The sequence below is a fragment of the Mobula birostris genome, chromosome 12 (genome assembly GCF_030028105.1).
Source record: "Mobula birostris isolate sMobBir1 chromosome 12, sMobBir1.hap1, whole genome shotgun sequence".
NCBI lineage: Eukaryota > Metazoa > Chordata > Chondrichthyes > Myliobatiformes > Myliobatidae > Mobula > Mobula birostris.
This window is the reverse complement of record NC_092381.1, coordinates 5039041-5161213: the sequence shown is the minus strand read 5'-3', so window position 1 is coordinate 5161213 and position 122173 is coordinate 5039041. Positions and strand designations below refer to the sequence as shown.

General features: G+C 46.8%; 2 protein-coding genes across 2 annotated transcripts in view; both read right to left on the bottom strand.

Annotated features, from left to right (window-relative positions):
• Positions 1–10452: 10452 nt before the first annotated feature.
• znhit6 (zinc finger HIT-type containing 6) lies at positions 10453–81527 on the bottom strand. Its single transcript, XM_072273272.1, has 10 exons — positions 80720–81527; positions 71383–71448; positions 60941–61047; positions 59368–59453; positions 56932–57035; positions 42012–42080; positions 36851–36931; positions 35976–36056; positions 25974–26098; positions 10453–20648 (listed from the first exon to the last, which is right to left on the bottom strand). Exons 1-10 carry the CDS (start codon positions 81115–81117, stop codon positions 20572–20574), a joined length of 1194 nt encoding a protein of 397 aa, XP_072129373.1. The 5' UTR covers positions 81118–81527; the 3' UTR covers positions 10453–20571.
• A 29363-nt stretch (positions 81528–110890) lies between these two features.
• The window catches only part of LOC140206426 (uncharacterized), a 620054-nt gene continuing 608771 nt past the window's right edge, over positions 110891–122173 (bottom strand). Inside the window, exons 60-61 of the mRNA XM_072274794.1 lie at positions 119310–119528; positions 110891–114157 (exon numbers count right to left, since the gene is read on the bottom strand). Of these exons, the coding sequence (XP_072130895.1) occupies positions 114011–114157; positions 119310–119528 (366 nt within the window). The 3' untranslated portion in view covers positions 110891–114010. The remainder of the gene's footprint in view (positions 114158–119309; positions 119529–122173) is intronic.

The window sequence follows — 122173 nt, the reverse complement described above, 5'->3', positions numbered from 1 at the left end:
AAATGTACCGAATGACTTGGCCTCCACAGCCATTGGTGGCAATGAATTCCACATATTCACTGTCCTCTAGCTAAAGGAATTCCTTCTCATTTCTGTTCTAAGGGGACATGCCTTTATTCTGAGGCTGTGGCCTCTCTAGACTCCCCCACTGCAGGAAACATCCTCTCCACATCCACTCTATCAAGGCCTTTCAATATTCAATCGGTTTCAATTAAATCTCTCCCCCCCCCCATTGTTCTGAACTCCAGTGACATATAGGAAGGAAGTTCTCCCCCAGCTGTGTCAAGGAATGCGGTGACTAAGAGCCACCTTTCAATGAACTCCTCCAAGGGATAAATGCCGCCATTGTTTACACTAGGAGGGAGATCCTCAAGCAGAAAACATTTAACTCAGAATTATCGCTTATTGGCACTTGAGTCAGGAAGGAAATCTCGCAAATATCTTGGTAATTTGAGAAATTCTTGCATCCAGCCAGACACAAAGAAAAGGATATGGAGGAACTATAGTCATAGTCATACTTTATTGATCCCGGGGGAAATTGGTTTTCACTACAGTTGCACCATAAATAATAAATAGTAATAGAACCATAAATAGTTAAATAGTAATATGTAAATTATGCCAGTAAATTATGAAATGTCCAGGACCAGCCTATTGGCTCAGGGTGTCTGACCCTCCAAGGGAGGAGTTGTAAAGTTTGATGGCCACGGGCAGGAATGACTTCCTATGACGCTCTGTGTTGCATCTCGGTGGAATGAGTCTCTGGCTGAATGTACACCTGTGCCCACCCAGTACATTATGTAGTGGATGGGAGACATTGACCAAGATGGCATGCAACTTACACAGCATCCTCTTTTCAGACACCACCATGAGAGAGTCCAGTTCCATCCCCACAACATCACTGGCCTTATGAATGAGTTTGTTGATTCTGTTGGTGTCTGCTACCCTCAGCCTGCTGCCCCAGCACACAACAGCAAACATGATAGCACTGGCCACCACAGACTCGTAGAACATCCTCAGTATCGTCCAGCAGATGTTAAAGGACCTCAGTCTCCTCAGGAAATAGAGACGGCTCTGTCCCTTTTGTAGACAGCCTCCGTGTTCTTAGACCAGTCGAGTTTATTGTCAATTCGTATCCCCAGGTATTTGTAATCCTCCACCATGTCCACACTGACCCCCTGGATGGAAACAGGATGGTGATATTGATAGAGAATCAATATCCGGTTTATTATTTATTTAAATTTAGAGATACGTACAGCACGGAGCGGGAGCCAGTCTTTGGGCTCTGGGAGAAAACCAGAGCACCCGGAGGAAACCCACGCTTTCCGTGTGGTGGTTGTTCAGACGCGGCGGTCCGCGGACCCGAACTCGGACCCCGCCGCCCTGAGCTGTACTAGCGTCAAGCTCACTGCTCTGTTACGGTGGTGGCCTGTGGCTGATCAGAGTTGTGTGTTATTCACTAAAACGCAGAGAAGTAGTACAAGCCTTCATGTTCTCAGACGTCAAATCAGTGCATTCCCTGCGGTGTAAAGCCAACACATTTGATTTACGAAGCACACCTCCAGTCGTGGTTTCAGAAGGGCGGAAGAAGTTTGCGATACAAGAGATTTTTTTTGTTCTTTGCCCAGCAGGCATGGATTGAAACTGGTGAAGACAAATACTGAGGAATGTTTGGTACGTCAGGAACTGAGCAGGTGGGGAGAGGGAAGGGGGAAGAAAGGGGAAAGAAAGGGGGGAGAACAGAGAGGGGAGAGAGAGAGGGAGAGAGGGAGGGGGCAGAGAGAGGGACAGAGGGACAGAGGACGGGGGAGAAGATGGAGAGGGAGGGGGGGGGGAGGGGGAGAGAGGACGGAGAGGGAAGTGAGAGAAAGGGAGGGGACAGAGAGAGGAGGAATTCTGCTGGTTAAACTCTATTGAGGAAACATCCATGGAGGGGAATCAACAGTCCACGTTTCAAGCTGGCCTGTCCTGATGAAAAGTTGACGTTTTATTAATTTCCCGAACATCCATGCTCTTCCCCTCTTCTGGCCGCCTTAACAGCAATAGAATTCATCTTGTCCTTACCTTTCACCTCATCATCCTCTGCAACTTCCACCACTAAACATCTCTTTACCTCCCCCACCTCCCGTGATTCCCTTGTCCATTCGTCCCTCCCCAATAATCACCCTCCCAGCACTCACACCTGCCAGTGGCCGAAGTGCTAAACCTGCCCGTTCATCTCCTTTCAGGGTCCCAAACAGTTCTTCTGCGAATCTGCTGGGGTTGTCTAATGTGTCCGGTGCTCCCGATGTGGCCTCCTCCACATTGGTGAGATCCGACGTAAACTGGGGGACCGTTTCGTAGAGCAGCTCCACTCCATCCTCCAAAGGCAGGACTTCCTGGTGGCCAAACATTTTTATTCCGAATCCCATTCATATTCCGACCTCCTCTTGTACCACCCTCTATCACCTCCCCTTGTGCCACCCTCTGTCTATCACTTCCCCTGGGTCCCCTCCTCCTGTCAGATTCCTTCCTTTCCAGTCCTTTACCTTTCCCACCCACCTGGCTTCACCTTCTAATCTCCTTCCCCTCCCCCCACCTTTAAAAAGAGAGGAGATACAAACAAGTGGAGAATTATCTCAAATATAAATATCAATAACAATACAAACAGGAAGTGAAATAGACATTATCAAAATCATACATAGTATTAAGCTAATATGTAAAGAAGACAGCTAATTCTCTTCTTATCAATTCATAGAGAAAGAAAAAAAAATTTAAATTTTTTAAATGAGAAGGGAAAACAACCCCACTGCACTATATGAGAAGAGGGGGGAAAAAAAGGGACTGGGCAGTCCATTCTGAGGATACGACCAAAAAAAAGGAAAGACCTTTCAGTCCTGAAAAAGGGTCTTACAGTGCAGAAGGCTTAAAAAGGGAAGCAATCTTCAACATTTCTTTTTCGATTCATGGCAAGCAGGCAGCGGAATAAGTCGCCATTTTTCGGGAGAAAATTCAGATTTTTTTTAACTACTTGGGATAAAAGAGGCACGATTGTGCACAGCGCGGAAAGCTTAAAAAGAACACTGAGGCTGTCTACAAGAAGGGTCAGAGTCGTCTCTATTTCCTGAGGAGACTGAGGTCCTTTAACTTCTGCCGGACGATGCTGAGGATGTTCTACGAGTCTGTGGTGGCCAGTGCTATCATGTTTGCTGTCATGTGCTGGGGCAGCAGGCTGAGGGTAGCAGACACCAACAGAATCAACAAACTCATTCGTAAGGCCAGTGATGTTGTGGGGATGGAACTGGACTCTCTGACGGTGGTGTCTGAAAAGAGGATGCTGTCCAAGTTGCATGCCATCTTGGACAATGTCTCCCATCCACTACATAATGTACTGGTTGGGCACAGGAGTACATTCAGCCAGAGACTCATTCCACCGAGATGCAGCACAGAGTGTCATAGGAAGTCATTCCTGCCCGTGGCCATCAAACTTTACAACTCCTCCCTTGGAGGGTCAGACACCCTGAGCCAGTAGGCTGGTCCTGGACTTATTTCCTGGCATAATTTACATATTACTATTTAACTACTTATGGTTTTATTACTATTTATTATTTATGGTGCAACTGTAACAAAAACCAATTTCCCCTGGGATCAATAAAGTATGACTATGACTAAGACTATGACTATATGGAGCAGACAGCGTTGGAGTGGGTAGCGGAGTGAGAGGGTGCAGAGTGATAGGGCTTTGGCTCAACAGACTTAGGCAGAAACAGGAAGAGGCTTCCTGCGACCGTTGAGTCTCATAGTAGAGGGGTAAGTTATAGGTTTATTCGTTTAGTAATAACAGTAGCATTAGAGGTATGCATCTAGGATTAATGTTGTGCTTGGAGTGCCAGATGTGGGGACCCTGGGAGACTCCCAGCCTCTCGGAGCTGCAACTTGATGAACTTCAGCTAATTAGGGAAAGTGAGGAGATGATTGATAATACCTATAGAGAGATAGTGGACAGCACCTCAGTGACAGTCCCCCTCAGAAATCGATATATCGTTTTAGATACTGTTGGAGAGGTTGACCTGACAGGGGAAGACCACAGTGAACGGGACTCTGGCACTCTGCCCAGTGCCGTGATCAAGAGAGCAAGGAGAAATGCAGTAGTATACAGGCCTCCAAACAGCAGCCGGGGTGTGGACTACAAGTTACAGCTGGAAATAGAAAAGGCGTGTCAGAAGGAAAATGTCAAGATAATTATGGGGGATTTGAATATGAAAGTGGATTGTGAAAGTCAGGAAGGTAATGGATCTCAGGAGAGGGAGTTTGTAGAATGCCTACAGGATGGCTTTTTGGAGCAGCTTCTTCTTAAGCCCACCAGGGGATCGGCTGTTTTGGATTGGGTGCTGTGTAATGAACCTAAGGCGATTAGGGAGCTGGAGGTAATGGAACCCCTTGGAAGTAGTGATCATAATATGATTGAGTTCAGTTTCAAATTTAAAAAGGAGAAGCTGGTATCAGGTGTATCAATAGTTCAGTGGAACAAAGGAAATTACAGTGGTATGAGAGAGGAACTGGCCCAAGTCGATTGGAAAAGTAAGCTAGATGGAGGGACGGCAGAGCAGAATTGGATGAATTTCCTACAAGAAATAAGGAAAATGCAGGAAAAATATATTCCAAGAAAAAAGAAAATCATGAATGGAAAAATGGCACAAATGTGGCTAACGAGAGAGGTTAAGGCTAAAATAAAAGCAAAAGAGACGGCGTATAAGGAAGTGAAAATTAGTGGGAAAACTAAGGACTGGACGACTTTTAAAAACTTACAGAAGGAAACTAAGAAAGTCATTAGGAAAGAAAAGATGAATTATGAAAGGAAGTTGGCAATTAGCATAAAAAAGGATACCAAGAGTTTTTTAAAAAATATATGAAGGGTAAAAGAGTGACACGGGTAGATATAGGACCAATTGAAAATGATGCTGGAGAAATTATAATGGATAACAAAGAGATGGCAGAGGAATTGAATGAGTATTTTGCATCAGTCTTCACAGTGGAAGACATTAGCAACATACCTGATAGCCAGAGGTTTCAATGAATAGAATTAGGTACAGTCAAGATTACTGGAGAGAAAGAGCTTGGGAAGCTAAATGGACTAAGAATAGATGTCTCCCGGACCGGATGAGGTGCACCCACGGGTTCTGAAGGAGTTGGCTTTTGAGATTGTGGAGGCATTGGAAATGATATTCCAGGAATCAATAGACTCTGGCATGGTTCCAGAGGACTGGAAGATCGCAAATGTAGTTCCGTTGTTTAAGAAAGGAGGGAGGCAGCAAAAAGAAAATTACAGACCTATTAGCCTGATTATCAGTGGTTGGAAAGTTTTTGGAGTTGATCCTCAAGGACGAAGTTATGAAATACCTCGAGGTGCATGACAAGATAGGCCCAATGATCATGGTTTCATTAAGGGAAGATCCTGCCTCACCAACCTATTGGAATTTTTTGAGGTAATCTCAAATAAGATTGACAAGGGAGAGGCTGTGGATGTTGTGTATTTGGATTTTCAAAAGGCCTTCGATAAGGTGCCACATAAGAGGCTGCTTAATAAGATGAGAGCCCATGGAATTACAGGAAAGATATTGGAATGGGTGGAACATTGGCTGATAGGCAGAAAGCAAAGGGTGGGAATAAAGGGATCCTATTCTGATTGGTTGCCGGTTACTAGTGGTGGTCCACAGGGGTTGATGTTGGGGCCGCTTCTTTTTACAATGTATATCGATGATTTAGATTATGGATTAAATGGTTTTGTGGCTAAGTTTGCGGATGACACCGAGATAGGTGGAGGAGCAGGAAGTGTTGAAGAAACGGAGAGGTTGCAGAGAGACTTGGTCAGTTTAGGACAGTGGGCAAAGAAATGGCAGATGAGATACAATGTTGAGAAATGTACAGATGTACATTTTGGAAGAAGAAATATCGGGCAGATTATTATTTAGATGGGGAGAAAATTCAAAACTCGGAAATGCAAAGGGACTTGGGGGTCCTCGTGCAGGATACCCTAAAGGTTAACCACCAAGTTGGATCGGCAGTAAGGAAAGCGAATGCTATGTTGGCATTCATTTCAAGAGGAATCGTGTATAAGAGTAAGGAGGTGTTGATGAGGCTCTATGGGGCACTGGTGAGACCTCATTTGGAATACTGTGTACAGTTTTGGGCCCCCTATCTTAGAAGGGATGTACTGATGTTAGAGGGAGTTCAGAGAAGATTTACAAGGATGATTCCTGGAATGCAGGGGCTAACATATGAGGAGCGTTTATCAGCTCTTGGACTGTATTCATTAGAGTATAGAAGAACGAGAGGGGATCTCATAGAAACATTTCAAATGTTGAAAGGGTTGGACAGAGTAGATGCGGAAAGGTTGTTTCCCTTGGTGGGTGAGTCCAGGACAAGAGGCCACAGTCTTAGAATTAGAGGGTACCCATTTAAAACAGAGATAGGGAGAAATTTTTTTAGCCAGAGGGTCGTGGATTTATGGAATTTGTTGCCACATACAGCTGTGGAGGCCTGATCATTGAAGGTGTTTAAGGAGGAGATTGATAGGTATCTAATTAGTCAGGGTATCAAGGGATATGAGGAAAAAGCCAGAAATTGGAACTAGATGGGAGACTAGTTTAGCTCATGGTGGAGTGGCAGAGCAGACTCAATGGGCCGAATGGCTTACTGCTGCTCCTTTGTCTTGTGGTCTTGGTCTTGGCCCAAAATGTCGACTATTTATCATTTCCATAGATGCTGCCTGACCTTCCGAGTTCCTCCAGTATTTTTTGTGTGTGTTGTGGTGAGCAGTGAGCTCCTATGTCTAATGGTAAATGTCTATAGTCTGGGGGATTTATATTTTTTTTGTGTGACTGTATTTTACTGCTATTTTAGACCATAGGACGTAGGATCAAAATTAGGCCATTCAGCCCATCAAGTCTGCTCTGCCATTCCATCATGGCTGAACCTGGATCCCACTCAACCCCATATACTTGCCTCCTCACCATGATCTTTGATGCCCTGACCGATCAGGAAATGCTCAACTTCTGCTTTAAATATACCCATGGACTTAGCCTCCACCACAGTCTGTGGCAGAGCATTCCACAGGTTCACTACTCTCCGGCTAAAAAAAAATTCCCCCTACCTCTGCTGTAAAGGGTTGCCCCTCAATTTTGAGGTTGTGCCCTGTAGTTCTGGATACCCCCACAAGAGGAAACATCTTCTCCACATTCACCTTATCTAGTCCTTTCAACATACTTATTATGTGTTATATGTGTTTTAGGCTCTGTGTGACTGTTGGCACTGTGTTTTGCACCTTGGTGCCAGGGTAATGCCCATAAGGGTTTGTACGTTCTCCCCGTGACCGCGCGGAGTTCCTCCCGCAGTCCAAAGACGCACCAATTGGTAGGTTAATTGGTCATTGTAAATTGTCCCATGATTCGGCTAGGATAGACAGGGTGATTGCTGGGCAGTGAGGCTAAAGGGCCTGTTCAGCACGGTATCTCAATCAATAATCAATAAGTAACACCGTTTCCCCGGCAGTACTCACGTATGGTTGAATGACTTGATTTCTGTAGAGTTGACCAGTGTGAGGGAAAATGAAAAGCCCAACCTAACCCCTGTGGGCACGTGGCCAAGTGGTTAAGGCATTGGACTAGCTACCTGAAGGTCGTGAGTTTGAGCCCCAGCCGAGGCAACGTGTTGTGTCCTTGAGCAAGGCACTTAATCACACATTGCTCTGCGACAACACTGGTGCCAAGCTGTATGGGTCCTAATGCCCTTCCCTTGGACTACATTGGTGTCATGGAGAGGGGAGACTTGCAGCATGGGCAACTGCTGGTCTTCCACACAACCTTGCCCAGGCCTGCGCCCTGGAGAGTGAAGACTTTCCAGGCGCAGATCCATGGTCTCACAAGACTAATGGATGCCTTCTTAACTCATCAATAAACACTAGAAAAGTCTGCAGCTACTGGAAATCCAGAGCAACACACACAAAATGATGGAGAAACATAGCAGGCCAGGAAGCATCTATGGAAATGACTAGATGGTTGATGTTTTGGGCTGAGAAGCAACGGGGAAGATGCCAGAATAAAAAGATGGGAGGGGAAGGAGAAGAGCTAGAAGGCGACAGGTGAAGCCATGTGGGTAGGAATGTAAAGGGCAGGTGAGGAAGGAATCTGATAGGAGAGGAGAGTGGACCACAGGAGAAAGGGAATGAGGGGGGAACCAAAACGGGAGGTGATAGGCAGGTGAGAAGAGGTGAAAATCAGAGTGGGCAACAGAGAAAGAGGGGGAAAGGGGGAAATTTGTTTACCAGCAGGAGAAATCAATGTTCATGCCATCAGGTTAGAGACCAGCTGGACAGAATATAAGGTGTTGCTCCTCCATCCTGAGGGTAGCCGAAGATGAGGCCATGGAATGGGAATGGGAATTAAAATGTTGAGCCACCAGGAAGTCCTGCATGTGGCAGATGGAGCAGTGATGCTCGACGAAGTGGTCCACCACTCACCATTGCAGAGGGTCGCATCAGGAGCACTGGCCACAATAGACATCTCCAGCAGATTGACAGGTGAAGCATTGCCTCACCTGGAAGGACTGTTAGGGTCCCTGAAAGAACGTGGGAAAGGAGGTGAATGGACAGGTATAGCATTTAGCCTGCTTAAAGGGATCAGTGCCTGGAAGGAGATTAGTGGGGAGGGATGAATGGACAAGGGAATCACGTAGGGAGCGATCCGTGTGGAAGGTGGAGGTGGTGGTGGGGAGGATCCCTTTGGAGATTGTGGAAGTTGATGTGTTCGTCAATCCTTAGCCACTGCACAGGGATACAGTGGGCAGAGCTGCTGCCTCATAACCCCAGTGACCCCAGTTCAATCATGATCTCTGGCACTGTCTGTGTGTGGAGTTTGCATTTCTCCCTGTGACCCAGGGTGCTCTGAGAATATCATAGGATCAGCATGGGATTGGTGTCAAGGGGTGATTGATGGTCAGCATGGACTCAATGGACCGAAGGTCTGCTTCCTTACGGTCTCTCTTTTAGAACAGAAATGAGGAGGAATCTCTTTAGCCAGAGGTTAGAGAATCTGTGGAATTCATTGCCACAGACAACTGTGGAGACCAAGTAATTAGGTATGGTTAAAGTGGAGGTTGATAGGTTCTTGATTGAGCAGGGTGTCAAAGGTTATTGGGAGAAGGCTGGAGAAAGGTAATAAATCTGCCGTGACATAACGATGGAGCAGACACAATAGGCAAAGTGGCCTAATTTGGCCCCGCTGTCTACTGGTCTTGGCTTTCACATTGTCTGTGGAGGCAAAGTCCAGAGTCGACAGACAACGTGTGGAGAATGGCATGGCATCACGCAGGATTGGTCTCAATGGCTGATTGATGGTGAGCACAGACTCAATGGGCTGAAGGGCCTGTTTTTTTTGCTGTCTCTATACTTCACAGTGTGAGTGGGTCTGAACTCAGAGAGAGCTGTGTGACGGGATTGAAACATTTTGTTGGATGCCTCTTGAGGTAGTATTGCACATATTCCATCTGAGTAATTATTCAAAAGGAAGCATTACTTACTGAACTGAGATAGTTTGTTTTTGTAGAGTTAGCATGTCATCTAAAACTTTGACAGACTTCTATAGACGTACAGTGGAGAGTATTCTGACTGGTTGTATCAGGGCCTTGTATGGACACACCAATATCTACAGAAAGAAGTGGAGACAGCCCAGTCCATCAGTGAGCACAGCTACATGGAGTGCTGTCCCTTGAAAGCAGCATCCATCATCAAGGACCCCCACCACCCGGGCCATGTTCTCCTCTCATTCATGCCATCAGGAAGGAGGTACTGGAGCCTCAGGGCCCACACCAGCAGGTCAGGAACAGCTATTATCCTACATCCATCAAGCCCCTAACCAGTGTAGATAACTTCACTCACCTTGACTCTGAACCGATTCCAAAACTTGTGTGTAACCCCCAGGTTTGGCCGGTGGTGTTAGTCTAGGGAAGACAGTCTCTGGCCCCACCAAATGAGTGAAATCTGAGGTGCAAGACCCCTTGTTTGTGTAGATGCTGTGTGGTCTGTTTCCCTGTTACAAATCAGTACCATAAAATAACAGACAGTTTTTTTTATAGGCATCCGTTAGTCTCATGAGACCATGGATTTGCGCCTTGGAAGGTTTCCAGGGCACAGGCCTGGGCAAGGTTGTATGGAAGACCAGCAGTTGCCCATGCTGCAAGTCTCTCCTCTCCATGCCACCGATGTTGTCCAAGGGAAGGGCATTAGGACCCACACAGCTTGGTACCGGTGTCATCGCAGAGCAATGTGTGATTAAGTGCCTTGCTTAAGGACACAACACGCTGCCTCAGCCAAGGCTTGAACTAGTGACCTTCAAATCACTAGATGAATGCCTTAACCACTTGGCCACACACCAACACTAACAGACAGTACACCATATGCAATTAAACAATTTAGCTCTTTAATTCTTAATTTGACAAAGGGTTAGTAAAGAAAAACAAAAGGAAAAGGGCCCATTTTAATGAGACAATCTAATGTGCACAAGTTGGAGCTCAGGGTTTCCCTTCTGTGGGTCCTCCATTGATTCCCCCCCCAGCTTCGTCAACTCCCGGCCCCACTCCAAGTCCACTCTGTCCTGCTGTCTACAACCTCTCCTTTCTGGCATCTTCTCTCTTCATCTCTCGCCAAACAGAAGACCCAGATCACCTCTGTCTCAGGCACAAAACAAGAAAAAAAAACACTCCCTTCATTGGACGGCACACATTCCAAAGCTCCCGTAATCTCTAGCCATAACCCAAATACTGCTGCTGCAGAAAAACCATTACATTAGCAGTGAAACCTTTCCCAGGGTGTTACCTGTGGATGAGAGTCCCAGCCTGAAACATCAACTGTTTATTCTTCTTCATCGATGCTGCCTGACCTGCTGACTTCGTCCGACATCCTGTGCGTATTGCCACAGCCTGTGCATTCACTTTCAAGGACCTTTTACAACTCATGTTCTTAATACTATTTACTTTTTTTTAAAGTGGAATAGAACTAGAAGTTGTGGGTTAAGGGTGAAAGGGGAAATGTTTCACTCAGACGGTGAGAGTGTGGAACAAGCTGCCAGCGGGAGTGGTGGATGTGGGTTTGATCGCAATGTTTAAGAGAAGATTGGATAGATACATGGGTGGGAGGGGTTCAGAGGGCTGTGTTTGAGAGTAGGTCATTGTGTCTAGGCAGATTAATAGATCAGCATGGATTAAATGGGCCGAAGGTCCTGTTTCTGTGCTGTAGTGCTCTGTGACTATTATTTGTACAACTTGCCTTCCCTTTGCACATTGGTTGTTTGTTTTTGTTTATATTTAGTGTTTCATCAATTCTATTGCATTTATTTTCCTGTAAATGCCTGCAAGAAAATGAATCTCAAAGTAGTATGTAGTCACATATACATATACTAGACATAGAAGCAGAATTAGGCCATTCAGCCCATCGAGTCTGCTCCACCATACAATCACGGCTGCTTTATTATCCCCCTTAACCCCATTCACCTGCTTTCTCCCATAATCTTTGAACCGATCAAACCCTGCTTTAAATATACTCAATGACTTGGCCTCCACGTCTGTGGCAATGTATTCCACAGATTTGCCACCCACTGGATAAAGCAATTCCTCCTCATCTCTGTCCCTCTCGTCTGAGGCTGTCCCCACTAATCCTAGACTCCATATCCACTCTATTTAGGCGTTTCAACGTTTGATATGTTTCAGTAAGTTCCCCCTCATTCTTCTAAATTCCAGTGAGTACAGACCCAGAGCATCAAGATAAGGTGGATGTGGAGAGGATGTTTCCCACAGTGGGCCAGACAGCATAGAAGCTTTTGATAATACATTTACTTTGATTTTTGTCTTTGTCTCCTTGCTGTTTTCACAGGGTTTTAATTTTTGCACAGAGAACATCTGTAGCCCATCACGTTGCTGCATTCTTTTGTGGTTTCATACCTGCCGGCCGGTAATCCAATGCAGTAGAGAGGATTCTTTCCCCAGACTCAGAACCTTCTTCAAACAGATGTCTGAAGTTCAGTGCCAGTGGAGGAATGCAGATATTACTAGGCATTCACTAGAAACATCAGTCCACTGAAATAAAATGCTGCTTCTTTTCAAATATATAGAGTATGGAATCACTTTACTCCTACCGGCAGACAGAGCTGGGTTTCTATAAATGCTTTGCACTTCGTGCAGTTCCGGAGACCTATCCACAGGGAAGACAGCAATACAAGTGAAAGGGAGAAAATTGACAAGTGTGTTGCCAGGACTTGAGGACCTGGGTGACAGGGAAAGTTGAGTAGGTTAGGTCTTTATTCCCTGCACCATTGTGGAATGAGGGCAGATTTGACAGAGGTACACAAAATTATGAGGGTATAGGCGGGTTAAATGGAAACAGACTTTTTCCACTGAGTTTGCGTGAGACTACAACTAGAGGTGATGGGTTAAGTGTGGAAGGTGAATCATTTAAGGGGAACATGAGGGGTAACTCCTTCACTCAGAGGGTGGTAAACTGACCTAGTGCACCTGAATCTCTTGTCCATGTCTGCATGCTTTTATGCATTGAGTTGCTGCCACATGATTGACTCATTAGAGATTTGCATTAACTAGCAGGTCATAGAGCCATTGAAAAGTACAGCACAGAAACATGCCCTTTGGCCCATCCAGTCTGTGCCAAGCCATTTAAACTGCCTACTCCCATCGACCTGCACTGGGACCCTAGCCCTCCATACCCCTACCACCCACGTACCTATCCAAACTTCTCTTAAATGATGATATCGAGTTCGCATGCACCACATCTGAATGTTCCACATTCTCATGATACTCTGAGCGAAGGAGTTTCCCCTTAAACTTTTCACCTTTCACCTTTAACCCATGACTTCTGGTTATGGACTTCTTAGTAGAAAATGCCTGCTTGCATTTATCCTATCTATACCCCTCATAGTTTTGTATACCTGTATCAAATCTCTCAATCTTCTACACTCCAAGGAATGAAGTCCCATCCTATTCAATCTTTCCTTCTAGCTCAGGTATTCATAGAAACATAGAAAACCTACAGCACAATCCAGGGCTTTTGGCCCACAATGCTGTGCTGAACATGTACTTACTTTAGAAATTACCTAGGGTTACCCATAGCCCTCTATTTTTCTAAGCTCCATGTACCTATTCAGGAGTCTGCAGAAGACCCTATTGTATCCGCCTCCACCACCGCTGCCAGCAGTCCATTCCACACACTCGCCACTCTCTGCATAAAAAACTTACCCCTGACATCTCCTCTGTACCTACTTCCAAGCACCTTAAAACTGTGCCCTCTCGTGTTAGCCATTTCAGCCCTGGGAAAAAGCCTCTGACTATCCACACGATCAATGTCCCTCATCATCTTAATCACCTCTATCAGGTCACCTCTCATCCTCCGCCGCTCCAAGGAGAAAAGGCCGAGTTTACTCAACTAAGGTCGAGTTCACTCAGACCCGACAACATCGTTGTAAATTTTCTCTGTACTCTTTCAATCTTACTTACATCTTTCCTGGAGGTAGGTGACCAAAACTACACGGAATACTGTACTCCAGATTAGGCCTCAATGTCTTAAACAACTTCAACATAACATCCCATCTCCTGTACTCAATACTCTGATTTATGAAGGCCAATGTGCCAAAAGCTTTATTTACGAACCTGTCAACCTTTGACACCACTTTCAATGAATTCTGGACCTGTATTCCCAGATCTTTTTGTTCCACCACACTCCTCAGTGTCCTATCATTCACTGTGGAAGACCTACCCTGGTTGGTCTGACCGAAGTGAAGCACCTCACACTTGTCTGCATTAAATTCCATCTGCCATTTTTCATCCATTTTCCCAGCTAGTCCAAATCCCACTGCAAGCTGTGATAGTCTTCCTCACTGTCCAGTACACCCCCAACTTGTATGGGGACAGGTGTACCTAAAATGGCCGCTGAGTGCACCTCAGTGATAATAAGCCCGATTCTGATTAGCCCAATTCTGTTCCAATGAATTAATGTCTTCACAAGCCATAGTAACAGGATTAGGCCATTTGGTCATCACTCTCAACTCCATTCTCCTTCCTTCTCCCCAGAATCTTTGTTACCCTTACTAATCAAGAACCTATCAACTTCTGCTTTTAAATATACCCATTGACTGCTTCCACAGCCCCATGTGGCAATGAATTTCACGGATCACCACCTTCTATTCTGAGGCTGTGCCCTCTGGTACTAGACTCCCCCACTCCAGGAAACATCCCCTCCATATCCACTTTATCTATGCCTTTCAATATTTGATAGGCTTCAATGAAATCCCCCCTCGTTCTTCTAATCCCCAGCGATTCTGATAGAACAGTCTCCTCCATTACTCCCCTAAACACTCCCCCCCTCCACCACCGGGTCACGGCGGCTGCTGTTACTGACTCATGCCACTCCGACATCCTCTCCGAAACCCACTGCCTCTCCCTCCAGAGGCCAAGGGCAAAGTTTAAAGTTCAAAGTAAAATGTACGATCAGAGAACATTCACGTCACTGCATACAACCCTGAAATTCTTCTTCCTGTTATAGTATGGCAGGCAGTGACTAGTGGGGTACCACAAGGCTTGGTGCTGGGACCGCAGCTATTTACAATATACATTAATGATTTAGATGAAGGGATTAAAAGTAACATTAGCAAATTTGCAGATGACACAAAGCTGGGTGGCAGTGTGAAGATGTTATGAGAATGCAGGGTGACTTGGACAGGTTGGGTGAGTGGGCAGATGCAGTTTAATGTGGATAAATGTGAGGTTATCCACTTTGGTGGCAAGAACAGGAAGGCAGATTACTATCTGAATGGTGTCAAGTTAGGAAAAGGGGAAGTACAACGAGATCTAGGTGTTCTTGTACATCAGTCACTGAAAGTAAGCATGCAGGTACAGCAGGCAGTGAAGAAAGCTAATAGCATGTTGGCCTTCATAACAAGGGGAGTTGAGTATAGGAGCAAAGAGGTCCTTCTGCAGTTGTACAGGGCCCTGGTGAGACCACACCTGGAGTATTGTGTGCAGTTTTGGTCTCCAAATTTGAGGAAGGACATTCTTGCTATTGAGGGAATGCAACGTAGGTTCACGAGGTTAATTCCCGGGATGGCAGGACTGTCATATGTTGAAAGACTGGAGCCACTGGGCTTGTATACTCTGGAATTTAGAAGGCTGAGAGGGGATCTTATTGAAACATGTAAGATTATTACGGGATTGGACACGCTAAAGGCAGGAAACATGTTCCCGCTGATGGGTGAGTCCAGAACCAGAGGCCACAGTTTAAGAATAAGGGGTAGACCATTCAGAACGGAGTTGAGGAAAAACTTTTTCACACAGAGGGTTGTGGATCTGTGGAATGCTCTGCCTCAGAAGGCAGTGGAGGTCAATTCTCTGGATTCTTTCAAGAAAGAGTTAGATAGGGTTCTTAAAGATAGCGGAGTCAAGGGATATGGGGATAAGGCAGGAATGGGGTACTGATTGTGGATGATCAGCCATGATCACAGTGAATGGCAGTGCTGGCTCAAAGGGCTGAATGGCCTACTCCTGCACCTATTGTCTATAATAGTAACTGAAAACAGAATCAATGAAAGAGCACGAGCATGGAAGACAATAAATAAATAATAACGAGAGCATGAAATAAGAAGTTAAAGAGTCCTTATCATGAGATCATTGGTTGTGGGAGCACCTTAATACAGGACTGAAGTTATCCCCTTTTGTTCAAGAGCCTGATGGCAGCCTGGGTGGTGAGGATCTTTAATGATGAATGTTGCTTTTCTATGGCAATATTTCATGTAGATGTGCTCAATGGTTGGGAGAGTGCTACCTGTGATACATTAGGCCATATCCAGTAACTTTGTAGGATTTTTCTTTCAAAGGCATTGGTGTTCCCATACCAGGCTGTAATGCAGCCAGTCAGCACACTTCCCACCACAGATCTATAGAAGTTTGTAAAGGTTTTTGATGACATGCCAAATCTCCAGAGCCTTCTAAGGAAGTCGAGGTGCTGTTGTGTTTTCTTTGCAATTACATTTATACGATAGGTCCAGGACCAGCCCTCTGAGATAACAACACTGAGATAAGTTACTGACCCTTTCCAACTCTGAACCTCTGATGATTACCGGCTCATGGACCTCTGGTTTCCCTCTCCTGAGTCCTCGGTCTTGCTGACATTGTGAGAGGTTGTGGTTATGGCACCACACCGTCGTTGTTTTTTGTTGCACGTCGTGCCCTGACCAGCACAGCACAGCAAATTCCTAACACCTTAATGTATATAGCGAATAACGTTGGTCCTTGATCCTCCAACAGGACCACAACCCTGTCGTGGTTTGGAGGCTGGTGTGCCTCAATGATCCGGAGAGCTGTGCTGGCTGGGGTCAGGGCTTGATGCTTTGGTTCCAGGTAGGGTCACCCATGCCAAAGATGTCAGAAGGATAGAGGCCAGACTGGTCCTCTGGTCCTCCAGGTTCGGGGGTTCAGCTCGGGGCTAACAACCCTGACTGGTAAAACAGTTACAGAAACAGCAATGAAGAACCCTTCTACACCAGAGTGCCACGGTATTCCTGAATCTCCACTGCAACTTGCATGGTTGACAGTAGTGCAAACCCAGGAAGCTACTGACATGATGAATCTGTGGAATTCTCTGCCACAGGAAACAGTTGCAGCCAGTTCATTGGCTATATTTAAGCAGGAGTTAGATATGGCCCTTGTGGCTACGGGGATCAGGGGGTATGGAGGGAAGGCTGGTACAGGGTTCTGAGTTGGATGATCAGCCATGATCATATTGAATAGCGGTGCAGGCTCGAAGGGCTGAATGGCCCACTCCTGCACCTATTTTCTATGTTTCTATGAAGGAAGCCCTGAACACTGCTAGGGATGGAGGACCTTCATTGCTGCCGTTAACGCCAGCGGTGTAACTGGCAGTAAGTGAATAATTTGATCCTTGACATTGTGCCCTTGTGACACTTGGTAATGGGTCACAGGGATACGAGTGACTCTACTGAGAACAGATTAGGGAGTGTTCCTGGCACAGAAGATCTGTATTGGATGACAGAGTAATTCTAAGTTTAGCTTTCTAAGAAAAAGCAGAAAAAAACTGGTGTTTCAAATTCTAAAAACAATTTCATTACCAATCCACAAGTTACCGTGAGATTCACATTCTTTGCATTTAATCCTGCGTAGTCTTTACACAAGTCTCCACCTCCACCATGGATGGTGCCAAGCCCGGCAGCACAAGGAGAGGGGTTGGGTAAGAACTCCCCATGGATGGTCCCAATTCCGGCAGCACAAGGAGAGGGGTTGGGTATGAACTCCCCATGGATGGTCCCAATTCCGGCAGCACAAGGAGAGGGGTTGGGTTAGAACTCCCCATGGACGGTCCCAATTCCGGCAGCACAAGGAGAGGGGTTGGGTATGAACTCCCCATGGATGGTCCCAATTCCGGCAGCACAAGGAGAGGGGTTGGGTTAGAACTCCCCATGGACGGTCCCAATTCCGGCAGCACAAGGAGAGGGGTTGGGTAAGAACTCCCCATGGACGGTCCCAATTCCGGCAGCACAAGGAGAGGGGTTGGGTTAGAACTCCCCATGGATGGTCCCAATTCCGGCAGCACAAGGAGAGGGGTTGGGTAAGAACTCCCCATGGACGGTCCCAATTCCGGCAGCACAAGGAGAGGGGTTGGGTTAGAACTCCCCATGGACGGTCCCAATTCCGGCAGCACAAGGAGAGGGGTTGGGTTAGAACTTCCCATGGACGGTCCCAATTCCGGCTGAGAGAGGAGGAGGGTTGGACATAGGGCTAGCAACCCCATCACATAAAAAACTCAGAGCCAAAGCAACGCTGACAGAAGCTCCAAAGACCTCATCCCTGAAACAGGAAGGATCTTCTGTGGGTTACAGCTTGAAAACCTGAAGGACTATCCCAGGACAGAGGACTCTGGTGAGCTACTGTCAGTGGCCTATGACCCAGCAGGGGTGATAGACTTAGGGAACGGAGACGAAGAAAAAATTCTTTTGCCAGAGGGCGGTGAATCTATGGAATTCTTTGCCCCAGACGGCTTTGCAGGTCAAGTCACTGGGTATGTTTAGGGTGGAGGTTGATAGGCCCTTGATCAGTCAGGGTGTCGAAGGTTACAGGGAGAGGCAGGAGAATGGGGGTTGTGAAGGATACCAAGTCAGCCATAATGGAATGGCAGCACAGACTCTATGGGCCAAATGGCCTCATTTTGTTCCATGTCTTGTGGTGTCTTAAGAAGACCTTCCATAATCTCTCCCTTTACAAGAGGATTGTCTCATATCCAGACCACTGAGATTACATTCAGAGGATATGCTTGACATTACAGAATTCAATCCAATGCCAGAGTAAAAATAACCTGGTGGCTGGCAGACAAAAGATAAATAATCATTTCATCCACACAGTTCCAGATATCTGGGAAGTTACTGTAGAAGGGGAGATGTTAAAGATGCAAGTGGGCTGATTATATTTCAGTCGTTAATACACATAAACTAAATAAAACTGGCCATTTATAAATACCGGGTAAAAGGAGTCAGCTACGCCCACATTCCTGCCTGTGGTACACAAGGCTGTCGGTTACTCCAGAAACACCAGCAAACAAAACACAAGATGCTGGCAATCCTGAGCAACACACACAAAATGCTGGAGGAACGCAGCAGGTTAGGCAGCATCTATGGAGTTGAATAAACAGGCGATATTTCAGGCCAAGGCCATTCATCAGGACTGGAAAGGATGGGAGAAGAAGCCGGAATAAGAAAGGGGGGGGGGGGAGGCCAAGGTGTATGAGCTAGAAGGTGATAGGTGAAGCCAGGTGTGTGGGGTGGACGGGATGAAGAAAGAAGCTGGGAGGTGATAGATGGAAAATGCAAAGAAGAAAAATATCTGATAGGAGAGAATGCAGAGTTGGGGGCGGGGTATATATTAGCATGGACAGAGGACTGGTTAACCAACAGAAAGCAGAGAATTGGATATATGGGTGTTACTCTGGTTGTTGAGCAATATGCCACGGCTGCTAGACCCGCAACTGCTCACGATATACATTAACGATCTGGTAGAGGGGACCGATGTAGTCTATCTAATCACAAACAAGGGTATCTAAATACAAACTTCGTGCATCTAATAAATTTGCTGATGATACTAAATTGAGTGGAAAAGCAAATTGTGCGGAAGACACCTCCTTGCAGAGAACTGAGCTGCAAACTCCGACAGGCCGAGCTGAATAGTGTCACAGTAACTGCTCTGCTCCAGTGGCACCCCACGTTTTGTAGCACGTATCGGGAACAGTGACTTTCACTATTCATCCTCAATCCAGTCCAAAGCACCACACGGTAGCGCCATGGTTACCATAGAACTTTACAGCACGGGCCACCTTTGTCTTTAAGGAGTTTGCATGTTCCCTCCCACATTCCAGGGTTTGGTTAGGGTTAGCCGGTCGAGGGCATGATACGTTGGCACTGGAAGTGTGGTAGCACTGATGGGCTTTCGTTGCTGATTTGATTTGACACAAACACTGCATTTCACAGAACGCTCAATGTACATGTGACAAAGTTTTCTTTCTCCCTCTCCTCTGCTGAGACTCTGTCACGTGGTCCATGACATGGCTACCAGATTAGGGAAAGGTCACTTACACTGAGTTTTGCGTGGGAATATCCCTCAGAGGAATCTCTGCAATTCTCCACCCAGAGGATGTGGCGGCTGGGTCACTGGTGGGTGGGGTTTAAAGAGGAGGGAGAGAAATGCTTATAGTTTGATAAATTCCACCCATCCCTCCCTGTTCTGCAACTTGTCTGTCCCACATCTCGCAAAAAAGTGCTGGAAAGTCTCAGCACGTCAGGCAGCACCAGCAGGAGGGAACTAAAGTACAAGATTCACTTCATTTGTCACGTGTAAACTGAAACATACAGTGAAATGTGTCGTTCAGCGTCAACGACCAACGCAGCTTGAGGATTGTGCTGGGGCAGCCGACAAGTGCCAACCATGGTGTGGCTGCAGCTCACTACCCCGAACCCGTACGTCTTTGGAATGTGGGAGGAAATGTGAGAAACTGCAGAAAACCCAGCGGTCACAGAAAGTACAGATCCCTTACTGACAGCAGCGGGAATTGAACCTCGATCGTTAGAGCGGTAATGTACTGTGCTAGCCACTTGCCATCCTGCTGCCTATGTCTCTCTCTCTCTCTCACACACAACAGATATACTAGTAATTTCTTTTTCTGTGTCAGATTTAAAACATTGGCAAGTTTTTCAGTTTTCAATATTACGAATATTATTTTGTCCACAGATCCAACCCACCTGTTTTATCAGCTCAACAGCCACAGTGAAACATTCCTGTCCATATTCTCGACAAGTTGGACAGTGATTCAATAGGCTGATGAGGTTCTTTAGCAAATTTATTCTGATCGTTTACAAAACATAATGCTTCCAAATGTGGCATGAACAAAGTCCCAGTAGACAAAGAACTGGAGCTGGTCCCATCCAACTCTGCATTGAGAAAGAATGCTAGAGCGCTGGGCCCAGTACAGATTTACTCAGGAACCTATCTGACTTCCCCCTCTTCCATTTCATCCTCTGACGAGGAGTCCGTGTTGTTCTGAGAAACTTCATCCGAGTTACCTGACAAGGAAAGGAACAGTCACTCCCAAACTGAAATCTGACACCTCTCAGTACCACCCCTCCCACAGTGTGTCCCTCCCTCTGTACCACCCCTCCCACAGTGTGACTCTCCCTCAGTATCACCCCCCCACAGTGTGACCCTCCCTCAGTATCACCCCTCCCACAGTGTGACTCTCCCTCAGTATCACCCCCCCACAGTGTGACCCTCCCTCAGTACCACCCCTCCCACAGTGTGACCCTCCCTCAGTACCACCCCTCCCTCAGTGTGACCCTCCTTCAGTACCACCCCTCCCACGGTGTGACCCTCCCTCGTTACCTCCCTTCCCACAGTGTGACCCTCACTCAGTATCACCCCTCCCACAGTGTGACCCTCCCTCAGTACCACCCCTCCCACAGTGTGACTCTCCCTCAGTATGAACCCTCCCACAGTGTGACCCTCCCTCAGTACCACCCCTCCCACAGTGTGACCCTCCCTCAGTACCACCCCTCCACAGTGTGACCTTCCCTCAGTACCACCCTTCCCACAGTGTGACCCTCCCTCAGTACGAACCCTCCCACAGTGTGACCTTCCCTCAGTACCACCTCTCCCACAGTGTGACCCTCCCTCAGTACCACCCCTCCCACAGTGTGGCCCTCCCTCAGTACCACCCTTCCCACAGTGTGACCCTCCCTCAGTACCACCCCTCCCACAGAGTGACCCTCCCTCGTTACCGCCCCTCCCACAGTGTGACCCTCCCTCAGTACCGCCCCTTCCACAGTGTGACCCTCCCTCAGTACCACCCCTCCACAGTGTGACCCTCTCTCAGTACCACCCCTCCCACAGTGTGACCTTCCCTCAGTACCACCTCTCCCACAGTGTGGCCCTCCCTCAGTACCACCCTTCCCACAGTGTGACCCTCCCTCAGTACCACCCCTCCCACAGTGTGACCCTCCCTCAGTACCACCCCTCCCACAGTGTGACCCTGCCTCGCTACCACCCCTCCCACAGTGTGACCCTGCCTCGCTACCACCCCTCCCACAGTGTGACCCTCCCTCAGTACCACCCCTCCCTCGGTGTGACCCTCCTTCAGTACCACCCCTCCCACGGTGTGACCCTCCCTCGTTACCTCCCTTCCCACAGTGTGACCCTCACTCAGTATCACCTCTCCCACAGTGTGACCCTCCCTCAGTACCACCCCTCCCACAGTGTGACCCTCCCTCAGTACCACCCCTCCACAGTGTGACCTTCCCTCAGTACCACCCCTCCACAGTGTGACCTTCCCTCAGTACCACCCTTCCCACAGTGTGACCCTCCCTCAGTACCACCCCTCCCACAGTGTGACCTTCCCTCAGTACCACCTCTCCCACAGTGTGACCCTCCCTCAGTACCACCCCTCCCACAGTGTGGCCCTCCCTCAGTACCACCCTTCCCACAGTGTGACCCTCCCTCAGTACCACCCCTCCCACAGTGTGACCCTCCCTCAGTACCACCCCTCCCACAGTGACCCTCCCTCGTTACCGCCCCTCCCACAGTGTGACCCTCCCTCAGTACCGCCCCTTCCAGTGTGACCCTCCCTCAGTACCACCCCTCCACAGTGTGACCCTCTCTCAGTACCACCCTTCCCACAGTGTGACCCTCCCTCAGTACCACCCCTCCCACAGTGTGACCTTCCCTCAGTACCACCTCTCCCACAGTGTGGCCCTCCCTCAGTACCACCCTCCCACAGTGTGACCCTCCCTCAGTACCACCCCTCCCACAGTGTGACCCTCTCTCAGTACCACCCCTCCCACAGTGTGACCCTCCCTCAGTGCCACCCCTCCCACAGTGTGACCCTCCCTCAGTACCAACCCTCCCACAGTGTGACTCTCCCTCAGTACCACCCCTCCACAGTGTGACCCTCTCTCAGTACCACCCTTCCCACAGTGTGACCCTCCCTCAGTACCACCCCTCCCACAGTGTGACCCTCTCTCAGTACCAGCCCTCCCACAGTGTGACCCTCCCTCAGTGCCACCCCTCCCACAGTGTGACCCTCCCTCAGTACCACCCCTCCCAGTGTGACCCTCCCTCAGTACCACCCCTCCCACAGTGTGACCCTCCCTCGTTACCATGTGACCCTCCCTCAGTACCACCCCTCCCAGTGTGACACTCCTTTAGTACCACCCCTCCCACAGTGTGACCCTTCCTCAGTACCGCCCCTCCCACAGTGTGACTCTCTCTCGTTACCACCCCTCCCACAGTGTGACTCTCCCTCAGTACCACCCCTCCCACAGTGTGACTCTCCCACAGTGTGACTCTCCCTCAGTACCACCCCTCCCACAGTGTGACCCTCCCTCAGTACCACCCCTCCCACAGTGTGACCCTCCCTCATTACCATGTGACCCTCCCTCAGTACCACCCCTCCCAGTGTGACACTCCTTTAGTACCACCCCTCCCACAGTGTGACCCTTCCTCAGTACCGCCCCTCCCACAGTGTGACTCTCCCTCGTTACCACCCCTCCCACAGTGTGACTCTCCCTCAGTACCACCCCTCCCACAGTGTGACTCTCCCACAGTGTGACTCTCCCTCAGTACCACCCCTCCCACAGTGTGACCCTCCCTCAGTACCGCCCCTCCCACAGTGTGACCCCCTTTTTTTTAAACAAACCCTCATTCACCAATAAAATATGATACCCTAAATCAGAGCTTCATAAAGTATTTGCAATTTCAAATTAAAATACAGTCAGCGCTATATGCAACACATTCGTACCTCCGAGGAGCCCACCTATCCCAGAGACCCCCCCCTCCCCATTGTACCCATGGTCATTGTGCACTCTTTCCAGAGGCACTAGGAGATGGATGTAACCCTGCAGAGGTGCTGCATTCAGCTCGGGCAGAAGCCTAGGCAGCTACTACAGCAGTAGGAGTTAGAGCGGACTGGGTTGGTCACCAAAGGCCCCATCTTGCAGGTCATGCTCTCTGCTCAGCACCCACACCACCAGGCTCAGGGTCGGTTACTACCCCTCTACCATCGAGCTCCTGAACCGGGGGGATAACTTCACTCACCCCAACACTGAACTGATCAAGGACTCTTCATCTCAGTCTCTTGACATTTATTTATTGATTATTTTTTGTTTCTTTGTGGAGTGGAGAGTGAGTTTGTAAATCTGGCAGGAGCAAAGGATGTTGGGAATGGCGAGGGTGGACAGCAACGGGGGGGGGTGGAGGGAGGCGGTGTGGGACAGGTGGCAGAGGAGGAGTGGCAGGGACCGCACATTTTAATTCCACGTCCCATTCCCATTCTGATATGTCTATCCACGGCCTCCTCTACTGTAAAGATGAAGCCACACTCGGGTTGGAGGAACAACACCTTATATTCCGTCTGGGTAGCCTCCAACCTGATGGCATGAACATTGACTTCTCTAACTTCCGCTAATGCCCCACCTCCCCCTCGTACCCCATCTGTTCCTTATTTTTATACACACATTCTCTCTCTCACTCTCCTTTTTCTCCTTCTGTCCCTCTGACTATACCCCTTGCCCATCCTCTGGGTCCCCCCTCCCCACCTCCTTGTCTTTCTTCCCGGACCTCCTGTCCCATGATCCTCTCGTATCCCTTTTCCCAATCACCTGTCCAGCTCTTGGCTCCATTCCTCCCCCTCCTGTCTTCTCCTATCATTTTGGATCTCCCCCTCCCCCTCCCACTTTCAAATCCCTTACTCACTCTTCCTTCAGTTAGTCCTGACGAAGGGTCTCGGCCTGAAACGTCGACTGCACCTCTTCCTAGAGATGCTGCCTGGCCTGCTGCGTTCACCAGCAACTTTGAAGTGAGGAGAGAGATTGAGCAACGCACACAAAATGCTGGAGGAGCTCAGCAGGCCAGGCGGCAGCTATGGACATGAATAAACTGTTGACGTTTTGAGCCGAGAGCATTCTTCAAGACTGGAAAGGAAGGTGGGGGGGGGGAACAGATAGTATGGAAAGGTGGGGGGGGGGGAGAGGTGGAGCAAGAGCTGGTGGGTGGTCAGTGGATCCAGCTGGGGGGAAGAGGAAGACTGGGAATGATGCAAGAAGCTGGGAGGTGATAGGTGGAAGTAAAGGGCTGAAGAAGGTGGAATCTGATAGGACAGTGACCATGGAATAGAGGAAGGGAAGTGGAGAGGGTAACAGGAAGAAGGAGAGCGACGGGCAGATAGGGAGGGTGGGGAAGGAGAATGTGAGAGGGGAGGTGGGATAAGAGAAAAAAGGGGAGTGCTTACTGGGAAGAGAGAAGTAGGTGTTGACGCCATCAGACAGAACAACCTGGACGTGGCCTCGCGGTGGCAGCAGAAAAGGCTGTGGAGACATGTCGGTGTGGGAATGGGAACTGGAATTGAAATGGGCGGCCACCGGGAGATCCCGCCTGGTGTAGTGAATGAAACTCAAGTGCTCAATAAAAATGGTCCCACAATCTGTGCCAACATAGAGAGGGCAACACAGGGACCACTGCTCCATCTAGGGTACTAGCCTCCAAGGTATCCATTATTAAGGACCCCCATCACCCAGGACATGCCCGCTTCTCATTGTTACCATCAGGAAGGAGGTACAGAAGCCTGAAGACACACCCTCAGTGATTCAGGAACAGCTTCTTTTCCTCTGCCATTGGATTTCTGAATGGACAATAAACCCATGAACACGACCTCACTAATTTTTAAAATACTATTTCTGCTTTGCACTATTTTTTAATCTGATTAACATACATATATACTTGCTGTAATTGATTTACTTAATTATTTTTCTTTCTATACTATCATGTATTGCACTGAACTGCTGCTGCTCAGTCAACAAACTTTACGACACATGCCGGAGATAATAAGCCTAATTCTGATTCTGAAGAATGAGGGAGGATCTCATTCAAACCTATCGATTATTGAAAGGCTAGAGTGGATGTGGAGAGGATGAAGAGGGAGTCTAGGAGCAGAGGACACAGCCTCAGAACAGAGGGGTGTCCATGGAGACGAGGAGGAATTTCTTTGGTCAGGGAGTGGTGAATCTGTGGAATTAATTTACACAGATGGCTGTGGAGGCCAGATCATTATCTGGAGGCTGATAGATTCATGATCAGTCAAAACATCAAAAATTCTGGGGAGAAGGCAGGAGAATGGGGTTGAGTCAACTTGAGAGGGATAATAAATCAGCCATGATGGAATGGTGGTACAGACTTAATGCGCTGAATGGCCTAATTCCACCCTTGTGTCTTATGATCTACGAACCCATTATGGTCTTTGCACAGCTCTCAAAGATTCACATATTTAGATCACCAAACACTGATCCACACACACAGTTCTGATTTCAATAAAGCCTCTGGTCAATAAGTCTGACATTACTTACTGTCACCAAGTAACAGGTAGTCAGAAGAATTCGCCTTCAACACCACATATAGTGTGGGGTATTCAATGACCGTCTTCTGTCTCAAGTTCTCTGCAAGTGTTTGACTTGACTTCAGCCTGTGATACCTTCAAAAGAAATAGCATACACTTTCAATCAGGTTCAAATTCATCAACCATCCTTCCCATCCATCCAGCAATCTCTTTGACACTCCCACCACCAGGCAGGAGGCAGTGCAGCATTAGGGCAAATACCATTAGGATGGGAAACAGCTTCTTCCCCCCAGGCCATAAGACTACTGAACTCCATCACCACCCAGGTCTCACCATTTATAAAGTGCTATAAATGCACCTTATTTGTTAGTTTATTAGTGGTGATATTACTTTGTGTTGTGAGTGAATTATACGTATTGTGTTGTGCACCTTGGTCTGGAGGAACGTTGTTTCGTTTGGGGGTGTACATGTGTACAGTTGTGGTTTATACGAACTCTGTTGTGTACCTTGGTCTGGAGGAATGTTGTTTCGTTTGTGGGTATAAGAACATAAGAAATAGGGGCAGCAGTCGGCCATCTGGCCCATCGAGCCTGCTCTGCCATTCAATAAGATCATGGCTGATCTGATCATGGACTCATCTCCACCTACCTGCCAAATCCCCACAACCCTTAATTCCCCTACGATGCAAAAATCTATGTAACATTGTCTTAAATATATTTACTGAGGTAGCCCCCACTGCTTCATTGGGCAGAGAATTCCACAGATTCACCACTCTAGGAAAAAGCAGTTCCTCCTCATCTCCATCCTGAATCTACTCCCTGAATCTTGAGACTATGTCCTCTAGTTTTAGTCTCATTTACCAGTGGAAGCAACATTCCTGCCTCTATCTTATCTATCCCTTTCATAATTTTATATGTTTCTACAAGATCAGCACGGTCAACACTGGCACACCTCAGGGGTGTGTGCTTAGCCCATTGCTCTACTCTCTCTATACCAGGGGTCCCCGACCTTTTTTGCACCGTGGACCAGTTTAATATTGACAATGTTCTTGCAGACTGGCTGACCAGGGGTGAGGAGGCTAATTACGACTGGAATATAGGTGATAAGTCAACTATAGGTCACTTATCAGTGGCTAATACACTCAATTTCGTTTCTAAAAGGGTTTATCTAACGAATTTAATATTAAAAACACAGCGCATATTTTCCTCGCATGAATATAGTGATGTCAATTATAAGTCATAAGGGGGTTCCTTATGTCCAGTCTATTCCGCAATTTAGTTTTCGTTGCATTCATTGCAGAAAGCTCTGCTTTGCAGAGATATGATGTTGGAAATGGAAGCAACGTTTTCAGTGTTTTTGTGGCTATTTTAAGATTATTCAGCCTTGACTTTGATCCAGAATGCCGGCAACAGATGTTATGTCAAACATACTTTTCAGCCCACCGTCATTTGCAAGCTCGAGGAGTTGATCTTCTTCCCGCGGTGACATGGATGATTCACCGGGGACATTCACAAATGGGTCACAGACCCATTCCTTTGGATGTCTTGGGTCATTTGCTGTTGCGAAGTAACACTCGAATTCTGTCGACAGTGAAGGTAAGTGATCATGCACCAGCTGTGAGCCTCAGTCTCTCCCAGATTCCCAGCTACTGTTGGGAACATGTCAAATATGCCCCTGTCCGCAGTTCCACTTTGGCTGTGAAAGCAGACACTTTATCTGCCAACTTGAAGACAGTTGTCATTCTCCCCTGGAGTGACAAATTGAGTTCATTGAGCAGGTTGAAGATGTCACACAGATAAGCGAGTTTTGCTATCCAGTCCTCGTCACTGAAGTGTGCTGCCAGTGATGACTTTTTTTCCTGAAAGAAATCTCTGTAGCTGCTCTCTTAACTCAAAAACCCTGGCCAGGGCTCTCCCCCTTGATAGCCACCTGACTTCAGTGTGTAAGGGAAGCGTTTGTGCTCTGCATCCATTTCCTCGCAAAGCTGCTCAAACAAACATGAGTTAAGGGCTTTTGCTTTGATGTGACTGATAACTTCAACGACATCACTCAATACGCTGTTAAGATCAGGTGACATTTTTCGGCTAGCCAGCATTTCCCTGTGTGTGACACAGTGTGTAGACTGGCATTCAGGAACAACCTCTTTGACTCGGGTAGTGAAACCAGACTCGTTACCGTTCCAACAGCTGTGCTTCGATGACATAGTGGAGGACATCGATTCTCCTTGAAACTTGCTGAGCCATCTTGTTAGCTGCAGCTTCTCCCAACAGTTCACGGCACATGTCCTTGGCAGCAGGCAGAATCAATTTTTCACCAACAGTGAAAGGCTTCTTAGCCTTAGCAATACTGCTAGCCACTAAGTACAACGCCCTCAGAGCAGCAGCATTTGTGGAGGTGGTGGCTCTCAGCACTCGCTTCTGTCCCGCTTGCTCACGTTTTTTCCGCTCAAAAAACTCAACGGGTTTGTCTTTAAGTGCAGGGTGTTTGGATTCAAGGTACCAAAGCAGTTTTGAGGGCTTCATTGCCTCATTAGACAGCTTGTCTCCACATAATCCACACGGGGCTTGGAGCGTGCGAGACATCAGTCGCAATAAAGCCATATTTTATGTACAACTCATCGTATTTTCTGTTGAAGGAAGCTTGCTTTCTTTTTGCAGTCTCGGCCTCAGCTGTCTCTGCATTATCTTCATCGTTAGGCCTTTTATGTCCCCTACCACCTCTTCCAAAGAAACTCTCAAGCGATGTTTGTTTTTTACTCATCGAGTAGTTGCAGGTTAATGACCGACTGATGACCTCGCGTGCGTTCAAGTTCAACAGTGGGCGTGACAGGGAATGAGGAAAGGTGCAGTTGACTCATATCGTTTCCTCACGGCCCGGTAGCACATGCTTTGCCACTCAGTGGTTGGGGACCACTGCTCTATACCCATGTCTGTGTGGCTAGGCACAGCTCAAATACTACCTATAAATTTGCTGATGATACAACCATTGTTGGTAGAATCTCAGACGGTGATGAGAGGGCAGTTCAGGAGCGAAATATGCCAACTAATGGTGTTGTAGCAACAACCTGGCACTCAACATCAGGAAGACGAAAGAGCTGATTGTGGACTTCATGGAGGGTAAGATGAAGAAACACATACCAGTCCTCATAGAGGGATCAGAAGTGGAGAGAGTGAGCAGCTTCAAGCTCCTGGGTGTCAAGATCTCTGAGGATCTAACCTGGTGACAATATATTGATGCAGTTCTAAAGAAAGCAAGACAGTGAATATACTTCATTAGGAGTTTGAAGAGATTTGGTATGTCAACAAATACACTCAAAAACTTCTATAGCTGTACTGTGGAGAGCATTCTGACAGGCTACATCACTGTCCGGTATGGAGGGGCTATTGCACAGGACCGAAAGAAGCTGCAGAGGGTTGTAAATCTAGTCAGCTCCATCTTGGGCACTAGCCTACAAAGTACCCAGGACATCTTTAGGGAGTGGTGTCTCAGAAAGGCAGCATACATTATTAAGGACCTCCAGCACCCAGGGCATGTCCTTTTCTCACTGTTACCATCAGGTAGGAGGTACAGAAGCCTGAAGGCACACACTCAGCGATTCAGAAACAGCTTCTTCCCCTCTGCCATCTGATTCCTAAATGGACATTGAACTCTTGAACACTACCTCACTTTTTTAAATATATATTATTTCTGTATTTTGCATGATTTTTAATCTATTTAATACATCTATACTATAATAGATTTACCCATTTACTTATTTATTATCATTATTATTTTATTTTTTCTTTCTTCTATATTATGTACTGCTGCTACTAAGTTAACAAATTTCATGATACATGCCAGTGATAATAAACCCAATTCTGAAGACCTCTGATTCTTCTGAATTACAGTGAGTACAGTCCCAGGCGAGTCGATCTCTCCTCAGTGTAACCCCCTCATCTCTGGAATCAACCTGGTGAACTTCCTCTGCACTGCCTCCAAAGACGGTCTATCCCTCCTCAAGTATGGAGACCAGAACTGCAAACAGTACTCCAGGTGCGGCCTCACCAGTACCCTGTACAGTTGCAGCATAACCTCCCTGCTCTTAAATTCAATCCCTCTAGTAATGAAGGCCAACATTTCATTTCTCTTCTTGATAGCCTACTCCACCTGCAAACAGACCTTTTGTGATTCATGCACAAACATTCCCAAGTCCCTCTGCACAGCAGCATGCTGCAATTTTTACCATTTAAATAATAATCTGATCGTCCACTTTTCCTTCCAAAGTGGATGACCTCACATTTACCGACATTGTACTCTATCCGCCAGACCTTTGCCCACTCACATGGGTACAGCTGTGAGTTATATGTACTGTGCTGTGCACCTTGGTCCGGAGGAACATTATTTCGTTTGAGGGTGTACTGTACTAGCGTACAGGTGAATGACAATAAACTGAACACCTGAACTTGAAGTTTAATTGTCATTCAACTGTACACATGAATACAGCCAAAAGAAACAGTGTTCCTCGACAAACAGTACAACATATACAGTCACACGTTTCGCATATAACGATGGCAGAAAAACACTGTTACAATACAATCTATATAAAAAATTATCTCGCCCAAGTCATGGCCTGTAGATTGAAGGTGTGTGGGATGTTGTCCTGGAGTCATGCTCCCGCAAGAACAAGCACGTAGCAGTTCCTCATCTCACACAAGTGAAGCCACAGACAAACACAATCCAGCTGTCTTACACCGGGCGAACACTGGCTGCACAACTCGTCCCACCACACACCACTGTGGCTCCTCTCTGCTGAGTCCCATTGAGTTATAGAGAGACCCCCATCACCCAGGACACATCCTCTTCTAAAACACCAGAAAGTCTGTAGATGCAGGAAATCCAAGCAACACACAAAAAATGCTGGAGGAACTCAGCAGGTCAGGCAGCACCTATGGAGGGGAATGAACAGTCGATGTTTATGACGTTTCATGGATGCTGCCTGGCCATGCCCTCTTCTCATTGTTACCGTCAAGCAGGTGGTACAGGAGCCTGAAGACACACACTTAACATTTCAGGGACAGCTTCTTCCCCTCCGGCATCAGATTTCTAAATGGACAATGAACTCACGAACACAAACTCACTACTTTTTTCATTTAACTATTTTGTGTGTATGTCGTCCACACTGAGATGGGCAGCGTGGTAGCATAGAGGTTAGTGTGACTCCAGGTTCAACTCCTGCCACTCTCTGAATAAAATTAATAGATACTTATTTGATGCTTGACCTATTTGCCTGTGTTTGGTCCATTTCATTCTAAACTTTCTCTGTAACTGTCACACTTTATTGTGCATTGTTATTGCTTTTCCTTGTTCTGCCTCAAATCACTGTGTAATGATCTGATCTGTATGAACAGGACGCAAGACAAGCTTTTCATTGTATCTCGATACATGTGACAATAATAAACCGATTAGCAATTTCAACATCCACAAATTATAGATCCATACAGCATGAAAACAGACCCTTCAGCCCAACTCCCCCATGCTGACCAAGGTGCCTCCCTGTGCCCACATCCTGCTGAAGGCTTCCTGTCCAAGTGTCTCCCGAGGCCGTCCATCGGTTGGGCTTGACCGTGGATGTTGTGCCCTCACTATCTGCGTAGTGTACACAGGCCCGGGCAGGACGATATGGACAGCAAGCTCCCCCTCTCCACACAACTGATGAACCCAAAGGAGCGGCAGAGGCCGACACAGTTTGGCACTGGCAGCATTGCAGAAACTGCCAGTCAAAGTTGAACTCAACGTAGGGACTCGAGCTCCGGATTTTTCCCTCAGGGTTTACTCCCGAAGCCTTCCCCACGAGTGGGCATAGCTGCATGGCAGTCGAGGTTTGAGATCAGAGTTTTCCTTCTCCGAGATAAGCTGCCAGCCACGGCTGACAAGCCCCATCTGCCCAAAACGACTGGTTTTAAGGCACCAGTAACCCTCCTTTTCCCTCTTCTCCTGCCAGTAGAAATGGTTCCAGCAGGCTTAGTCACATGTGAAGGCCAGGAGCTGGACTTGTTTGTCAGAGGCTGTTTGAGACACACAGCATTGGAAGCATTTAGTAGGTAGTGGGAGCTGATCCCCACCATCTCCCCCAGCTACGACAACCTTCAGAAACCCCAGGTATCTACTAAATGTACTGATCCAACCACTTGTTCCGACAGCCACCATCTTGTGTGTGAAAGACCTCCCAGTCAGGTCCCCTTCAAACCTGCCTCCAGTTTTCGACTCCCCTACCCGCGGATGGAAGAGACTGACCAGTCAGCCGACCTTTTCATTTGGAGATGCAGCACAGTAACAGATCCTTGTGGTCCAACAACGCCGCACCGCCCAGTTACACCCATGTGACCAAATCACATACCAGCTCCTCTCCTCACCTGGCTATCACCTCCTCCTGGGTCCTTTCCTCCTTCCCTTTCTCCCATGGTCTACTCTCCCCTCCTATCAGATTCCTTCTTCTCCAATCCTTTATCTTATCCACCTATCACCTCCCAGCTTCTTACTTCCTCCCCCTCCCCCCACCCACCTGGCTTCACCAATCACCACCCAGCTTGCCCTCCTTTTTACTCTGGCATCTTCCACCTTACCTTCCAGTCCTGATCAGGGGCCCTGCCTGAAACGTTGACTGTTTATCCCCCTCCATGGATGCTGCCTGACCTGCTGAGTTCCTCCAGCATTTTAGATTATGAGGACACTCAGTCCTCGTTTATTGTCATTTAGAAATGCATGCATGCATTAAGAAATGAAATAATGTTCCTCCAGAGTGATATTACATAAAAAACAAGACAAACCAAAGACTAACACTGACAAGACAACATAATTATAACATATAGTTACAGCAGTGCAAAACAATACCATAATTTGATAAAGAGCAGACCATGGGAATGGTAAAAAAAAGTCTCAAAGTTCCGATTGACTCTCGATAGTCCCCAATAGCAGGCGGCAGAAGGGAGAAACTCTCCCTGCCATAAACCTCCAGGTGCTGACAACTGTCGATGCAGTGGAAGCACCCGACCACAGCCGACTCTGAGTCCGTCCGAAAACTTCGAGCCTCCGACCAGCCCTTCGACACCGAGCACCATCTCTGCCCAGCGCTTCAACCCCGTCCTGGCCGCCGAGCAACAAGCAAAGCTGAGGATTCGGGGCCTTCCCCTCCGGAGATTCTGGACCACACAGTAGCAGCGGCAGCAAAAAAGGCATCTCAGAACTTTCTCCAGATGTTCCTCCGTTCTCTCACGTCTGTCTCCATCAGATCAGAATTGTGCACGGCACCCTACTTGACAGATTACAGATATCATTCACCGGAGTGGCCGCGCACGCCGCGTTGCGCCGCCATCTTCTCCTCCTCCTCCATTTTGTGTGTGTTGCTCTGGTTTTTCAGCACCTGCAGATTCTCTCGTGTTTATCACCTACTAACCCGTATGCCTCTGGAATTTGGGATGAATCCGGAGCACCCGGAGGAATCCATTGCGGTCACGGGAAGAACATACAAACTCATTACAGTCAGTGGTGGGAATTGAACCTGATCTTACAGCTAGCAATGTGAAGTGTTGTGTTGAATGCTCTGCTACCACGGTGCCTTAGAAGAGGAAAAGTTTAGAGTGGGGGTTGCCAGCCTGGGGACTACAGACCCCTTGCTTAATGGCGTTGGTCCACAGCATAAAAAGAGTTGAGCAGCCCTGGGTTAGAGGGATCTGGGCACAAATGTGGGCAAGTGAGACCAGCCTGGATGGGAATCATATTCAGCACGGAACACTTGGGCTGAAGGACCTCCTTCTGTACTCCAGGACTCTGGCTACCAACTCAAGCAAGGGCTCACAGCTGACAGATATTCCTGGCTCACAGATCACCAGCACAAGGTCACACCCAGGAAACGACTGTCAGCTGCCTCGTGCTCAGTAGAGTGAGGAGCCGATCCTGGCCTTACATCTGCTACTGACATCAGGATCAGTGTGAGCTGCGATTGAGACCAAGTGCCAATGACTAATATACAGCATGAGATCACGGTAACAAACAGCAAGACACTTGTCTCATGGAACAAGAACTTCCAGATGAACAGTGTCCCTCTGGAATATAAAGGCCCAGCCAGTTACAGTCAGAGGAATGGTGAGTACACATGGAGCAGAAATGTCAAATACAAGAGGGCAGAACTTTCAGCTGAGAGTTTACAGGAGATTTGGAACAAACAACAGCACAGGAACAGGCCCCTCTGCCCACAATGTTGTGCCAAACCAATTAAACTAGTTTTTAAACAAATCCCCTCTGCCTACACAATGTCTACATTCCCCATTTCATAGTCAGAGAGCACAAAAACAGGCCCTTTGTCCTATCTAGTCTGTACTGAACTATTATTCTGCTTAGTCCCATCAACCTGAATTTCCTGTACATTCATGTGCCTATAGAGTCCTACAGCACAGAAAAAGGCCCTTCAGTCCATCTAGTCTGTGCTGAATTGTTACTCTGCCTGTTCCCATTGACCCACACCTCTCGTCGCACGTTTCAAAGACATATGGGTTAGGGTCAGTAAGTGGTGGGCATGCTATGTTGGGGCTGGAAGCATGGTGACACTTGCAGGCTGGCCACAGCACATCCTCAGACTGTGTCGGTCATCGACACATTTCACTGTGTTTCACTGTACACGTGACAAAGAATGCTAATCTTGATCATTACCTTTATCAACTGTCCCCCTCCCACCAAAGTTCCACCCCTCACCCACACATGGGGGGCCAATTACCACAGCCACCTTTGGGTTAATGTCTCTGGATGTGGGAGGGAACTAGAGCACCCAGGGGAACCCATACGATCATGAGAAGAGCATGCAAATCATGAGAAGCAGAGGCTCTACCTGATGTGCCAACTTTCCAGCAATTGTATCGGGTCACAGTGTTTCAAGTCACTTTTGAGGTTTAATTTATTTAAATCTATGTAACTTAGAGAAAAGTTCTTCAAATGGCAATGCCTCGCTAAGGAGCCTCACCATCCAGTGCATGCCCTCTTCAAACTACAAAGTACATGTATCTCACCGTATCTGAGATTCGTTTTCTTGCAGGCAAATACAAAAAGAAAAATAATAATAATAATAATAATAAATGACTAAGCAATATATATCAAGAACACGAGATGAAGAGTAGTTGACAGTGTTTGTGGGAGCAGTTCAGTGTCGGGGTGAGTGAAGTGAATGAAGTTATTCGCTCTGAGTGTGTGTCTGCAGGTTCCTGTACCTCCTCCCTGATGGCAACATCAGGTTTTTGAACCAAAGTTCCTCTCTGCCGTCAGATTTCTGAATGGTCCATGAACAAAGCATCACTAATTTGTTTTTTTTTTGCACTATTTATGTATTTTTATGCAATTGTTAAATTATGAAATTTTTAAATATACTGCCACACCAAAAAAAAACACAAATTTTACGACACAGCAGATTCTGGGATAGAAGAGCAGAGGCTGATTGTGTGGCTCGCTAGTGCCCTCTCCTGGTTCCAGGATTGTAATTGCAGCCAGAATCAGCTCTGAGACAGTGAATGACCAGGACAAAGGAAGCCCTGACCACAAGATGCAAATATTATCTGCCTCTGTTTCCAAAGACACCACACAGTTCTCTATTTAAACAGGCCACTTAAAATAGTTCACAAATAGGGCCGCTCGGCGGCACAGCAGTTAGCATAATGCTATTACAGCACCAGTAACCCGGGTTTCACATTCTGCTGCCATGAAGGGTGTGTGTATTCTCCCCGTGACTGCGTGGGTTTCATCCCATATTCCAAAGATGTATTGATTAGTAGGTTAGTTGGTCATTGTAAATTGTTCTGTAATTAGGTGAGGATTAGATAGGTGGGTTACTAGGCAGCTCGGCTCGTTGGACCTGAAGCACCTGACTGCGGTGTATCTCTAAATGAAATAACCAATATAAAACACACATGCGACTCTAACTACGAACAGTGACAGAAGATTTCAGCAGAAGTAAAAACCGAGGGTGAGGGAGAGCGGGTTCCTCTGTTACCTGACGGAGTTGTTCTTCCGGCCCTCCACCTTCAGAAAGACGCGCACTTGGTCAAGAGATGCCAGGACGTAAACTTTCAACCTGCAGAGAGACACCGAGTTCATGAGTGGTGAGGGAGGTATGTTAGGCCGCAGGCTTCACACAGGCTCAGCGGTGAACAGCACACACAAAGCCAGAAAGCACTACAGTACTGAAACAGGACAGGGACGTTAAGTTCAAGTTGTGTAAGATGCTGGTGAGGCCCAAGTTGGAATAAGGACAGTGTGCAGTTCTTGTCACCTACACTGGATATCAATAAGAGTGCAGAGAAAATTGATAAGGATGGTGCTGGGCCTCGAGGACCCAAGTTATCGGGAAAGGTTGAACAAGTTCGGACTTTATTCCCCGGAGCGTAGGAGAATGAGGGGAGATTTGATAGAGGTATTCAGCTGTGGAAGCCAAGTCACAGAGTACATTTAAAGCGGAGTTGATAGGCGCTTGATGAGTGAGAGCATCAAAGGTTATGAGGAGAAGGCAGGAGAATGGGGTTGAGAGGGACAATAAATCAGCCATGATGCAATGGTGAAGAAGTCTCGACAGGCCGAATGGCCCAATTCTGCTCTTATATCTTTTGGTTTTAAATGACTTGGCCCCCAGAGCTTCCTGGAACAATTAATTCCTCAGATTCACCATCCTCTGGCTAAAGAGACATCTTGTTATCTTGAGGTTGTGCCCCTCATCCTAGACTCCCCCACTAATCTTCTCCATGGCCACTCTAGCTAGGCCTTTTATTTAGGCATAGTATTTGATAATATTTGATAGCACTTGGTAAACCCACCAAAATCTAGTGTTGTATGAGGGGTTTTGGTATGTGGAATGGAAGGTTTCACACGTACTTCTGTCGAATGACTGGGTCAGATTCCAATGGGTCAATGAACTTGCTCAGAAGCTCTTCCAATGTCTTGTTATCAGCCACCCTGGAAAGCAAAAAGCAATAGTTAATTTCAAAGGGGAGCACATACACAAAAAGAGGCCATTCGCTCCCTCTGTCCTGTGACAGCTACTGTGGAGTCACAGAGCATGGACACACACTCTTTGGCCCACAGGGTCTGGACCGACCATCAACCATCCCGTTGACACCAATCCCACACAGATCCCACTGTTGACCAAATAGAGGTGTACAAGATGATAAGAGGCATAGATCGTGTGCACAGCTAGACTTCTTCCCAGGGCGGAAATGGCTAATACCAGGGGGCATAATTTTAAGGTGATTGGAGCACAATAAGATAAAATTAGGCTACTTGGACCATGATGTCTGCTGTGACATCTTGGCTGATTTATTATCTCAACCCCATTCCTTTGACGCCCTGACTAACCAAGAATCTATCAACTTCTGCTTTAAATATTCCCAATGACTTGGCCTTCACAATCTGTGGCACAAATTCCACAGATTCACCACTCTCTGGCTAAAGAAATTCCTCCTCATCTTATTCTGAATGGACATCCCTCTATTCTGAGATTGTGGCTTCTCGTCTTTGACTACCCCATGATAGGAAACATCTTCTCCCTATTCGAGGACAGTACAGGGGGAATGTCAAAAGTAGTTTTGCTTTTACACAGAGAGTGGTGGGTGTGTGCTGCACAGTGGTAGAGGCAGATACATTAGGGATATTTCAAAATAGGCACACGGATGATAGAAAAAAATGGAGGACTATGTGGGAAGGTAGGGTTAGGTTGACCTGAGAGTAGGTTAGAAGGGCCTGTACTGTTCTGTAATGTAGTTCCTCCCCTCCCCTCCCCTTTCCTTTCCAGTCCAGTCCTGATGAAAGGCTTCGGCCTGAAATGCCGAATGTACATTCATTTCCATAAATGCTGCCCGAGGTGTTGCACTTCCGTAGAACCAACCGGGGTCGGTCTTACACAGTGAACAGCAGGGCACTGCGGAGTGAGTCCGGCAGAACAAATGGATCTGGGAACACAGGTCCGTAATTCCTTCGGAGAAGTGTCACAGGCAGATGGGGTCGTAAAGATAACTTTCAGCACATTGACCTTCGTAAAACAATATACTTAGTACAGGAGATGGGACGCTATGTTGAAATTGCGAAAGGCGTTGGTGAGGCCAAGTTGGCATGTTCTGTGCAGTTCCGGTCACAGGAAAGATGTAAATTTTCTCTTGATTTGAGGACCTGTGTTTTAGGGAAAGTTTGAATCGATTATGACTTCATTCCCTGGAGCGTAGGAGAGTGAGGGGAGATTTGATAAGAGGTATAATTATGAGGGGTATAGATAGGGTAAATGCATACAGGCTTTTTCCACTGAGGGAGGGCGAGACTAGAACTAGAGATCATGGGTTAAGGGTGAAAGGTGAAATGTTTAAGAGGAACATGAGACCATAAGATATAGGAGCAGAATTAGGCCATTTGGCCCATTGAATCCGCTCTGCCATTTCATCATTGCTGATCCATGTTTCCTCTCAGCCCCCCCCAATCTCCTACCTTCTCCCTGTATCCCTTCATGCTCTGACTAATCAAGAATCTATCAACCTCTGCCTCAAATATACATAAAGACTTGGCCTCCACAGCTACCTGTGGCAAACAATTCCAGATTCACAACTCTCTGGCCAAAAATTCCTCCTCATCTCTGATCTAAAAGGACACTCCTCTATTCTGAGGTTATGTCCTGTGATCTTAGATTCTCCCACCATAGAAAACATTCTCTCCACATCCACTCTATCAAGGCCTTTCACCATTCGATAGGTTTCAGTAAGGCCATCCCTTGTGCTTCTGAATTCTAGTGAATACAGGCCCAGAGTCATTAAATGCTTTTCATATTACAAGCCATTCAATCCTGGAATCATTTTCATGAACGTTCTTTGAACCCTCTCCAGTTTCAGCACATCCTTTCGAAGGTAAGGGGCTCAAACCTGCTCACGAGACTCCAAGTGAGGCCTCACCAGTGCTTTATAAAGTCTCAACATTACATCCTTGCTTTTATATTCTAGTCCTCTTGAAATGAATGCTAAGATTGCATTTGCCTTACTCACCACCGACTCAACCTGCAAATTAGGGAATCCTGCGTGAGGATTCCCAAGTCCCTTTGCACATCAGTCTTTTCTATTTTCGATCCATTCAGAAAATAGTCTACCCTTTCATTTCTTCTACCGAAGTGTATGACCGTATACTTCCCAACACTGTATTCCATCTGCCATTTCTTTGCCCATTCTCCTAATCTAAGTCCTTCTGTAGCCTCTCTACTTCCTCAAAACTACCTGCCCCATAACCTATCTTCATATCGTCTGCAAACTTTGTAACAAAGCCATTAATTCCATCATCCAAATCATTGAAATATCATGTAAAAATAATCAGTCCCAACACAAACCCTGTGGAACACCACTAGTCACCGGCAAGCAGACGGAAAAGGCTCCCTTTATTCTCACTCGTTGCTTTCTGCCAATCAGCCACTGCTTTATCAATACTAGAATCTTTCCTGTAATACCAAGGGCTCCTAGCTTGTTAAGCAGCCTCACGTGTGGCACCTTGTCACAAAGTCTTCCGAAAATCCAAGTACATGACTGATTCTCCTTTGTCTATACTGCTTGTTACTTCAAAGAATTCCAAGAAATGTGTCAGACAAGATTTTCCCTTGAGGAAACCATGTTGACTATGGCATATTTTATCATATGCCTCCAACTACCCAGACCTCACCATTAATAATCAACTCCAACATCTTCCCAACCAGAGGTCAGACTAACTTGGCCTTTAATTTCCTTTCTTCTGCCTCTCTCAGTTCTTGAAGAGTGGAGTGACATTTGCAATTCTCCAGTCTTCCAGAACCATTCCACAATCTAGTGATCCTTGAAAGATCATTACTAATGCCTCCACAATCTCATCAGCCACCTCTTTCAGAACCCTGGAGTGTAAACTATCTGGTGCAACTCACTCAACTACCTTCAGACCTTCCAGTTTCCCATGAACCTCCTCTCTAGTTATGGTAACTTCACACACTTCATGCCTCTGACACCTGGAACTTCCACCATACTGCAAGTACCTTCCACAGTGAAGACTGATGCAAAATATTTATTCACTTCATCTGCAATTTCATTGTCCCCGATTACTACCTCTCCAGCATCATTTTCCAATTAACCATATAACCATATAACAATTACAGCACGGAAACAGGCCATCTCGGCCCTTCTAGTCCGTGCAGAACTCTACCCGATCCTAGTTCCACCGACCTGCACTCAGCCCATAACCCTCCATTCCTTTCCTGTCCATATATCTATCCAATTTAACTTTAAATGACAACATTGAACCTGCCTCAACCACTTCTGCTGGAAGCTCGTTCCACACAGCTACCACTCTCTGAGTAAAGAAGTTTCCCCTCATGTTACCCCTAAACCTTTGTCCCCTAACTCTCAAGTTTGTCCGATATCCACTCTCGCCTCCCTTTTACACTATGTATCAGAAGAAATTTTTGGTATCCTCTTTAATATTATTTGCTAGCTTACTTTCGTATTCCATCTTCACCCTGTTAATATCCTGTAGTGGGCTCAACCACAAACTGCTCTAAAAAGCCATCTCATAGGCACTCTAGAAATTCTCCCTCCTGTCATCCAGCACCAACCTGATTTTCCCAATTGACCTGCATACTGAAAACACCATGACTATTGTAACATTGCCCTTTGCCATACATTTTCTATCTCCCATTGTAATTTGTAGGCCACACCCTTATTACTATTTGGAGGTTTGTATACAACCCCGATCGGGGTCTTTTTACCTTTGCAGTTCCTTAGCTCTATCCACAATGATTTAACACTTTCTGACCCTATGTTGCCTCTTTCTAATGAATTGATTTAATTTGTTTACCAACAGAGCAACACCGTCCCCCTATCTTCCTGCCTATCCTTTCGATCCTTGGACATTAAGCTCCTAAATATGATCATCTTTCAGCTACGACTCAGTGGTGCCTACAACATCAAACCTGCCGACATGCAACTGTGCAAGTTCATCTACCTTATTCCATATACTGCATGTATTCAAATACAACACCCTCAGTCCTGCATTCACCCCTTCTGCTTTTGTCTGCTTTTTACATTGCAACTTATCCAGTTGACTGCAATTTTGCCCTATCAACAGTCTCTCCTCAATGCACATTTCCTGTTTGTAAACCAGCTACCTCATCTTCAGCAATATCATCTGCCTTTCCTACGATACTTCTTGCACCAAAACATAAGCAGATCAGGACATTAGTCACACCATGTTCAACCTTTTGATTCCTAACTTTGTCTAAAGACTTGCCAGCGTCTGCCTCTACAACCTCTCCACTAACTGTTCTGGCACTCTGGTTCCCATCCCCCTGCAACTCAGTTTAAACCTCACTGTGCAGTATGAACAAACCTTCCTGCTTGTATATTAGTCCCCTCCAGTTCCTACAAACCATCTCTTCTGTACAGGTCCCACCTTCCCTGGAACAGAGCACAACAGTCCAAAACTCTTATGCCCTCCCTCCCCCCAACTCCTTAACCACATGTTAAACTGTATAATCTTCCTAGTTCTGGCCCCACTAGGACTTGACGTAGGCAGGAATCAATCCCAAGTGCTGACTGGCCACTAGTCAAAGCTCCATTACGCTGCCATGACGCACTGCCGCCTTTTATCGTTGGGCAGAGGGCCTGATTGAAGTCCCCTCCTCTCCAGACTTCTGATGTCCGGATTGGCCGAGGGGAATGGTGAGAAGGTGCAATGAGCTGCAGTGGAAGTGGTGGGCATGTGTTTGATTTCAACACCTAAGAGAAGTCTGTTTAAATACACGTAGGGGAAGGTTACGGAGGGCTATGGTGGAGATGGGACTAGGCAGAACATCTCAGCATAGACTAGATGGGCCGAAGAGCCTGGTTTTGTGCTATAGTGCTCTGTGACACTATGGATTGCAGATTCCTTGAAGAACTGTAGATGAAATTAATACAACAAGAAGGTCTAGGTGCTGGAAATCTTGGCAGTTCCAGTCAGCATCTGTGCAGCACCCAAACCCGTTACCCCGAGGTGGCCCTCCGCTTACCTCTTCTCCGTGTAGGTAGCACAGCTCTGAGGGAAGACTAGCTTCACGTGCCAATAGAACATCTGGTCCCTGCCAAGAGCAGTAAATGTGAGTCAGTCCACCAGCAGCGATAACTGAGCAACACACACAAAATCCTGGAGGAACTCCACATGTGGAAAGTGTCAAATTTAAAAAAAAAATGTCTTCTTTGCAATAATGTCTTTTTCTGCACCTTTCTCTACGCCATCTTGTATAATTTCTCTGCACGGTCCTGGGCACACAGTAGTAGTTAGCACAACGTTTTACAGTACCAGTGACCCGGGTTCAATTCCCACCGCCGCCTGTAAGGAGTCTGTACCTTCTCCCCATGACCGCGTGGGTTTCCTCCGGGTGCTCTGGTTTCCTCCCACACTCTAAAGACATAGCGGTTGTTAGGTAAACTGGGGTATTGCTGGCCGGTGCACCTACTCCATGCTGTATGTGAATAAATACAAGTTACATTTGTTGTACCGATGTGCCTGTGACACTTGTGCAAGTCAGGTTTTCCTCCTCCTTGTACTTGTTCACACAGCAATAAACTCGACACCGGAAAGCACAGCCTTAAGGCAAAGAGTGGGGGGCGGGGGGGAGTTTAAAGGAGATATTGAAATCTTCATAACCATAACATATAGGAAAGAATTAGGCCATTCGGCCTGAGCCTGCTCCACCATTCCATGATGACAGATTTACTATCCCCTCAACCCCATTCCCGAGTTATCCCTGTAACCTTTGACACCTGATTAATCAAGAACTTATCAACGCAAACACGAGGAATTCTGCAGATGCTGGAAATTCAAGCAACACACATCAAAGTTGCTGGTGAACGCAGCAGGCCAGGCAGCATCTCTAGGAGGAGGTACAGTCGACGTTTCAGGCCGAGACCCTTCATCAGGACTACTGCTTTCAATATACCCAATCACTTGCCTTCCTCAGTGTCTGTGATGGTGAGCAACATCTTATATTGCATCTGGGTAGCCTCCAACCTGATGGCATAAATATCAATTCCTCAAACTTCCATAATGCCCCCCCCACCCCAACCATTCCCCATCCCCTTTTCCCTCTCTCACTATATCACCTTGCCTGCCCAACGCCTCCCTCTGGTGCTCCTCCTCCTTCCCTTTCTTCCATGGCTTTCTGACCTCTCTTCCATTCCCCCGCTCTCCGGCCCTGTGTCTCTTTCACCAATCAGCTTCCCAGCTCTGTACTTCACCCCTTTCCCTCCCAGTGTCACCGATCACCTTGTGTTTCTCTCTCCCCTCCCTTCACCACTGAACTCTGACTTCTCATCGTTTTTCCTCCCGGCCCGCTGAAGGGTCTCAGCCTGAAACGCCAACTGCTTATTCTTTTCCATAGCTGCCGCCTGGCCTGCTGAGTTCCCCCAGCATTTCCGTTAATGCACAGCTAGTTCTTTTAATATTACAACTGGGGCAAACCACAGTTATGTTATATTTATATGACTCAAGGATTCTTTCGACAGACCATACTTTGGAATAGAAGTTGTTTAAATTTAAATGACTGCCTCTTACCAGAACTTGTTAGCAAACCTTAAAATATGAGATTCTTTCAGTCTTATTCAAATCAATTACACATCAGAATTTATAAATCAATCATTTCGTAAGGCATAAAATAACAAACTGTTTTGAAATACACAGTATGTTCTCAAACAAAGTTGGTTAGTAAAACGCTATCACAGCTCAGGGGTGTTGAAGCTTGGAGTTCAATCCTGCACCCGATGTAAGGAGTTTGTACAAATCTGGTTCCAGCTTTGAGTGGGGTTCAATTCCTGTCCCTGCCTGCCAGGAGTTTGTATGTTTTTCCTGTGTCTGTGTGGGTTTCCTCCAACACCCAAAAGAAGTATCAGTTAGTAGGTTGATTGGTCTCTGCTGGAATTTGGCAGTGCAGGATCACAGGGCCGGAGGAGCTAACTGTGTGTGGATATGGAAAGGACAGCAGACTCGATGGGCCAAACGGCCTAATTCTGCTCCTATATCTTATGAACTTACGGCATCTCTAAATAAAATCAAATAGAAGAGATTCTGCAGATGCTGAAATTCTTGAGCAACATACACAAAACGCTGGAGGAATTCAGCAGGTCAGGCAGCATCTTTGGAAGGGAATAAATATTTCACATTGAAGGGTCTCACCCAAAATCCATCTGTTTATTCATTTCCATAGATGCTGCCTGACCTGCTGAGATCCTCCAACATTTTGTGTGTGTTTATGCATTTTACTGATTTATATTTCCAAGAACTTTTTAAAATTTGTTTTAAAATTTCTACGGTGTTTGAAAATGGATCAAAATGCTTCCGATTATAGTCATAGTCACACTTTATTGATCCCGGGGGAAATTGGTTATAGAATTGTACAACAGCACACAACCAAATTCATCCATACATAGTCATAGTCATACTTTATTGACATACCAACCGTATGTGTCTCCATCATCCCATTTTCTCTGAATTAGGTCTGCATCCCTTTGCACTTTATTGATCCAAGTGCAGGCGCAAATGTCTTTCATTTGTAAAGGTATCTGCCTCTTACCCCATATCTGTCCTAGCTCGCAAAGTCATCTCCAGCAGATTGGACGAAGGAGATCTAACAGTGAAATCCAACAGCCAGGAAGGTGGTACTGCCTCATTTCATGGAGAGCGAAGGTCCAGAGGGGGTTACAGAGACAGGGAGGGGTGTAGGGTCTGGAGGGGGTTACAGAGACAGGGAGGGGTGTAGGGGCTGGAGGGGGTTACAGAGACGGGGAGGGGTGTAAGGACCAGAAGGGATTACAGAGACAGGGAGGGGTGTAGGGGCTGGAGGGGGTTACAGAGACGGGGACGGGTGTAGGGGCCCGAAGAGATTACAGAGAGAGGGAAGGGTGTAGGGGCCAGAGGGGGTTACAGAGACAGGGAGGGGTGTAGGGGCCTGAGGGGATTACAGAGACAGGGAGGGGTGTAGGGGCCAGAGGGGGTTACAGAGACAGGGAGGGATGTTGGGGCCAGAGAGGGTTACAGAGACAGGGAGGGGTGTAGGGGCCAGAGGGTGTTACAGAGACAGGGAGGGGTGTAGGGTCCAAAGGCAATTACAGAGACAGGGAGGGGTGTAGGGGCCTGAGGGGATTACAGAGACAGGGAGGGGTGTAGGGGCCTGAGGGGATTACAGAGACAGGGAGGGGTGTAGGGGCCTGAGGGGGTTACAGAGACAGGGAGGGGTGTAGGAGCCTGAGGGGATTACAGAGACAGGGAGGGGTGTAGGGGCTTGAGGGGATTACAGAGACAGGGAGGGGTGTAGGGGTCAGAGGAGGTTACAGAGACAGGGAGGGGTGTAGGGGCCAGAGGGGTTACAAAGACAGGGAAGGGTGTAGGGGCCAGAGGGGTTACAAAGACAGGGAGAGGTGTAGGGGCCAGAGGGGGTTACAGAGACAGGGAGGGGTGTAGGGGCCAGAGGGGGTTACAGAGACAGGGAGGGGTGTAGGGGCCAGAGGGGGTTACAGAGACAGGGAGGGGTGTAGGGGCCAGAGGGGGTTACAGAGACAGGGAGGGGTGTAGGGGCCAGAGGGGGTTACAGAGACAGGGAGGGATATAGGGGCCCGAGGGGGTTACAGAGACAGGGAGGGGTGTAGGGTCTGGAAGGGGTTACCGAGACAGGGAGGGGTGTAGGGGCCTGAGGGGGTTACACAGGCAGGGAGGGGTGTGGGGGCTGGAGGGGGTTACAGAGACAGGGAGGGATGTATGGGCCAGAGGGTTTACAGAGACAGGGAGGGGTGTGGGGGCTGGAGGGGGGTTACAGAGACAGGGAGGGGTGTAGGGGCCAGAGGGGGTTACAGAGACAGGGAGGGGTGTAGGGGCCAGAGGGGTTTACAGAGACAGGGAGGGGTGTAGGGGCCAGAGGGGGTTACAGACACAGGGAGGGATATAGGGGCCCGAGGGGGTTACAGAGACAGGGAGGGGTGTAGGGTCTGGAAGGGGTTACCGAGACAGGGAGGGGTGTAGGGGCCTGAGGGGGTTACACAGGCAGGGAGGGGTGTGGGGGCTGGAGGGGGTTACAGAGACAGGGAGGGATGTATGGGCCAGAGGGTTTACAGAGACAGGGAGGGGTGTGGGGGCTGGAGGGGGGTTACAGAGACAGGGAGGGGTGTAGGGGCCAGAGGGGGTTACAGAGACAGGGAGGGGTGTAGGGGCCAGAGGGGGTTACAGAGACAGGGAGGGGTGTAGGGGCCAGAGGGGTTTACAGAGACAGGGAGGGGTGTAGGGGCCAGAGGGGGTTACAGACACAGGGAGGGATATAGGGGCCCGAGGGGGTTACAGAGACAGGGAGGGGTGTAGGGTCTGGAAGGGGTTACCGAGACAGGGAGGGGTGTAGGGGCCTGAGGGGGTTACACAGGCAGGGAGGGGTGTGGGGGCTGGAGGGGGTTACAGAGACAGGGAGGGATGTATGGGCCAGAGGGTTTACAGAGACAGGGAGGGGTGTGGGGGCTGGAGGGGGGTTACAGAGACAGGGAGGGGTGTAGGGGCCAGAGGGGGTTACAGAGACAGGGAGGGGTGTAGGGGCTGGAGGGGGTTACAGAGACAGGGAGGGATGTAGGGGCCAGAGGGTTTACAGAGACAGGGAGGGGTGTGGGGGCTGGAGGGGGGTTACAGAGACAGGGAAGGGTGTAGGGTCCGGTGGGGGTTACAGAGACAGGGAGGTGTGTAGGGGCTGGAGGGGGTTACAGAGATGGGGAGGGGCGTAGGAGCCAGAAGCGATTACAGAGACTGGGAGGGGTGTAGGGGCCTGAGGGTTTACAGAGACAGGGAATGGTTTAGGGGCCGGAGGGGGTTACAGAGACAGGGAGGGGTGTAGGGTCCAGAGGCAATTCCAGAGACAGGGAGGGGTATAGGGGCTGGAGGGTGTTACAGAGACAGGGAGGGGTGTAGGGGCCAGAGTGGGTTACAGAGACAGGGAGGGGTGTAGGGGCCTGAGGGGATTACAGAGACAGGGAGGGGTGTAGGGGCCAGAGGGGGTTACAGAGACAGGGAGGGATGTTGGGGCCAGAGAGGGTTACAGAGACAGGGAGGGGTGTAGGGGCCAGAGGGTGTTACAGAGACAGGGAGGGGTGCAGGGGCCAGAGGGGGTCACAGAGACAGGGAGGGGTGTAGGGGCTGGAAGGGGTTTACAAAGACAGGGAGGGGCGTAGGGTCTGAAGGGGGTTACCGAGACAGGGAGGGGTGTAGGGGCCAGAGGCGATTACAGAGACAGGGAGGGGTGTAGGGGCTGGAGGGTTTACAGAGACAGGGAGGGGTGTAGGGTCCAAAGGGGTTTACAGAGACAGGGAGGGGTGTAGGGGCCGGAAGGGGTTTACAAAGACAGGGAGGGGCGTAGAGTCTGGAGGGGGTTACCGAGACAGGGAGGGGTGTAGGGGCCTGAGGGGGTTACAGAGGCAGGGAGGGGTGTAGGGTCCGAAGGGGTTTACAAAGACAGGGAGCGGTGTGGGGGCTGGAGGGGGGTTACAGAGACAGGGAGGAGTGTAGGGTCCAGAGGCGATTACAGAGACAGGGAGGGGTGTAGAGACTGGAGGGGGTTACAGAGACGGGGACGGGTGTAGGGGCCCGAAGAGATTACAGAGAGAGGGAAGGGTGTAGGGTCCGGACAGGATTACAGAGACAGGGAGGTGTGTAGGGGCTAGAGGGGGTTACAGAGTCAGGGAGGGGCGTAGGGGCCGGAGGGGGTTACAGAGGCAGGGAGGGGTTTAGGGGCTGGAGGAGGTTACAGAGACAGGGAGGGGTGTAGGGTCCTGACAGGGTTACAGAGAGGATGAAGGGTGTAGGGTCCGGAGGGTGTTGCAGATACAGGGAGGAGTGTAGGGTCCAGAAGGGGTTACTGAGAGGGGGAAGGGTGTAGGGTCTGGAGGGAATTACAGAGGGGGTGTGTAGGGTCTGGAGGGGGTTACAGCTGGAGGGGGTAACAAAAACATGTAAGTATAGGGGCAGGTGGGGGTTATGGAGATGGGGAGGGGTGTTTTAGGCTGGGGTTGGGGCTGGTGGAGGAACTGAGATTATGGACAGTGTAAGAGTGTTGAGAGGTGATGGGGCAGGGGTAGGAATGAAGCCAGGGAACATGGGATGGATGGATTCACCAGTTCCGACCCCATCCCTATCACTGTCCTCAGAACATGGAGTCCACAGCTGCTCCTCCCATCACTGCAGCACGTGTGGGGCAGGGAGTGAGCTCAGTGCTTTTCCATAGATGTACTCCCATTCCTCTGGCAAAAAAGCCCTTTTCCAGGAAGGAAGCTATTTATAGAAAACTGCAACAACAGGCCCCATAGAAAGAGGATGATTGATTGCCCAGATGTGATCCTCGTTACTGGAAAGGCACTAAAGTACAGATTCTACTGACCTTGGTCACCTTCTACCCAACCAATCAGAATAAAGGAAAACAATTTCCACCCAGACATTGTTGATGAAGCAACGCACCAAAAGGACATCACATTTATCATCCAACCTGAAATGCTAGTAGTTACTGAGACTCCTGATCAGAGTTTAACCAGTTACTGATGGGTCAAACCAAACTGTCTCTCTGACAGGGTCACCTCCCTCTGTACTGCCCCTTTCAAATTCATTCGAATACCAAAGACATCCAAAGGTCAGGGGTTACAATAAAGCTACTGACTTCAAATTAAAATACAGCTATTACCACCTATAATAAACTTAATTCTGTTCCTGGAAGCATCGACTGAACCCAGAATGGTCGCATGCTCCCTCTCCAAGGAGGCCCTGGCACAAACGTAGCCCCAGCGAAGGGACAGGCAATCAGCTCATGCAGTGCCCTCGACAGCCCGCTGCCTGGACCTGCGAATGGGCATCTTGGCCAGGCCCAGCGAGTTGGCCACATCCAACGAGTGACGCCCCCCACCCCCAGCCCCAGCCCCCCGTACTGGGTGCCCATAAACCAGGAGTGCGGGGCTCAAGTGCAGCCAGAACGAGAGGAGCAGCCCCTTCAGATATTCAAACCGGGGTGTAGCCCCTCGGGCTCCATGTAGACATGGTACCTGACTCCTCCCGTCCACAGGAAGGACAGGTGGACGGGGTATCAGTGAACCTGCCCAGGAATCTATTACACGGTACTGCCCTGTGCAACACCCTCCACCCCAGGTCCCAATGTACAGGGGAAACACGCCCGCATGGAGAGACGTCCACTAGGGACCCCCTTCACCGCTTGGTGATAAGACAGACCACCACGGCGTGTCCAGACAGCAGGAGAGGGCAATGAAGTGAAAAGTGTGCAGGATCAGCTGGTACGGGAACCATCTCAGCATGTCGAGGAGCGACATGGCAGACATCTCCACGAGGCAGCACGTGCTGTGCAGGACTGGCTCCCGAAGGAGATCTCGGGGTTCGTGTCCCATGAGCGCCTCTGGTGGAGCAGGGGTTGGACAGGAAACGGTCTCGCCAGCCGCCCTCACGGGACGGGAAACAATCTTGCTGGCCGCCCTCACGGGACGGGAAACCGTCTCGTCGGCCGCCCTCACGGGATGGGAAACGATCTCTCCAGCCGCCCTCATGGGACGGGAAACAGTCTCCCCAGCCACCCTCACGTGATGGGAAACGGTCCCTCCAGCTGCCCTCACGGGACGGGAAACGGTCTCGCCAGCCACCCTCACGTGATGGGAAACGGTCCCTCCAGCCGCCCTCACGGGACGGGAAACGGTCTCCCCAGCCGCCCTCAGGGGATGGGGAACGATCTCTCCAGCTGCCCGAGCGCCTACCCCCGCAGGCTCAGGAGCACTCTGACCGGAGGAGACCCTACTGGACCTGCAGTAGCTCCCGGTAAAAACCTGGCAGCTCTCGCACAGCGAAGCAGCAGCTGCTTGCCGCCGGAAGCTGCGCACCCTCCTGAGGGCAAAGCCCCCGGTGGAGTAATGCTGCGCCAGTGCGTGCCTCCACGGAGGGTGCTCGGAGAACATGAGACAGAGACAGAGAGCGGCCATCTGGGTACGTACACTCACCAGTGACTGACCCCCTCCCCAACAGGAAGACTCTGGACCAGAGCAGGGACCATTGCTTCCTGTCATCCCAGAAGCCCACCAACTTTCTCTGGGTCCTCTCTGTCCACATACAGTGACCAGCCGGTACCAAAGCATGGAGGTTACCAGCCGGTTGACGACCTACGACCTGCCCAGAGTAGACCAGGCCAGTGTCCCAGCCGGGCAGAGTCCCACCAGTTCCCGGCCCAGTCTCCGCAGTTAGACCCCCAGATAGGAGAGGTGCATGGTTTGATCTCCTCTGCTCGGTCTCCCCCGCTCTCCATGACCCACTAAAAGACCGAGCACTTTCTCCAGTTGACCCTGGCAGAGGATGCGGCTGAGAAGACCCACTGGCAGTCTTGCATCCTCTGTAGGCCAACAGGGTCGGTGATCAAGGAGGACATTCTTGGCATAGGCCTAAAGGATTACCTTCATCTCCAGCTTGCGCAGAGCCAAACTGTCGACCGCTTCCGAAGAAAGCACAGAAAAGGCTCTATGCAGACAGAGTACACTTGCCCCGACGTTGGGAGCCGTTTCCCCCCCCCCAAAGCAAAATGGTGCTGCCAATGATCCATTGACCTTTATCAGGAACTCCACAACAGCATACGGCAGATGGACACAGGCAGCAAAATGTGGTCAGAGTCTGAACGCGTGCAGAGTCCCGAGGAGGTAGTCATGATCCATCGTCTTCTCCTGATCGAGAGAGAGAATAGTGACCGACAGGCCAGACTCATGAGACAGGTGGATCAGGTCCTGGACAAGGTGGACTTTGTCCTCAATGGACTGGACTGGGACCATGCAGAACTGGACTGGGTGGATCATTTGGGACAGTATGGAGTCCAGGTGACTGGTCATTACCCGGGCAAAGATCTTATATCCTGTGCACAAGGGGGACATTGGGTGCCAATTCTTCAGGTGGCAAAGATCTCCCTTCTTCAGCATCAGGACCACGACCACCTTACGCCAAATGAGGAGCATTTCACCTATCGCCAAACTTTCACCCAGGATCCTGTTGTAATCAGCACCCAGTGTGTCCCAGAAGGCTCTGAGGAATTCCACAGTCAGCCCGTCCAACCCCAGGGACCTGCCTTCGCATAGCTGGTTGGAGGCACCAATCAGTTCCTGCAGTGACAGGGGAGAGTCCAGTTGCTGGGCAGACTCCGGGTTGACCTGTGGCAGGTCCTCCCACAGTGCTCCTACTCACTTGCTGGATCTGATAACAGTTACATAAAGTAAGTGAATTTTTTGTTTTACAGTTCTCACCGGATCAGTGAGGGAGGAGCCATCTTCTACCAGCAGCTCCACAAACCCTCCACACATCCAGAGAGTAGTAAAAGAAAGGTGAGGCACGGCCCAGATCTTGCAACAGCTCGATCTCTGACCTTTGTAAAGTACCTCGGAACCCCTCGAGCCACAGGTCCCTCAGTGCTTCCCTCTTCCCCTGTACCTCTGCCGAAGGAGCGGGGCCCCGTGGATGGGGGTCATCCGATACTCCAGATCAAGCAGCTCTTTCTCAACCCGCTCGATCTGGGACACTTGCTTCTTATTTGATCTTTGGCGTATTCCTTGCAAAAAAAAAACAAAAAAAAAAGTTGAATGTGAGCTTTGCCCACGTCCCACCAGAGCGGTGGGCACAGGCGGTGGTTCTAGAATAGCACGGGCCACTGACCCACAGGAGACCTGCGCTCCGGAAGAGTTCAGTCTGTTGAGTCACGAACCTCCTCCTCCAAATCAAATCAAATCAAATCAAAGGATCCAACTAGCTCACTCAACAGCTGCAGTGACACTTGACTGCTCTGAGGACCAGAGCCATCTCTCTCCTCGAGGGTAGTTAAAATCCCTCCCGAGGCCGACGCACTTGCCTCTGTCAATGGAGCCAGCAGCACAGGCATCTCACACAAGCACGCCTGCATCGGGCCGGGCTCAGGGGCGTACACGGTAACCAAGTGTAACACTACGCCAACAATATCGCCACCCTGCTCAAACTGGAGCTGGGGTGGCTCATCTAGACCCTCCCACACCAATCCAGGAGCCAGATGGATTCATCTCCCGGAAAGGTGTGTGATTCCTGCAGGAAGCTCAGCACGCATCTCTGTTCCCCGAGGACCGAGAGACGATGGATGACGTACCTCTGCATAATCAGCCCACAGGATGTCCCAGACGGCCCAGAGAAATTCATCAGTCGACCCTCCCAGTGCTGGAGATTTGCTTCTCTACAGCTGCCTCAGGGCACTGGTCAGCTCCACCAGAGACAGCACCGAGACACTCAGCACCCCCAGGGCCGACCCTCGGCAGTCCTCTGCTCATCCTCACTGCACGGGTCCGGTGAGAAGACAGCCTCATAAAAGGGATGCATTTCCACAACAATTCGGGCGAATCGTGACGGTGGAACCATGCTCTACCAGTGACTCCACAAGCTGCCTGTGGACACCCCTCCCCTTCGACAGAGAGCAGAAGAAGGGTGAGGTGAGGTCCAGATCCTGCAGCATCAAGAACCGCGACCTCACGTAAGCACCTCGGGACCTCGCAAGCTGTAGGTGCCTCAGCGCCTCCTTCTACCTCCGGTGCTCATCCCAGAGGGGCTGGTCCCCATCGGTCAGCCCTAGCCGGGACTCCAAGTCCACCAGCTCCTTCTCGAGCCGAATGATCCTGGACATCCGCTCAGTCGGTCCGCGAGCATAGTCCTGGCAGAACAGTCGGATGTCAGCCATACCCACATCCCACCAGAGCCTCAGATGCCCCTGCTCCTGCCGCCAGGACCCTCAGAACAGCCGGAACGAATCCCGGAACCAGCCGTCCTGCAGCAGCCGGTCGTCGAAATGCCAGTACATGGACCCCACACGAAAGTGCATTCAGCTCTGTCCACACCCGGTGGTGGCCCGAGCAGGCAAACTGCCTTATGGAGGCAGCCGACACCATAGAGGTGTTGAGTTGGCCGACCTGTGAGCCCCCACCCCCTCTGTATCTCCTTCAGGAAGCACAGAGGTCAGGGGGAAGGCTGCATCAGATATCGACCGAGGACACGACCGACCCCCGGAACTCCCTCACCGATGCTCGACCACTCTGGGGGCCAGTGTGATCCCTCTCCTCGAGGGCGCAATTGAAATCACCCCCAGGATAAAGCCCTTGGTACGATCTATGGACCCCAGCAATGCTGACACCTCTCGGACCAGGCGCTCCTGCATTGGGCTGGGCTCAGGGGCGTACACATTTACGAAATGCATTGGCAAGCCATCTTGTCTCACGGCGAGGTGAAGCACACAGCCTGGCACGAGTTCCTGAACCTGCAATATCTCTGCTTGGAAGAAAGGGGCCAACAGGATGGCCACCCCCCCCCACTGGAGGTAGAGCTGAGGTGACTCGTGGAATCATCTCCTAGAACGGCGTGGGTTTTCTGCAGGAAGTTCACCGCTTATCCCCTGTCCCAGAGGACAAAGAGATGATGGAATCTGTGGAGCCCCCTGTCGCCATTTACATTAAGGGTCACAACACTCAGCTTGATGGCGCAGCTTATTGAGACCCCTCACCAGAGCTGCTGGGAACAGCAACAGAGCTCTCCTTCGAGCCCTCTCCCGTCTTCACCCTACAACTCTTCTCCAGGAACTCCAGGAGTCTCTTAAATTGCCGCCTCTCCTCACGGGTCACCTCAGCTCCCCACCCCTTCTTTTGGAGGATCGTGTAGATAAACTGAACGACACCCCCCAGACCCATGGCGATCGGTGGCCAAATGGGCCTTGAAAGGTTTCCTCCAGTAGTCCCTTACAAACTGCTGGATCCCCTCCAGAGAGACGGGCTGTGACTTGGTGCTGGGGTCAAGGAAGTCACCATCTTGGCTTCATAAGAGTCCCTCTCTTCCTCCACACCGGGTCCAATGATCTCATCACCCTCCAAGTAGTCATCGTCTACACCTAATGTGACCACGTCACTCCTCATCTGAACAGGAGACCTGACTACGAGCTCTACCCCATCCCCAGGACCAGTGACAGAGGGAGGCCCCACCACCTCGAGATGCAGAATTCACTGCAGTCATTGTCTGCACCTGACGTGACCACCTCACTCCTCACTGTGGCCCTGATGGGAGATTCGAACACGAGCTCTACCCCATCCCCAGGACCAGTGACAGAGGGAGGCCCCACCACCTCGAGATGCAGAATTCACTGCAGTCATTGTCTGCATCCGACATGACCACCTCACACCTCACTCCTCACCCGAACGGGAGACCTGATGACAGGCTCTACCCCATCCCCAGGACCAGTGACACAGGGAGGCCCCACCACCTCTGGATGCAGAATTCCTCCCCCATTCCGGACACAAGTTTGCTGGGTAGTACCCATCTCCACACCCTTGTCACCCTCCCCAAAAACAGCACGAGGAGAGTCCCCAACATGCTCATCCCTGGGGACACACTCCGTCAGATTAGCTGCGAGGAATGGCGATCCAGGGTCACTCCAGTTCCCCTCGTGGACTAAACCCCCCTCAATAGGACACTTAGCCTCAAATGAGGCAACAATCTGGGAAACCAATCCCCGTGGTGACCCGGTACCCACAGGCGACCCCTGTTCTACAGCGCTTTGCCCCTCCTCAGGGAATACACGCCCCGTGCACGGTCTCATACAAGGCCACGACCACCTCCTCACACGGCCCCTCTAAAGTGATGTTGCTCACCAGCCCGGGGGATGTGTGTTTAGGAGATGTCTCCCCAGCAGAGGGTCCCCGAACGACAGAGCTATCCTCCAGCTCGGAGGGAATATAATCTGCACATACGGCCCTAACTGGGGGTAAATCCTCCCCGAGGTTCCTGATCCTCAGTCTCGTCCCTCCACCGTTTCAGGCCGCAGATATGCAGAGGCACCCTGACCTCCATCACAGAGGCATCCTCAGCCTCCAGCACTACCTGCTCCTTCTCCGGGGGAGAAGCCTTCAGATGCTTTCTCTTCTTTCTCGTCTTCCTGCCCGCCACCTGTACCCACCCCTCACCATCACCCGCTACGTGTCCAACCACGACTTCCACAGCCAGTGGCACTGGGGGGGGGGGGGTGGGGGGGTAACAGGGGAGGAGGGACAGCCGGAGGGGAGTCAGCATAGGAAGGCCCAGCGCTATCACCCCTGTGCCTCCGAGGCAGAGTTGGCCGCCTGACGGTTCGGAAAATTCTTCCAAATCTGCCCAAACTCCTTACAGGCATGGCACCTTGGGTGACGCACAGCCCACAGGATGGTATGGTAATGCCCTTCAAAATAAACCTGAAGCTGCCCCTCGGCGTCCCCACCCCAGTCCAGCTGTATGTAGGCAGCGCTGAAATAAGAATAGGTCTCATAACCCCGGGGAGGTGCCCTGTACTGTACTGGGGTTATTTTCAATCGCACCTCGCCTGTGGAGTGCAAATACTGAAAGAGGGCCTTGTCAGCAATATGGGGGTGGACGTCAGAGAGTGTTACCACCTGCACGGGGCCCATCACCGTCTGCACCTGCTGGTAAACCCACCCCCGACTCAGGGCCAAAAACACACTCCTCGGTGACTTCAAATAGAAAACAGTTTTCCCATTCAAAGCCGCTGACACAACAATGCCCTCACAGTTTCCAGAAGTCTCCGTCACGGCTTTTACGGCGACAATCCTACCGACCGAATTAGGCGCAGTATACTGTACAGTGTTCTTTAAAGTCAGTAATTTGAATGGGCGGTCCGCTTTGTGAGCTACACCTCCCGACCCGCAGCCTCCGCATACGACCTTGGCGAGAACATCTTACAGCTGAAACCTGCCATGACGTAGTTTGAATTCAAAAGTTCAACACGACCGCTAGGAAATGACACAGTCTACACCCAGCGGAACACCAGCAAACATAGAAAAAAATAGGTGCAGGAGCAGGCCATTCGGCCCTTCGAGCCTGCACCACCATTCAGTATGATCATGGCTGATCATCCAACTCAGAACCCTGTACCTGCCTTCTCTCCATACCCCCTGATCCCCGTAGCCACGAGGGCCATATCTAACGCCCTCTTAAATATAGCCAATGAACTGGCCTCAACTGTTTCCTGCGGCAGAGGATTCCACAGATTCACCACTCTCTGTGTGAAGAAGTTTTTCCTCATCTCGGTCCTAAAAGGCTTCCCCTTTAACCTCAAACTGTGACCCCTCATTCTGGACTTCCCCAACATCAGGAACAATCTTCCTGCATCTAGCCTGTCCAATCCCTTTAGGATTTTATACGTTTCAATAAGATTCCCCCTCAATCCTCTAAATTCCAATGAGTATAAGCCTAGTTGATCCAGTCTTTCATCATATGAAAGTCCTGCCATCCCAGGAATCAATCTGGTGAACCTTCTTTGTACTCCCTCCATGGCAAGGATGTCTTTCCTCAGATTAGGGGACCAGAAAGAAACAGTCCAAAACAAACAGTTCAGAGACGAGACAGGACAGGTTGGGAAAAAAGGGGTGGTGACACACTCCCAAAGCCTTCTGGTTGTCTCCAAAACTGTTCTTTGGCGACTTTGCAGCAAACTTCCAACTTAAGGAGAGAGCGCTCTGACAGAGCGAGCCTTTCTCAGTCCCGTCCCCTCCCTCAGTATCGCACTGCTGTGTCATCCTAGGTTTCCTGAATAGAATGTGAACGCTAATTTTTTTGGACTCTGGGGTTGAGGAACTGATGTGTTGATCCATGTCGCCGGTGTGACATTTAAATCATCGACCAGCCTTGATAAATAAAAACAGCTGTCCAGCAGCGTCCTGCATGCGAGCACAGAGCGCACAATGGCAGGCGTTCTGATTTCCCTTAAGGAGCTGAGCGTGTTGCTAATTGCTCAACACCACTTGCAGGCTATTTGGCCCCTCTGCCCTGTACTGGTTGGTGCATGCCCTCCACATCAGGCTCCCGACTGTAACCATCGTATGTGCGCTCTGTCTACTCACTTCTTGTGGTAAAACGTTGAATTCTCCCTTCGTTTGGTGAAGCCAATGGGTAAAAGCCTCAGGTTGACGCCGCACTTTCGAGCACGGTTCTTCATGAAGTTCAGCTACAAGTAACAAAAACAGACACAGCATTCATTCACCAACGTAAACACGAGGAATTCTGCAGATGCTGGAAGTTCAAGCAACACACATCAAAGTTGCTGGTGAATGCAGCAGGCCAGGCAGCATTTCTAGGAAGAGGTACAGTCGACGTTAATCCTGACAAAGGGTCCTGGCCCGAAACGTCGACTGTACCTCTTCCTAGAGATGCTGCCTGGCCTGCTGTGTTCACCAGCAACTTTGCTGTGTGTTGCTATTCATTCATCAAAGCAGCTTCACTAAAGGGTTATACTTTAAAATGAAATACATTTATTTTATATAGATATAGGAGCACCGGGACTAGGACTGCCAGACTGGGTAACAGCTTCTTCCCTCAGAACGTGAGACTCACGAACACCCTGCCACCACCAAGGTCTTGTCACTAGGACAGCAAGTTATTTACTGTTTACCTGTGCTGTGCAGTTTTAATTTATCTTAACTTATTTATGGTAATATTTTGCTTAGTGTTCTGTGTGCGTTTTGTGGATGCACTGGGTCGGGAGGCATGTTATTTCGTTTGCTTGGATATTTGTTCAGTCAGAGGACAATAAACTTAAGCTTGTATTTGTTTGTTGGATTTGGCAAAATCACTTTACCTCTGGAGAAAACGGGCATGCAAAAGAACCTGGGAGTCCTCATGCAAGATTCTTAAAAAATTATTTGCATGCTATATGAATGCCAGCTTCTCTAATGTATATTTATTTTGCTCTTTTTGCATTTCTCGTTTAATTTCTTTTGTAGAGAGTGGATTCTGGCTAATCAGACAGCCACTTATTTGGGACAACTCTTAAAGAACAAAAACTAGTCGAGAAAATAGCCGTAATTCCCTTTGTTTATTGAGGACACTGTGCTGCTTAATTGGGACAGGAGACTGTTATCGAACAGTTTCTAACTAGCGTCAGCTGCGTGAACTTGTGTGGTCAGTAGACACAACAACGTGCTTAGAGTGAACAGTTTTTAAAATAGTGCCAGTGGCTTGTGACTGTGTTCAAAAAGCAGTGATCTCTGTCACTGATAGTTGGTGAGAAATAAGCAGCGAGACAATTCTAAGCTGTTAAGCTCACTGCGGTTCCAAGCCTGAATGTTTGGAATTCAGAAACCACCAGAAACTGAAATGTTTTCACTACCTCAACAAGTTAAGAACTACGAAAAATGCGAAGGTATTGACAACCATCTTGAATATTACAATGAAAATAAAGGTTTAGATGATGCAAATGTTGAAAGCATTGTATGAAGGCATAATTTTAAGATGACTGGAGGCAAGTATTGTGGGGATGTCAGAGGCAGGGTTCTTTTAAATATAAACACGGAGTGGTGATTGCGTAGAGCTCCTTGCCAGGGGTGGTGGTAGAGGCAGTTATACTAGGGGCATTTAAGAGACTCTTAGAAAGGCACATGGATGATAGAGAATGGGAGGGCTATATAGAAGGGAAGGATTAGATTGATCTTAGAGCAGGTTAAAAAGTTGGAACAACATAATGGGAAAAAGGGCCTGTACCATACTTAAGTGTTCAGTGTTCTATGTTCTGTGCTTTAAGACGCTGCTGAGGACTAAATTGGAGTATTGTGTGCAGTTCTGGTTACCTACGTACAGGAAAAATATTAGTAGGATTGAAAGAATACAGGGAAAATTTACAAGGACATTGATAGGACTTGAGGACACGTGTTACAGGAAAGGGTTGAATAGATTTGATAGTGGTATACAAAATTATGAGTGTTATAGACAGAGTAAATGCAAGCAGGCTTTTCCCACTGAGTTTGGGCGAGACTACAACTACAAGTCATAGGTTAAGGGTAAAAGGTGAAATATTTAAGGGCAACATGATGGGAAACTTCTTCACCCAGAGGGTTGTGAAAGTGTGGAACGAGCTGCCAGCACGCGTAGTGCATGCAAACTCGGTTTCAATGTTTAAGGTAAGTGTGGATAGGTACACGGACGGTAGTGGCATGGAGGGCTCTGGTCTGGGTGCAGGTAGGCAGTTTAAATGGTTCAGCATGGACTAGATGGGCTGAAGGGCCTGTTCCTGTGCTGTACTTTTCCATGACTCTGAGGTCTAGAGACCCGGGTTCGATCTTGACCTCCACGCTGTCTGTGTGGGGTTTGCGTGTTCTCCCATAACTGTGTGGGATACCCCCCCCCCCCCCCGGCACTCCAGCTCCCTCCCACATCCCAAAGACGTGCCGGTCAGTGGGTGAATGAGCTGCGGTACGCTGCCCTCAGTGTGAGAGCGAGGGGTTGAGGGCTGGCATCGCATGGCACAGATTCCATGCCCCGTGACACCACAACTAACAACTTACAGCTCTAGTGGATGTTGGTCGGTTAACAAAGGTGTCTCGATGTGTGCTGTCCGCCAGTCTCCCGACGTCTTCCAGAAACCTGTAATCTAAGCTCACCAACATTACCCAGGGGTCGAGTGAGGGTTCTCAAGACTTTCCACAGAACACGAATCATAGAACACCACAGCACAGAAACAGGCCCTTCGGCCCTTCTAGTCTGTGCAGAACTATCATTCTGCCTAGTCCCATCACCCCTCCATAACGAATTTCAGAGTTCTATGTGGATACGTGCTTTGATAATAAATGAAGCTTCGAACTGTTATTCTGCCTTGTCCCATCTGGACCACAGCTCTCCATTTACCCATCCAAATTTCTCTTAAATATTGAAAGCAAACCGACATCCATCGCTTCCACTGGCAGCTCGGCCCACACTCTCACCACCCTCTGAGTGAAGAAGTTCCTCCTCACGTTCTCCTTAAATATTTCACCTTTCACCCTTCACCCATGACCTCTTGCCTCACCTGACCTTAGTGGAAACCCAAATAATAATGAGACAGCCTACAGAGAAGTCATGACCCTGACACAGTGGTGTCAAGAAAACAACCTCTCCCTCAATGTCGCAAAAACAAAGGAGCTGGTTGTGGATTACAGGAGGAATGGAAATGGGCTAACCCTTATTGACATCAATGGATCTGGGGCTGAGAGGGTAAACAGCTTTAAATTCCTCTGCATAAACATCACCGAGGATCTCACGTGGTCTGTACATACCAGCTGTGTACAACAGCTCCTCTTTCACCTCGGATGGTTGAAGAAGTTTGGTATAGACCCCCAAATCCTAAGAACTTTCTATAGGGGCACAATTGAGAGCATCCTGACTAGATCATTACGGACCCAAGTCACCCCAACCACGGCTTATTCCAGCTGCTACCTTCCGGGAAACGGTACCGCAGCATAAAAGCCAGGACCAACAGGCTCCGGGACAGCTTCTTCCACGAGGCCATCAGACTGATTAATTCATGCTGACACAAACTGCATTTCTATGCTATATATTGACTATCCTGTTGTACATGCTATTTATTAAAAGTTATTATAAATTGCATATTGTACATTTAGACAGAGACATAATTTATTCGCCATATATATGATGTAAGTAATAAAGTTAATTCAATTCAAATGCCTGCTTGCATTTACCTTGTCTATATCTCTCATAATTTTGTAATACCTCTGTCAAATCTCCCTTCATTCTCCGACACTCTAGGGAATAAAGTTCTAACCTATTCAACCAAGTCCGTGCCAAACTATTGTTCTGCCTTGTCCCATCTAGACCAAAGCCCTCCATAACCTTCTCATCCATATACTTAACCAAATTATACAGTCCTAACCTATTCCATCTTTCCCTATAATTGAGGGCCTCAAGTCCCCACCACATCCTTGTAAATTTTCTCTGCATTCTTTCAATCTTATTGACATCTTTCCTGTAGGTAGGTGACCAAAACTTCACACTATATTCCAAATTAGGCTTCACCAACGTTTTATACAACTTCAGCATAACATCACTTTTAATCTCAATCAGACTGGACGAGATCAACCTTACCGCTGAGGAGCTGCATTTCTGTGAAATCAGTGATGGACCGGAACGCTGTTTTATCTCGAACACCACTGCATCCGCTCTCTGCCTTGTGCTTCTTCACACAAAGTAAACTAGACAGGTGACAGAAAGATCAGATTAGAGTCAATTCTACGGCTAGGCACAGCTCATTCGCCATCTATAAATTTGCTGATGACACAAGTACTGTTGGCAGAATTACAGCTGGTGATAAGGCGTCCAGGAGTGAGATAGGTCAGCTGGTTGAGTGGTGCACTCAACATCAGTAAAACCAAGGAATTGATTGTGGACGTCAGGAAGGGGAAATCGAGGGAACACACACCAGTCCTCATCAAGGGATCAGCAGCCAAAAGAGTGAGCAGTTTCAAATTCCTGGGGATCAACATCTCCGAGGATCTATCCTGGGCCCAACATTTTTATGCAGTTATGAAGAAAGCACGCCAGTGGTTATAATTCATTAGGAGTTTGAGGAGATTTGGTATGTCACCAAAAACTCAAATTTCTACAGGTGTACGGTGGAGAGTATTCTAACTGGTTCCATCACTGTTTGGTACAGAGGGGCCAATGCACAGGATCGGAAAACGCTGCAGAAAGTTGTAAATTCAACCAGATCCATCACGCGCACTAGGCTCCCTAGCATTCAAACAGTGATGACTCAGAAAGGTGGCATCCATCATTAAGGACTCCCATCACCCAGGACAAGCCCTCTTCTCATTGCTACCATCAGGGAGGAGGTACAGGAGCCTGAAGACACTCAGTACTTCAGGGACAGCTTCTTCCCCTCTGACGATGAACCCATGAACACCACATCACTGTTCTTTTGCTCTCTTTTTGCATGACTTATTTAATATGTATTAAATAAAATAATAAAACATAGTTTTTATTGTGTATTGCAATGTATTGCTACTACAAAACAACACATTTGATGACACATGCCAGTGATATTAAAGCTGATTCTGATTCTGACGTACATGATACAGCTTAGTCATGAAGATCAGTCACGGAACACCTTCTGTAGACAACGGAAAGCCCCGGAACAATCCCACCAAACCGCCTTATGGAAGATTTTGAGTATCATCTGGAAGGACAGACGCACTAACACTAGCGTACCGGAGAAGGCCAACACGTCAGCATCTCCACTCACGTCACCACTTACTGCATGGATCCCGGATCAGCCCCTACAGCCACCTGAAGACCACCCACAGACAATCCCTCGAGAAGAACATTATAGTTGATTCGAGTGATCGCACTGCCACATTAAACACCCGCACCTCCTCCCTTCCCCAACAGCAGCAGGGGAGCACCTTCTCCAGATTGCAGTGGTTGAAAGAACGGCAGGGGACAGGCAAACTGATTATCCCTGAAGCTGCAAGAAACTGCAGAGGGTTGTGGACACAGCTCAGCACATCACAGAAACCAGTCTCCTCTCCATGGGCTCTCTACACTTCTCACTGCCTTGGCAAAGCAGCCAGCATCATCGAAGACTCCCCCAACCCCGGACATTCCCTCTTCTCCCCCCTCCCACCGGGCAGAAGATACAGGTGTCCCCCGCTTTTTGAACGTTCGCTTTATGAAACTTCACTGTTACGAAAAACCTACATTAGTTCCCTGTTTTCGCTAACAGAAGGTGTTTTCACTGTTACAAAAAAAAGCAGCGCGTGCCCTGAGCAGCCTCTTTCCCCCGGATTCGGAACTGCATTCTCGCCGGCATTGCTTAAACACGTGCCTGTGAGCAGCCGTTTGCAAGATGAGTTCTAAGGTATCGGAAAAGCCTAAAAGAGCTCATAAGGGTGTTACACTTAGCGTAAAACTAGACATAATTAAGCATTTCGATCATGGTGAACGAAGTAAGGACAAAGTGAGTTTGGCTTGTGGAAGTTGACGAAGATGATGTTGAAGAGGTTTTGGCATCCCATGACCAAGAACTGATAGATGAAAAGCTGATGCAGTTGGAAGAGGAAAGGATAACAATCGAAACCGAATGAGGAATGATAAAGTACGACTTTAATTTTGAAAGGGTACGTAGGTTTAGGGGATATTTGCAAGATGGTTTGAGTCCTTACAAAGAACTGTGTGATAGAAAAATGCGCGAGGCTCAGCAGTCAAGCAAGCCTTCCACATCAGCCACAGCAGGCGACGAACCTCGACCTTCGACATCGAGGCGGGCAGTCATAGGAGAAGATGACGAGATGACACCCCAGTGTCCCACCACCCCAACACCCAGGCTGATTTGCGGAGAATGCAGCAGTAGCCGGGAGACACACAGTACATCTTTAAGAAAAAAGACGATGCAATCGGCACTGATCTGCGCTGACATTTACGTGCCGAGTGGCACCTAATTAATTAGCATGTTTATTTCGGCTTTTTTCTTAAAGATGTGCTGTGTGCTTCCCGACTACTGCTGTACCCCTGCATGCTTCGCGGCAATGTATCGGTCGGCGGCCTGGAGGGTGGGGGCCACTGTACCACCCAAACTCCGACAAGTCTAACACACCATCATCAGTGTGCTCCGTGCTTCCCGATTCCGGTAAGTGATACTACACTGTACATACATTATTTCTACTTTATATCGGCTGTGTATTTTTACGTGTTATTTGGTATGATTTGGCAGCTTCATATTTTAAAGGTTACTGGAGAGCGCTTGCGCCGAGTTTTTGCCGATGGAGCTTGCGTAAGATTTTTGCTACGGAGAACAGTTCAGGCAATGATTGTGGAAAAGTATTTCTACTTTATATAAGCTGTGTATTTATCATATCATTCCTGCTTTTACTATATGTTACTGTTATTTTAGGTTTTATGTGTTATTTGGCATGATTTGGTAGGTTATTTTTGGGTCTGCGAACGCTCACAAAATTTTCCCATATAAATAAATGGTAATTGCTTCTTCACTTTACCACATTCTGGCTTACGAACCATTTCATAGGAACGCTCTACCTTCGGATGGCGGGGGAAACCTGTACAAAAGTCTGAAAGCATGTACCACCAGGCTCAAGGGCAGCTTCTACCCCACTGTTAACAGACTCCTATTCTGACCTCTTATACAATAAACTCCTGATTTCCCAATCTACCTCATGACCTCTGCACCTCGTCTACCTGCTCTGCACCTTCTCTGTAACTGTAATGTTATTCTGATTTCTCTGTACAATGGTGAATGTATGAATTTAATTTAGAGATACCACACAGTAACAGGCCCTTTTGGTCCAACGACCCTGCGCTGTCCAATGGCCCTCATGTGTCTGTAACCTATTAATCCGAACGTCTTTGGATGGTGGGAGGAAACTGGAGCACGTAGAAGAGTAGAGCACAGGAACAGGCCATTCGGCCCACAATGTTCTGCCGAACCAGCTAAAAAGCAAATCAACACCCAAACACTAATCCCTCCTACCTATGCCATGTCCATATCCCTCCATCGTCCTTACATCCACGGGCCTATCCAAGCATCTCTTAAAAGCCTCTGATGTATTTGCCTCTACCACCACACTAGGCAGTGCACCCCAGGCATCCATGACTCTCTGAGTGAAAACTTACCCCTCACATCCCCCTTGAACCTACCCCCTCTCACCTTCAATGCATCCCTCTGGTATTAGTCACCTCAACCCTGGGAAACACAGATACTCTCTGTCCAGTCTATCCACGCCTCTCATAGCCTTGTAAACCTTTATCAAATCTTCTCTTTTGAACTCAAAGCCTCGACTAATAAAAGCAAGAATTCCATAGCCTTCTTAACCAACTTAAAGCCCTCTGTAGCCATTTTCCTCTTTTTTTGTAATTTAGTTTTTATTGAAGTTCATCAACAAACAAAACTTTCCATAAGATGTATTTCAGATACTGTACATATATATCATATAGTCATATTTGTCACAAATCTCCACATAATATTTATCTGAGGTATACACTTATAGAAAGGAGAGGAAAGAAAGAACAATCAAAAAAAGAAAACTATGTACCAAGTTAGGAGTGATTTTATTTTAACAACATATTCATTGACTTGTGAGAATAAAACCAGGCCTATGAAGTTTTCTTTTTCTTTTTCTCTCTCTTCTTTTTCTCCCTCTGTCTCTCTCACTATACCCCTTGCCCATCCTCTGGGTTTTCTCCCCTCCCCCTTTTCTTTCTCCCTGGGCCTCCTGGCCCATGATCCTCTCATATCCCTTTTGCCTATCACCTGTCCAGCTCTTGGCTCCATCCCTCCCCCTCCTGTCTTCTCCTATCATTTTGGATCTCCCCCTCCCCCTCCCACTTTCAAATCTCTTACTAACTCTTCCTTCAGTTAGTCCTGACGAAGGGTCTCGGCCTGAAATGTCGACTGCACCTCTTCCTAGAGATGCTGCCTGGCCTGCTGTGTGACTTTTGTGTGTGAGGCCTATGAGGTGTTATGTAGTTAAACCATTTTTCCCAGTATGAATCAAATTGTTCCAACTTATGATTAACAGATGCTGTTATCTTCTCCATTCTGTAAATGTCCATTGTAATTTCCATCCATACATTTAAAGTTGGGCTCTCCTGTGATAACCATTTCCTGGTGAGGGTCTTTTTACCAGCCACCAGCAGTATATTCATTAAATATTTATCTCTTTTCAACCATTCTTGAGGTATATACCCAAAATATATGGTCTTACTCTCTAAGGGTATTTCACATTTAAAGATGTCTTGTAGGGCATCATATATCCCACTCCAATAGTCTTTGATAATGGGGCATTCCCAGAAAGTATGATAATGGTTTGCATTTTGATTTCCACAATTTCTCCAGCAAACAGGGAGGTTACTATCAAATTGGGATTTCTGAGAGGGTGTAATAAAATATCTTATCAAGTTTTTCCAACCGAACTCCCTCCATTTCTGTGAACTGGTACACTTCCTTTGATACCTCCATTCTTCATTGTCCATTCTTCCTCAGATATTATCATCTCTGTAGCCATTTTCAATGAGCTATGAACTTGGATTCCAAGATATCTCTGCTCAGCAACACTGCTAATGCCTTGCCCTTAAAAGTGTACTGTCTCCTTGTACTTACCCTACCAAGGTGCAACACTTCACATTTATCTGGGTTAAAACTCCATCTGCCATTTCTCTGCCCATATCTGCAACTGGTCTCTATTGTGTTGTATTCATTGCCAGTCTTCTACACTGTCCACAATTCCACCAATTTTGGTATCATCTGCAAATTTACTAACCCACCCATCTACATATTCAATAAGGTCATTTTATGCATTACAAACAGCAGAGTTCTCAGCACAGATCCCTGCGGAACATCACTAATTACAGACCTCCAGCTTGAAGAAGCTCCTTTAAACACTACCCCCTGACTTCTATATGCAAACCAGTTCTGAATCCAACAGCCAGTTCACCACAGATCCCATGCATCTTCTGAATTAGTCTCCTATGAGGGGCTTTGTCAAACGCCTTACTGAAATAACATTCACTGCCCTACCCTATCAATCTCACGTCAACTTGTCAAAAAACTCAAATCAAATTGGTAAGACAAGACTTGCCCTGCACAAATCCATGCTGGCTCTCCACAATTAGGCCATGGGATTCCAAATGCTCATATATCCTATCCCTAAGAATTTTCTCCAGCAATTTCCCTACAACTGACACGAGATTCTCCGGTCTATACTTCCCAGAATTTACCCTTGTTCCCTTCTTAATTAGAGATATGACATTAGCCACCCACCAGTCCTCTGGGACCTCTCGTATGGGTAGACGGGACACAAAGACCCCAGTCAAGAGCCCAGCAATCTCATCTCTTGCCTCCTTCAATAACTTGGGGTAAATCCCATCAGGTGGGGACTTATCCTCCTTATAACTCATTAGGAGACCCAACACTTCCTCCCCCTTGACCCCTAAATGTCCCAATGTATTTATACACTCAGCACTGATCTCCTGGTCATTTTCCTTGGTGACTACTGAAGTCAAATATTCATTAAGCACCTCACTCACATTCTCTGCATCTCAGCAAATGCTACTGCCTTTATCCTTGAGTGGCCCCACCTTCTCCCTAGTTATCCCTTTAATCTTGATGTGTGTATGCATGCCTTGGGAGTCACCCTGACCCTACCTGCCAGACTCTTCATGGGCCCTCCTGGCATTTTAATTCCCTTCTTTCATTCTTTTCTGGCTACTTTATACTCATCGTGTGCTTTGTTTGACCCTGATTTCCGAAGTTTTACATAAGAGTCACAGAGAAGTACAGCAGCAAAACAGGCCCTTCAGCCCATCTAGTCCACGCAAAAACTATTTACACTGCTTACTCCCAATGACCTGCAGCGGGACCATATCCCTATCTACGTACCTTTCCAAACTTCTCTGTAATGTTGAAAGTGAGCTTGCATGAACTACTTGTGCTGGCAGCTCATTCCACACCTTTCCTTTCTTCTTAACTAAATTCATCACCTCTCTGGACATCCAAGATTCTCTTATGTTTCCATTCACACCCTTCCTTCTAACATGAACATACCTTGCCTGTACACTGTGCAATTGATCTTTAAAAACCCTTCACATATCTAACATGGACTTGTCAGAGGAAAGATATTCCCAATTAACCTTTCTTAGTTCCTGCCCAGTGCTCTTGTAATTTGTCCTACTCCAATTTAAAACCTTCCCACAAGGACCATACCTATCCTTATCTAAACCTATCCTGAAAGATAAAGAGGTGTGGTCACTGTTCACCCAAAGGTCAGTCACCTGGCCAGGCTCAACACCAGGTCCAGTATGACCCATCATCTCTTTGGACCATCTACATATTGACTTAAGGATCCTTCCAGGACACATTAAAACCCTTGCCCTAAGAAGGTGTCAGTAGCTCCAGCTGAACTCCAGTATTGAGTATAAGAGCTGGAATGTTATGATGAGGTTGTATAAGGCATTGGTGAGGCTGAATCTGGAGTATTGTGTTCAGTTTTGGTCACCAAATTACAGGAAGGATATTAATAAGGTTGAAAGAGTGCAGAGAAGGTTTACAAGGATGTTGCTGGGACTTGAGAAACTCAGTTACAGAGAAAAGTTGAATAGGTTAGGACTTTACTCCCTGGAGCGTAGAAGAATGAGGGGAGATTTGATAGAGGTATATAAAATTATGATGGGTATAGACAGAGGGAATGCAAACAGGCTTTTTCCACTGAGGCAAGGGGAGAAAAAAACCAGAGGACATGGGTTGAGGGTGAGGGGGGAAAGGTTTAGGGGGAACATTGGGGGGGCTTCTTCACTCAGAGAGTGGAGGGAGTATGGAATGAGCTGCCAGATGAGGTGGTAAATGCGGTTTTTTTTTAACATTTAAGAATAAATTGGACAGATACATGGATGGGAGGTGTATGGAGGGATATGGTCCGTGTGCAGGTCAGTGGGACTAGACAGAAAATAGTTCGTCACAGCCAAGAAGGGCCAAAAGGCCTGTTTCTGTGCTGTACTTTTTCTATGGTTTCTAACTCTGGCTTTTTTTGTGTTTTCCCCCTGGGTGTCAGTCTGTGGTTTTGTGTTGCCATATGCTCTTGTTTGTTTTCATGCCCCATGTGCTCCTGTCCCCGGTCCTGCTCTACTCCGGCCCCTGTATTACTGAGTACTCCGCCTCTCACCTGTTTCTCATTATTACCTGTATTGCTGCCACCTGTGTCTCATTGTGCTCCACCCATCATCTGCCTCTCTGTTTATTGCTCAGTGTATTTCAGTCCTGTGTTTTCACTAGATTGTGCCAGTGAGTTTTCCTGAGCCTTTCCAGCATTCGTATCTGTACTCTGCTTGTCTGAATATCGACTCTGCCCATTCCCCTATTCTGGTTTTTGGATTTCTCTGGATGTTTTGATCTCTGTGTGAACTCTGACGCTGACTTTGTTGCCCCTCTGGATTTGCTACTCAGTAAATATCACAGTGTGCACAGTACTGGGTCTGCGATCGGGTCCCTGCTTCGGCGTCCTGACAGGAGGTCCCAGTTTATATTAGCAAAGTTGAAACCCCCCCATGACAATAACCCTATTATTTTTACACATTTCCTGAATCTGATTACGCATCTGTTCCTCAGTGTCCTGGTAGCAATTGGTTGGTGGGTGGGTGGTCTGTAGTACTATCCCATCAGTGTGATTGCACCCTTCCCATTCCCGAGTTCCACCCAAATGGACTCTGAGTCTGACCCCTCTGCTGGGTGCAGCTGTGATATTGTCTCTGATTAGCAGTGCAGCTCCACCCCCTCCTTTATCTCCTCCTATCGTTCTTAAAACTTCAAAAACCCGGTACATTAATCACCCATTCCTGCTCCTCTCTCAGCCAAGTTTCATTAATGGCCATAACATCGTACAGTTCCATGTACTGATTCATGCTCCAAGTTTATTATCCTTACCCATAATACTTGTAGCATTAAAGCATATATACTTAAACTATCCAACATCATACCACTTCAATTTTGCCTTTTAATGCTTTTCTTGACATCTACCATAAATTCCGGTGTACAAGTTGAGAATTTGGCCCTAAATTTTGGACCCAAAATTAGGGGGTCGGCTTAAACAGAGGGTGCCAACTTTAGAAAAACGAATACTTGGAAGATAGGTCGTATTTACTGGCTGTTTTTGAGTCAAATACAAAAGAAAATGCAAATGCTTATGAAATCTACACAAAAGATCTACAAAGTGCATTCTGTTTCTCAATTTACTTGTACACACTGTTGTTGTCAAACGTTCTCTGAAACTCTCACACTCTTCATTATCTGACTCTCTGAAAATCGCGTCCCATTCTTCGGCGTATGAATTCTTTGAATGGTTTGTTTAAACTCACATCTAGTGGCTGGAGCACCGACGTCAAACCACCGGGGACGACTACAATGTCCGTATTTTCTGCTTTCAGTGCTGCTTTTGTCTCACCTGACAAGTGCGCTTTGAATGTGTTCCAGACTTTTCCTTCCTGAAACCTTCGGGAAGTCGACGCCACACTTCCTTAACCCACTACAAGCAACCCACTTCGTCCATTCAGCCACGTTCTTGAACATAAACAACACCCCGTGGGAATTTTTCTTTCTTTGGGAATGTTTTCCTCTTAAAAATCACCATCGTGTCAGCCATACACGTTAACATGACAGTAAAATGTTGCTTCTCGTGTCCAGTTGTTTTGACAAGGACTGTTTTCTCCCCCTTCTGATTGACAGTGTGGTTGCCAGCAAAATCAAAGAACATTGGTGTCTCGTCCATGTTACCAATCAGTGAGAGCGGGTAAAAATGTGCCTTTCGATGCTTGATTACAAACGATTGGAAGGCCGTAATCTTATTCTCAAGGTCGCTTGGCAACTTCTGAGCAATCTTTGTTTTTTGTCTCAACACAAGACCACGTCTATTCACAAATCGGGTGCACCGACTTCGCGTAGCTTTGAAATTTCTGCTGACCTCACGGTGTTTTTCGGCCCATTTCAACACTTGAACACGAATCATTTCTCTGGTAACAATGTATCCAGACGGTCGCTGGTGATTCACCCACTCTAAAACTTTTTCTTCCAGTTCTGGCCACTGGCATGTTTTCCCGCGGTTTGCACATTTCGTCTTTGGCATTTCCCTCAGCGTGTCCTCTGCCTTTCTCCACTCTCTCACTTGTTTCTCGTTTACACTAAACTTCTTAGCAGCTGCAGAATTATTCGTTCCTTTAGCAAAATCAACAACCTTCAGCTTGAAGCCAGCATTATATTGCATTCGTTTTAATCCTTTGTACATGGTGGTCGCAAACTCAATACTGAGTACACGTACTGATCCTGCCACCCCGTGTTATATTTTAATGAGATTGTGATGGGTGCTAAATGGTTTCACGGGGGTTACATTTCAGAGGATTCTTTACCATTGAGAACCTAATCCAAAACTTCCGTCCCTGATTTACTTATTAAGAATTTGCTTATAACGCTCTACAATGTGTAGACCTATTTTCTTAGCAGGTACTGGTTCATAAAATTTCCAGGTTCCAAATCCGGCAAAGCTGAGTACTGGCATGTGAGATCTTGTGATCTTTTCCGGTTAAATCAAAAACCTCTACAAAAAGGGTCGGCTTATACACCGGAATTTACAGCGCTTTCCTGGAGGAAACTCACGTGGTCACGGGGAGAACATCCTTGCAGACAGCAGTGGGAGTGAACCTGTGTTACTAGCACTGTAAAACGCCGTGCTAACCACCACGCTACCAAGCTGCCCCACTTCTGTTTTAAAATGGTCTGTACATCTGGCATGAAAAACGAAAGTTTTCTCTGTACCTCGGTACACGTGACAATGATAAACGAATTTCCAACGTGCGGTGGGAGGGTTTGGTGTGAATGGTGAGGGCTACGACCAGAGAAGGGTTTAGGAGCAGGGAGATGCACAATGGCATGATCAAAGTTTGGTTACTGTCAGTGGAAAGGGGGAGAACACTCCAAGCAGGAGCAGAGGGCCTTTCAGTTCCACGCAGGGCCGAATGGTGAAAGCGTGACGTACCTGCAGGAGAAGGTCATGCATCGAGGGCACTTGTATTTTGCTTCCGCAGCCCCACACGTTTCACACCTGTTGGACACAAAGGAAAACCGTCACATCTAAACCTACTCTGGAGACAATAACACCATAAGAGATAGGAGCAGAATTAGGCCATCTGGCCCATCAAACCTGCCCTGAAATTCCATCATGGCTGATTTATTATCCCTCTCAACCACAGTCTCCTGCCTTCCTGTGCTGTACCCTCTGGTCCGACACTCCTCTGCTGTAGGAAACATCCTCGCCAACACCCACTGTATCTGGGTCTTTCAATACTTGGTAGGTTTCAATGAGATTCCCTTTCATTTTTCTAAACTCCAGTGAGTACAGAACCTGAGCCATCAAACACTCCTCATAAAAATCTTTCATTCTCTGGATCATTCCTGTGAACCTCCTCTGAACCCTCCCCGATGACAGGACAGCATTTCTTAATAAAGGGCCCAAAACGGCTCACAAGACTCCTAGTGTGGTCTGACCAGTGCCTTATAGAGCCTCAGCTACATCCTTGTCCTCTGGAAATGAGTGGGCCCTTTCAGCACAATAAGCCATGTTACCCAGCGACTCACTAATTTAACCTCAGCCTTGGACAATTAACCTACTAACCAGTGTGTCTTTGGACTGTGGGAGGAAACCCGCACACACACGGGAAGAGCATAGAAACCCCTCACAGGCAGCACCAGAATTGAACTCCGAACTCCGACACCCGAGCTGTGATAGTGTCGTGCCAACCACCATGTTACTGTGGCGCCACGTTGATGTTGTTGTCCCCTTTCCACGCCGCGTGGCACTTTGGGCAGCAACCTTGCCTCATTATTTCCATTTTGCACTGCCTTTTTACATAGTCTTCGGCACACACATATATAACTAAGGCGCCTGAGACGTTTGAATACTGTATTTGTCAATGTGGAGCAGAGAGCCAGTTCGTAAATCTGGCAGGAGCAAAGGATGTTGGGAATGGTGGGGGTGGAGCGCCAGAGGAGGGGTGTGGGACAGGTGGCAGAGAAGGAGTGCCAGGGGTGGGGGTGGCATGAGTGCAGGTACACTCAGCCCTGAGACACCAGGTAACATCATTTGATTCTAAACAATTGGTTTATTGATCATTGCAGAATGTCTCTCTGGTGCTTCCCTCTCCCTCCCCCTTTTCCTAACCATGATTCCCCTCTCCCTGCCCCCTTCCCACTCTCAGTCCACAATAGAGACCCATATCAGAATCAGGTCTGTCATCACTCCCACACCGCATGTTATGACATATGTTTTGTTTTTGTGGCAGCAGTACAGTGCAATACACAAAATCACCACAGAACTGTACAAAAGTCTTTAGCACCCTAGCCATATATAGGTGCCCGAGACTTTTATACAGCAGTATATCTATTGCCACCTTAAAACATATCCAACTATCACGCCTTCCTCTCCCTCAGAGATTCTCTGTCTTCTGAGAGGAATCTCTACACACCTCAGTTTTAAATGGCCAGCATGCGGTTTTCACATCACGGAAACTGCCCCCCCGCCCCCGACTCTGTCTGCACGTACCACCAGGCTCACGCAGATTCTCTCCCACTGTTGTAAGACTAATGAACGGTCTCCCATATGATAAGATGGACACTTGATCTTACAATCTTCCTCGTTATGACCTTGCATCTCAACGCCTGCCTGCACTGCACTTTGTAAGTATGAAGTAAATATATTATCAAAGTACATAGAGTATCATCATCATTATGTGCCGAGTTATGTTTGACGTGGGCAATCGTGGTCTTTCCATGACCTTGATTGTTCTTGGCAAATTTTTCTACAGAAGTGCTTTGCCATTGCCTTCTTCTGGGCGGTGTCTTTACAAGACGGGCGACCCCAGCCATATTCAATACTCTTCAGAGATTGCTGGGCGTCAGAGGTCACATATCCAGGACTTGTGATATGCACCAGCTGCTCATGCGACCTGCTCCCATGGCTTCACGTGACCCTGACCGGGAGGGGAGTGGTGGGAGTAAGTAGATGCTACACCTTGCCCGAGGGTGACCCGCAGGCTACCGGAGGGAAAGAGTGCCTTACACCTCGTTTGGTAGGACGCCCCACCACCCAGCGTACTGTATATGTCACCAATACTACCCTGTCATCCATTTCCTTGCAGTCAATCACAGGAAAATGAACACACTTTCTCTGTAACTGTAACACTTTATTCTGCATTCTGTTACTGATTTACCTTGTGCTGCCTCAGTGCACTGATGTGTTGAAATGATCTGAATGGATGGCAGGGAAAACAATGTCTTTCACAATACCTCAGTAATAGTGATAACAATAAACTAATTTATTTACTTGTTTTATAGATATGCCCCTTTATTTGAGTGGAAATGTGAGGGGTGACCTCATTGAAACCAGGCCTCAGTAGAGTGGATGTGGAGAGGATGTTTCCTCTGGTGGGAGAGTCTAAGACCAGGGGACACAGCCTCAGAATAGAGGGGCATCCTTTTAGAATGCTCATGAGGAGGAATTTATTTCACCAGAGTGTGGCGAATCTTTGAAATATGTTGTCACAGGCAGCTATGGAGGACAAGTGTTAACGAATATTTAAGACACAGTTTGATAGATTCTTGATTGGTCAGGGTATGAAGGGCTACAGGGAGAAGGCACGAGATTGGCGCTGAGAGGAAAAATGGATCAGCCATGATGAAATGGAGACGTAGACTCGATGGGCCAAATGGCCTAATTCCACTCCTAAATCTTATGGCCTAACAGACGGGAAGCCATCTACTTCACTGCCCCATCATGGCCGATTTATTATCAGAGGGCACCGACTCAGAACAGAGGAATGTCCATTTAGAACAGGAATGAGGAGGAATTTCTTTAGCCAGAGGGCGATGAATCATTGCCAGACAGCTGTGGAGGTCAAGTCAGTGGGTATATTTAAAGTGGAGGTAGTTAGGTTTTTGATTAGTCAGGGGGTCAAAGGTCACAGAGAGAAGGCAGGAAAATGAAGTTAGGAGGGATAATCAGCCAAAATAGAATGGTGGAGTACAGCTGATGGGCTGAATGGCCCAATTCTGTGCCAGTAATGTGCAAAAATCTTGGGCATGCATGTATAGCCAGGGTGCTAAGCCTTTTGCACAGTACTGTAGTAATTTCATGTATTGCACTGTACTGCTGCCAACAAAATAAACAAATTTCATGGCATATGTGAGTGGTGATAAACCTGATTCTGATATAGGTCTCTATTGTGGTGGGGGAGGCAGGGAGAGGGGAGCAAGTGGGAACCACCAGGGACACATTCTGTAATAGTCAATAAACCAATTGTTCAGCATCAAATGACCTTGCCAGGTGTCTCAGGGCTGGGTGTGTCAGCACCCACTTCACCCCCGGCCCTGGCACTCCTTCTCTGCCACCTGTCCCACACCCCTCGCATGGCGTTCCACCCTCTCCATTCCCAACATCCTTTGCTCCAGCCAAATTTACAAACACGCTCTCTGCTCCTCGTTGACAAATACAGTACTGTATGTCTTATCCACACCATCAAGCTCCCTTAGCTTATATGTTTGGAAAAGGACACCCTTCAGTCTAATTCCAAAGAACTGGGCCTACCTCGACAGAACAACCCTCTCATCCCAGGAATGAGCCCGGTGAATGTATCTTGCTGTGATTTTCAGAAGTCACAACAGTATAGCACAGGAACTGGCCCTGCGGCCCACCATATATGTGCCGAACGTGATGCCAAATTAAAACTCAATCTCTTGTGCCTGACCTGATTCATTTCTCTTCATTTCCTGTACGTCCATACATCCCTGTAACAGCCTCTTAAACACGTTACCATATCTGCTTCCACCACCACTCCCGGCCATCTGCTCCAGATACAGAAACCTCAAGTCCCACACCATCAAGTTCAGGAACAGCTACTTTGGTTCAAGAGCACAACTCTGATTTGAAGATCCAAAGTACATTTATTATCAATGTATACAGTATACAACCCTGAGATTTGTCTTCCCCACTGACTGCCGCAAAACAAAGAAACACCATGGAACCCGTTCAAAGAAAAACATCAAACACTCAACGTGCAAAGGACAAATCACGTAAACAGCAAAAACCAAAAAGAACACAGAATACAAACATCACACCACAGTCACTGACACGGTCTGGGAATGTTCAGTTCCGTTTAGTGCTGTGTGATTCGTTGACTGTAGGCCACGGAGTCGGTCTGCCACAATCAAAATCACGCAAAACAGCAAAAAAAAGGAGTAATCGGAAACCAGAAACACATAACATCAACTGCAGAGTCCAAGCCACAAGCCACATTGATTAAAGCTTGCCCAAGACCCAAGGCTCCGGCACCATCCTCCAACAGCATCAATAGGGAGGGGATGGGAGAGGGAGACCAGTCAAACACAGGCAGCTTCTCTGAGGAGCAGCGAGTAAGAACGAGACAGAGACCAGCACACACAAGCACCCTAATCACCACAGTATAGCTGCACAGTGGCCATACGAGCATTGAAAACTCAAATGGACTTCGTATTTTCGTCTAATCATTTCTTGTAAAAATTGTGTATAATTTATACACAAAGCTGGAAGGAATAAACAGCTAATATTTCAGGACAAGACCTTTCATCAGTCCTGATGAAGGGTCATGGGCCAAAACGTCAACTGTTTATTCCTCTTCATGGACGCTGCCTGACCTGCTGAGCTCCTCCAGCATTTTGTGTGTGTTGCTCAGGGATCTCCAGCATCTGCAGAACTTCTTGTGTTTCTATCTAATTTTTTTTTGTGTGTGTGTTGCTTAAATGTAATGCTGGGGGTTTATAAGGCATCGGTCAGACCACACAGATTATTGTGAACAGTTCTGGGCCCTTTACTCTAAGAAAAAATGTGCTGGCTTTGGAGAGGATCCAGAGGAGGTTCACGTGAATGATCCGAGGAATGAAAGGGTTAACATATGAGCAGTGTTTGATGGCTCTGGGCCTGTAGTCGCTGGAGTTTAGAAGAATGCGACAGCGCCTCATTGAAACCTACTGAATATTGAAAGGCCTAGATAGAGAGGATGTTTCCTTTACTGGGAGAGTCTCAGACCGGAGAGCATAGTCTCGTACAGAAGGTCGTCCCTTTAGTACAGAGATGAGGAGGAATTTCTTTAGGCACAATGGCTGTGGAGGCCAAGACATTGAGTATATGTAAAGTGCAGGTTGATAGTTAATTAGTCAGGGTGTCAAAGGTTACGAGGAGAAGGCAGGAGAGTGAGGTTGAGAGGGAAAATAAATCAGCCATGATGGAATGGCAGATAGGCCGAGTGGCCTAATTCGTCTGTCTTGTGGTCTTCTCTAATCCTGTTGCAAGGTTTACATTCCATCTGTGGTTACAAGTACCACTTCAGTGCAAAAGAAATTGCCCTAACTTTCACCTTCTGACCTTAAATGCACACCATTCATTATGTGACATTTCCACTCTGATGGCCTATCTTATCTACAGCTCTCGTAAATCTTCTATCAGATCTCCCCTCACCCTCTGCTGTTCCAGAGAAAACAACCCAAGCTTGTCCAACTCCTCCTTATAGTTCAAACCCTCCAATCCAGCCAGTATCCTACTGAATCTCTTCAAAGCCTTTCTCTAATGGGGCGACCTAAATGCACAGAATGCTCAAGGTCAGCCAAAATTCACCTTATTCGTCCAACTCCCTCATTAAAGTGGGTGCAGTTTACCCATGCCTCATCAGATTCTGAAGGTAATGATGGACTGAGCTTGCTCTCCTTCTACATTTCACTGTCTCTCTGCGACCCTGTCCCCCCGCCAAATCAAAACACAAACTGCCACACTCGGCTTTACTGACATAAACAGACCCTTCAGCCCATCTAGTCCGTGCCAAACTGTTACTCTGCCATAACAGATATTATATCCTACTGACCTGCACCTGGACCATAGCCATACGTACCTATGCAAACTTCACTTACACGTGAAATCAAACCCGCATCCACCACTTGTGCTGGCAACTCGTTCCACATTCTCACCACCCTCTGAGTGAAGAAGCTCCCACTCATGTTCCACTTAAATATTTTACTTTTCACCCTTAACCCATAACCTCCATGTCTACTCTCATCCAATCTCAGTGGAAAAAGCCTGCTTGCACTTGCCCTATTAATACCCCTCATAATTCTGAATACCTCAATCAAATCTCCCCTCCTCCTGCACTCCAGAGAATAGTCTTAACCTATTCGACTCACTCAAGTCCTCACGTCCTGCCAATATCCTTGTAAATTTTCTCAGTACTCTTTCAATCTTTCCTGTAGGTAGATAGAGCATATTACAACACGCTACAGGCCCTTCAGCCCAAGATATTGTGTTGACCCTTTAACCTACTATGATCAATCTAACCATTCCCTCCCGCGGAGCCCTCTACTTTTCTTTCAACCACGGGCCTACCTAAGAGTCTCTTAAATGTCCCTATTGTATCTGCCTCTACCACCGCCTCTGGTACCATGTTCCACATACCCACCACTCTGTGCGAAATAAAACTGGCCTCAACTCCCCCCCCCCCATATTTTCCTCCCAACACCTTAAAATTATGCCCCCTTGTGTTAGCCATTCTGCCCTGGGAAAAAGTGTCTTGCTGCCCACTCCATCAATGCCTCACATCATCTTGTACAGCTCTATCAAGTCACCTTTCATCCTTCTTCACTCCACAGAGAAAAGCCCTAGCTCACTCATCCTATCCTCATACGACGAGCTCTCTAATCCAGGCAGCATCCTGGTAAATCTCCTCTGTACCCTCTCTAAAGCTTCCACACCCTTCCCATAGTGAGGTGACCTGAAATGCACATGATACTCAAAGTGCAGTCTAACCAGGGTTTTAGAGAACTGCAGCAGACGTTTAGAGAAGCACATGAATGCGAGGTAGAACAGTGCGCACATTGTGTAGGCAGAAGAGATTAGATACATAACGTGCCAACTCAATAAACGAGAAATTCTGCAGGTTCTGGAAATCCAGAGCAACAAACACAAAATGTTGGAGGAACTCAGCAGGTCGTGCAGCACCAATGGAAATGACCAAACGGTTGATGCTTTGGGCCAAGACACTTCTTCAGGACTGGAAAGGGAGGGGGGAGATGCCAGAATAAAAAGGTGTGTGGTGGTGGGAGGGGGGAAAGGAAGATGGTTAGAAGGTGATAGGTGAAGCCAGGTAGGTAGGAAAGGTAAAGAGTTGGAGAAGAAAGAATCTGAATGGAGAGGAGAGTAGAGCATAGGAGAAAGGGGAGGAGGAGGGGACTGGGGAGGTGAGAAGAGGAGGGAATTATTTTTACTGGAAAGAGAAATCAATATTCATGCAATCAGGTTGGAGGGTACCCAGAGGGGACATAAGGTGTTGCTCCTCCACCCTGAGGGTAGCCTCATCTTGGCACAAAAGGAGGCCATGGACCGACATGATGGAATGGGAATGGGAATTGGAATTGGAATTAAAATATTAGGCCACCGGGAAGTTACGCTTTCGGTGGATGGAGCAGAGGTGCTCGATGAAGCAGTCCCACAATTTACAGTGGGTCTCACCAATGTAGAGGAAGCCGCATTGGGAGCACTGGGAGCACTGGTGGCAACAGGTGAGGTCAGCTGGTTCTCAGTGTTGCCTCACCTGGACGGACTGTTTGGGGCCCTGAATGGAGGTGAATCGTCAGGTGTAGCATTTAGACCAACTGCTGGGATAAGTACATCGGTAACCAAGAGATTAAACAAAAGACCAGCTTTAATTACCTTGGTAGCTTTATATCACAAGATGCTAGAGGTAAAGTAGAAATAAAAAGAAGAATTGCCATTGCCAAAACCATCTTCCAAAAAATGAAACCCAGTTTTACCAACAGACACATTTCTATGACAACAAGGCTTAGGCTACTAAAATGTTGTATCTGGTCAATCTTGCTGTGTGCTTCCGAAACATGGCGGGACTGTCATATGTTGAAAGGTTGGAGCGACTGGGCTTGTATACACTGGAATTTAGAAGGATGAGAGGGGATCTGATTGAAACATATAAGGGATTGGACACGCTAGAGGCAGGAAACATGTTCCCGATGTTGGGGGAGTCCAGAACCAGAGGCCACAGTTTAAGAATAAGGGGTAGACCATTCAGAACGGAGTTGAGGAAAAACTTTTTCACATAATGGGTTGTGGATCTGTGGAATGCTCTGCCTCAGAAGGCAGTGGAGGCCAATTCTCTGGATTCTTTCAAGAAACAGTTAGATAGAGCTCTTAAAGATAGCGGAGTGAAGGGATATGGGGAGAAGGCAGGAACGGGGTACTCATTGTGGATATCAGCCATGACCACAGTGAATGGCGGTGCTGGCTTGAAGGGCCGAATGGCCTACTCCTGCACCTATTGTCTATAACACCAGAACTCCAAAGAAACTTAGAAGCAACAGAAATGTGGTTTCTTAGAAGAACGCTGAAAATATCATATAGAGATAGGGTAACTAATGAGACAGTACTCCAACGTGCCCATACAAAAAGATCTTTAATGAGAACATTAAATGAGAGGAAATTTAAATTCCTGGGCCATGTCATCAGAAAGGGAGAAATAGAATGCCTTACATTACAAGGCCGTATGCCTGGGAAACGCGGAACAGGAAGGCAAAGAAGAAAATATATGGACACTGTGAAAGAACTAACAGATCTAAGTGTACGAGATATCATTGACACTGCGAGGGATCATTCCATGTGGAGAGCCATGATCGCCCAAGCGTGTAACACGCAAGGCACATGAAGAAGAAGCTGGGATAAGTGCCGGGAGGGACAAATAGACAAGGGAACCACAGAGGGAGTGATCCTTGCGGAAAGCAGAAACGAGGGAATGATGGTTTGGTGGCAGGATCCTTTTGCAGGTAGCAGAGGTTACCGAGTATGATGTGTTGGACGCAGAGATGGTAGGTGAGGACAAGAGGAACTCTGTCCCTGTTAAGGCAGTGGGATGATGGTGGACATTCAGGAACTGGAGGAGATTTGGGCGTGGGCAGCATCAATGGCGGAGGATGGTGAACACCTTCCTTTGCAGGGGGGCGATTGTGAAGTTCTGGAAAGGAAAGCCTCATTCTGGGAACAGATGCAGCAGAGAGCAAGGAACTGAGAGAAGGGATAGCATTTTTACAGGACAGAGGGTGGGAACAGCTACAAGTCCTGTAATCAATACATTAAGTTATGAAGGCCAATGTGCCAAGAGCTCTCTTGACAACTATCTACCTGTGGCACCACTTTTCAGGAGTTACGGATTTGTGTTTCCGTATCCCCCTGTTACTGTAACAAGGATCGGTGGGGGAGGACACAGACCCTGTGCCATGTCCCGAGGACTACTCACCGCGACAGGGAGAGCTTGCTTTTCACGGCCGTTATCTGCTGCACCGCGGTCATTGAAGCCGGTTCCGCGCTCGCGGTCAATTCTGCATCCTCTAAGCTCGTGCTCGGCCCCGGGAGCGCGCGCGCCGCTGCCCCTTCCAGCTGCGCGGGCACGGCCGCGCCATCGAGCCGTGTGCACGGCTCCCGGCTGGCGCACCGTCCCGCTGGCCTGGAGCCGGGCTCCGCGCTTGGATTCGGGGCCGGTCCTCCCAGGATCGCAGCTGATCCTCCAGCGCTCAGGTTCCGGCCTACCGTCGGCGGACCTCCGGCACCCGGTGTCGGTCCTCCCAGCGTCGCAGCTGGTCCTCCCAACAGGTTCAGCATCGGTCCTCCCGGCTCTGCCGTTTCTCCGCCCTCCATGCCTGGGACCGCGTGGAGCCGCCGGCTGGGTGTCGGCACCGCTGCGCCCCGCCTCCCCGCAGCCCTTCCGCTTCCTGAAGCCAGCGCAGACCGCTGTGACCCCGGGGCGGAGATAACTCGGGGAGCGGGGCCTGAGCCCCGGGGCGGGGTCGGAGATGACTCAGGGAGTGGGGCCTGAGCCCCCGGGGCGGGGATGGAGATAACTCGGGGAGCGGGGCCTGAGCCCCGGGGCGGGGTCGGAGATGACTCAGGGAGTGGGGCCTGAGCCCCCGGGGCGGGGATGGAGATAACTCGGGGAGTGGGGCCTGAGCCCCCGGGGCGGGGATGGAGATAACTCGGGGAGCGGGGCCTGAGCCCCGGGGCGGGGTCGGAGATGACTCAGGGAGTGGGGCCTGAGCCCCCGGGGCGGGGATGGAGATAACTCGGGGAGCGGGGCCTGAGCCCCGGGGCGGGGTCGGAGATGACTCAGGGAGTGGGGCCTGAGCCCCGGGGCGGGGTCGGAGATGACTCAGGGAGTGGGGCCTGAGCCCCGGGGCGGGGTCGGAGATGACTCAGGGAGTGGGGCCTGAGCCCCCGGGGCGGGAATGGAGATAACTCGGGGAGCGGGGCCTGAGCCCCGGGGCGGGGTCGGGGATAACTCGGGGAGCGGGACCTGAGCCCCCGGGGCGGGGATGGAGATAACTCGGGGAGCGGGACCTGAGCCCCCGGGGCGGGGTCGGGGATAACTCGGGGAGCGGGGCCTGAGCCCCTAGGGCGGGGACGGAGATAACTCGGGGAGCGGGGCCTGAGCCCCGGGGCGGGGACGGAGATAACTCGGGGAGCGGGGTCTGAGCCCCTAGGGCGGGGACGGAGATAACTCGGGGAGCGGGACCTGAGCCCCCGGGGTGGGGAGTGTTGTAGAGCCAGAGGTGCAGCAACGTGGGGGCGCGGAATGGTGAAAAGCGAGGAGCGATGAGAGGGATTTTAAATCAACAACACAACAAATGCTGGAGAAGCTCAACAGGCCATCTGTGGGAAAGAGTTAACAGTCAACGTTTCAGGTCGAGATGGAAGGGAAGGGGAGAGGTCAGAGCAAAGAGATGGAGGGAGGCGAGGAGAAGTACAAGGTGATGGGTGAAGCTGGGGTGGGCAGGAGCTGGGAAACAGATAACGGGCTGGAGAAGGGGAATCTGATAGGATAGGCCACAGTAGAGAGAGAAGAGGGAGGCAAGGAGATAAGGTGAGAGAGGGGGGAAACAGGAATGAGGAATACTGAAGGAGAGGAGGTTAGGGGGAATTACTGCATTCGAGAAATTGATGTTAATGCCTCAGTTTGAAGGTTACCCAATGGAATATAAGCTGTTCCTCCAGATATGGTAGGTATCTCACAGACTTGCAGGTGAAGTGTTGCCTTGCCTGTAAGGACTGTTTAGGGCTCTGAATGGGGAGTGAGGAGGTGTAGAGGCAGGTGTGGAACTTGCTACACTTGCTAAATGCTAGGAGGGAGATCGGGGCCAGTTATCAGCCCAAAAGGTCGACTGTTTACTCTTTTAGATAGATATACTTTATTGATACTGAGGGAAATTGGGTTTCATAACAGCTGCACCAACCAAGAATAGGGTGTAAATATAGCAATACAAAACCTCAAACAAACAAACAATCTCCCCTTCTGTTCCATTCCTGAGGAAGGGTCTCGACCTGAAACGTTGACTGTTAACTCTTTCCCACAGATGGCCTGTTGAGCTTCTCCAGCATTTGTGTGTGTTGTTGATTTAAAATCCCTCTCATTGCTCCTCGCTTTTCACCGTTCCATAGATGCTGCCTGTCCTGCTGAGTTCCTCCAGCATTTTGTTTGTTTTGCTTGGATTTCCAGCATCTGCAGATTTTCCTATGTTTGGAATTTCAATGAGATGCTTTTTACACAAGAGAACAGTCGGTGCTGGGAATGGACATGGAGCAGGACTCATTTTCAAGGACTCTCAAAGCAAATTTATTATCAAAGTACATAGAGGTCACCATATACAACTGAGATTCATTTTCTTGCAGGCATACTCAATAAATCCAATAGCCATAGTAGAATCAATGAAAAACCACACCCAAGAGGATGGGCAAAAACCAAAGTGTAAAAAAGAACAAGCTACACAAATACGGAAAGAAAGGGAATAGTAGTAGTAAATAAATAAACAAATAACAAGAACATGAGTTGAAGAGTCCTTGAAAGTGAGTCCATAGGTTGTGGGAATATTTCAGGGATGTGGTGAGTGAAGTTATTCAGTTTGGTTCAGCAGCCTGAGGGTTGAGGGAGAATAACTTCCTGAACCTGGAGGCGTGGGTCCTGAGGCTCCTGTACCTCCTTCCTGGTGGCAGCAGTAAGAGGAGAGCATGGCCTGGCAGGTGGGGGTCCCTGACAATAGATGCAACAACACTCCATGTAGATGTACTCAATGGTGGGGCAGGTTTTACCTGTGATGGACTGGGCCATATCCACTAGTTTTTGTAGGATTTACTTTTTGGCTGTCACTTGTTTTCAGTCTTTTGTTCATGCGTAGTTTTATTTGTAAATTCTATTATCTTTCTTTGTTTTTCTGTAAATGCCTGCAAGTAAATGAATCTCAATGAATATATGCATTCATGGCCACTTTATTGGGTACAGCTGTACACTTGCTCATGAATGCAAATATTTAATCAATGGATTATAAATTACTATAAATTGCACATTTAAACGGAGACATTATGTGAAGATTTTTACTCCTCATGTATATGAAGGATTTAAGAAATAAAGGCAATTCAATTCATGTAGCAGCAATTCAATGCATAAATGCATTCAGACGTCTAGAGGCGTAAAGAAGAACAGCACAGAAATAGGCCCTTCGGCCCATCCAGTCTGTGCTGAACCATTTAAACTACCTACTCCCAACCTCCTGCACTGGGACCATTGCCCTCCATCCACATACTTCTCTTAAATATTAAAGTCAAGCTTGCATGCACCACTTGTGCTGGCAGCTCATTCCACACTCTCATGACCCTCTGAGTGAAGAGGTTTCTCCTCATATTCCCCTTAAATTATTCACCTTTCACCCTTAAGCCATGACCTCTAATTGTAGTCCCACCCAACCTCGGTGGAAAAAGCCTGTTTGCATTTACTCTATCTATACCCCTCATAATTTTGTGTACCTCTATCAAATCTAATCTCAATATCCTATGTTATGGATTTGCCTGCTGGCAGTTGATGGAGTAACAGCTCTCTACTGCTGCTCCTAATTTACTTACTTTTCTCTCCAACCTTTTGAAATACTACTGTTAGACGGGATAGTATTTTAATATGACTACCAAAGCAGCTTTGGAAGCTATTACAGGCTCAATTCAAAAACTTACTGAGGAGTTGCAACAGTTCAGAAAAGAAATCAGCGCTGAAGTTAAACAAATAGGTACGAAACTAGAAGATATTCAAGCAATTCTAACTGAGCATGATAAGAAGATAAAAGAACATGAAGATGTTATTACTTTACTGGACGAGAGAATGGATGATAGGCAAAAGCTGTATGAGAAACAATCCAAGTCCAATGAAGTAGTGAGACAGAAGATTATTGAAGTAGGAGAAACAACTTACGAATCTTGGGACTTAAAGAACAAACGGAAGGAGATAATCCTAAAGAATTCTTTGCAAACCTTTTGATGGAATTATTCCCTGATATTATAAAGTCTCTGCCTTCGATTGATCATGCCCATAGGTTGCCTATCTATGGATCGACTTCAAAATGAAAACCAAGATCAGTCATTATGTTTCCACGAATTTCAAATAAAGGATCATCTGATTCGAGCTGCCCATTGAAAAGGTATGATTGACTACCAAGATCAAAAGATTCGTATTGTTGAAGATTTTTCATCAGAAGTTATGGCAGAACGTGTTAAGTTTAAAAAAGTTATGGTGAAGCTATACAGCCAAAATTTTAAACCCTCTCTGTGTTCTCCAGCTCGATTGAGAATTACATTGGAAAATGGATCAGTTAAATGGTTTTATACGAAGGAGCAGGCGCAAGAATTTTTGGACTTAAGAAAATGACTGTATACATATATTGAATAGATTAAAAATCTTGCAAAAACAGAAATACTACATATTAAGAAAAATGACTGTTTAACATCTTTCAGTATGAATAATTGCTATTTCTGTTTGATAAACCTGCCTAAGCTTGTCTTCCACTGTATATTATTTAGTCTTGATTGGAATAGTGAATAACCTTGAATTCTTTGGAGCGGTTCCAACAGGCTTTCTAAGGGAATGTGTTAAGGGGAGGTAGATAGTGGTTGCTCTTTGACTGAGTTTCTCTCTTTGGGAGGAGGGAGGGGGATGGGAAGCTCTTTTTTCTTGAAGCTAGTTTGGGAATCTAGTTAATTCTGTTGCTTATCTAATATATCTCAAGGTTTGTTATTTGGGTTTAATTTATATTTTTCTGATAGCTACTTTAACCTTTCTTATAAATAGTTTTAAAATGGATCAAAGTATTAATTTACTCAGTTTTAACATTAAAGGGCTAAATCACCCCGTGAAAAGAAATAAGATTTTTGCCTATATTAAAAAACTTAAGGTACCAATTGCTTTTCTTCAAGAAACGCATATACGTAAGTGTGACACGCCTTTTTAATTGATAGAGAAAATCTCATTTCCATCCTCGTTTCAGGCCAAAGCTAGCGGGGTTTCGATCCTTATAGATAATAAAGTTCCCTTTGTTCAATATAAAGTAATTTTTAATACTAATGGGTGTTTTCTTATAGTATCAGGGAAACTAAATAACAAATTAATGGTATTTGCCAATGCATATGCTCTGAATATAGATGACCCAGGCTTCTTTGAGAGATTTTTTTCATTTTTGCCAGATCTAAGTCTCTACTCAATGGTGATGGGTGTAGACTTTAATTGTTGCTTAGATCCAGTTTTAGATTGTTCATCCTATAAACCAATGATACCAAATAAATCAGCTGTGTTTATTAAATCTTTTTTTAGTGAAATGTGGTATTATTGGTGCTTGGTGTTTTTTTTATCCAGTAGACAAGGAATATTCGTTTTTCTCTCATGTCCATCATACATATTCCAGGATTGATTTTTTTTTATTGATAGCCAAATGATTCCATTAGTTCGATCCTGTGAATATAAAGAGATTGCTGTTTCAGATCACGCTCCTGTGTTTCTATCTTTAAATCTCCCTGGTCTTCTTCAAACAAATAGATTCTGGCCATTTAATCTAACTTTGTTATCTGATAAAGCTTTTTTTAAAGTTTATGGAGAGACAAATTACTTTTTTTTTTGAAGAGAATATGTTAGAGGAGACTTCTAGTCTTATCAGATGGGATGCCTTTAAGGCATATATTAGAGGACAAATTATTTCTTATACTGCAAGTATTAAGAAAAAAGCTGATAAAGAGAGAAGTGATTTAGCTAATCAGTTGAAACAGTGAGACCAAGAGTATGCCTTGGCTCCAGAACCTGCCTTATATAAAAGACGTGTTGAAATTAAAACTAAATATGATCTCATTTTAACTTATCCAATTGAAACCCAACTTGTAAAAGATAAAAGTCAATTTTATATTCATGGAGATAAAACAGGTAAATTATTGGCTGATCAAATTAAAACCTTTACAGCTAAACAACAGATTAAAGAAATATGCAAAGCTAATGGTGATAGGACAACTGATTATTTAGAAATAAATAATACTTTTAGAGAATTTTACCCTAAACTTTATAGTTCTGAATCTTCTAAGGATAACACTGTAATGAACAGTTTTTTAGATCAACTAAACATTCCCACAATTTCTGTCGACAACAGAAAGTTGTTGGAACAACCTATTTCTTTCGAGGAAATTGTTGAAGCTATGCGCTCATTACGTTTGAGGAAAGCTCCGGGTCCAGATGGATTTTCTGGAAAATTTCACAGGACCTTTTCCTCATTGCTTATACCTCATTTATGTTCATTTTTATGGATTCATTTAAGTAGGGCAGACTCCTTCAATATTTTTATGAGGCTTCCATTTCTCTTATTCTTAAAAAGAATAAGGATCCAACTGAATGCTCTTCTTGTAGACCAATCTCTTTACTTAATGTTGATACTAGGATCCTATCTAAAGTTTTGGCCCATAGGATTGAAAATATTTTATCATCTGTCATTTCTGATAACCAAACTGGATTTATCAAAAATCGATATTCTCACTTTAATATTCGTCTGTTATTAAATGTTATTTATTCTCCTTCTAACATGATATCGGAATGTGTGGTATCCCTAGATGCTGAGAAAGCTTTCGATGGAGTTGAATGGAATTATTTATTTAAAACTTTAGAAAAATTAAATTTTGGACCCGTTTTCATTCAATGGATTAAATTACTTTATTTAGCTCCTTCCGCTAGGGTTATCACTAATTCTCATAATTCCAAACCACTTAAGCTTCAATGTGGCACTAGACAAGGGTGTCCATTGAGCCCTTTGCTTTTTGATCTGGCCTTAGAACCATTAGCCATTGCCTTTCGAGAATCTAATGATATCACCGGTATTTTAAGGAGAGACACTATTCATGAAGTCTCGCTGTACGCTGATGATTTGCTGCTGTTTATTTCTAATGTTGAGACTTCGTTACTCCATGTGCTTTCTTTACTCTCCTGTTTTAGCCGGTTCTCAGGTTATAAATTAAACCTATATAAAAGTGAACTTTTTTCTTTGAACAATTTGATTCCAACGAGTTCTAACCTTCCTCTTAAAATTGTAAGAAACCAATTTACCTACTTAGGTGTAACAATCACTAAAAACTATAAGTGTCTATTTAAAGAAAATTTTCTTACCCTATTGAATCATGTAAAAAGGATACTATCAAATTGGTCACCTGTTTCATTATCGCTGATTGGTTGAATCAACTCTATCAAATGAATATATTACCTAAATTTATATATCTCTTTCAGGCATTGCTGGTTTTTATTCCTAAATCCTTTTTTGATTCCCTTGTCTCTATTATATCTTCTTACATCTGGAAGAATAAGCATTCTAGATTAAACAAAATTCATCTTCAGAGAGATGAAAAGAATGGAGGATTAGCCTTACCAAACGCTAGATTTTATTGTAGGGCAGTTAATATAAGAAATCTTACATTCTGGTTATATTACATAAATCGTGAGGATTGCCTGATGTGGGTTTTTTTTAGAAGTTAACTCTGTTAATAAATTCTCTATTATTTCTCTTCTTAGATCCTCACTCCCTTTGCCTCTGAGTAAGTTAACTGATAATCTGGTAGTTAAACACAGTATGGGAATTTGGATACAATTCTGAAAATACTTTGGCTTATGGAGATTTTCTCTTTTGTGTCCCATTTTTTCTAATTTTTTTTTAAACCCTCTATGATTGATGTGGCTTTTAAAGAATGGGATAGATTAGGTATTAAATGCTTTCAGGACTTGTTTGTAGAGGAAAGTCTTTTTTCGTTTGAACAACTGTCAACTAATTATAGTTTACCCAAAACTCATTTTTTTGGATACCTACAAATGAGATTTTTTACGGTCTCAAGTAAGTATATTTCTTAAAAGTCCTGATAAGAATCTGCTAGATGTAATCTTTAACTTGAAGCCTTTATATAATGGATCTATATCTAATATTTATAATATGCACATGGCCAAGTGGTTAAGGCATTCACCTAGTTACCTCAATGTCGCTAGTTCGAGCCTCAGCTGTGGCAGCGTGTTTGTGCCCTTGAGCAAGGCACTTAATCACACATTGCTCTAGTCTGTGCGAGGAGTGGCGCCCCACACAGACTTCCAATCTGTGCCTTGTAAGGGATGAAAATACCTGACGCAGGCCTCTCATGGTCTGAGTCGACGTTCCCTCCCCTATAATATGCTGCTGGGAATGAGAAGTGTTCCTTTAGATAAAATTAAAAATCTTTGGGAACAAGATTTACAGATTTCATTTGCTGAGGAAACTTGGAATCAAATTTTTTAATTGGTTAACACTTCATCGTTATGTGCTCGCCACTCTCTCCTACAATTTAAAGTGGTCCATAGGGTCCATATGACTAAGGATAAGTTATCTCGTTTTTATTTATTTATATCTCCGTGTTGTGATAAATGTAATAATGGAGAATCTTCACTCATTCATATGTTTTGGACATGCCCGAGTCTTGGAAAATATTGGAAAGAAGTATTTCAAACTTTCTTGATACTTTTTAAAGTAAACTTTAAGCCTAATCCTTTGACTGCTTTATTTGGTATTGGAGGAAAGGATATTATTTTGGAGTCATCTGACTTGCACATTTTGGCTTTTATGTCTCTGATGGCCAGAAGGACGCTCTTGCTTAAATGGAAAGATGCGGCCCCTCCTATTCATGCCCAATGGTTACGTGATGTGATGTCGTGTGATGTTTAAATTTAGAGAAGATTTGATGTTCAATCTCTGAATCTAGTCAAGACTTTCAAGCATTGTGGGGACCTTTTCTGAATTATTTTCAAAACCTTTGATTTGCTGTTAGAGCACAGATGATGACTAATAAGTTTTTCCCCTTTTTTTCTTTACCAATCAGCTTTGGTCTTGGTAGTGGGTTAGATTTTTTTAATATAATAAATGTTACAAATCAATTAACTTGTATGAATATAGGGTACGGAGTCTTTATATGTGATTTAGAATAATGTGTCGATATATATTTTTTTCCTGAGCTCTGTATTCTTACATGTAAATTAATTAATTAATAAAAATATTGGAAAAGAATATTCTATGTTATAAGGAATACATTCTTAACCTATTCAATCTTACAACTCAGTCCTCTAGACCCAGCAACATCCTTGTAAATTTTCTCTGTATTCTTTCAACCTTGTTTACATCTTTTCTGTATGTCGGTGACTAAAATTGCACACAATACTCCAAACATGGCTTCACTAGCGTCTTATACAACTTCAACATAACGTCCCAGCTCCTGTACTCAATATGTTGATTTATGAGGACCAAGGTACCAAAAGCTTTCATAGGCAGATAGGTTCGTAGAGATGTCACTTTCAATGAATTTTGGGGCTATATTTCCAGATCTCTTTGTTCTACAACACTCCTCAGTGCCCTACTATACACTCTGTAAGATCTACCCTGGTTGTTCCTACAGAGGTTCAAACCCTTGCACTTGTCTGCATTAAATTCGGTCTGCCATTTTTCAGCCCATTTTTCGAGCTGATGCAGATCCCTCTGCAATCGATGATCGCCTTCCTCACTATCCACTACACCCACAATCTTGATGCCATCCTCAAAGTTGCTGATCTAGTTAACCACATTATCATCCAGATCATCGATATAGACGACAAAGAACAAAGGACCCAGCACTGATCCCTGCCACAGGCCTCCAGTCAGAGAGGCAACCATCTACTACCACTCCCCGGCTTCTCCCACAAAGCCAATGTCCTATCCAATGCCGAATGACTGAACTGTCTTGAGCAGCCTCCCATGCAGGACCTTGTCAAATGCCTTACTAAGGTCCATGTAGACAACATCCACCGCCTTGCCTTCATCCACCTTCCTGGTGACTACCTCAAAAAACTCTATAAGATTGGTTAGAAATGAACTAACACACATAAAGTCATGCTGACTATCCTTAATCAGTCCATATCTACCCAAATACTTATATATCCAGTCCTTTAGAATACCTTCCAATAACTTTCCCACAACTGGTGTCAGACACAACAGTCTATAATTTCCTGGTTTATGTTTAGAGCCTTTTTCAAAAAGCACAAACAACACTGGCTATCCTCCAATCCTCTGGTACCTCTCCTGTCACTAATGATGTTTAAAATATCTGGAGGGAACACCTCGTCAGGCCCTGGGGATTTATCCACCCTGATCTGCCTCAGGGTGGCAAGCATCTCCTTCTCTGTCATCTGCACAGGGTCCATGAAGTTGATGCCACTTTGCCTCACTTCTATAGACTCCCGAGTAACTACAGATGCAAAAAGTGTATTTATGATCTCCCTCATTTGTTTTGGCTCCACACATGGATTACCATTCTGATCTTCCAGAAGACCAATTTTGTCCCTTGCAATCCTTTGCTCTTAGCATATCTGTAGAATTCATTAGGATTCTCCTTCACCTTGTCTGCTGGAGCAACCTCATGCCTTCTTTTAGCCCTCGTTATGTATTTAAGTGTTCTCTTGCATTTCTTGTACTCCATAAGTACCTCATTTGTTCCTACCTGCCTATGTCTGCTGTGCACCTCTTTTTTTCTCTTAACCAGGGCCTCAATATCACTTGAAAACCAAGGTTCCCTACACTTGTTATTGTCACCTTTTATTCTCACATACAAGCTGCGTACTCTTAAAATTTCATTTTTGAAGACCTTCCATTTTTCAAGTACACCTTTGCCAGAAAATAGCCTTTCCCAATCCACACTTGCCAGATCCTTTCTGACACCATCAAAATTGACCTTTCTCCAATTTAGAATCTCAACCTGTGGACCAGACCTACCTCCTTGCATATTTACTTTGAAACTAATGTCATTGTGGTCACTGGATGCGAAGTGTTCCCCTATTCTGCTGACCATCACAGCATCTATTTGACAACAATTGATTAATCTATATTCTAAACCGTACTGAAACAATACAAAATAAAGCCCTTGCAAACAGCCTGACCGAGCATCCTCACAGTGATCATCCTTTATTTGACTCCAACTCTCTCAGGTTAATAAAAGTGGAAATTCACACTCTTTATTTCAAATAGATCTTTTATTAATTAGCAAGCACAGCTTGTCTGCAGATGTGGGGAATTTAGAAATTGTGTAATGGGGGTTGGGGACATAGAATTGATCAAGGGCAGTTTTTTTTAGGAAATTTGGAAAACAGGTATTTCTGAGGGAGGCTGAGAGAAAGGTGTTTTCAATCGGGAGGAAGATTGTGGCCCAGGGTAGCAGATCAATGTTGCCGGGGGCAGGGAAAGAGGGATGCAGTCTATGCAGCATAGTAAAAGCTGTTAGGATGTTGGGAACCAGGCAAATGTCATAGTTAGGTACAGAATGACAATGAGCCCCAGGAGTGTTCATTAATCCTACGACAATCGGCACGGACTAGAAGGGCCGAGATGGCCTGTTTCTGTGCTGTAATTGTTATATGGTTATATAGTTACACAAACATCTGTCACCTGTCCTGTCTCATTCCCTAATAGCAGATCCAGTATTGCTGTGTCTTTGGGACCTCTACATACTGATGAATGAAACTTTCCTCAATGCATTTGACAAACTGTCCCATCTAGTTCTTTTACAATATGGGACTTCCAGTCAATATGTGGAAAGTTAAAATCACCTACTATAACAACCTTGTGTTTCTTGCATAGAGGTCATGGGTTAAGGGTTATAGTTGAAAAGTTTAAGGGGAACAGGAGGGGGAACTGCTTCATTAGAGGGTGGTGAGCTGCCAGCACCAATGGTGGATGTGGTTTTGTTTTCAATATTTAAGAGAAATTGGGATAGGTACATGCATGGGAATGGTGTTGAACACTATGGTCCGGGTGCAAGTCGATGGGGGTAGGCAGTTTAAACGGCTTGGCACGGACTAGATGGGCGGAAAGGTCTGCTCTTGTGCTGTAGTTTTCTATGACTATGATTCTATGGTCAAGAGGTTCAGTTGTTGTTCAGACCAAACATCAGAATGGGGAGGAAATGTGATCTAAGTGACTTTGACTGTGGAATGATTGTTGGTGCCAGACAGGGTGGTTTGTATATCCCAGAAACTGCTGATCTCCTGGGATTTTCACACACAACAGTCTCTGGAGTTAACAGAGAGTGGCAGGAAAAACAGAAAAAAACATCCAGTGAGTGGCAGTTCTGTGGGTGAAAATGCCTTGTTGATGAGAGACGTCAGAGGAGAATGGCCAGACTGGTTCAATCTGACAGGAAGGTGACAGTAACTCAAATAACTGGAGACAGTGTGTGATGGAGGATAGGCAGGTGATAGAGAAGGGACATGCTCAGACCGATGGTTTGTGATGTGTCTATTTTAATGCAAGGAGTTGATAAAAGTGAACTTGATGATGGTGAGGACAATATGAGTGAGGTTGATGTTCTGGAGCATGTTGATATTAAGGGAGAGGAGGTGTTGGAGTTGTTAAAACACATTAGGACGGGTAAGTCCCCGGGTCCTGACGGAATATTCCCCAAGCAGCTCCACGAGGCAAGGGAAGAGATTGCTGAGCCTCTGGCTAGGATCTTTATGTCCTCGTTGTCCACGGGAATGGTACCGGACGATTGGAGGGAGGCAAATGTTGTCCCCTTGTTCAAAAAAGGTAGTAGAGATAGTCCAGGTAATTATAGACCAGTGAGCCTTACGTCTGTGGTGGGAAAGCTGTTGGAAAAGATTCTTAGAGATAGGATCTCTGGGCATTTAGAGAATCATGGTCTGATCAGTGACAGTCAGCATGGCTTTGTGAAGGGCAGATCGTGTCTAACAAGCCTGATAGAGTTCTTTGAGGAGGTGACCAGGCATATAGATGAGGGTAGTGTAGTCGATGTGAGCTATGTGGATTTTAGTAAGGCACATGGTAGGCTTATTCAGAAAGTCAGAAGGCATGGGATCCAGGGAAGTTTGGCCAGGTGGATTCAGAATTGACAGAGGGTCGTAGTGGAGAGAGTACATTCAGATTGGAGGATTGTGACTAGTGGTGTCCCACAAGGATCTGTTCTGGGACCTCTACTTTTCGTGATTTTTATTAACGACTTGGATGTGGGGGTAGAAGGGTGGGTTAACAAGTTTGCAGACAACACAAAGGTTGGTGGTGTTGTAGATAGTGTAGAAGATTGTCAAAGATTGCAGAGGGACGTTGATAGGATGCAGAAATGGGCTGAGAAGTGGCAGATGGAGTTCAACCCGGAGAAGTGTGAGATGGTATACTTTGGAAGGACAAACTCCAAAGCAGAGTACAAAGTAAATGGCAGGATACTTGGTAGTGTGGAGGAGCAGAGGGATCTGGGGGTACATGTCCACAGATCCCTGAAAGTTGCCTCACAGGTGGATAGGGTAGTTAAGAAAGCTTATGGGGTGTTAGCTTTCATAAGTTGAAGGATAGAGTTTAAAAGTCGTGATGTAATGATGCAGCTCTATAAAACTCTGGTTAGGCCACACTTGGGAGTACTGTGTCCAGTTCTGGTTGCCTCACTATAGGAAGGATGTGGAAGCATTGGAAAGGGTACAGAGGAGATTTACCAGGATGCTGCCTGGTTTAGAGAGTATGCATTATGATCAGAGATTAAGTGAGCTAGGGCTTTACTCTTTGGAGAGAAGGAGGATGAGAGGAGACATGATAATAAGAGGAATAGATAGAGTGGATAGCCAGCGCCTCTTCCCGAGGGCACCACTGCCTAATACAAGAGAACATGGCTTTAAGGTAAGGGGTGGGAAGTTCAAGGGGGATATTAGAGGAAGGTTTTCTACTCAGAGAGTGGTTGGTGCGTGTAATGCCCTGCCTGAATCAATGGTGGAGGCAGGTACACCAGTGAAATTTAAGAGACAACTAGACAGGTATATGGAGGAACTTAAGGTGGGGGGTTATATGGGAGGCAGGATTTAAGGGTCGGCACAACATTGTGGGCCGAAGGGCCTGTACTGTGCCGTACTATTCTATGTTCTAGCTCTGGTCACCTAAAGGGCAAAGATACCAGTAAGTCTGAGAGGTGAATTGCTTGCCACAGCCTTTTAGGACGGAGATGAGGAAAAACTTCTTCACACAGAGAGTGGTGAATCTGTGGAATTCTCTCCCACAGGAAACAGTTGAGGCCAGTTCATTGGCTATATTTAAGAGGGAGTTAGATATGGCCCTTGTGGCTACGGGGATCAGAGGGTATGGAGGGAAGGCTGGGGCGGCATTCTGAGTTGGATGATCAGTCATGATCATAATAGATGGCGGTGCAGGCTCGAAGGGCCGAATGGCCATCTCCTGCACCTATTTTCTATGTTTCTATGTTTCCCTGGCTCATTCTGGGACCCTGTGTCCAATGCCCCATCTCTCTCCATACCCATCACCCCTCACCCTGGGTCACCATGGGACCCTGTGTCCAGTCTCCCATCTGTCTCCACTCTCACTCCTATCCATCTGTCACCCTGGGACCCTGTACCCATTGTCCCATCTCTCTCCACACCCGTCACCCCTCTCCCTGGGTCACCCTGACTGCCTTTAACACACCTAATGACCTGGCCTCCATGGACATCTGAGGGAATGAATTCCAGGGATTCACCACCCTCTGGCTAGAGAAATAACTCCTCATCTCTATTCCAATGTCCTTCTATTCTGAGCAACACGCTCAGCAGCAGGTCAGGTAACACCTATAGAAATGAATAAAGGTCAATGTTTCATGCAGAGAGCCTCTTTCAGGACTGATGAATGATCTTGACAAGAAACATAGACTATTTATTCATGTCTATAGATGCTTCCTCCACCATTTTGTGTGTGTTACTCTGGATTTTCAGCATCTGCAGAATCTCTCGTGTTTCTGATTTCTTCAACTCTCCCACTCTTGGAAACATCTTCACCACGTCTGCTAACGAAGCCTTTCAATATTTGATAGGTTTCAACTGCCTGAACTGCTCAGTGTCTCTAGAGCTCTGCCTGGAAACATAGAACAGTACAGGACTTTCAGCCCGCAATGCTGTGCCCAACTTGTAACCTATCAAACTCTGGTTAGGCCACACGTGGAGTCCTGTGTCCAGTTCTGGTCGCCTCACTATAGGAAGGACATGGAAGCATTGGAAAGGGTACAGAGGAGATTTACCAGGATGCTGCCTGGTTTAGAGAGTATGCAACACACATAAAAGTTGCTGGTGAACGCAGCAGGCCAGGCAGCATCTCTAGGAAGAGGTGCAGTCGATGTTTCAGGCCGAGACCCTTCGTCAGGACTAACTGAAGGAAGAGCTAGTAAGGGATTTGAAAGTGGGAGGGGGAGGGGGAGATCCAAAATGATAGGAGAAGACAGGAGGGGGAGGGATGGAGCCAAGAGCTGGACAAGTGATTGGCAAAAGGGATACGAGAGGATCATGGGACAGGAGGTCCGGGAAGAAAGACAAGGAGTGGGGGGGGGACCCAGAGGATGGGGAAGGGGTATATTCAGAGGGACAGAGGGAGAAAAAGGAGAGTGAGAGAAAGAATGTGTGCATAAAAATAAGTAACAGATGGGGTACGAGGGGGAAGATGGAGCATTAGCAGAAGTTAGAGAAGTTGATTTTCATGCCATCGGGTTGGAGGCTACCCAGACGGAATATAAGGTGTTGTTCCTCCAACCTGAGTGTGGCTTCATCTTTACAGTAGAGGAGGCCATGGATAGACATGTCAGAATGGGAATGGGATGTGGAATTAAAATGTGTGGCCACTGGGAGATCCTGCTTTCTCTGGCGGACAGAGCGTAGATGTTCAGCAAAGTATGCATTATGATCAGAGATTAAGGGAGCTAGGGCTTTACTCTTTGGAGAGAAGGAGGATGAGAGGAGACATGATAGAGGTGTACAAGATAATAAGAGGAATCGATAGAGTGGATAGCCAGCGCCTCTTCCCCAGGGCACCACTGCTCAATACAAGAGGACATGGCTTTAAGGTAAGGAGTGGGAAGTTCAAGGGGGATATTAGAGGAAGGTTTTTTACTCAGAGAGTGGTTGGTGCGTGGAATGCACTGCCTGAGTCAGTGGTGGAGGCAGATACACTCATGAAGTTTAAAAGACTACTAGACAGGTATACGGAGGAATTTAAGGTGGGGGCTTATATGGGAGGCAGGGTTTGAGGGTCGGCACAACATTGTGGGTCGAAGGGCCTGTACTGTGCTGTACTATTCTATGTTCTATGAGTATTATGAACAAAGCAGATGAGCTTAGAGCGTGGATCAGTACTTGGAGCTATGATGCTCTGGCCATTACAGAGACTTGGATGGCTCAGGGACAGGAATGGTTACTTCAAGTCCCAGGTTTTAGATGTTTCAGAAAGGACAGGGAGGGAGGCAAAAGAGATGGGGGCATGGCACTGTTGATCAAAGATAGTGTCAAGGCTGCAGAAAAGGAGGGAGTCATGGAGGGATTGTCTATGGAGTCTCTGTGGGTGGAAGTTAGGAACAGGAAGGGGTCAATAACTCTGCTGGGTGTATTTTATAGGTCACCCAATAGTAAGACAGACATCGAGGAGCAGATAGGGAGACTTATTCTGGAAAGTTGTAATAATAACAGGGTTGTCATGGTGGGAGATTTTAATTTCTCAAATATCGATTGGCATATCCCTAGGGCGAAGTGTTCAGATAGGGTGGAGTTTGTTAGGTGTGTTCAGGAAGATTTCTTGACCCAATATGTAGATAAGCCTACAAGAGGAGAGACTGTACTTGATCTGGTATTGGGAAATGAACCTGGTCAGGTGTCAGATCTCTCAGTGGGAGAGTGTTTTGGAGATAGTGATCACAACTCTATCAACTTTACCACAGCATTGGAGAGGGATAGGAACAGACAAATTAGGCAAGCATTTAATTGGAGTAAGGGGAAATATGAGACTATCAGGCAGGAACTTGAAAGCATAAATTGGAAACAGATGTTCTCAGGGAAATGTACGAAAAAATGTTGCAGATGTTCAGGAATTCTGCATAGGTACGTTCCAATGAGACAGGGAAAGGATGGTAGGGTACAGGAACCATGGTGTACAAAGGCTGTTGTAAATCTAGTCAAGAAGAGCTTACAAAAGGTTCAAAAAACTGGGTAATGATAGAGATCTAGAAGATTATAAGGCTAGCAGGAAGGAGATCAAGAAAGAAATTAGGAGAGCCAGAAGGGGACATGAACAGGCCTTGGCGGACAGGATTAAGGAAAACCCTTAATGTTAAGAGTAAGAGGATACGATGTGAGAGAATAGGACCAATCAACTGTGACAGTGGAAAAGTGTGTATGGAACCAGAGGAGATAGCAGAGGCACTTAATAAGTACTTTGCTTCAGTGCTCACTACGGAAAAGGATCTTGGCGATTGTCGGGATGACCTAGAGCGGATTGAAAAGCTTGAGCATATAGACATTAAGAAAGGATGTGCTGGGGATTTTGGAAAGCATCAAGTTGGATAAGTCTCTGGTACTGGACGAGAAGTACCCCAAGCTACTGTGGCAGGTGAGCAAGGAGATTGCTGAGCCTCTGGCAATGATCTTTGCATCATCAATGGGGACTGGAGAGGTTCCAGAGAATTGGAAGGTTGCAGATGTTGTTCCCTTATTCAAGAAAGGGGGTAGCCCAGGAAATTATAGACCAGTGAGTCTTACTTCAGTTGTTGGTAAGTTGTTGGAGAAGGACCTGAGAGGCAGGATTTATGAACATTTGGAGAGGCATAATATGATTAGGAATAGTCAGCATGACTTTGTCAAAGACAGGTCGTGCCTTACGAGTCTGATTGAATTTTTTGAAGATGTGACTAAATTCATTGATGATGGTAGTGCAGTAGTTGCAGTGTATATGGATTTCAGCAAGGCAGTTGATAAGGTACCTCATGCAAAGCTTATTGAAAAAGTAAGGAGGCATGGGATCCAAGGGGACATTGCTTTGTAGATCCAGAACTGGCTTGCCCACAGAAGGCAAAGAGTGGTTGTAGACGGGTCATTTTCTGCGTGGAGGTCGGTGACCAGTGGTGTGCCTCAGGGATCTGTTCTGGGACTCTTACTCTTCGTGATTTTTATAAATGACCTGGATGAGGAAGTGGAGGGATGGGTTAGTAAATTTACTGATGACGCAAAGGTTGGGGATATTGTGGATAGTGTGGAGATCCCACTAGGAGTATTGTGCTCAGTTCTGGTCGCCTTACTAAAGGAAGGATGTGGAAACCATAAAAAGAGTGCAAAGGAGATTTATAAAGATGTTGCCTGGATTGGGTAGCAAGCCTTATGAGAATAGGCTAAGTGAACTCAGCCTTTTTCCCTTTGAGCGTTGGAGGATGAGAGGTGACCTGATAGATAGGTATAAAATGATGAGAGCCATTGATCGTGTGGATCGTCAGACACTTTTTTCCAGGGCTGAATTGGCTAACACGAGAGGGCACAGTTTTGAGGTGCTTGGAAATAGGTACAGAGGAGATGTCAGGGGTAAGTTTTTTACGCAGAGAGTGGTGAGTGCATGGAATGGGCTGCCAGCGACAGTGGTGGAGGCGGATATGATAGTTTCTTTTAGGAGACTCCTGGACAGGTATATGGAGCTCAGAAAAATAGAGGGTTATGAGTAACCCTAGGTAATTTCTAAGGTAGGGACATGTTCAGTACAGCTTTGTGGGCCGAAGGGCCTGTGTTGCGCTGTAGGTTTTCTATGTTTCTATAACCATGCGTTACCACAGTGGTGTGCAGAAGGACATCTCTGAATGCACAACACGTTGAACCTCCATGTGGACGGGCTACAGCAGCAGTAGACCACACCGGTTCCTGTATCTAACAGAGTGGCCACTGGGTGTATATGTACTTTGATCAGAAATTTTACTTTGACCTTTGGACATTGTTGGCGGATGGTACTAGAGCAAGTTGCTTTTGTAAAGGAGGAGATATTAGTGGCCAGAAAGCTGGATAATGGATGTAATGCTGAGGTTTTATCAGGCATCACTTAGACCACACTTGGACAATTGTGAGCAGTTTTGGGCCCCTTATTTAAGAATGGATGTGCTAGCATTGGAGAGGGTCCAGAGGAAGTTCAGGAGAATGATTCTGGCAATTGAATGTTTAATGTATGGAGAGTATTTGATGGCTCTGGGCCTGTACTCACTGGAATTTAGAAGAATGAGGGGTCGGTGTTATAGAAACCTATTGAATATTGAAAGATCTAGATAGAGTGGATGTGAAAAGGATGTTTCCTATAGTGGGAGAGTGTAGGACCAGAGCGCACAGCGTCAGAATAGAAGGACATCCTTTTTAGGAAAGCGATAAGAAGGAATTTCTTTAGCCAGATGGTGGTGAACGTGTCTATTGCGTTTGCCTCTACCGCCACACCATATAGCACATTCAGGAACCCACCACTCTCTGTATAAAACACATCTCATTTAAAATCCCCTCTGTCACTTTAGCATCGCTCCTCGCCTTCCATGGCCCCATGTTCCTGCACTGAGCAGACTTGGAAGGCCGAATGGCCTGATTCTGCTCCTCTGTGTTCTGGAGCACCGAATGAACACCAGAGGGCAACACTGACAGGAGGAGCAAGCCTGCAACCCATGACAGGTTTCAATGGAGGCTCTTCCACACCACCTCAGCTCTCTGCTGCCCTCCGGTGTTCACTCAATGGAAGAACAAGCTGGACCAGAGCAATCTACAGTCATGCCACTTCAGGTATATTATGTTTTTCTTTGTGACTGAATATTTTCCTGAAATCATAATCACATGTGCTATTTGTGCTAAGTGCTGTGGGTAATATGTTTTGCGCCTTAGCCCCAGAGGAACTCTGTTTCATTTGGATATATTCATATATGATTGAATGATAATTACATTTCAACTTGAGTTGGAGAAGTCCCCAGACCTGGTGGAATCTATCCCGGGAAGGCAGGAGAGGAGCTTTGTCAGAGATGTCTGAATCTCTGGTCAGAGGCTGCTAGGCTATGGGCAGGATGTGACTGCACTGGAGCGGGATCAGAGAATGTGAACAGCCTTGCAAAATATTCCATTCTCTTCTGCAGTCCAAAGCAGACCTTGGTGTACAAAATGATGAAGGGTATAGGTAAGGTAAATGCAAGCAAGCTTTTTCTACTGAGGTTGGTTGAGACCAGAACTAGAACTATGGTCCATGTGCCAGTTGAATGGAACTAGGCATAGATTAGATGGGCCAAAGGGCCTGTTTCTGTGCTGTAGCGTTCTACAACTCTATCCTTTAAACAGATGTCTGTCTAACTGAGCTATTCGGTGAAGCAGATGGAAGATAAATCAAGAACAGGAAGGAGGTATAAAGATACACACTGAAGAGTAAAAAAGTGCAGGAAGGATTTACAAGGATGTTGCCAGGACGAGAGGACCTGAGTTATATAGAGAGGCTGTCCGGGCTAGGTCTTTATTCCTTGGAGAGTTCCTTACAGAAGTGGAGGCATAGAGAAAGTGGATGGTGATAGAGACCAAAACTAGGGGGCATAGGTGTAGGGCGAGAGGGAAAAGATTTAAAAGGGAACTGAGGGGCAACATTTTTCCACCCAGAGAGTGGCGAGGATATGAAACAAGCTGCCACAGAAAGTGGTTGAGGGCAGGCACAATAGTATCAAGTAAGAAGCACTTGGATAGGTCTATGGGCCAAATGCAGGTAATTGGGACTGGCTGGGTGGGCACCATGGTCAGCATAGAGAAGTTGGGCCGAATGGCCTGTATCTGTGACTGTAAATGCAGACCATTACTGAACTTTATTTGTTTGTAACATAGAAATACTGGTAAATAAAGGCTTGGTAATGTTCTCTTAATAACACTTCAAAATGCCTTCACTTTTTACACAATTTATCATGGTGGATATACAATTTATTTAGAGATACAGCAGGCAACAGGGTCTTCTGGCCCAGTGAGCCACACTGCCCAACAGCCCATCAATTTAACCCTAGCCTAATCACAGGACAGTTTACAATGACCTACTAACCTATTAACCATTGCATCTTTGAACTGTGGGAGGAAACCACACTTACATGGAAAGAAACATACAACCTTCTTACAGAGGACGCTGGAATTGAACTCTGAACTCTGATGCCCCAAGCTGTAATAGGGTCGCACTAACTGCCACAGTCCCGTGGCACCCCAATGCATGCTGGTCATGTCTCATGGCCAAAACCAAATGGTTTTCTTCAGTTTACTTTGGATCTCTCTCTTGTTCCTTAAATCTGCAAATCCATTAGGCTGACACAATGGTGCAGAGGGTGGAGCCACTGCTTCACAGCTTCAGAGACTTTGGTTTGATCCTGATTTATGGTGCTTTCTGTGTGGAGTTCAGAAGATCTGTCCTGGACCCAGCACACAAGTGCGATTGCCAAGAAATCACAGCAGCACCTCTACTTCCTCAGGAGTCTGAGGAGATTCACCTTGACATCAAAAATTTTGGCGAATTTCTAGAGATGTGTAGTGGAGAGATTATTGACTGGGTGTGGAAACACTAATGTTTTTGAATGGAAAATCCTGCAAAAGGTAATGGATTCAGCCCAATACATCATGGATAAAGCTTTCCCAACCAATGAGCACAAATACATGAAACAGTGTCGTGGGAAAGCAGCATCCATCTTTAGGGATCCTCACCACCCAGGCCAGGCTCTCTTCTTGCTGCTGCCATCAGGTAGAAGGTACAGGAGCCTCAGGACTCACACCACCAGGTTCAGCAACAGCTACTACACCACAACCATCAGGCCCTCGAACAAAAAGGGACAACTACACTTTCTAGCCCCATCATTGAAACTGAGCTGTTCTCACACCAATGACCTTACTTTAAGGACTCTATCTCAAAATCTCATGCTCTTATAATTTATAGCTATTTATTTATATTTGCATTTGCACAGTTAGTTTTCTTTGCCCTCTGGTTGATCTTTCATTGATCCAGTTATAGTTCTATTCTTTTGAGTTACTGAATATGCCTGCAGGGAAATGAATCTCAGAATTGTGTATGGTGACATACACAGTATGAACTTTGATAACAAAGCGTGTTTTGAACTTTGAAGGAATCTCTGTATGTGTGGGTTTCTTCTGGCTGTTCCGATTCGCTCCCGCAGTGCAGACATAACAGTTAGTAGGTTAATTGTCATTGTAAATTGTCCTGCGTGATGGAGGTGAAACGGGGCAAGCAAGCGGAGTAGCAGGGAGCAGTGAGGCTGAACAACCTGTTTCTCTGCAGTTCCGTATCACCAAAGCTTCTGGACCTTGGGAGTGAGGCTCCTTCATCGTGGCCACAGACTTTGAAAATTTACGCTCCGTTGTCAACGAATAGGAATTGGAATATCATTTGTGGAGGAGAGAGAGAGGGAGAGGGAGAGGGAGAGAGAGAGGGAGAGAGGGAGAGAGGGAGAGAGGGAGAGAGAGAGAGGGAGAGAGAGAGAGAGAGGGAGAGAGAGAGAGACACCCCCCATACAGGAAAAAGAGCTGCACAGCTCAGATGATCAAAAACATAATTACCCCAAAAATTACCATGACCATTAAATTAGGCCATTTGGCCCATTGAGCCTGTTCCAGACAAGTCTAGGACCAGAGGGCAGAATAGCTTGGAGATGAGGAATTTCTTTAGCCAGAGGGTGGAGAATCGGTGGAGTTTACTGTCACAGATGGCTGTGGAGGTCATGTCATTTAAAGCCATACAGTAAAAGCAGTATTAGGCCATTCGGCCCATTGAATCTGCTCCACCATTCCATCATGGCTGGTTTACTATCCCTCTCAACTCCATTCTCCTGCTTTTGACACCCTGACTAATCAAGAAACTATCAACCTCCATTTTAAATACACCCAATAAATTGGCCTCCAGAGTCATTAATTCCACAGATTCAGCACTCTCTAGCTAAAGGAATGCCTTCTGCTCTTTTTCAGAATCCCCAGTTGATCCCAACCCAGGTCCATATAAGAATGTGTTCCCTGTTGACAGCATGGCCACGATGGGCCAGAGGGCCTGTTTCTGTGCTCTATAATGGTGTGACCCTGATTCTTTTGATGCCCACGCCTTGAACGCAGTGATTTACCTTCCCAGGCATCTGGGACGTAACATGCTGGAAGGGATAGTAGCATAGAGTTTGGCGTAAAACTATCACACTGCCAGTGGCCTGGGGTCAATTCCCACTGCTGGCTGTGAGCAGTTTGTTTGTTCTCCCCATGGACACGTGGATTTCCTCTGGGTGCTCCTGTTTCCTCCCACATTCCAAAGATGTATGGGTTAGTAGGTGAATTGGCCACATGGGTGTAGTTGGACAGCACAGACGCGTTGAGTTGGAAGGACCTGTTACCGTGCTCTATCTCGAAATAAAATAATACTGAAGCTCCCCCACCCATGGGGTGAAGAAATTTCTCCTCATCTCAATTCACAATTGATGAATTAATGATCAGGAAGAGAAAGCTCATAGAATCACAGAGAAATATAGCACAGAAACAGGCCCTTCGGCCCATCTAGTCCATGCCACAACCACTTAACCTGCCTACTCCCATCAACCTGCAACAGGACCTCCATACACCAACCATCCATGTACCTGTCCAAATTTCTCTTGAACATTAAAATCGAGCTTGCATGCACCACTTGTGCTGGCACCTTGTTCCACACTCTCACAGCCCTGTGAGAATGTGGAACAAGCTGCCAGCACAAGTGGTGTAGAAGTTTCCCTTTAAACCTTTCACTTTAAACCCATGTCCTCTGGTTGTCATCCCATGCAACCTCAGTGGAAAAAGGCTGCTTGCATTTACCCCATCTATACCCCTCATAATTTTGTATACCTCTATCAAATCTCCCATCGATCTTCTATGTTCTAAGGAATACAGTCCTAGCCTATTCAATCTTTCCTTATAACTCAGGTTCTCCAGACCTGGCAACATCCTTGTAAATTTTCTCTGTATGCTTTCAACCTTGTTTACATATTTCCTGTAGGTAGGTGACCAAATCTGCACACAATACTCCAAATTAGGCTTCACCATTACATCCCATCTTCAGTATTCAATACACTGATTTATGAAGGCCAATGTGCCAAAAGCTTTCTTTACGGCCCTATCTCCCTGTGATGTCACTTTCGGTGAATTATGGACCTGTATTCCTAGATCCTTTTGTTTTCCCACACTCCTCAGTGCCCTAACGCTCACTGTGTCAGACCTACCCTGGTTGTTCCTACCTCGCACTTGTCTGCATTCAATTCCATCGGCCATTTTTCAGCCATTTTTCCAACTGGTGCAGATCCCTCTGCAGACCATGTTAGCCTTCCTCACTGTCTACTACACCCGTACAAGTGGTGAGGTGGGTGAATCTGCTTTAGGGGATTGGTGATGGAGAGAGACAGCAGCTTTAAATTCCTGGGTGTTGTTCTGGGACATGACACAATCACAAGGAAAGCACACCAGCATCTTTACTTTCTTAGAAAGTACAGTTAAGTTGTCACCAAGCACTAACAAACATCTACGGATGTAGAAGTGTTCGGATGAAAGAGGTATGGAGGACTATGGTCTAGGTGTGAGTTGATGGGATTAGGTAGTGTAAGAGTACAGCAGAGACTATTTGGGCCAAAGGGCAGGTTTCTGTGATGTGGTGGTCTATGACTTGAGATGTACTAATACCAGTGTCCTGACTGGTTGCATCACACTCTGGTATGGCAATTCAAATGTGCAGGAACACAAGAAACTACAGAAAGTACTGGACTTTGCTCGCTACATCATGGGCACATCCCTCCTCACCATCAGTCGTATCTACAGGGGGTGCTGCCTTAAGAAGGCAACGTCCATCATCAGAGATCCCCACCATCGGGGCTGTGCCAAATTCTCACAGCCCCCAATGGGCAGGAGGAAGAAAAGTCCGAAGTCCCACACCACCAGGTTCAGCAACAACTAATCCCTTCAACCATTTGGGCTCTTGAACCAACCAGCACAACCCTAATCACTACGGGTTAGCAACACCTCAGAAGCTGCTGTGTGTGAGCATGCCTCCACCCTACCAAAGGGTGGCAATAAACTTGACTTTGATTCTGGCCCTTGGCCCCGGATTCCATCTTCTGAATATCAGCCCAATATTCCACAACACGCCTCCAGCAATTCCCTACGGATCAAGGATGATTTCTAGGACCAAGTCTCGTCTCTGAAGTTCAACGGGGTTGGAGTTGGAATTGGAATTGGAATTCGTATTGGTTTATCGTTGACACATTGAAACATTAAACACAAGCGGTTCTGCAGATGCAGTTCATGTTTCGGGTCAAGACCCTTTATCCATTCCTGATGATGTGGCTGAGGTGTGGAATCTTGGGGAGGGTTGATGAGGGTGTGCGCAGCATGAAATGGGGTTAGTGTAGGATTGGTGGGATTAGTGCAATGGATGGCACAGATTTGCTGGGCTGTGTCAGCACTGACTCGACGGCGTGAGCAGTTAGTGTAATACGTCATAGCGCCAGCAGTCGCCCATTGGCGTTCACGTCCTGCTGCTCTCTGTAAGACTCTTGTACATTCTGCCCATGATGGCATGGGCTTCCTCTAGGTGCCCCGGTTTCCACCCACATTCCAAAGACGTACAGATTAGGGTTAATAAGTTGTGGACATGCTATATTGGCGCTGGCAGTGTAGTGAAGCTTGTGGGCTGCTCGGTGTAATCTTAACTGATTTAATTTGACATAAAGCGATGCATTTCACTTCAATGTTTTGAGACACACGTGACATATAAAGCTAATCTTTAAGTTTCTTATTCTAAACACCACCTCATAAGTACTTGAGCTTGTGTTATGTTTGTGAGAATATTGTTGGTTCAGGAAGTGATCGGGAGATGGTTGCTGAACATTGTGGGCATGACACTTGCCGTCTGCCCCCAGCACATCCTTAGATTTTGTTGGTTGTTAACCCAAACGATACACTTCCATGTATGTCTCAAAATAATCTGAAAGATGAACAAGAGTTCCAAGTGAAGGCCATTTATACAGAAAGGTGCTGGAAAAAGTCCAGTAACACCATGAAGGATCCTACCCACCCTGCTCATGGACTGTTTGACAGGGAGGAGGCTACGTAGCATCCACACCAGGACCACCAGACTCAAACACAGTTACTTTCCCCAAGCACAAGGTTGATCAACACCCCCACCCACTAACCCACCCCTCCACACCCCCCAATCACCACTGCTTTATCATTTCCTGTCAGTCGCCTTATGTACAGACACTCCTGTGCCTAGCATCGCTTTATGGACATATAATCAATCGATGTACAGTATATAAGCTATCTTATGTTTTCATATTTATTGTGTTTTATTATTATTGTTGTGTTCTTTATCTTATTGTGTTTTTTATGCTGCATTAGCACTCTGCTATCCCACATGCTGATTTGTCATTCCTTTCAACCCCGTTCTCCCTTGACGTAACCTTTGATGCCCTGACTAATCAGGAATCTGTCAACCTCCAGTTTAAATAAACCTAATAACTTGGCCTAATTAGCCATCTGCAGCAATGAATTGCACAGATTCACAACCCTCTGGCTTAAGAAAACCCTCATTTCTGTTCTAAAGCAAAATACTTTAATTTTGAGGCTGTACCCTTTGGTTCAAGACTCCTCCACTATGGGAAACATCCTCTCCACGATTACTCCATAAGACCATAGGACATAGGAGCAGAATTAGGCCTTTCAGCCCATTGGGTCTGTTCTTTCATTCTATCATGGCTGATCCCAGATCCCACTCAACCCCACACACCTGCCTTCTCGCCATACCCTGACCGATCAGGAGATGATCAACTTCCGCCTTAAATATACTGATGGACTTGGCCTCCACCGCAGTCTGTGGCAGAGCATTCCACAGATTCACTACTCTCTGGCTAAAAAAATCCTTTCTTACCTCTGTTCTAATGGGTCACCCCTTAATTCTGAAGCTGTGTCCTCTAGTTCTGGATACCCCCATCATAGGAAACATCCTCTCCATATCCACCCTGTCTAGTCCTTTCAACATTCGGTAGGTTTCAATGAGATCCCCACACATTCCTCTAAATTTCAGTGAGTACAGGCCCAAAGCTGCCAAATATGCCTCATGTGTTAACCCCTTCATTCCTGGTATCATCCTTGTGAACCTCCTCTGGACTCTCCAATGACAAAACATCTTTTCTGATATATGGGGCACAAACTGTTGACAATACTCCAAATGCAGCCTGACTAGTGTCTTATAAAGGCTCAGCATTATCTCTTTGCTTTTATATTCTATTCCCTTTGAAATAAATGCCAACATTACTTTTGCCTTCTCTACCACAGACTCAACCTGTAAATTAACCTTCTGGGAGTCTTGCACGAGACTCCTAAGACCCTCTGCACCTCTGATGTTTGAACCTTCTCCCCATTTAGATAATAGTCCGCACTATTGTTCCTTTTACCAAAATGCGTCATCATACATCTCCCAACGCTGTATTCCACCTGCCACTTTTTTGCCCATTCTTCTAATAAGTCCTGCCGCAATTACATTGCTTCCTCAGCACTACCTATCTTCGTATCATCACAAACTTTGCCACGAAGCCATTAATTCCATTATCTAAATCACTGACAAACAATGTGAAAAGTAGCAGTCCCTGGAACACCACTAGTTACTGGCAGCCAACTAAAAACGGCCCCTTTTATTCCCACCACTGCCTCCTGCCTGTCAGGCATACCGCTATCCATGCCAGTATCTTTCCTGTAACGCCACAGGATTTTAACTTGTTAAACAGCCTCATGTGTGGCACCTTATGAAACACCTTCTGAAAATCTAAGTAAATGACATCCACTACCTCTCCTTTGTCCACCCTGCTTGTTACATCCTCGAAGAATTCTAACAGATTTGTCAGACAAGATTTCCCTGCACAGAAACCATGCTGACTTTGACTTATTTTATCATCAGTCTCCATGTACCCCGAAACCTTATCCTTAATAATAGACTCCAACACTTTCCCAACCACTGAGGTTAGGCTAACTGGCCTATAATTTCCTTTCTTTTGCCTCCTCCCTTCTTAAAGAGTGGAGTGACAATGCAATCTTCCAGTCCTCCAAGATCAAGTGATTCTTGGAAGATTATGACTAATGCATCTGTTATGTTTTCAGCAACCTCTCTCAGAACTCTGGGATGTAGTCTATCTGGTCCAGATGACTTACCCACCTTAAGACTTTTGAGTTTACTAAGCACTTTTTCCTCACCCCTGCTCCCTGATACTCATGGACCTCTGGCACACTGCTAGTGTCTTCCACAGTGAACACAGATGACAAGTACCCGTTAAGTTCATCTGCCAATTTTTTGTCCCCCATTACTACCAACAAGCATCATTTTCCAGTGGTCCAATATCAATTCTCACCTCCTTTTCACTCTTTATATACCTGAAATGACTTTTGGTGTCCTGCTTTATATTAATGGCTAGTTTGCCCTCATATTTCATCTTTTCCCTTCTTTTAGCTTTTTTAGTTGCTTTTTGTTGGATTTTAAAAGCTTTCCAATCATCCAACTTTCCATTCACTTTTGCTATCTATATGTGCCCTGTCCTTGGCTTTTTGCAGTCCTTAACTTCCTTTGTCAGCCACAGTTGCCTATGCTTGCTATTTGAGAATTTCTTCCTCTGTGGGACATATCTTTCCTGCGTTTTGTGAACTTTTCCCAGAAACTTCAGCCATCTCTGCTCTGCTGTCATCCCGCCAGACTCTATCTCGGTCTTTCAATATTTGCTGGGTTTCAGTGAGATCCTAACAAGCTGCATCACTGCGTGGTACAGAACCAGCACTGCAGTGGAGAGGAAGGCTCTACAGCAGGTCGTCAAAGAGCCAATGCATCACTGGCAAGCCTACCCTTTATCTTATTGCAAGTTTTTTTGTTATGCATTGGATCTGGAGCAACAATTATTTTGTTCTCCTTTGCACTTGTGTACTGGAAATGAATGAACAATCTTGGATCTTGAGCTCGCATTTCCTGTGGATGGACCTACTTAAACACATTTCTGCTCTACACAACCTCCAGTGCAGAGCTCAATCAATGGTTCTCCATGGTGCTGTGATGATACTCACGAGTTTAAACAAATTTCTTTTAAATACAGATGTTGAAAACACAAAAGACTCCGCAGACACTGGAAATCCAGAGTAAAACACACACACTGCTGGGGATGGGACTGTAGTGGTTAATGTAATGCTTTATGTTGCCAGTGACCGGGGTTCAAATCCCGCCATTGTCTGTAAGGAGTTTGTATGTTCTCCCAGTGACCCTGTGGGTTTCCACACGCATTCCAAAGACATATGGATTAATGGGTTAATTGATCACATGGGTGCAATTGCACAGAGAGGTCTCGTTGGACTAGGAGGACCTGTTCTCTAAATACATACATAAACACGACAGGTCAGGCAGCACCTATAGAGAGGAATACTAGTTGGTGCTTCAGGCCAAGACCCTTCATCAGGACAATTACCAGGTTCAAGATGGGCCACTAGGTTCAAGAACAGCTTCTTCAACGATTCAGTTCTTGAACCAACTGGCAAAACCCTAATCATTACCTCAGCATAGCAACACTATGACCACTTTGATCACTCTATTCAAATGAATTCTTAAAAATTTAATTATATTACTTTAAGAATTGTGTACAATTTATGTAATGTATGATTCTCTGTGCCTGTGATGCTGCTACAAGTAAGTTTTTCATCCAGTCCTGATGAAGGGTCTCGGGCAGAAACATTGACGGTTTAATTCTCTCCATAATTGCTGATTTCCTCCAGCATTTTATATACTTATTATTTACTTAGCAATACCGCGTGGAATAGGCCCTTCGAGCTGCGCCACCCAGCAACTCCCAATGTAACCGTAACCTAATCACAGGACAATTTACAATGACCAATTAACCTACCCCATACGTCTTTGGGAGGAATCCGAGGAAAGCCCACACATTCCACACGGGGAGGACGCATAAACTCCTTCCAGAGGAAGCCAGGATTGAACTCTGAGCTGCAGCATCCCGAACTGTAATAGCGTTGTGCTAACCGCTATGCTACTGTGGGACCCACGCACTCATCTTGAGCGTGTTGACTAGTAAATTGCTTATAGATTGCCTGGTTCCAGCCCCACCACCAGCTGCACAAAACATGCACGGTAACATTTCATGGACGTTGATCATCAATATTTAATACATAATAATAAGCTGCAACCAATAGCAAGCAATCGGTTTGATTAGATTCCTTCCATTAGCCGAGTATCGCAGTCTCTCTACAGTCACTATGTGTATCGTACCAATCTGCCCTCACACAGGCGCCGATTCACCATAATTACACATTTATATAAATAGTGTTTGCAATGGAAGGAAAACAGACGTAATGCAGACAAACAGGATTAGTATATATGGTAAAATAGGGTCAGTATAGACATTGTGGCCCGAAAGGCCTCTTCCTGTGCTGTAAGCCCCTGACTCCATGAGCCTTAATAACCAAATAACTATATTTAACACAGACATTATTGAATGTAGTCAGTACATATATTTCAAAATAAAAACAGTATCAAAGTCCTCGTGAAATGATTAGCACCTTATTAACAAAAGCACCTTTCTTCTTCTCAAGCCCATCACCCCCACTGGGGCACAGGCCACCGAGAGCAGCTCACCAGAGTCCTCTGTCCTGGGCCAGTCTTTCAACTTGTTCCCAGGCACAGCCCATCTTCCTCTCCCAGGGATGAGGTCTTTGGAGTTCTGTTGGCATTTCTGTAGCTCTGGGCTTTTACGGTAAGGGGTTTCTAGTACCATGCCCAACCCTCCTCCTTTCCCAGCCAGGCTTGGGATCCATGCACGCTGGGCATCCAGAAGCCATGAGACACAAGTCAACCTGTCTAATTCCTTCTGCTCTACACAATCACCCATGTGGCTGGGGAGGTTTGAGCGAGGTGGGGGTGGGGGAGGGAACACTTTGTCTGGGATTTTCACTGTGCGACCAGCATCCGGGTCTCAGCCACGGTTCACCTTGCCTAACGCATGGGGCCTCTGCTAGTGGAGGCTCAGTGTAACAGTTGGAAGAGAGTGGCCTTAATGCACCCCCAGTTGTCTTCAACCCAGGAGTTCCTGGTGCCTGCGATCCCCCCGTCTAATGATGTTCTTGCTGGTTGGGACAGGGAGGAGTAGGAGCTGAAGTAGAACAAGGATCAGTGGTGGAAAGGGTGAGCAGCTTCGAGTCCTTGGGGGTCAAAATCTCTGAGGATCTAATATTGATGAAGTCAAGGAGAAAGCATCTAATTGGCTATTAAAAATTTGAGGGGGTTTGGATGTCACCCAAGATCCTAGCAAATTTCTACAGATGACTGGTTGTATCAACATCTGGTGTGGAGTCTCCAAGCAGAGGGTTGAAATCTCAGCCAGTTCCATCACAGGCACAACCCTCCCCATAGTCGAGGCTGTCTTCAAAAAGCAATGTCTCAAGAAGCTGGCATGCGTTATTAAGGACCCCCATCACCCAGGGCATGCCCTCTTCTCATTGTTAGTTTCGAGGAGGTGGTACAGGAGCCTGAAGATCCACACTCAACATTTCAGAAACAGCTTCTTCCTCTCATGAACTGATGAACCCTACCTCACTAATTTGCTGTCATTGCACTGTTTATTCTGACATTATTATTGTAATTCATAGTAATTTTTTATGTATTGCACTGCAGCACTGCTGCAAAACAACAGATTTTGGGACATATGTGAGTGATAACAAACCTGGTTCTGGTTCTGATTCGGAGCTTGGTGGAGTGAAGAATCCAATAAGGGACAGGCTGCGGGGTGAAGACCAGAAGCAGCTACGGTACACCTTCAACAGGAAACTCTGAGATCTGAAATGCAGCTTGTATGTTGTTCACTGGCCTTTTGACACCAGTGGATCCCACAAAATTCATGGGAACAGAATTAAGCCATTCAGCCCATCGAGTCTGCCCTGCCACTCTGACACAGCTCCATTTCCCTGCCTCTTCCCTACAACCCTTAACCTCCTTGCTGAGCAAGCACGAGTGTGAGGAAAATGGAAGGATATGGACATTGTGTGGGCAGAAGAGATTGATTTAGTTGGCCATTTGATTACTAATTTAATTGCTTCAGTGGGCTGGAGGGCCTGATCCTGTGCTCTACTGTTCTATGCATATACATATTTTGATAATACATTTACTTTGAACTTTGAAAGTCCTGGGCTCTTCCTGTGCATATGATAGGTTAATGGGTCATTGAAAATTGGAGATGGATAATGGAATTGATGAGAGGTATCGAGAATATTTTACAGGAATTATCAGTGGGAGGGATGGGATTGCACAGACTTGCTGAGCCAAATGGTTCCCTTTCACATGGTTAGGAAATGCTTGCTGCCACCCTTCCCACTGATCTGCACTGTTTAATGCTCTAAGAACCAATCAATCTCTATTCTAAATGTAACCAATGACTTGGCCTCCACTGTCGCCTGCAGCGATGGATTTTACCCTCTGGCTTGTCCACGTACACACAGAACAGTTGTGTAATGCAGGGCTCTCAGATCGATGGGCTGTGCCCTGGGACAGACACTGATCACCAGCTGACAGAAGGATCCCAGTGAGGGACACTTGCCTATTGGTTGGTTAGGAAATGGATGCTGACAGCATTCCCCCGGGTGGTGGGCAGGAGACTTTCCGGGACAGTCACCCATCGGAATACCGGAGGGAAACTGCTTGGGTTGGACTGTTCGAGAAGTAGTGAGTCTACATGCTGTTCCTGCACCCTGGTTCCTGCCAAAAGCCAATGGGAAAGGGGCAGGGGGGTGAGATCTACTCAACATAAGGCAAACAGAAACCCAGCGACCTGTGCCATTGGCACACTGGGCATTCCAGTCTGTGACTCACAGAACTGGCAGCACTTTGGAGGTGGTGGGCTCTTGCAGAAGTGTTATGTGAAGAGAACAGGTTCCAGGGCGGCTCCCACCCCCACCCACCGGTGGTGTTCACAGTTGTCATTGTGACACCATTGTTGTGAGCATTTATGGACGAACACCCTTCTATTTCAGCTGTTGAGGTGTTTGCTTGCAGTGAGCGTACAGATGCAACATCACGATCCAGGTATTCCTAGGAGCCCCCACTGCCTTTAGTCTGGGGAAGAATTGGCAAGGAGCACGAACACACTGTGTTTTTTGGCTTGCATTTAATGTTGCTAGCAACGACGGGCTTCCTGAACCATCGAAGCAGTATTCCTGAGATCTTAGTAAAAGGACCAGGACTTTTTCTTAAAGAAGGAAAGTGTTCCGGCATTTTTCACAGTCATCAGAGGTAATTCCTTCAAAACTTTTCGCTAATTTTCTCACAGAGTTCTTTGGGAGGGCCCCCAGCCTTTTGGCCTCTTACAGAAAGCAGACAGGGCCAATTTCTACACGGTACTGCTTTTTCTTCTTCAGGACAGGGAGATGCTGAATTTCAACGATGGGGAGCTGGCTCACAGCTTGACTATGGAATACAAACTGCGTCCGCTGCCATTTTCCATCCTGGATCTGCCATCAAAGAAAACCAGAATCACTTTATTGCACTTTAGAGGCTTCCACATGCACTCAGAGGCCACTTTAGGTACACTGTTCATTAATGCAAATATCTCGTCGGCCAATCATGTGTCAGCAACTCAATGTATAAAAGCATGCAGACATGGTCAAGAGGTTCAGTAGCTGTTCAGACCAAACATCAGAATGGGGAAGAAATGTGATCTAAGTGACTTTGACCATGGAATGATGGTTAATGTCAGATGGGGTGGTTTCAATATCTCAGAAACTGCTGATCTCCTGGTATTTTCACACACAACGGTCTCTAGAGTTTATAGAGAATGGTGCAAAAACAAAAAAAAAATCCAGTGAGTGACAGTTCAGTGGGCAAGAGAGCCTTGTTAACGAGGGAGGTCAGAGGAGAATGGCCAACTGGTTCAAGCTGACCGGAAGGCTCAAATAACCATGTGTTACAACAATGATGTGCAGAAGAGCATCTCTGAATACACATGATGAATCTTGAAGCGGATGGGCTACAGTGGCAGAAGATCATGAACATACATAGAACATAGAACATAGAATAGTACAGCACAGTACAGGCCGTTCGGCCCACAATGTTGTGCTGACCCCCAAACCCTACCTCCTATATAACTCCCCACCTTAAATTCCTCCATATATCTGTCTAGTAGTCTTTTAAACTTCACTAGTGTATCTGCCTCCACCACTGACTCAGGCAGTGCATTCCACGCACCAACCACTCTCTGAGTAAAAAACCTTCCTCTAATATCCCCCTTGAACTTCCCACCCCTTACCTTAAAGCCATGTCCTCTTGTATTGAGCAGTGGTGCCCTGGGGAAGAGGCGCTGGCTATCCACTCTATCTATTCCTCTTATTATCTTGTACACCTCTATCATGTCTCCGGTCATCCTCCTTCTCTCCAAAGAGTAAAGCCCTAGCTCCCTTAATCTCTGATCATAGTGCATACTTTCTAAACCAGGCAGCGTTCTGGTAAATCTCCTCTGTACCCTTTCCAATGCTTCCACATCCTTCCTATAGTGAGGCGACCAGAACTGGACACAGTACTCCAAGTGTGGCCTAACCAGAGTTTTATAGAGCTGCATCATTACCTCGCGACTCCTGAACTCTATCCCTCGACTTATGAAAGCTAACACCCCATAAGCTTTCTTAACTACCCTATCTACCTGTGAGGCAACTTTCAGGGATCTGTGGACATGTACCCCGAGATCCCTCTGCTCCTCCACACTACCGAGTATCCTGCCATTTACTTTGTACTCTGCCTTGGAGTTTGTCCTTCCAAAGTGTACCACCTCACACTTCTCCGGGTTGAACTCCATCTGCCACTTCTCAGCCCACTTCTGCATTCTATCAATGTCTCTCTGCAATCTTTGACAATCCTCTACACTATCTACAACACCACCAACCTTTGTGTCGTCTGCAAACTTGCCAACCCACCCTTCTAACCCCACATCCAGGCAGTTAATAAAAATCACAAAAAATAGAGGTCCCAGAGCAGATCTTTGTGGGACACCACTAGTCACAATCCTCCAATCTGAATGTACTCCCTCCACTATGACCCTCTGCCGTCTGCAGGCAAGCCAGTTCTGAATCCATCTAGCCAAACTTCCCTGGATCCCATGCCTTCTGACTTTCTGAATAAGCCTACCGTGTGGAACCTTGTCAAATGCCTTACTAAAATCCATATAGATCACATCCACTGCACTACCCTCATCTATATGCCTGGTCACCTCCTCAAAGAACTCTATCAGGCTTGTTAGACACGATCTGCCCTTCACAAAGCCATGCTGACTGTCCCTGATCAGACCATGATTCTCTAAATGCCCATAGATCCTATCTCTAAGAATCTTTTCCAACACTTTTCCCACCACAGTTGTAAGCTCCCTGGCCTATAATTACCCGGACTATACCTACTACCTTTTTTGAACAAGGGGACAACATTCGCCTCCCTCCAATCCTCTGGCACCATTCCCGTGGACAACGAGGACATAAAGATCCTAGCCAGAGGCTCAGCAATCTCTTCCCTCGCCTCATGGAGTAGCCTGGGGAATATTCTGTCAGGCCCCAGGGACTTATCTGTCCTAATGTATTTTAACAACTCCAACACCTCCTCTGCCTTAATATCAACATGCTCCAGAACATCAACCTCACTCATCGTCCTCACTGTCATCAAGTTCCCTCTCATTGGTGAATACCGAAGAGAAGTATTCATTGAGGACCTCGCTCATTTCCACAGCCTCCAGGCACATCTTCCCACCTTTATCTCTAATCGGTCCTACCTTCACTTCTGTCATCCTTTTGTTCTTCACATAATTGAAGAATGCCTTGGGGTTTTCCTTTACCCTACTCGCCAAGGCCTTTTTATGCCCCCTTCTTGCTCTCCTCAGTCCCTTCTTAAGCTCCTTTCTTGCTACCCTATATTCCTCAATAGACCCATCTGATCCTTGCTTCCTAAACCTCATGTATGCAGCCTTCTTCCACCTGACTAGATTTTCCACCTCACTAGTCACCCATGGTTCCTTCACCCTACCATTCTTTATCTTCCTCACCGGGACAAATTTATCCCTAACATACTGCAAGAGATCCCTAAACATCGACCACATGTCCATAGTACATTTCCCTGCAAAAACATCATCCCAATTCACACCCGCAAGTTCTAGCCTTATAGCCTCATAATTTGCCCTTCCCCAATTAAAAATTTTCCTGACCTCTCTGATTCTATCCTTTTCCATGATAATGCTAAAGGCCAGGGAGCGGTGGTCACTGTCCCCCAGATGCTCACCCACTGAGAGATCTGTGACCTGACCCAGTTCATTACCTAATACTAGATCTAGTATGGCATTCCCCCTAGTCGGCTTGTCCACATACTGTGACAGGAATCCGTCCTGGACACACTTAACAAACTCTGCCCCATGCAAACCCTTGGAACTAATCAGGTGCCAATCAATATTGGGGAAGTTAAAGTCACCCATGATAACAACGCTGTTATTATTGCACCTCTCCAAAATCTGTCTCCCAATCTGCTCCTTGGTATCTCTGCTGCTACCAGAGGGCCTATAGAATACCCCCAATAGAGTAACTGCTCCTTTCCTGTTCCTGACTTCCACCCATATTGACTCAAAAGAGGATCCTGCTACATTACCCACCCTTTCTGTAGCTGTAATAGTATCCCTGACCAGTAATGCCACCCCTCCCCCCCCTTTCTCCCCCTCTCTATCTCTTTTAAAGCACTGAAATCCAGGAATATTGAGAACTCATTCCTGCCCTGGTGCCAGCCAAGTCTCTGTAATGGCCACTACATCATAATTCCAAATATGTATCCAAGCTCTCAGTTCATCACCTTTGTTCCTGATGCTTCTTGCATTGAGGTACACACATTTCAGCCCTCCTACCTTACTGTCTTTACACCCTTTATTCTGCTTCTCTTTCCTCAAAGCCTCTCTGTATGTTAGATCTGGCTTTACTCCATGCACTTCTTTCACTGTTCTATCGCTCTGGGTCCCATCTCCCTTGCAAATTAGTTTAAACCCTCCTGAACCATGCTAGCAAACCTACCTGCAAGGATATTTCTCCCCCTCGGGTTCAGGTGCAACCCATCCAATCTGTACAGGTCCCACCTTTCCCACTCACTGTCCGCATTATTAGGTACATCCTGTGGACAATGGATAGTGGACAGCCAGCAGCTTCTTCCCAGTAAACACAAAATACTCTGCAGATGCTGGGGTCAAAGCAACACTCACAACACGCTGGAGGAACTCAGCAGGTTGGGCAGCATCTGTGGAAACGATCAGTCAACGTTTTGGGCCGGAACCCTTCGTCAGGACTGTAGAGGGAAGGGGCAGAGGCCCTATAAAGAAGGTGGGGGGAGGGTGGGAAGGAGAAGTCTGGTAGGTTCCAGGTGAAAAACCAGTAAGGGGAAAGATAAAGGGGTGGGGGAGGGAATAGGCAGGAAAGGTGAAGAAGGAATAGGGGAAAACACAATGGGTAGTAGAAGGAGGCGGAACCACGAGGGAGGTGATAGGCAGCTGGGGGAGGGGGCAGAGTGAAATAGGGATAGGGGAAGGGAGGGGGAGGGAATTACCGGAAGTTGGAGAATTCTATGTTCATACCAAGGGGCTGGAGACTACCCAGATGGTATATGAGGTGTTGCTCCTCCAACCTGAGTTTAGCCTCATCATGGCAGTAGAGGAGGCCATGTATGGACATATCTGAATGGGAATGGGAAGCAGAGTTGAAGTGGGTGGCTACTGGGAGATCCTGTCTGTTGTGGCGGAGGGAGCGGAGGTGCTCGACGAAGTGGTCCCCCAATCTGCATCGGGTTTCACCGATGTAGAGGAGCACCGGATGCAATAGATGGCCCCAACAGACTCACAAGTGAAGTGTTGCCTCACCTGGAAGGACTGTTTGGGGCCCTGAATGGTGGCAAGAGAGGAGGTGTAGGGACAGGTGTAGCACTTGCGCTTACAGGGATAAGTGCCAGGTGGGAGATCCGTGGGGAGGGACGTGGGGAGCTTCTTCCCGGGGTAGAAGTAGCTAATAAAAGGGGGTATAATTTTAAGGTGATTAGAAGAGAGTATCGGGGAGATATCAGAGGCAGGATTTTTACACAGAGTGTTGGGTCTGTGGAATGCCCGGCTAGTGGTGGTGGCAGAGGCAGATACATTAGGGGCATTTAAGAGACTCTGAGAGAGGAACATGGATGATAGAAAAATGGAGGCTATGCGGGAGGGAAGGGTTAGATTGATCTTGGTGTTGGCTAAAGGGTTGGTGCAACATCATGGGCCAAAGGGCCTGTACTGAGCTGTAATGTTCTATGTATTATTATGGCAAATTTTGTTTCAATCAACTTTGTTAATGGTTTCAACATTGGGGATGGAATTACAAACTGTAATTATATACATATGAGTGTATATGTGTGGGTTTGTATGCATGTGTGAGTGAGTGTGAGTGTGTGAGAGTGTGTGAGAGTGTGTGTGTGTGTGTGTGTGTGTGTGTGTGTGTGTGTGTGTGTGTGTTTACTGAAGGACCTGTATCTGTGTTCTAATATTCTATGATTTTATTATTTAGAGAACTCAATTATGCTGCCTGAGCTGTTTGTGCCAGAAATGTTAATTACAGAAGTTTTGGAATTTACCTTACATCCGTCCCTCGTAACCTTGGGCTGAAACAGTGCACCTGCTTTAAACATCTGTCCGTTCCATCCCCTGAACTGCATGGAATTGGCGGAGGGATCCTTGCCGGAGTGGTTCTTCCAGACCGGGTGGTTGAGGCAATGGATTGTGATGGTCTGTACGGCTTCTGAACTCAGCAAGTGCAGAAAGTTCATTTGCACCATCCCAACCCCGAAATCCAACTGCAAAACACCATGAAATGCCAGAGTTCAGTGAATGAAACTCAAAGCTGGTTTAATTAATCCATGAATTAACTTATTTAGAGATACAGCACTGCTCTGGCCCAGTAACCACCTATTGAACAATAGTCTAATCACAGGACAATTTACAATGATCAGTTAACCTATGAACTGGTAGACCTTTGTACTGTGCGAGGAAACCGGGAACCCACGTGCACGCAGGTAGGAACATACAAACTTGCTTATGGAGGACCTGGAATTGAACTCTGAACTCTGACACCTCAAGCTGTAATAGCGTTGCCCGAACTGGGGGCCGTGGTGCCCCAAAAGAATGAGGGTGCTGCAGTACTCCTTAACAGGAGTGCTGGTTTAGAATGATCGCCAGAAGTTTTCCTGAGAGCAGATGGGTCGATTGATGGTGAGGGCTAATTTAATGGAGGTGGAAGATGATATTCATAAAGCCAGACCCTACCCACTCCGGACCTTTTCCCCATCCACCCCAGACATTCTCTCTTCTCCCCTCTCCCATCATGGCTGGATATGAAACTCGTGACCACAAGAAACTGCAGAGAGTTGTGGCCAGGTCTCAACACATCACAGAAACCAGCCTCCCCTCCACGGACTCTGTCGACACTTCTCACTGCCTCAGTAAAGCAGCCAGCACAATGAAAACCCCACCCACCCCGGACATTCTGTCTTTGCCCCTCTCCCATCAGACCAAAGATACAAAAGCCTGAAAGCACATACCACCAGGCTAATGGGCCCGTATTACAGACCACCCAGCAGCCCAAGGGATTCAGTGAAACAAATTTGGAGAGAGGTTGCAGACTGTTGCAAGAAACATAAGGTTGTTATAGTAGGTGATTTTAACTTTCCTCATATTGACTAGGAATCCCATACTGTAAAAGGACTAGATGGGAAAGAGTTTGTCAAATGTGTTGAGGAAGGTTTCCCTCATCAGTACGTAGAAGTCCCGTGCAATACTGGATCTGCTATTAGGGAATGAGACAGGGCAGGTGACAAAAGTTTGTGTAGGGGAACACTTTGCATTCAGTGACCACAATGCTATTTGTTTCAAAGTAAATATGCAAAAAGATGGGTCTAGTCTGCGAGTTAAGATTCTAAATTGGAGAAAGCCCAATTTTGATGGTATCAGAAATGATCTGGCACGTGCTGTTTTCTGGCAAAGGTGTACTTTGTAAGTGGAAGGCCTAAAAACATGAAATATTGAGAGTACAAAGCTTGTATGTGCCTGTAAAGATAATAAGTGCAGGGAACCTTGGTTCTCAAGAGATATTGAGGTTCTGGTTTAGTGAGAAAAAGGAGGTGCATAGCAGGTCTAGGCAGCAGGAATAAGGGATTCTACCAATGTGTTCGGATCAAAAGGATTGCAAGGGACAAAACTGGTCCTCTGGAAGATCAGAATGAGAATCCATGTGTGGAGCCAGAACAGATGGGGGAGATCTTAAATAAATTCTTTGCATCTGTATTTACTCAGGAGACAGGCACAGAGTCTATAGACGTTAGGCAAAGCTTATGCACCCTGTGCAGTTTACAGAGGGGCAGGTGTTTGCTATCCTGAGGCAAATCAGTGTGGATAAATCCCCAGGGCCTGACAAAGATGTTCCCCCAGACCTACAGGAGGCATGTGCAGAAATTGCTGGGGCCCCAGCAGAGATATTTAAATCACCCTGAACAACAGGAGAAGAACAAGAGGAACGTTGTTCTGCTGTTTAAAAAAGGATTTAACCATAAACCAGGAAATTATAGACTAGTGAGTCTGACATCAGCTGTGGGAAAGGTATTAGAAGGTATTCTAAGGGCCAGATATATATCTATTTGGATAGACATGGACTGATTAAGGATGGTCAGCATGGTTTCGTGCATGGTAGCTCATGTGTATGGTATTCTAAGGGCCCAGATGTATAAGTATTTGGATAGACATGGATTGATCAAGGATAGTCAGCATGGCTTTGTTGTGTGGTAGATCACGTCTAATCAATCTTCTACATCTTTTTGAGAAAGTTACCAGGAAAGTTGATTAAGCCAAGACAGTGTATGTTGTCTCCATGGACATTAGCAAGGCATTTGACAAGGACCAGCATGGGAGTTCGGTCAAGAAGGTTCAGACTGTTGGCATTCAGGATGAGGTAGAAAATTGGATTAGACATTGGCTTTGTGGGAGAAGCCAGACAGAGACAGCACAAAGCACATAAAGCACATATATGATAGCAGTAAATATGTCACACAAAAAACCATACTCATCACATGTACATTGAAACATATAGTGAAAAGTGTTGTTTGCATTAAGATGTGCTGGAGGCAGTCTGCAAGTGTTGTTTGCACAAAGATGTGCTGGAGGCAGTCTGCAAGTGTCACCACACATTCTGACACCAGCATAGCACGTCCACCATGTTTAGCAGAACAACACAGAATTGACCTCACAATCTGCCCCTACCAGGCTCAAGCACAGCTTCTATCCTGCAATTACAAACTTGTCGATCGGTCCCCTAGCATGGTAAAATGGAGTCTTGATCTCACAGTCTACCTTGTTGTGATCTTGCACCTTATTGTCTACCTGCACTGCACTTTCTCAAAGAGGAAGAGGTATTCTGAAGGAAAGATGACACAACTGTGGAATATGAAGG

Bases quoted from the DNA above. Each gene is read 5' to 3' on its own strand.
- znhit6 (XM_072273272.1), bottom strand. From the start codon at position 81,117: ATGGAGGGCGGAGAAACGGCAGAGCCGGGAGGACCGATGCTGAACCTG. The intron at 57,036-59,367 runs GTAAGTTGTTAG...TGTTACTTGTAG, and splicing joins GACCAACATCCACTAGAGCT to CTGAACTTCATGAAGAACCG. The intron at 42,081-56,931 runs GTGAGTAGACAG...TGCTCTTGGCAG, and splicing joins TCAACGTTTTACCACAAGAA to GGACCAGATGTTCTATTGGC.